This window comes from Cibotium barometz, chromosome 40 (assembly GCF_041138505.1).
Source record: "Cibotium barometz isolate CiBa-2024 chromosome 40, ASM4113850v1, whole genome shotgun sequence".
Taxonomy (NCBI): Eukaryota; Viridiplantae; Streptophyta; class Polypodiopsida; order Cyatheales; family Cibotiaceae; genus Cibotium; species Cibotium barometz.
The window spans coordinates 21,994,031-22,138,209 of NC_141085.1; the positions used below are offsets into that span (position 1 = coordinate 21,994,031).

At 42.7% G+C, this 144,179-nt stretch overlaps 1 protein-coding gene and 1 long non-coding RNA gene across 5 annotated transcripts; one reads left to right on the forward strand and one right to left on the reverse strand.

The window, feature by feature from the left end:
• Positions 1 to 52,774: 52,774 nt before the first annotated feature.
• LOC147615317 (putative serine/threonine-protein kinase At1g54610) lies at positions 52,775 to 116,772 on the reverse strand. Its single transcript, XM_086779396.1, has 7 exons — positions 115,881 to 116,772; positions 101,820 to 102,104; positions 101,377 to 101,694; positions 54,272 to 54,499; positions 53,973 to 54,073; positions 53,765 to 53,891; positions 52,775 to 53,584 (listed from the first exon to the last, which is right to left on the reverse strand). Exons 1-7 carry the CDS (start codon positions 116,334 to 116,336, stop codon positions 53,033 to 53,035), a joined length of 2,067 nt encoding a protein of 688 aa, XP_086635522.1. The 5' UTR covers positions 116,337 to 116,772; the 3' UTR covers positions 52,775 to 53,032.
• Positions 116,773 to 140,770: 23,998 nt separating this feature from the next.
• Positions 140,771 to 142,360, forward strand: LOC147615318 (uncharacterized). 4 transcript variants are annotated; one of them, XR_015262714.1, is made up of 5 exons: positions 140,771 to 140,977; positions 141,171 to 141,507; positions 141,592 to 141,685; positions 141,785 to 141,886; positions 142,012 to 142,360. It is a non-coding gene; the product is annotated as an uncharacterized LOC147615318 (long non-coding RNA). The 4 variants fall into 4 exon arrangements; XR_015262713.1 differs by having other exon boundaries at positions 141,171 to 141,281; positions 141,370 to 141,507; positions 141,785 to 142,360; XR_015262712.1 differs by having other exon boundaries at positions 141,785 to 142,360.
• Positions 142,361 to 144,179: the final 1,819 nt, after the last annotated feature.

Below are 144,179 nucleotides of genomic sequence, written 5' to 3' on the forward strand. Positions count from 1 at the left end.
CTCCATCTAGGATGCCTCTGGGCAGGGCTACGTTTGTGTCATCACCTTCAAAGTAGTGGCCCAACGCATTTACTTAAATTGTTGGTGCACCTTTGGGTTGTGGGTTGTAGTGATGGAGTATTTCAGGAGGATGGGGCTTAGATTCATTCAATGAATCAGAGTTAGCTCTCTCCTCCACGGAAGCCTATAGTTTTCATTCCATCCAATCCTAAAGGTCATTCCATAAATGTGGATTTCCTTTTAAGAAGGTTCCAATGGCATTTGGATTTGGGAAGAAAGGAAGGCTAAGAGGCCAGCAAGGTCGCATTGATGTGAGCAGCTCCCTCAACTGTAGGGCCTTGATCATAAGGTGGACTAGATATGGTATATGGAAGTTCAATGTGGTCCTTTTTTTTACGGGGGTGGAGGTCGAGATTTGGGTGCCGTAGGAGGGTAAAATACCTTAGCAAATTTTGTGTGGGTACCTCGTGAGTCTTTGTCGGACTCTGTGTCACTATTTGCATCTAGTTGTTCGTCGATGTGAACGTGGAATTTAGGCTTGGCCACCTATGGAATAGGTAATGGAGGATTAGGAGACACAGGCTAGGCAAGATCTTTGTTTGTCAATGTCATGTTGGCAAACGAATCTTCCTCGACCTCGAACACAGAAGCTGGTCACTCCTGCCATACCTGGTGCGGAAGTTCAGGTTCTTATCCCTAGGACATTGAGTAGGTATGGGGGATGGTGCGCACTCAAGTACTGGGTCAAAGGTCACAAAAATGGGCGGTGGTTCAAGTTGAGCTTAATAGTGCTCTGCTGGTGCTTGGGCCTCCTAAAGATGTTGCTTCTCAAGGATGGCATTGGGATATGCGGTCATTTGGTGTGTTTTTGGAGGGCTACATGGGGGAGTGGCATTTCAGAATGATCATATCTCCCAGAGCAGGATGACATGGTTATTTTTGAGCCAGTGCGGATGCTGACCCGATTGTCACCTTGGCCAATGTGCTTCGAGCATTGTTTCTTTTTGGATGAGGCACATTCAATACCTAAGGTGTTGGACTGCTTGGATTTATTGGCCTTCTTGAGTTTGGCATGTAACCGTGTGACGACATTCAACGAGACAGTGGATATCTTCCCATGTTGTGAACGCTCAACACATTCAAGGATGGCATGCCTTTGACTATGGAGTGAGAAACTGATTGCAAAGGGCAATCCTTGAAGTAATGGTCGATTCCACAGTAGTGACATTGTGGCGGTGACATTGTGGTGTCATGGTGGGCAGGCTTTTCTTTTAAGGGCATTTAACCACTCTATGGGGTCCGTGGTGGTGGGCAAAGGAAACACTAAAGAGGTGGTTTCCCTATGGGTGCACCGATGGTGTGCACAATTGGTTTAGGGTCCATGTGAGGCATTGGCAAAGGAATGTGACGTGTTATGGGTGCCTCAAGGGTGGCAGAATGCATGGGCTCCAAGGGTTTAACAATGGACCTAGTTTGAATCTTTCGATGATCAATGGGGTTTGCCTAGACACGCAATAATTTGGAACGGAAATATGGGCATTGGGTAATGTCGTGGTGGCACTACCGGTGAGTGGCTAGTTGGGGGTGGTACCACAAGTAAGGCTTGGTTTCTTGGGAGGAGGAGAGGAAGGTAATGTTACAAATGAGCTTTAGGTTGGCATTGGTGTGGTGGCTAATTGTGTGGAATAGCTTTCTTGCATGTTGTCATCGAGAAAGATCACCCATTTTCAGGCTTGATCAAAGGTGGAGTCGTCCTCGACCAACATGTGGTAATGAAGTCTTGGATTGTGCAAGTCCAATAGGAAACGGTCCATTAAGTGCTTATCACTCAATTTTTTCCTTTCTTTGCGTGAATCAAGGTAGTTGATGTGTGAGATGTAATCGCGTAAGGTTTCCTCTAGTTTTTGTTCCAATTGGAACACTTGGATTACGGGGCTCCATTTGGGCCCATAGGGTGTACAGCCAAGAATGAAGGCCTCTCTTACTATTTTGAAAGTGCCTTTGTGCCACGAGGATCCAAGGATTAGAACCATTGCACTGCCTTGCCTTTAAGGCTGAGTCCAAGCAGATGGACTTTTGTTGCATCGTCGAAAATTTCAAATGTAAGACCTCTAGGTGCAATACGGGGTCTCCAACTCTGTGGAATTTTGGCATAAGTTTGAAAATTTTCACCCACATGGGTTGTGTAAGTGATGTCTCTGGGTGCAAGTGTTGTGCCACTCCCCTTACTTGTGCTAAGCTTAAAATGTCAAGTTGTGGCTCAAGGGGAGGTGGTGCAAGAGTGGAGGGTGGGAATATATCTATTGTTAGAGGGGGAGATACGTGGGTGTGCTTGGGGCGTCCATTCACATCGGGGTGCGGGTATGGAGGTGCACCACTAGATGAGGGCTCTTCATAAATCGTTTTGCCCTCACGGCCAAACGTGTTTGGTGTAGCAATCACATGTGAATGTGCAATGGTGGGGGCATGCAGCCATGACCGAAAGGTGTCCATGGTGTGCAGGGAAGCTTAGAAAAGCTTCAATGGTGCGCGCGTAGACCCAAAATATGAGTTTTGGCTCTCTTTTGCTTCATGCATGAACGCACCGCACCCTTAAGGTGAAAATTGGTCTTTTAAGGTGTTTCGTGCATGTAAAATTACTCCCTAAATGGTGAGGAGTTTAGGGATGGGAATTTGATAGGTGGATTAGCAATGTTTAGGCTAATCCATGATGTGAATACCCCTCGTTAATCTCTCTAATTAGTTCTCTAATTAATCCACTCAAAAAAGGGAAAAAAAGGCAAATGAGACCTAATTAGTGCTAATTCTCACTAATTGTGAGCTAATAGGAGTGGACTAGGCATGGAATTATGTTAATGCAAGTGTTTAGAACACTAATGCCACTCCAATTGCAAGCAATTAGGCTCAATTTTTTCTATTTTTAGCTCTCTTTAAGTTCACTAATCACACTAACCCCAATAGATTAGTGAAAATTAAGAGATTGTTTATCATTTTTTTAGCTTTTCTCATGGATTAGGGTTTTATCTAACATTCCTAAGCTACCTATGTACACTAATCTAACACAAAACATGTTAGGAAGCAAAAAATTAACAAAAAATACTCTATGTTTAAGCAATAACCCTCTTCTTTGAGCTCTCTAATAACCCTCTTCTTTGAGCTCTCTAATAACCCAAATCTCTAGTTTTTTTTTGCTCAAACACTTGCTAATCCTATTCCCAACCACAAGCCATGCACAAAATCAAAACAAAAGTAACAAATCCAATAACAAAAAATCGAATGCCATAGCTACTTACTTGGCACTGGGCTATGGAGGCTTCATCATATTTAAATCAAAGAAGGCTTTGACAAGTACTCGATTGGCACTCCCTAGCAGTGGTGTGCCAAAGATGTTAATCTCACCCTAACGTGTTGTGGGAAGTTGCCAATCCACCGAGCTCGAGCAATGCTCAAGAACTCCACCATATCCGCTCGTCACACTGCCCTCCTCCCGCACTTGTTGTCACACCGAGGTGGTTTTGCCAATCCAACGGGTGGTGCACCCTCTCTCACGGAGATTGTGTGGGATCTCCGTGAAAGACAATCACGATGGTAGCCTAATCACTCAAGCAAGAGGGAGACAAGAAGCAAGAGGGAAGCAAGCGAGAACAAGTGATTAGCACTAATTACTCCCAAACCTTAACCTTAAGCACACCACACATGCTAGATTAGAGTTGCAAGAGACTGGGAGAGAGAACACTCCACTTCTATTGCTCAAATGGGAGAATAAGTTACAAACAAAAGAAATTGTCTTTTATAGTTCCAAGCCTTTTTCCACTAGGTTGCCCGAGAGTAAGTGACCCAAGGCGCGCAAAACATAGTTACAAGGCTTTTCTCTATGGTTTGGCCAATTGACCAAAATTCTCTTGTCTGTCCGAAGCTCAATACTTGGGAGCATCTTTAGGGCGTGTCCCTCATCAAATGACGCAATTTACAATATAATGACGACACCCATTACATAAGTGTGTGGTCATAGTTGTTGTAGGTATGTGTGAACCAATATGTGGTTAACATACTTTAATGTGTGAGACCATCCATGCTTCATTTTTTGCTCCCTCCACCCAACCGTAGGTCATACACAATCTCTTGCAGCATTTGCAAGTCGACAGGTTCCAGGTTTGGTTCTCTCTCTCTCTCTCTCTCTCTATATATATATATATATATATATATAGGTCTCTCTCTCTCTCAGCTGACGACACCCATTACATAAGTGTGTGGTCATAGTTGTCATAGGTATGTGTGAACCAATATGTGGTTAACATACTTTAATGTGTGAGACCATCCATGCTTCATTTTTTGCTCCCTCCACCCAACCGTAGGTCATACACAATCTCTTGCAGCATTTACAAGTCGACAGGTTTCAGGTTTGGTTCTCTCTCTCTCTCTCTCTCTCTCTCTCTCTCTCTCTATATATATATATATATATATATATATATAGGTCTCTCTCTCTCTAAGCATATATATATATATATATATATATAGGTCTCTCTCTCTCTAAGCTCTCTTTCTCACCCTCTCATATGCATACTAGTTCATGAAGTAGCAGAAACTAGTATATATGATTCATTTAGAGGTTTCTCTATGTGTGTGTGTGTGTGTGTATTTTTCTTAGAGAATTGTTTCTCTCTCTCCCATCCTCTCACACACATGCAAATTTTTAAATTTTTCAGTGATGTAATCTCTCTCTCTCTCTCTCTCTCTCTCTCTCTCTCTCTCTCTCTCTCTCTCTCCTGATCTCTCTCTCTCACCTCTTTTTCTCACCTTCTCAAATGCACATACTTACCAAGGACATGCAGTAGCAACAGAAACTAGTATGCATGATTCATTTCAGAGGGTTTGAATTTGATTTTCTTAAAATAATTTCATGCATGCAAGTGTGAATTATGGATAGTCCCAACAAATTAAAGGGTAAGGGGAAGGCTGCACCTTATATACCCTCATAATCCCCAAAGACAAGAAGCTGAGTTGGAACTTCTTCCTTTGTGTGAGACCAAAATTGTACCCCCAGATGAAGCAATGGATGGCTGCAACATGGGCTAGCATCAATAAGGCCAGCCTTCGTGGTGGATACCGTTTCAATGGCTTGAAGCCATGTTGGAAAGAGGAATTTATGCATCTATATACTAGCATCTACCGTTCACCATCAATCATGAACAATGAAGTTGGCACAGTGCTTGCTCATGTCTTTGCCTCTACCATGAAGCATGGAATCAATGTTGACTGGAATGATTTTTCCCATCATGAAGATACCAATGTCAAAGTTGCTAGTCAAGATAGAAAACATACAAAAGAAGAGCATGAATTTTGGGCATAATAAAGGGGAATGATAGTTCAACATGTACATTTACATACGAGGAACTCAACATGGTAATATCTAGTTGGAAGCAAGCACTTACAACTAGAAATGAGTCATTAACAGCACAAACTCAAGAGATAGATGTAAGGAAGAACGTGGCAACAATAGAATTCACATTATCGTGGGTTAAAATAAAACTCCACAATGCTCAATAGAATCAAAGCTCAACTAGTGTAGCACTGCTAGAGGAATTAACAAAAGACATATCTAGTTTTGAAGCTAAACTATCAACTTGCAAATGATGTGCTACAAGAGTGGATCCACATTGAAGAGGAGCTGGCTAAGATAACCAACCAAGTTCATGTTCAATTTGAGACAAGTTAACCAAAACATGTGCCACCCATTTCATTTATACATGTCTTTACCCTTAATATACTTGCATCTTTACAACCGGCATATGCATCACTTGAGACATTGCATAAGATAGCTATATTATCCTTATCATGATAAAACACATAGGCAACTTCACTCTTCGTTGATCCACTTGGATCAAAAGAAAATTCACTTCCATTCTTTACATCTTCCACTTCACTCCTCTTTGATCCACCCAGGTCAAAAGGAAATTCATTAATCCCATGTGCAAATGCATAAACATACATATATCCACCATCATGTGCATAGCATCCACCCGGATCATATGGAAATGAGTCCAAAACACCCATGCTCATAAGAAGGATGTAGTTATTAGTCCAAGTCTCCACACCTACCATATGCTGTGTGCAACAGTTCATTTCTCCACAAGTCTTCAATGTCATGCACCATTATGTGAAGAAGAAAATTTACCTCAAGAATGGGTGGCTACGATGGGATTCAGTCAAGTGGAAGGTGAGCACTTATTTGATAGCACTTAGAAGTAGTACTATTTATTATATATAGTAATACTATGCAGCAACTAATTGAGAGAAGTACCAAGGTACTACTTGGCGGCTAAACCAGCCCGTCTGGTCGCCGCCCAGATTGTCCCATTTTGTTATATATAGTAATACTATGCAGCAACTAATTGAGAGAAGTACCAAGGTACTACTTGGCGGCTAAACCAGCCCGTCTGATCGCCGCCCAGATTGTCCCATTTTGTAACAAACTATTATGGGTTAAGATTTCTTGTTATAATAACTTTTGTAACGACTTTCTGCCAACGGGTAGAGCCAAATTAATGTAAGCACTGAAGGGGATTATTCCCAAAAAGAGTTATAGAGAGACAAAGGAAGGAATAGTGGAGCTCATGAGTTCATGAGCTAAGTGGATGCTATTGTGTTGTACGCTTTTGTGAGATTAAGCTAATGTTCAAGATTGGCTTGTGTGTTATTCATTGTCTTGTCTCTATTTTGCACTCTGCATAGCTCTGTCCATTTCATATCAATTTCATGACTATCTGGATGTAACCCCTATCTAGAATCAAGAAGGATCTATGCCTACCTAAATGTTAACTCCTATCAAGAATCAGGAAGGATCTAGGTACTAACCTATACGCAGTCACAACTAACTCCCCAAGCTTAGGCAGACTGGCAGCTCAATGCACTAGCATTGGTTTGTCACATTGGGCACAATTGTATTAGTCGCTGCTCTTCAAGAGCCAACTAGGTGATCTAGAACCACACATTGGGCACAATTGTATTAGTCGCTGCTCTTCAAGAGCCAACTAGCTGATCTAGAACCACGCATGTATCGAGTCTTGACCGAGTACCGACACTTTTGGCAATCCTACTGGGGAATAGTATGCCAGGAAGGGGAATAGAAAGGTAGAGATCACGAGAGGTAGTGAGGCATCATGGTGTTGGGCTCATAGGAGCACAATGGATAGTGCATGGAGAATGAAGAAACTTCAAGTAGAGCAATGTGGTACCACCGCAGAAGCAGGCAGTTAAAGGCCTCAAGAAGTGAAGGGTGATCACATCATCCAAGAAGATTTTTGGAAGGAATTCCACACTGCGAATGACAAGAAATTCTGAGAAATCAAGAGGGAGAGGAAGAACACCAGGAGAGCAGCATGAAAAAGGAGGCATGAAAATCAAGAAGAAGAAGAACCAGTGGCCTTTGGAAGGATGTCTCTGAAATACCCAAATTTCAAGGGCAAGGGTGAGGAGGATCCAGATGCTCACATCTTCATCTTCAAGACCACCTTCTTGGCCACCCAAACCCCACTACCACAAAAGACAGAACACTTTGCAACAACTCTAGGTGGCAAGGCCACCAGCTCTGGTATGCTCATCAATATGGTATGGAGCACTTCCAGATGTTTGAGGAATTGAAGAAGGCTTTCTTAAAAAGATTCCAGAGAGATAAGACCATCATGAAGATATTGGAAAAGTTGCAAAGGCTGACTCAGAAGAAGAGGCAATAGAGGATTATGCGATAGAATTCAGAGCATTGCTAATGCATCTGGACCAACCCAACAAACATGCCCTAGCATTGCTAATGCATCTAGACCAGCCTAATGAGCATTCCCTAGCCACGTTGAGTCAGTGGTTTATAAGAGGATTAAGGGAGAAACCCTAGATGGTGGTTGCCTCTTATGATTTGGAGAAACTCGCCTTTGAGCAGGTGGTAGTAGCAAGAGCAACTAGAGCCAAAGGGATCTTGAAGCAAACAAGCAAAGACTCCAAGAAGAAAAATAAAGGGGATGACAAAAGTAAAAAGAAAGAAGAAGGGACTTCTGAGTCAGATTCCGATGAAGACACCTCAGAATCAGACTCTAGTCAAGATTCAGATGCCAAAGAGCAAAACCCCGAAAGAAGAGAGACAGGAAGCAGGAGTGGACATTTAGGAAGAACTGAAGGCCACCCTAGCCAAGCTTGTTGGAGGAAACTTAAGATCTGGATTGAGATCGAACGTCCGGTGGTGCACAAAGTGTAATAACTAGGGTCACATGAAAGAGGAGTGTTAGATGAAACCCACATAGCAGCCATGTGCTATCTGCAACAATAAGATCAACCACACCACCACTGACACATGTTTTACAACACTTGGAACAGGAATTTGAGAGCAGTGGGGAAAGGCAACAATAGTGCCACAACAGGTTCCAACCATCAATCAAGTTGCCACACTGGACCTCAAAATAACAAAACTTATGGAAGAGAAGGAGGTGGAAGATTTGAACAAAGAGGAGCTAGATTGATATATGCTACTACTATAACAATCCTGGGCGTACGCAACTAAAATGTCCCATACTACAACATCATCAGCAAACAGGAATTGCAAGAAGCACGGTTGCAAAGGGAGGCAAACACGACAGGAACCAATGCAGCAGTAAATATGGTGATAGTGGATGTATAGGCAGTGGAGCATCAAGAAGAGTGACTAGTAGTAATGGCAATGACAAGGCTACAGAAATCTATCAAGACTATGATACGCAAGGATGTTGATTTAAAAGAAAAGAAGAAGCCAGAATAGTGAGAAGGGCAGTAAGGGGTTTGAAAACTAATCACTAAACTTGTGCAGAGTACACAAGAAACGGTGTAGATGATGTAGGAAAGCCCACTCTAGAATGAGCATGCTGGCACTAATCCAGAAGGGACAAGATTGGTCAAGAAAAAGGAAGACATTATAGTAGGCAAGAAGCCACTAGGCGATGACAAGATGACTGAAGAAGGGATGAAAAAGTGCCAGCTAGAGCCTACAACAGTTGAGAGTAGTAAAAGCATCTAGGAAAAGGAAGTGGGAAAGGATCTGGAGTGAGTCTACATAAAAGAACTGTAGGGGAAGGTCAGGAGAAGGAAAAAGGAAACAATAAGGAAGAAGGAAGGATGAGTGGAAGCCAAATTATGCCAAGTTAGGAAAGGGAGAAGCTGACTATAGCATGTAGAAATGTGGAAATAGCTCAAGACCACGACAGTTTTTCCGAAAGCGATTATAAAAAATAAGAGGGCAGACGATGTCATGAGTCATCTTGGTGGATGGAGAATCTAGAGTCAAAATAATATCAGATAACCTGGCTAGGAAGCTAGGAATCATAGAAATGTAGCCTGCTCTATTCCAAATCAAGATGGTAGATCAACAGAGGGTTCGACCAGTTAAAACCATTAGAGGAGAACAAATTGAAATAGGAGGATGTATGTTCACCATTGCATTCATAGTCCTAAAGATGACTAAGATCACATGAGCATATCCCATGTTGTTGGGAAGACTGTGGCTCAAGAGCGGAAAAAGAAAAAAGAATTGGGAAACTAACAAGATTGCAATCCGGGATGAAAAGAAGAAAGTATGCATCTCGATCGTAGGAAAGGACAAGATTAGCCTAGCTAGCTGACCATTGCATGTAGAGGAACTAAACTACCTAAAAGGAGTGGAAGATGATGAAGAAGAGCAGGCCTTGAGAGAGAATCCTGACTTGCTATCACTCTTCAAAGTAGACATAAGAGTGGTTTGGCCAAAGATACGACCCAGAAGTCCTACTCACTCAACCCGAGGTGACAGGAATCCGGATAGAGGGTCAAGATGTCTGGATCCGGCTCCATCATCAGGATGACATAATGAATTTAGAATGGTGAGTAATTTGCCAATTGCAAATACATCAATTGTTGTGTGTTGCCTTGAAATATTGCATTAATAAAAACATTAAAAAGAATGTGGCATGAGGGCCGAAGGAGAGGCCCAGAGAGGTCCCTACCATGTTATCTATAAGTCCAGGAATAAGGTATGAGGGCCGTAGGAGAGGCCGAGAGAGGTCCCTACCGTGTCATCTATAAGTCCAGGAATAAGGTATGAAGGCCGTAGGAGAGGCCGAGAGAGGTCCCTACCGTGTCATCTATAAGTCCAGGAATAAGGCATGAGGGCCGAAGGAAAGGCCCAATGAGGTCCCTACTATGTTGCATGTAAGTCCAAGAATAAAGGCATGAGGGCTGGAGGAGAGGCCCAACGAGGTTCCTACTGAGTCACCTATAAATCCAAGAATAAGGCATGAGGGAGGACGGAGGAGAGGCCCAACAAGGTCCCTACCGAGTTGCATGTAAATCCAAGAATGAGGTATAAGGGCTAGAGGAGAGGCCCATGAGGTCCCTACCGAGTCGCCTATAAGTCTAAGAAAAACAGAAAGTAAACCAAAATGAAAATGTTAAAAGCACAAGGAAATTATAAAAAGATGATGATTTCTAGAAGAGTTACTTTTTGGGTGTTGTAATTTCGAGACCATGTGAGAGAACTTGCTATGTGAAATTCTAGATCGGAACAAACTTCCTGGACTCTCCGAGATAGACTTCTCTAGCCAAGATCAGGAATGGGAGTCGAAAAAGATTTTGGAAAAAGAGAAAAGAGAAAAGAAGAAAATCTAAAAATAGAAACTGTCAGTGTAAATATGATTGCAGTATGTACAGAAAGCGAGGCGATAAGCTGGCAACTCGATGTTGCTGCCTCATAAAAGGATGCATGGATGGAAAGGGAAAGGTGTCACATCGACTTCACCCCACCACAACCAGATATAAATGACATCGTAGTTCATGCAATAAGCACTCATAAATAAAATTTGAAAAGGATTGGGAAAAATCATAGAAATATTAGGCAATTATGGCCGTAGCACCAAGGGGAGGCATACGCCATGACAACAGTTGGAAGGCACTGCACTTTCTCAATCGAACACCTAATTTGCATGTTTCTATTGTGCAATAATCTACTTCATTACACTTCCTAATCTTTCTTTGCTAAGATCTGTTGTGATCCTTGCCTTCTTTCACTCAACCCTAGCAATCTCTTGCCTGAAAGGATTGTGGAATTCAAATACCTGTCATCCACTCTGTGCAAGGAAGCAGATAAACATACAAAATGGCTAGAGAAAATGGGCCTGAAGCAATTCGCAGTGCTGCCCTGGGAGGAGCTCTAGTACAACTTTAGAGTAGGTGAACAGTTGGAACAGCTCCAACATCTCAACATCATTACTCTGCCCTCAGGAGAGAACATGGAATTCAACCCCTTATATGTGGCAAAGGTGTTTCGCCTGCCTTCTGCCACCAGTAGAAGGCAAAGCGGAGATCAAGCCAGCAAAAGATGATGACCTCAAAGCAGAATTTAGCCAGTTGGAGGGGAAATCCAAGGAATACAAGATAACCGAAACTGTTGTTGAGGATAGGCAGAAGCAAATGAGGTTTGTGGTGGAGATGATAAACCTCACCCATACGCCTTACTACATGTGCAAAAAGATATTTGGAATGATGAAGGTTGTGAAAGCTAGCACAAGAGTGGCATGGGTAGAGGTTCTCTAACACAACCTCAAGGAATAGATCAAAAATCTCACCAGGCCTAACACAAAGACAAAAAGCAGGCAGATGTGGACATGCTATTCAAAGAAATGGCTCAACTAAGAGCAGAGAAGGAAAAGGAGGAGGGCCCAAAGGAAGTTTGAAAGTGCAAAGCCCCTCAGGAACATGCCACCTCGGGATAGGGAAAGAAGAGGGTGTTTGAGTTTGGGAGAAAAAGGTCAGCACACCCAAAAAGGGAAAAACCTCCAAAGAGGCGGGTGGAGGAGAGGTGCCAAGTGGGTAGAAAATGAAGGAGGATCTGGCTATGCAAGGCAGATTCGTGCTGTCCCAGAAGATGGAGCAGCAGTAGGAGGGAACTGCAATAATACACTTAAAAGTGCAGCCTCTGGCACATCTAGAATTCTCGGTGCCTATATTATCGGCCTAGATGATGCTGAGTCAGTCCAGATTTCCGAAAATAATTGAGCTGGATTGGTTGTAGGGATCATTAAACTACCTATAAAGGTGCATGAATGATGGGCTCAGGGAAATGACAAAGCTACAATCCATCATAAAGGAGAAGGATGTTGCATGCACTGAGAGCACACAAAAGCTCTGTAGAACCTGATGACAAAGCTACAATCCATCATAAAGGAGAAGGATGCTACATGCATTGAGAGCACAAAAGCTCTACAGAAGCTGATGAATTAACACGAACCCTTGTAGGAGGAACCCTTGCAAGAGGAGCTATGTAGAAGGAGGGCAGAAGTTGGCTAGCTGGATGACATGTGAAGGTAGCTTAAAGAGCCAGTCGAGGTTTTCGAAAATAATTGAGCTGGATTGGTTGTAGGGATCATTAAACTACCTGTAAAGGTGCATGAATGATGGGCTCACCGAAATGACAAAGCTACAATCCATCATCAAGGAGAAGGATGCTGCATTGACTGAGAGCACAAAAGCTCTGCAGAATGTGATGAATTAACACAAACCCTTGTAGGAGGAACCCTTGTTGCAAGAGGAGCTATGTAGAAGGAGGGCAGAAGTTGGCTAGCTGGATGACATGTGAAGGCAGCTTAAAGAGCTCCAACATGCCAACAAAGAAATGAAAAAGAGGTGGACAAGATGAAGAAAAACATGGTCAGAAAAGCACTACAGATGCAGGATGAACTGAATCATGCCATAGAAAAGTAGGAAAGAATGGAAGCACAAGTCGACCTAATCCATGAAAGGAGTACCTCAAGATCATAAGGGATGTCCAGAACAGGGCAGAGAATGACAAAATAGAATTGGTGAAGGCAGATGCAAGACTAGTAGTGCTGGATGTGGAGGAGTATGCGGAAGTATATAAACTGGAGGATGTAGAAAAGATGGAGCAGTGAGAGTCATGTAGTAGAAGACCTTAAGGAGGTGTGGGGAGCTTATTTAGAAAAGCGGACAGCAGTAATGGAAGCACCCACACCTTCCTGCAAATAGATAACTCCCCAACTGATTAGGAGACAAAAATCTGGATGGATGATCTAGACATCCAGATCAGGCTCCAACCTCAAGCACGGAACTAGCAAAGGCGCTCGAGGCACCAGCCTCAAGTGGAATTGAAAAAGAAGCGAGCAACAGAGGTGGCACCAGCAGGAATGAAGAGCTGCACAAGAAGAATGAACAAATGTATCAAGAAGTGGAGACATGGAAAAGGAGATTCGCCATCCTGAAGGGAGAGGGAAAGAAGCCTATAGCTAAAACATACGAAAAAGGAAGGGAGATTGTACTATGGACCGGCTCCACACTAGACCTTATCCTGACAAATGAACTAAATGAGAATATGACTACTAAATAGTTCTATTTAGTATTATGTACTACCTTATAGTCATATACTCACAGTATTAAATAGGACTCTATGAGTACTATTACATAATATATGACTACAAGGTACTATATGTATTAATTAGTACTGTATGGGTACTATTCAGTACAACATGACTATAGGGTACTACTATGTAATACCTTGAGTATTGAATATGTCTACTAAATAGTACTATGTAATAGTATGTACTACCTTGTAGTCATATAGTCATAGTATTAAATAGGACTCTATGAGTACTATTACATAGTATATAACTACAGGGTACTATATATACTAGTTAATACTGTATGAGTACTATTCAACACAACATGATGACATGGTACTATTATGTAATACCTTATAGTCATATAATAGTATTAAATATGTCTACTAACCCCTATCCCCTACTAAAAAAGAAACCATAGTGGAAGAGTAAACTAAGGATAGAACGAACTCACTCAGGGCCTTCATACATCAATATCAAATCGCTTGGCAATCTAATAGCTTTCTCAACATATTTCAGCTCGAATAGACCTTACGGTAAGAATTGAGTATGCTTTTTTCAAGTAAAAATGTCTACTTTAATTCTAACAAATAAGAGGCATTGGCAGCTCCCCTAGTCTTAACACAATGTCATTAAAATTTGTAAACAAAAAAAGAAAATTAGCTTACATGGAGCTTGTAAGCTCTCCTTTGGCTTGAGGGATTGAGGGTTCTACTACTGTTTGAAGCAATAGTGGCCACCAATTCACTTTGGAGAGGATTAGGCCAAAAATAATTGAATTATTAAAAAATTCAATGTAGATGGCTCAGGACAGGAGTAGGTAGAATAACAGTGCATAAACACCATTAAGCTTTTACAAAGGGGGAGGCTCCCATTTATAGGAAAAAGTGAGCCTCTAACCAAGCAAACTGATTCTAGAATTTTCCAGATCAGTTTGGTCAATTTTTGACCATTTTTGGGTCAGTTCAGCTTACTTTTTGGATCTAGTTTTGAAATAGGAGAGAGGAGAGATGAAAATATCTCCTTTTATTGATTAAAAATTGGGGGTAATGATGAGAAAAAGGTGCCTACTTCATGAGGGGAGATCCCCACACTAAGGTGTCAAAATTCAGTTTTTTAATTCTTTTCTTTGGTCCTTAGTCCACTCTTCATCTTATGTGAGCATTTACTCATTTTTGGGGGGTTTTTCTTTTATTTTTCAATTTATCTCCTCCTCCCTACACTTTGATTGATCCTATTGGCCCATAGGAACCATAATTAGACCATAATCCAAAAATTTCTGAAAATCTAGACCCTTAGGCTAAGGTCCTTTATACCTATTTTTAATTAATTCCAATTGTACATTGGAAAGTTCTTTTTGAATTTTTGTTTCAGGGGAAACCATTTTAGATACTAGGAGGATTTTTATATCCAAAAATATCTCAATTTTGAATTACCTCCCTCTAGATATTTTCTCTCTCCAGGCCAAAACAGGGTAAAACAGGATCTTTCTTTTATTTCAGAGAGGGGAATAATTACAAGATCAGAAGGGGAGGTTCTTACACCTGCACACCTCAAAAGCTAGAGGGAGGAATCTTACATCCTACCCCACTTAAAAAAACACGAGATGTCCTCATCTCGCAAACTAGAGGACAACTCTTTTCCTTAAGATCCAACGAATTCTAGGGTTCCTTATAGTCTGGTCAACCCAACAGAATCCTGGGATAAAGATCCCTTATATAGAACTCATCATTAGACAACAATTCATTCAAATCATATCATTCATATCTTTAACACAATAATGGTCCATTAGACCGAAATTTCCATCTGTTGAAACAGTCCTCCATGGGAATTTCAATTATACAGATTTTTAATTTGTCATACCTTAACTTGATCCATTGGGTTAAGTGTTAATGGTAGCAATCTGTCAGCACAATCCACTAATTTCATAGTGATTTGCTGAAGTCATTATCGTCATTCCAGTTAACGAACGTCACAGGGACTCGTCCCATTCATCCTCATTGTGGTTTTGCTCAGCTTATCGCTTTTCAACCAAAATTCAGGAATCATTATTTTTCAATCAGAATCCAAATCAACTTATCAGTCCTCAACCACAGTTTTAAAATCATATCAACCACATTCGAATTCATCATCTGGATAGCATTTTTGCTTATAATTTCAAGGTCTTAGATTTACTTGTATATACTGCCAATAAAGAGCTGCAGTTATACCCTCGGTATATACGGGTAGTCACAGTCCTTGGAATTATAAGGTAAATATCATCATATCTAGGCCTCAAGCAAGTCAGGGATTGCGGTACTTTCGTCTGAAGACCCAATTACTAATTTATGAATATCAATTTGTATGAATTTCATCACACATTTCCAATTTTTTACTTCTGTTACTTCATAAATTTTTGACATTTTTGGCTTCTTGGTTGATCCACTTTAGACAATTCGCTCTGATACCAGCTGAAAGATCCCTCTCCCCACCGCGCAATGAATTCTGGGGTGTTAGCAGTGGAAGTAGCACTTCTTGTGCGGGGTAGGGCCCCTCACTCGGGGCCTCACCCACGTATATCTGGACAAGAGACTAATCCCTCGGTTCTTCCAAAATGAACCCGAAAAAACTTCCCTCACCCGGAAAGCACGGGTGATTCCTCTAGGATATTTTTGCTCTAACGTAGTCATGAGCCTTAACTAACTAAACTGATCTGACCAAACGCGTAAGTCCCATAGTCAGAAAAGTCTTGCACTTGGATCATAGAGACTAACGCTTTTTTCCTCATTGAGAGGCACAACCGTTGATTCTTTTCCATAGAACAATTTTTATCCGGGATTTACTTAATCTATCGTACCATAACAGAATTGAGTCTCATTTTAGGGATCCATCAGTCCAGTCCTATGGGTTACAACCACTGTAGTGATGGGATCCATTTAAGAATTTGGTTAGGTTTTGTCCCGAGTACCAGGGAAAAGAGTTCCCAGGCCCCCTAGCCGGATATTCATGCAAACTTACAACTAGTCACACCACTTACACACCCAATATGAAATTGCCTTTCTCACAGATTTAGCTGTGAGAAATTGCCTTTCTCACTTTAAAACAATCTTTTAATGAAACTATAGTATCACTAATCATAATCCTCCAAAATATTCGGTTGAATCCTAATTTCCAATTTTTCCTTCATCGATGTACCTATGGCATCATTGGCAAGCAGAACGCTCACCACCTGTAGGGGCCTTTTCGATAGTTCCTACCTCATAGTGGCCGGCAATATATTCACTTATAAAAATCAAAATGGAATCTCCGTTGAAGATCAGCAAGATCAACCAACAGATCCATATAAAAGAGCCATGGACTCATCCGCCGTTGAGGACCAGCAAGGTCAATCAACCAGATCCATGCCCGAATTCAGAAAACAACTCTTACTCCTTGATCCAAATATCTACCCCGACGCACGTGTGGGTATCTTCGGCGACCTAGAGCCCGAGCACCATATGGCCAGCACCCTCTAGGATCCTCCTGGTGCTTCACTCATAGGCTGCTTCCTTGGTCCCTCATCCACCGTACCACTGGAAGCTTACCATTTAAATCAAACTGGGGCTGGTCAAGACCTGGGCCGATGACCTTGCTATGCGAGACGTCCTCCATTGACTCTCCGTCAGCTGTTGCAACTTTATCAGTTAGGTCTCCACAACCTCATTCACAAGACGGTCAAAATGCTTCCCCAAAAAAAGTCATAAATATAGTTTCTATAATGAACTCTCATCTTTCCACATCAATCCACATCCATTTCATATGTATTCCCATTCTCGTCCAATCACATCATTTTTATCTCATCACATCTTTCCTCATTTATCCTCATCAGATCTCATCCACTCACATCTACCCATATCCACATCTCATCGCATCACATTCATTTCACCTCACATCTCATTCATTCACATCGATCCCAATTCACATCCCATCACATCTCATCCATTCACATCACATCTCATTCATTCACATCCCGGTTCACATCACATCTCATTCACTCACATCTATCCATTTCACATCACATCACCTCCATCCATTCACATCCATCACATCACATTCATTCATAGCCATCACATTCATTCTCATCACCATCCCATCACATACATTCTATCCACATAACATCACATCACATCTATCCACATCATATCTCATTCATACACATCTCATCTCATTCATACACATCTCATATCTCATTCATACACATCTCATCTCATTCATCCACATCCATCCAATCGTTCACATGTATGACTACCCACATCTATCCATATATTCATATCTATCATATTGTTCACATGTACGACTACCCACATCTATCATATCGTTCACATGTACGACTACCCACATCTATCCATAGATTTTTCATTAAAATTTATAAACAAAGTAAGAAAATTAGCTTACATGGAGCTTGTAAGCTCTCCTTTGGCTTGAGGAATTGAGGGTTCTACTAAGTTAACTGTATGAAGATAAAAATGAGAAATGGTCAACCAACAAAGGAGGTTATGGCAAAATTTTCCAGAATTTTGTGAAAAAGAAAGTTTATTTTTATATTATTCCAAAAGAGAAATTTCCTCCATTTTTGCATCTAAAAAAAATATTCTAATTACTCCATGTACATATTCACCTATGAATATGCATGGATATCACTGATATTAATTATTAAATTTGATTTCTATGCATAGAAAGATGCATAAAGGAATTTTTTATTATAAAAGTGTTATTCTTATTAAATTTGATTTCTATGCATAGAAAGATGCATAATGGAATTTTTTATTACAAAAATGTTATTCTTATTAAATTTAATTTTTATGCATAGAAAGATGCATAAACGAATTTTTTTAATTATAAAAGTGTTATTCTTATTAAATTTGATTTCTATGCATAGAAAGATGCATAATGGAATTTTTTGATTATAAAAGTGTTATTCTTATTAAATTTGATTTCTATACATAGAAAGAGGCATAATGGAATTTTTTAATTATAAAAGTGCTATTCTTATTAAATTTGATTTCTATGCATAGAAAGATGCATAATGGAATTTTTTTATTACAAAAGTGTTATTCTTATTAAATTTGATTTTTATGCATAAAAAGATGCATAAAGGAATTTTTTTAATTATAAAAGTGTTATTCTAATTAAATTTGATTTCTATGCATAGAAAGATGCATAATGGATTTTTTTTTATTACAAAAATGTTATTCTTATTAAATTTGATTTTTATGCATAGAAAGATGCATAAAGGATTTTTTTTATTATAAAAGTGTTATTCTTATTAAATTTGATTTTTATGCATAGAAAGATGCATAAAGGATTTTTTTATTATAAAAGCGTTATTCTTATAAAAATTGATTTTTATGCATAAAGAAATTTTTTTAATTTTAAAAGTGTTATTCTTATTAAATTTGATTTTATGCATAAATAGATGCATAAAGAATTTTTATATCAAAATTAGAATTCTCTTACATTCTATGAGTATTTGATAAATGAATAATTAAATACTCTAAGAGAGAAATTTTTATCGTTTTATATGCACACGGATTGTAAAAAGAAAATTCAAGAAATCTATCGAGATCAAAATATTCAGATAAATGATTAATCTATTCCTCATTGGAATTCGTAACTAATTTAGAAATCAGTTAAGTGAATATTCAAAGAAAGAAATTCAGTAAAATAGTAACTGAATTATCAAACCTTTTCGAGAAAGATAGTTCAGGAAAAATCTTATCCGACTCGAACCTTGAATCAGACTATGACGAAGACCAAACTCTTTCGTCAATTTCGAGGAAAGAAGGTGTGACCAGTTTAGAAAAATACACTCAAAACTCTTGCTAAATCTGAAACTAAGTTTGAGACCCTTCGAATTGATCTGTGGATCAAGGTTATAGAATTCGAGGAATTCTAGTATTAAATTCAGAATTCCGATCAAGAAGTTTTGGGGGTACTTATTCAAGAGATACTCCTTGTATTCAAAAGAAAATCAAACTGAAAAACTTGCATAGAACTGTTTTCTTAAAGGACTGTCTTACGCCAGAATGCTGGAGGGGACAGAGGGGTCTCACAGCTCATCTCCGAGCCACTAGACTCTCCATCAACAAGAGAATGCCCTGAAGAAATATCAGGCTTACCAAGGGGCTCAACCACTTTCTCTTTACCTTTATGTGATGACATGTGAATCAGATGGATGGATGGGATGTGATGTGAATAGATGTGATAAGATGTGATGTCATGTGAATCGAGATATAAATGAATGATATGTGAACTCAGATGTAAATGAATGATATGGGATGTGAATGGATGATATATGATGAAAATGGATGTGAATGTGTATGTGAAGAATGGATGTGGATGTGTATGTGAAAGAATGGATGTGAATGTGTATGTGAAGAATGGATGTGGATATGTATGTGAAAGAATGGATGTGGATGTATGTGAAAGAATGGATGTGGATGTGTATGAGAAAGAATGGATGTGGATGTATGTGAAAGAATGGATGTGGATGTGTATGTGAAAGAATGTGATGTGATGTAAAGAGATGTGATGTGACATGAATATATATGGATGTGAAGTGATAGATATGAATGTATGGATAGATGTGGGTAGTCGTACATGTGAACGATTGGATGGATGTGGATGAATGAGATGAGATGTGTATGAATGAGATATGATGTGGATAGATATGATGTGATGTTATGTGGATAGAACATATGTGATGGGATGGTGATGAGAATGAATGTGATGGATATGAATGAATGTGATGTGATGGATGTGAATGGATGGAGGTGATGTGATGTGAAATGGATAGATGTGAGTGAATGAGATGTGATGTGAATGAATGAGATGTGATGTGAATGGATGAGATGTGATGGGATGTGAATCGGGATAGATGTGAATGAATGAGATGTGAGGTGAAATGAATGTGATGTGATGAGATGTGGATATGGGTAGATGCAAGTGGATGAGATCTGATGAGGATAAATGAGGACAGATGTGATGAGATATAAATGATGTGATTGGATGAGAATGGGAATACATATAATATGGATGTGGATTGATGTGGAACAATGTGGAAAGACGAGAGTTCGTTATAGAAACTATATTTATGACATATTTTGGGGAAGCATTTTGACCGTCTTGTGAATGAGGTCGTGGACCTAATTGATAAAGTTGCAACAGCTGATGGAGAGTCAATGGAGGACGTCTTGCGTAGCAAGGTCGTCGGCCGAGGTCTTGACCAGCCCTGGTTCGATTTAAATGGTAAGCTTTCGGTACGGTGGATGAGGGACCAAGGAAGCGGCCTATGAGTGAAGCACTAGGTGACCTACGAAGGATCCTAGACGGTGCTTACCATACGATGCTCGGGCTCTAGGTCGCCGAAGATATCCACACGTGCATCGGGAAAGATATTTGGATCAAGGAGTAAGAGTTGTTTTTTGAATTCGGGCATGGATCTGGTTGATTGACCTTGCTGGTCCTCAACGGATGAGTCCATGGCTCTTTTATATGGATCTGTTGGTTGATCTTGCTGATCTTCAACGGAGATTCCATTTTGATTTTTATAAGTGAATATATTACCGGCTACTATGATCTAGGAACTATCAAAAAGGCCCCTGAGTGGACAGGTGGTGAGCGTTTTGCTTGCCAATGATGCCATAGGTACACCGATGAAGGAAAAATTAAAAATTAGGATTCAACCGGATATTTTGGAGGATTATGATCAGTGATACTATAGTTTCATTAAAAGATTGTTTTAAAGACAGCTGAATCAGTGAGAAAGGAAATTTCATATCGGGTGTGTAAGTGGTGTGACTAGTTTTAAGTTTGCATGAATATCTGGCTAGGGGGCCTTAGAACTCTTTTCTCTCATATCTGAGACAAAACCTAACCAAATTCTTAAATGGATCCCATCACTACAGTGGTTGTAACCCACGAGACTGGATGGGGTTAGGCTGGACTATGGATCCCTAAAAAGACTCAATTCTGTTATGGTACGATAGATGAAGTAAATCCCCGGATAAAAATTATTCTATGGAAAAGAATCAACGGCTGTGCCTCTCAATGAGGAAAAAAGCGTTGGTCTCTATGATCCAAGTGAAAGTCTTTTCCTTGATCTGACTATGGGACTTACAGGTTTGGTCAGATCAATTCAGTTAGTTAAGGCTCATGACTACGTTAGAGTAAAAATATCCTAGAGGAATCACCCGTGCTATCCGTGCGAGGGAAGCTTTTTCGGGTTCGGAAGAACCGAGGGATTAGTCTCTTGTCTAGATATACGTGGGCAAGGCCCCAAGTGAGGCACCCTGCCCCGCACAAGAAGTGCTACTTTCGCTGTGCTAGCACCCCTGAATTCGTTGTGCGGTGGGGACATGGATCTTTCAGCTGGTATCAGAGCGAATTGGCTAAAGTGGATCAACCAAGAAGCCAAAAATGTCAAAAATTTATGAAGTAACAGAAGTAAAAAGTTGGAAATGTGTGATGAGATTCATACAAATTGATGAGAAGTAAAAATTTATGAAGTAACAGAAGTAAAAAGTTGGAAATGTGTGATGAGATTCGTACAAATTGATAATTTAGTAATTGGGTCTTCAGATGGAAGTACCACAATTGCATGGAATCCCTGACTTGCTTGAGGCCTAGACATGATGGTATTTACCTTATAATTCCAAGGACATGATGGTATTTACCTTATAATTCCAAGGACCGTGACTACCCGTATATACCGAGGGTATATACGCAACTCTTTAGTGACAGTATATACGAGTAAATCTAAGACCTTGAAATTATAAGCAAAAATGCTATCCAGATGATGAATTCCAATGTGGTTGATATAATTTTAAAACTCTGGTTGAGGACTGATGCGTTGATTTGGATTCTGATTGAAAAATGATGATTCCTGAATTTTGGTTGAAAAGCGATAAGCTGAGCAAAACCACAATGAGGATGAATGGGACAAGTCCCTGTGATGATGTTCGTAACTGGAATGACGATAATGACTTCAGCAAATCACTATGAAATTAGTGGATTGTGCTGATAGATTGCTACTATTAACACTTGACCCAGTGGATCAAGTTAAGGGATGACAAATTAAAAATCTGTATAATTGAAATTCCCATGGAGGACTGTTCAGATGAAAATTTCGGTCTAATGGACCATTATTGTGTTAAAGATATGAATGATATGATTTGAATGAACTGTTGTCTAATGATGAGTTCTATATAAGGGATCTTTATCCCAGGATTCTGTTGGGTTGACCAGACTATAAGGAACCCCAGAATCAGTTGGATCTTAAGGGAAAGAGTTGTCCTCTAGTCTGCAAGATGACATCTCGCATTTTTTTAAGTGGGGTAGGATGTAAGATTCCTCCCTCCAGCTTTTGAGGTGTGCAGGTGTAAGAACCTCCCCTTCTGATCTTATAATTATTCCCCCCTCTGAAATAAAAGAAAGATCCTGTTTTACCCTGTTTTGGCTTGGAGAGAGAAAATGTCTAGAGGGAGGTAATTCAAAATTGAGATATTTTTGGATATAAAAATCCTCCTAGTATCTAAAATGGTTTCCCCTGAAACAAAAATTCAAAAAGAACTTTCCAATGTGCAATTGGAATTAATTAAAAATAGGTATAAAGGACCTTAGCTTAGGGTCCAGATTTTTAAAAAAATTTGAATTATGGTCCAATTAAGGTTCCTATGGGCCAATAGGATCAATCCAAGTGTAGGGAGGAGGAGATAAATTGAAGAATAAAAGAAAAACCCCTCAAAAATAAGTAAATGCTCACATAAGATGAAGAGTGGACTAAGGACCAAAGAAAAGAATTAAAAACTGAATTTTGACACCTTAGTGTGGGGATCTCCCCTCATGAAGCAGGCACCTTTTTCTCATCATTACTCCCAATTTTTAATCAATAAAATGAGATATTTTCATCTCTCCTATTTCAAAACTAGATCCAAAAAGTAAGCTGAACTGACCCAAAAATGGTCAAAAATTGACCAAATTGATCTGAAAAATTCTAGAATCAGTTTGCTTGGTTAGAGGCTCACTTTTTCCTATAAATGGAAGCCTCCCCCTTTGTAAAAGCTTAATGGTGTTTATGCACTGTTACTCTACTCCTGTCCTGAGCCATCTACATTGAATTTGTTAATAATTCAATTATTTTTGGCCTAATCCTCTCCAAAGTGAATTAGTGACCACTATTGCTTCAAACAATAGTAGAACCCTCAATCCCTCAAGCCAAAGGAGAGCTTACAAGCTCCATGTAAGCTAATTTTCTTACTTTGTTTATAAATTTTAATGAAAAATCTATGGTTTTCTTGATTTTTATGAATTGGAGATCATTGAATTAAATTCAAATGCTATGCCTTTGATGAAAAGGCCACCCCCTTCTCTTCTTTACATTCCAACCCTTCTTAATCCTAGAAAGATTAACTAAATGATTAATTAAACTCTTCTTATTTTTTACTCTCTTGAATTTAGAAAATGGTATAGATTAGAGTTCTATAATTCTAAATTGGATTAATAAAGTTAACTGTATGAAGATAAAAATGAGAAATGGTCAGCCAACAAAGGAGGTTATGGCAAAATTTTCCAGAATTTTGTGAAAAAGAAAGTTTGTTTTTATGTTATTCCAAAAGAGAAATTCCCACCATTTTTGCATCTAACAGAAACATTCTAATTACTCCATGTACATATTCACTTATGAATATGCATGGATATCATTGATATTAATTATTAAATTTGATTTCTATGCATAGAAAGATGCATAATGGAATTTTTTTATTATAAAAGTGTTATTCTTATTAAATTTGATTTCTATGCATAGAAAGATACATAATGGGATTTTTTTAATTACAAAAGTGTTATTCTCATTAAATTTGATTTTTATGCATTGAAAGATACATAAAGGTATTTTTTTATTATAAAAGTGTTATTCTTATTAAATTTGATTTCTATGCATAGAAAGATGCATAATGGAATTTTTTTATTATAAGAGTGTTATTCTTATTAAATTTGATTTCTATACATAGAAAGAGGCATAATGGAATTTTTTATTATAAAAGTGTTATTCTTATTAAATTTGATTTCTATGCATAGAAAGATGCATAATGGAATTTTTTTATTACAAAAGTGTTATTCTTATTAAATTTGATTTTTATTGATAGAAAGATGCATAAAGGAAATTTTTTTATTATAAAAGTGTTATTCTTATTAAATTTGATTTCTATGCATAGAAAGATGCATAATGGAATTTTTTAATTACAAAAGTGTTATTCTTATTAAATTTGATTTTTATGCATAGAAAGATGAATAAAGGAATTTTTTTTATTATAAAAGTGTTATTCTTATTAAATTTGATTTTTATGCATAGAAAGATAAATAAATGAATTTTTTTATTATAAAAGCGTTATTCTTATAAAAATTGATTTTTACGCATAAATAGATGCATAAAGAAATTCTTTTTATTTTAAAAATGTTATTCCTATTAAATTTGATTTTATGCATAAATAGATACATAAAAGGTTTTTTTTTAAGTGTTATTCCCATTGAAGTTGATTTTTATGCATAAATAGATGCATAAAGAATTTTTATATCAAAATTAGAGTTCTCTTAAATTAGAGTTCTCTTAATTTTTATATCAAAATTAGAGTTCTCTTAAATTCTATGTTTAAATTCTATGAGTATTTGATAAATAAATAATTAAATACTCTAGAGAGAAATTTCTATCGTTTTATATTCACACGGATTGTAAAAAGAAAATTCAAGAAATCTATCGAGATCGAAATATTCAGATAAATGATTAATCTATTCCTCATTGGAATTCGTAACTAATTTAGAAATCAGTTAAGTGAATATTCAAAGAAAGAAATTTAGTAAAATAGTAACTGAATTATCAAACCTTTTTGAGAAAGATAGTTCAGGAAAAATCTTATCCGACTCGAACCTTGAATCAGACTATGATGAAGACCAAACTCTTTCGTCAGTTTCGAGAAAAGAAGGTGTGACCAGTTTAGAAAAAATACACTCAAAACTCTTGCTAAATCTGAAACTAAGTTTGAGACCCTTCGAATTGATCTGTGGATCAAGGTTATAGAATTCGAGGAATTCTGGTATGAAATTCAGAATTCCAATCAAGAAGTTTTGGGGGTACTTATTCAAGAGATACTCCTTGTATTCAAAAGAAAATCAAACTGAAAAACTTACATAGAAACCCTATATTTTTAAAGGACTGTCTTACACCAGAATGCTGGAGGGGGCAGAGGGGTCTCACAGCTCATCTCCGAGCCACTAGACTTTTCATCAACAAGAGAATGCCCTATAGAAATATCAGGCATACCAAGGGGCTCAACCACTTTCTCTTTACCTTTATGTGATGACATGTGAATCAGATGGATGGATGGGATGTGATGTGAATAGATGTGATGAGATGTGATGTCATGTGAATCGAGATGTAAATGAATGATATGGGATGTGAATGGATGATATGTGATGAAAATGGATGATATGTGATGAAAATGGATGTGAATGTGTATGTGAAGAATGGATGTGGATGTGGATGTGTATGTGAAAGAATGGATGTGGATGTTTATGTGAAAGAATGGATGTGGATGTGTATGTGAAAGAATGTATGTGAAAGAATGGATGTGGATGTGTATGTGAAAGAATGGATGTGAATGTGTATGTGAAGAATTGATGATGTGTATGTGAAAGAATGGATGTGAAAGAATGGATGTGGATGTGTATGTGAAAGAATGTATGTGAAAGAATGGATGTGGATGTGTATGTGAAAGAATGGATGTGAATGTGTATGTGAAGAATGGATGTGGATATGTATGTGAAAGAATGGATGTGGATGTATGTGAAAGAATGGATGTGGATGTGTATGAGAAAGAATGGATGTGGATGTATGTGAAAGAATGGGTGTGGATATGTATGTGAAAGAATGTGATGTGATGTAAAGAGATGTGATGTGCATGAATATATATGGATGTGAAGTGATAGATATGAATGTATGGATAGATGTGGGTAGTCGTACACATGTGAACGATTGGATGGATGTGGATGAATGAGATGATGAGATGAGATGTGTATGAATGAGATATGATGTGGATAGATGAAATGGATAGATGTGAGTGAATGAGATGTGATGTGAATCGGGATGTGAATGAATGAGATGTGATGTGAATGGATGAGATGTGATGGAATGTGAATCGGGATAGATGTGAAAATGAATGAGATGTGAGGTGAAATGAATGTGATGTGATGAGATGTGGATATGGGTAGATGCAAGTGGATGAGATCTGATGAGGATAAATGAGGAAAGATGTGATGAGATAAAAATGATGTGATTGGATGAGAATGGGAATACATATGAAATGGATGTGGATTGATGTGGAACAATGTGGAAAGACCAGAGTTCGTTATAGAAACTCTATTTATGACCTGTTTTGGGGACGCATTTTGACCGTCTTGTGAATGAGGTCGTGGAGACCTAGCTGATAAAGTTGCAATAGCTGACGGAGAGTCAATGGAGGACGTCTTGCGTAGCAAGGTCATCGGTCGAGGTCTTGACCAGCCCCGGTTCAATTTAAATGGTGAGCTTTTGGTACGGTGGATGAGGGACCAAGGAAGCGGCCTATGAGTGAAGCGCTAGGTGACCTACGAAGGATCCTAGAGGGTGCTGACCATACGGTGCTCGGGCTCTGGGTCGCCGAAGATACCCACACGTGCGTCGGGGAAGATATTTGGATCAAGGAGTAAGAGTTGTTTTCTGAATTCGGGCATGGATCTAGTTGATTGACCTTGCTGGTCCTCAACGGATGAGTCCATGGCGCTTTTATATGGATCTGTTGGTTGATCTTGCTGATCTTCAATGGAGATTCCATTTTGATTTTTATAAGTGAATATATTGCCGGCTACTATGAGCTAGGAACTATCGAAAAGGCCCCTGAGTGGACAGGTGGTGAGTGTTCTCCTTGCCAATGATGCCATAGGTACACCGATGAAGGAAAAATTAAAAATTAGGATTCAACTGGATATTTTGGTGATCAGTGATACTATAGTTTCATTAAAAGATTGTTTTGAATCTGTGAGAAAGGCAATTTCATATTGGTGTGTAAGTGGTGTGACTAGTTTTAAGTTTGCATGAATATCTGGCTAGGGGGACCTGGGAACTCTTTTCCCTGGTACCCGAGACAAAACCTAACCAAATTCTTAAATGGATCCCATCAGTACAGTGGTTGTAACCCACGGGACTGGACTAATGGATCCCTAAAATGAGACTCAATTTTGTTATGGTACGATAGATGAAGTAAATCCCGAATAAAAATTGTTCTATGGAAAAGAATCAATGGCTGTGCCTCTCAATGAGGAAAAAAGCGTTGGTCTCTATGATCCAAGTGCAAGTCTTTTCCTTGATATGACTATGGGACTTACGCGTTCGGTCAGATCAGTTCAGTTAGTTAAGGCTCATGACTAGTTAGAGTAAAAATATCCTAGAGGAATCACCCTTGCTTTCTGGGGAGGGAACTTTTTTCGGGTTTGGTTTTGGAAGAATTGAGGGATTAGTCTCTTGTCCGGATATACGTGGGCGAGGCCCCAAGAGTGAGGGACCCTGCCCCGCGCAAGAAGTGCTACTTCCGCCGCTGCTAGCACCCCAAAATTTGTTGCGTGGTGAGGACAGGGATCTTTCACTAGTGGTGGTCAAAAAGGCATTGTAAGATTCCTCCCCAGCCTCTCAAGAAGTCTAGTATCTTCCCCTGTAATCAAATCCCTCTTCTTCAGAAATATAAAAGATCTTGTTTCTACCTGTTTTGGCCTAGAGAGGGAAAATCTTCTAGAGAGAGGTGATTCAGTTTATAAATTTTTTTGGATGGAAAATTATCTCATCTTATTGTAATAAATTCCCCCGAAACAGAAGTTCAAAAAGAATTTCAGAAGGTGCATTAGAAACAAATTATAATCTGTTCAAAAGGCCTTATCCTAAGGGTCTAGATTTTCTGAAAATTTTAGATTAAGGTTCAGAGGGGCCAATAAGATTAATCCAAATGTAGGGAGGAGGTAAATTGAAGAAATAAAGAAAATCCCCCCAAAAATGAGTAAATACTCACATAAGATGAAGAGTGGACTAAGGACCAAAGGAAATACTAAAAAAATAAATTTTTGATACCTCAAAGTGGGGATTCCCCCTCATGAAGTAGGCGTCTCTTTCCCATCATTGCTTTGGAATTTTAAATCAATAAAATTATATATTTCATCTCTCCTCTCTCCTAATTCAAAACTGGATCCAAAAAGTGAACTAAACTGACCCAAAAATGGTCAAAAATTGACCAAACTGATCTGAAAAATTCTAGAATCAGTTTGCTTGGTTAGAAGCTCACTTTTTCCTATAAATAGAAGCCTCCCCCTTTTTAGAAGCTTAATAGTGTTTTATGCATTGTTGCTCTACTCCTCCCCAGAGCCAAAAACAGTGAATTTATTGATAATTCATTAGTTTTTGACCATTTCCTCTTCAAAAGAATTGGTGGCCACTCTTGTTGCAAACAAGAGTAGATCCCTCAAACCATCAAGCCAAAGGAAAGCTCACAAAAATCCATGTAAGCTAGAAATCTTACCTTTTTCTTTATTCCATTTAATGGTTTTCTAATTTTTGTTTTCTTTAAAATAAAAAATGATGTTATGCCTTGTTGGAAAGGCTTTCCCCCTCTCTTCATTCTTGAATTCAGCCTTTCTTTATCCTAGATATGTAATCAAATTCTTAGAATTAAACTTTTCATATTATTTCTCTTTAAAAAGTGAAATTTGATTAGTTTAGAATGCTTACCATTTGGGATAATTTCTAAGTAGCTTGAGAATGAAAAAAATTGAAAAATGGTCAGCCATACAAAGGAGGTTATGGCAAAATTTTCTTAAATTTTGTGAAATAAGTTTTATCTTTTATTATTTAAAAAGAGTAATTCCCACCGTTTGTGTATTCTAAAAGTGTTATTTTCATTCTAGGCATAGAAAAATGCATATTAGAAATATTTTTATTATAAAATGTTATTTCCATTAGAATTAATTTTTATGCATAGAAAGATGCATATTGGAGAATTTTTTTTTAATCAGACTATGACCAAGACATAACTCCTTTGTCAGTTTCAATAAAAGACAATGTGACCAGTTAAGAAAAATTCACTCAAATCACCCACCGAAACTGAAACTAAGTTGAGACCCTTTGATTTTGATCTAAGGATCAAGGTTATAGAATTCGAGGAATTCTGTTTGGAATTCAGACCTATGATCAGAAAGTCTTGGGATATGGATTTAAGATATACTCATTGTATTCAAAAGAAACTCAAAACTGAAAACTTGCATAGAAACCCCGTTTTTCTTAAAGGATTGTCTTACGCCAGAATGCTGGAGGGAGCATTTGGTATATGTGTTTTTCTAAGGGAAGTTTGGTTGCAACAGCTGGTGGGGAGTGTTCAAAGGATGGCTCATGCGGCAAAAGCCTTGGTATGGTGAAAAATGGTGTGCTTCTGGTATGATGGGCGAGGGCCGACAAAGCGGTCCCTAAGTGAAGTGCCAGGACACCTAAGGAGGATCCTGGAGGGTTCTAACCAGGTGATGCATGGGCTCGCGGTGCTTTAAGACACCCATGCGTATGTCGTGGAAGATATATATGTATGATGACAAAAAATTATTGTAATCTGTCATCACTGGATCTCATTGGTTGCTGACCAGCTAGTCTCAAGCGACAAAGAGTCCCGACATGGAGCAGGAGATGCAGTCAATTCGCAAAGATATAAAAACTGCCCAAGATAGACAGAAACAATATGCACATAAGAAGAGGACAGACAAAAAATTCGAAGAAGTAGATATGGTTTTCATTTGAGTAAGCCCCAAAAGAAGTTCTCTATCTCTTGGAAAGTACAAGAAGTTATCCCCCAGATATTGTGGGCCATATCTGATTACAAAGAAAGTAGGTGACTTAGCCTACGAGCTTCTTTTTCCTCCTCAACTCAAAGTACATAATGTATTTCATGTCAGCCTTCTTAAAAAGTATGTACCAAGCCCGAATCATGTGCTTGATGATGAAATCTTAACTTCTTCAACCCAAGGGCAGATGGAACTCCAGCCTGAAGAAATCCTTGATGTTCGAGAAAAGGTTCTCCGGAACAGAATTCTGAGAGAATTATTAGTCAAATGAAAGTTATATCCTTTTGAAGATGCCACCTGGGAGAAAGAAGCCGAACTGTTGCGAGGTTACTCCCAGTTTGCGAGATGAGGACATCTCACATTTTTCAAGTGGGAGAGAATGTAAGATTCCTCCCCAACCTCTCAAGAAGTCCAGTATCTTCCCATGTAATCAAATCCCTCTTCAGAAATATAAAAGATCTTGTTTCTACCTGTTTTGGCCTAGAGAGGGAAAATCTTCTAGAGAGAGGTGATTCAGTTTATAAATTTTTTTGGATGGAAAATTATCTCATCTGATTGTAATAAATTTTCCTGAAACAGAAGCTCAAAAAGAATTTCAGAAGGTGCATTAGAAACAAATTATAATCTGTTCAAAAGGCCTTATCCTAAGGATCTAGATTTTTTGAAAATTTTAGATTAAGGTTCAGAGGGGCCAATAAGATTAATCCAAATGTAGGGAGAAGGTAAATTGAAGAAATAAAGAAAATCCCCCCAAAAATGAGTAAATACTCACATAAGATGAAGAGTGGAGTAAGGACCAAAGGAAAAACTAAAAAAATGATTTTTTGACACCTCAGAGTGGGGATTCTCCCTCATGAAGTAGGTGTCTTTTTCCCATCATTGCTTTTGAATTTTAAATCAATAAAATTATATATTTCATCTCTCCTCTCTCCTAATTCAAAACTGGATCCAAAAAGTGAACTAAACTGACCCAAAAATGGTCAAAAATTGACCAAACTGATCTGGAAAATTCTAGAATCAGTTTGCTTGGTTAGAAGCTCACTTTTTCCTATAAATAGAAGCCTCCCTCTTTGTAGAAGCTTAATAGTGTTTTATGCACTGTTGCTCTACTCCTCCCCAGAGCCAAAAACAGTGAATTTATTGATAATTCATTAGTTTTTGACCATTTTCTCTTCAAAAGAATTGGTGGCCACTCTTGTTGCAAACAAGAGTAGATCCCTCAAACCATCAAGCCAAAGGAAAGCTCACAAAAATTCATGTAAGCTAGAAATCCTACTTTTTCTTTATTCTATTTAATGACTTTCTAATTTTTGTTTTCTTTTAAATAAAAAATGATGTTATGCCTTGTTGGAAAGGCTTTCCCCCTCTCTTCATTCTTGAATTCAGCCTTTCTTTATCCTAGATATGTAATCAAATTCTTAGAATTAAACTTTTCATATTGTTTCTCTTTAAAAAGTGGAATTTGATTAGTTTAGAATGCTTTAAACCATTTGGGATAATTTCTAAGTAACTTGAGAATGAAAAAAATTGAAAAATGGTCAGCCATACAAAGGAGGTTATGGCAAAATTTTTTTAAATTTTGTGAAATAAGTTTTATCTTTTATTATTCAAAAAGAGTACTTCCCACCGTTTGTGTATTCTAAAAGTGTTATTTTCATTCTAGGCATAGAAAAATGCATATTAAAAATATTTTTATTATAAAAGTGTTATTTCCATTAGAATTAATTTCTATGCATAGAAAGATGCATATTGGAGAATTTTTTTTTAATTCTAAAAGTGTTACTTTCATCAAAATTGATTTTTAAGCATAAATAGATGCATAAAAGAATTTTTTTATTATAAAAGTGTTACTTTCATCAAAATTGATTTTTAAGCATAAATAGATGCATAAAAGAATTTTTTTAATTATAAAAGTGTTACTTTCATCAAAATTGATTTTTATGCATAAATAGATGCATAAAAGAATTTTTTTAATTATAAAGGTGTTACTTTCATCAAAATTGATTTTTATACATAAATAGATGCATAAAAGAATTTTTTTATTATAAAAGTGTTACTTTCATCAAAATTGATTTTTATGCATAAATAGATGCATAAAAGGATTTTCTTTTATATAAAAGTGTTATTTCCATAGAGGTTGGATTTTATGCATAAATAGATGCATACATAATTTTTATATCAAAATAAGAGTTCTCCTTAATCCTATGTTTAAATCCCATGAATATTGGTAAATGAATAAGTAAATACTCTGTGAGAGAAAATTCTACTGTTTCATATTCTCTAGGATGGTAATGAGAACTCAGAAAAACTATCGAAGTCGAAATTTTAGATAAATGATTAATTTATTCCTCATAGGAATTCGTGATTAGTTTTGAATTTAGTTAAGCAAATACTCAATGAATGAAATCCAGTAAAGTAGTAATTGAAATATTACCCTTCGAGAAAGATAGTTCAAGAGAACCTTTCCAGACTCAAACCCTGAATGAGACTATGACCAAGACATAACTCCGTCAGTTTCAAGAAAAGACGATGTAACCAATTCAGAAAAATTCACTCAAATCACCCACCGAATCTGAAACTAAGTTGAGACCCTTTGATTTTGATTTGAGGATCAAGGTTACAGAATTCGAGGAATTCTATTTTTTGGAATTCAGACCTACGATCGGAAAGTCTTGGGATATGGATTTAAGATAGTGAAGAGGTATAGAAAAATCCGGCTACTTTTTGCTAAAGAATTGCCAATTCTCTATCAAGAGTAACAACTAGTTTACCCCAGCCGACCTGCCAATCTCTTGAGGAGAGAAGAAGGATCGCAATGACAAGGAATAGGGTGTCGTTCGCAATGACAAGGAACGTTAGCTGGAAACTCAAAACTGAAAAACTTGCATAGAAACCTTGTTTTTCTTAAAGGACTGTCTTACGCCAGATTGTTGGAGGGAGCATTTGGTATATGTGTTTTTCTAAGGGAAGTTCGGTTGCAACAATAGCTAGCGGGGAGTGTTCGAAGGACGGCTCACGCGGTAAAAACCTACCCAGGTCTTGACCAACCTTGGTATGGTGAAAAATGGTGTGCTTCCAGTACGATGGGCGAGGGCCGACGAGGTGGTCCCTGAGTGAAGTGCCAGGACACCTAAGGAAGATCCTGGAGGGTTTTGACCAGGCGATGCACGGGCTCGCGGTTCTTAGGACACCCATGCGTATGTCGGTTCTACCAATTCCAGTGGTTGGGCGGTGGCTAACCCATAGGGCAGATGGGGTTAGTAGACTGGAATCAGTAGAGTTTTAATAATAAAATTGATTAATAAGAATATGCTTAGAACTCGAATAGTTAAATAATAACCTGAAGACTTCTCAAATGAATAGATCAATGGCTGTGCTTGATTGAATTAGGAAAAAAGCGTTGATTCCTTCAAGATAAGTTTGTAATAGTTTTCCTTCTATCTGGTTTAATCAGATGAAGGTTAGTTCAGTATCTTGACCTCGTTAGAAAAATTCGTTAAGAAATTCAAAATGGTGGAATCGTTCCCGTTTTTCGGGCATGGGAAATTTTCCTGGTTTCGGTTTTCGAAATGACCACTAGCTTAGTCTCGTGCCCAGACATTCGAGGGCGAGGCCTCGAGTGGGAAACCCTACCCCACGCATGAGGGAGCTGCTTTCGCTTGCCAGCTACCAGGAATGCGGAGGGGGCAGTGGGATCTCACATACATAGATCACATTTAATCAACCAATTCCTCTTCTCTAGTTATTTACAGAGAGTTAAATAATAAAGAAGAATTCAATTCCCTCTCTAATTAATGAATTTTTAAATTTAAGCTTGACAGGATATAGTTTGTACTTCAAAATTTCAACTTTAGATCAAGCTATGTCAACTTACTTATATAAAGGCTTGAAATTGATATATAGAAGTGATGTAGAGTAGATGAAGGGCTCCCACTTGCTCAAGAAACGAATTCTTTTGCCTTGATTTCAGTGCCCAAATGTGACCAATTATGATGCCTACAAGCTAAAATAACTAGACTCTGCAGGGTCTATGACACTGTAAGGGGGGCAATAAAGATGATAAACTAGCATCTAGGTCCTCATCAAAGAGGCATGAGAAAAATAAAGGGGCATGGCCCCATTTTATAGCCCCAGTGAGCCCTGCATGCATGCATAACCACTCTAGATAAGTGGTTACTTTAGCCCATGATGCAACTATAGCTGATTAAGTGCACGTGAGTGAATTATGGGCTCATTCTTGGTTGATTTTAACTCAAAATCTTGTGGGCTAGGCTTGAGTTAATTATGGGCTAGACTAAGGTTTGAGATATACATGAGCCCTCTTTTTCTAAAGTAAACTAATAGAGGTATGTACGATGACCAAATTTGGTTAAAACTACTTACCTCTTACTAATCCCATTTACTACCCATGGTTTTTCACTTTCCATCTAGAAAATCCACCCTTGGTTTCCACCATACCATGGTTTCTTAAACTTAGTCCATTTAACCTATGTAGATGTAATTTATTAATGTGCACACACCTTGCCTAAGGTGAGTTTTTATTTATTTTCCCAAGGAGAGGGAATGTCTCTTGGGTTGTACATAAAGCAACACCATGTCCCCTTCTTGAAACTGTCTGGGATATTATATTTCTTTGGATTAGCATACTGCTTCTACCTGTCTTGAGCAGCCTTGATATCTTTCTTTATGGGCTACATCTGATGATCCATCTCATCACCATCTATCTTGAGTCTTCCATTCTAATCAATGGTCCACAAAAATTAAGGGTGTAAGAAATTCTTGTACACACAGTGCCTTAAAATGGGCTCATACCAATACTTTGATGGTAAGAAACATTTGAAGGAGTAAGGCATTCTTGTCCATAAAGCCTTAAACAGGCTCATACCAATAATTCGATGGTAAGAAGCATTATAGGAAAACCCACTAGAAGAAGATAGTTCAACCATCTCTTTGGCTCAAAAAAGGCTCTAAGAGTGTCTTCAATGACTTAATTAACCCTCTATGTCTATCTCTGGGTGATAAGCTATGTTTAGATCAAGTGAAGTTCCAGTTAAGAAAGATATCCAAAATCTAGAGGTGAACTTGGCATCTCTGTCACACTAATAATCATACTAAGCAATCCATGAAGTAAAAATATTTCACACATGAATACTTTATGATGTAAAGGTCTTCTTTATTGGAATCAAAAGTGCAACTTTGTTATGGGCTACCTCACCTCCAAGAGGGAGCTCTACACATTCACCTAATGAATGAGCAATAGAACACAACTGTCATGGGGTACTTACCAATGCTTCGATCTTGAGTCCCTTGAGGGCTCAAAGCTCGCTTGTAAAGCTCCAAACTCCAAGTTCCACCTCCACACTATCACCGTGGAGTCGTTCACACCATCACATAGACCAATCACACTCTCTCTCACTCTCTCATACAAGCATAAACACACAAGCATGAAAGAGGCACAATGCTAGAATTCTCTCACTCCTCACTCTCTCACAAAGCACAAGGGGAGAACTCTCAATAGCACAAAGGGGATTGTATCCTTTTCATTTTATAAGAAAATGCCTTATATACAATTGGCCCTTATTCACACTTGGGCACCCAAAGCTTACTAACTAGGCCTTGGGTGGCCAATATCTCATAATGTACAACCTTTATAGTGCCTTTGCATGACACTTATCAATGTCCTCAATTGAGGATCATGTTGTTAATCCAAATGGGATTAACATTCCCCCCTTCCTGATGTAGGTTCTGTCCTGAGAACCTGTTAACCGAGGTCGGAAGACCTGGTCACCGAATTCATGTCAACAGAAGTTGCGTCATCTCGACTAGAGTTTCCGGAGTGTTCGACAGAATGCTGAGAGTGGGACTTCTAGAATCCAATGTCGATCATGTCTTCAAATGTAAGATGCATATAGTCTGGAAGACATCGTAATTGGTGGTAATACATCATCATTCCTCTATCTGAAGGGGCTTGGTTCATTTTGAACTATAGATGTTGTGCTTCAAAGCCATCATAAGTTTCCTTAGGTTGATCTATGAGTACCACCAATAATTTCAGGAACCTAACACTGGCCAAAATGGCAGGATGAGGTATTCTGCGCGCCAAGCTCTGATCCAGGTCAGCAGTTTGCTGTCTTTGTTCTTGAATATGGCCAAATGTTAATGGTGTGAAGAAAGGGAAGTTATAGCAAACATGAGAGTCCCTATTTTTTGGCCTCTTTGGAACTCCAGTGGCGTTCATCGTCTCTTGATAGGCATGTATAATGGATCCACTTCGCAGTGTTGGTGGTGCGCGCATGTAAACTCTACTGTATTCTGGAACAGTTAGAAACTCTTGTCTCCATGTAGGTTGGACTCCAAAATCTTGTAGTTGTGGCACTTCCTCATTTGTGTGGATGGTGTGTATCCACCTCTTGTGTGCACATGATGTTGCATAAGATAGCTTCAGATATAGCAGATCAAGTTTGGAAGTTCCTTCTTTGATTTCCCCGATTCTGGGGTGAGGGTCCTTGATTACGTTATACCAAAGTAGTAGGTCTCTTGAACCATGGTCCTATGGTATTTTGAGTAAGATCAAGTGACACTGGTGCATTGGGACATTCACTCATTATATGCCGGGCTGCTAGCACCAAAAACATCTTCTCTCCCTCCATAATTGTTTTAGTGACCCATCCGTTGCTTCGTCACTCATCCGTTCGTGTGGGCCTATACCCTGAGAACCCTGGTTGGATCCTCTACTTCTCTTCAACTTGGATCCTTTGCATCTCTTTGACTTGGGTGAACCTAGATTGGATCCTCTCCTTCTCTTTGACTTGGGTATCTCTTGATTGCCATATGGAGCAGAAGCTCTCCTTGGGGCAAGAGGAGGGAAATTCTTTGACTAAGGGGCATCCTTTAGGAAAGGCTTTAGCAAAGTCCTTTGCTATTCTTGCTCCTCCTTCTACAATGGAATCTGGCTTGGCATTGTTTACAAGTGTATCCATATAAGGGTCAAGCTTTTTAATAAATCTTCTCAAAAGAGAAGCTTCGTCCATAGGTAGGGTGAAATGAACAAGGCCCATGTACGTATGGTGGTATGCTTCTTTCAAATTTCCTTCTTGGCCAAGCTCTAGAAACTCATTCATCTTATTCCCTTCATATCTTGGGGGACATAATCCTTGGTAAAAGAAGGTATTTATATCATCCCATCTAAGTTGATCATGATTGAGATGTGCTTCTACATGATTCTTCCAACTGGATCGAGTTGTTCAGGTAATCTTCAAACATGCTAAGGCCATCTTACTATGCTCATTATAGCTTACTATATAAAAACACTCATCCATAGCATCTATTCAATTCCATATAGCTTTAGCAAGATTATTCTCTTCAATAACATGTATCACATCATGGGTAGATCTCCCTGATCGGCTCATGGTTTCTCTAAAGGAAAAATATTTTTTCTTATAATTTATACAACCATTTAAAGCTTTGAAAATATAATAACTTAATAAAGATATAAAAATAACATCTTTATTCCATCAAAAGCTTTACTACATCACTAGGGAACTTCTTAGCCCCTTGAACTAAACAAATTAAACTATCTATTTGGTCTCACTTATTACAAACTTCTAATAAGGAAGGTACATACTCATATGATTCAACCACCATGAATCTTATATTCTTTTACTAGAATTATTCTTTCCATGATCATGGCTAAGCATAGGTTTGAAGCATAATGCAAAGGAATTATAAAGGTTGTAACATCATGAGAGATTGGCCACCCAAGGCCTATAGTAAGTTTTGGGCGCCCAAGTGTGAATAAGGGCCAATTGTATATAAGGTATTTTCTCATAATGAAGAGACACAATCCCCCTTTGTGTTATGAGAGTTATTGCTTTTTCTTGAGATAAAGTGTGTGAGAGAGTACTCTAGCACATGTGCCTTCTCTATGCTTGTATGCTGGTGTGGTGAAGTGAGAGAGAGATTGCCTTGTATGCTGGTGTGGTGAAGTGAGAGAGAGATTGCCTTGTATGGTGGTGTGAGAGACTCTACGGTGACAACATGGAGGTGAAGCTTGGAGGATTGGAGCTTCTCAAGTGAGCTTGGAGACCTCAAGGGACATGAGCTTGAAGCATTGGTAAGTTTCCTACGACAGAATTGTGTTTTATTGCTTCTTCCAAAGGTGAATGCATAGAGTTCCTTCTTGGAGGTGGCAATCATTGTGACAAAACTCACCACTCGGGTGACATCTGTAGCATGACAAACCACGCACATGTGTGGTACCTTCACATGCGTCCATATCAAACAATTCATATTACAAAGGTAAATAAGTAAAACATGATAAAACAGTCATGCATCCACAATCTTGGTAATACATTGCAAGTTCAATGAGACTTCCATAGTCCGAGTCACAAACTGTGATCCTCGCACAGATTCTCCAACTACATAGTCTAGATGAGATCTCCAAGTCCATTCCATGAATAATTTTGAGTCTCTTTCAGATTACTTTAATCTATTGAGAAATCTCATAGCCTTTTTGAAATCACTAAAGGTTGAAACTAAGATCAAGACTAGGGGAAAGACCTTTTAATAGCTTTATGTCCCTGATTTCTAAGGTCATATCTTTTGTTAAATCTCCATGGTGGGGGATTCTAGCCTTCCTTCATTTTCAATGTCTTAGGACTTTAGTTATTTAAAGCCTTCCTTCATTTTCAATGTCTTAGTCCATTCGATCCCATTGCATTATCCACCATAAAATTCAAAGTGCACGAGTCCATACTGAAGCATTTGAGTAGGAAACACTCAAATCTGTACCCCCAAAACATTAGATAAAAATCAAAGCCTACATAGTCATGACTGTGATTTGTTTGCCTACAAAATCGCACTTGTGATCATTTATCATTCATAACCATGATTCTCCACAAGTCACGGGTTAGAGTTAACCAAGTATTACTCCTAGATTTTTAGACAAAATGTCATGTTATCATTATCTTATCTTATCTAAAGCATGTCATGATCGGAATGCGTGATCACATTCTATGTGATCATGGCCATGTGACTAATAATCATGCCAAAATTGCCATGATCAAGTAACCATGATTTCATTTTGTGATCATAGCCATGATTGCAAATCATGCCTGTTAAAATTCAATGGAAAGTGTGAAAACATGAATCAATAGTAGCTAGGATCATCACCCTTGAGCACTCAACCACATCCATCATCAAATCAAAAATACCAGCCACCGTGTGATAGTTGCAAGGTGATCCTTGAGAGGAATCCCTCATAATTAATTTCACAATTAATATCAAATCTAGGTTTTGATCCTACTGGGACCTAGGAGTTATGGCCACAAGTATTTCTTTGCATAATCATGGTGGTTTTAGAGATCTAAAAAGGGTAATTTTGGGTTAACACTTGTGGTAGTAGCTGCTTCAGATTCCTTGGTGATAACATCTCCCCAGAAAATAGTGCATCCAATTATCAAGGATCCTCTCATCAATTCAGTTTCAAGTTTATCTAATCATTCATTAAGCACTCATTTAAGTGTGTGTGATTTGAGGAGACAAGACTTCATCAAGACATCAAGTAGCAAGGATTCCATGGAGCCCCCCCTCCAACAAGTAGGCATTTGGAGGAAGAGGTACCTCATTTCCAACTAGATCTAGTAGCCTCTTTGAAGTGACAAGAGGAATTTTCGGATTTCCAAAACAAGTGAATCACACACAGATGCCAATGCAATTAATATGGGTCAAGCAATAGACAACAAGAGGGAAACACAGGCAGTAAGGGCTAGTACCTCCTTCCACTGTAACATTCCAAGAGGCTAGAGGATTGAAATCCACCTCCCAACCCACACCTAGGATCAAGAGAGACATTGCACAAGTGCTCAAAGGGTAGGGATCAATATTGACATCCACCTCCCACCAAACCACACCTAGGATCAGGAGAGATACTGCCACAAGTGCTCAAATTTTGGGGATGATGTTCTTCCCCACCATTGAAGAAATGGACCTAAAGAATACTATGAGATGCCCAATTAAAAATAGGGGTCTTAGAGCAAGACCAATTACAATTGGAACTCAAGAGAGAATTGGTCGAGAGATGAGCTAGATTGATTCAACAAGATAACATAGAAAGAGTGCAACCCAACTTGGATAGGATCAAATAGCTCAACTCAACATGCAAACATTGGCTCAAGCCATAAAGAAATGAATGTTTCCCTTGGAACCCATTCTCAAGATGGTATATAGCTACAATAAACCTAGGTTGGTGCTCGATTTGTAGGTAGATTCATACAAGTATAGAATGCCCACATCTAGGGCCTCAACCTTTGATGTATTATGCACATTGTATGCAATGAGAGAGCTAGTTTGGTGTTTGATTTATAGGCAAAATCATACAAGTATAGAATGACCACATCTAAGGCCTCAACCTTTGATGTATTGTGCACATTGTATGTGGTTAGGAAATCATGATACCGGTATGTGTCAATACCCCATGGCCACAACAATCATCACAATTTCCACAACTAGCAAGACCTCCCTTGGCATTGTCAACACCCCACGTCTATTTTCTACGTGTTGCGTACATGTTCTTCATGTACACATTACACATGTTCTTCATGTACACATTATATGTGCTTCCCTCCGCCAACCAGGGTAGGACTTTCACTCAACTTGAGATTTTGTCTTCGTTGTGCAATCTACTAGGTGCATTTTCAACAGCATAGCATTCCTTACAATTTGCACTCAAAGGATGTTGTTTGTATTATATAAATGGGCTACACTATTGTGATAGACACAATCTACATTCTTTTCCAATCAAGAAGTGGGGGATCATAGCCTGAAATTAACTATAACTACATAAAACATACAAGTTGATTGGGCATGATCATGCAGTCATGCCTACCCCGTGCCTACAAAATCACGCCTCCTCAAGGTTACTAAAAATGTGTGTGCCCCATTTTAACTATCAATTTTATCTTGTCAATTAACCAATTAAGTTGTCAATGCTTTAAAATCACCTTGGTTGATTGGCAGTCATGCCATGATTGGCAATCATGCCCCAACACAAAACCTACATAATCATGGCACCCAAAATTAGGGCTTGGTATAACCAATAGGTTCAAACAAACTAAATCAAGTGTGCGCCCTAGGGAAAGCATAGCAAATTCCACCCATAATTGAGCACCCTGTAAAAATGATTGAGATTCCTTTTGGTAGAAACCAAAGACTAAAGAAATTGAGTATACTGGCTTAAAAAACCACTCTAACTTGATTGATTTGGGTCTTTGTATTTCAAGGTTTGTGATCCACCATGATGATCAAGAGAAAACCCTCCTCTTGCACATGTCCTAGGGCATGTGCATGTAGGGAATGTGTATCCCAATGCTGAACACCTAAACACAAGAAAGTAGGAGGCTCCTACCCGCTTTTAACTCAAGAGGTTGAACTTTTGCACAATGTTTGCAACAAGATGGCATCCAACTCTGAATATGCATCCATCAAGGATAGGACCCCAACAAAACATAAGGCCAAACAAAAGTTCATCAAGTAAAACAAAAAGGCATACACTTCTAATACCACTCGCTTGCAATGCATATAGATGCTTAAGGACAAGGATGTCCAAGAAAAACTACAGCAAGTATGGCTGAAGGGTTATGCCCAAGAGATTGACTGCGATTGACTGCCATGTTAATACAAAACTCTATGTAGACTATTTGGCAACATATGATTAGGGTACCAAAAGGGTTACAATATCCCACCCTGATGGTCAAAAAGTGCATGTCCTAGTCTCAAAACAACTCATATCAGATGCTTTGCAATTACCAAAGGGGGGAAAGACCCACCTATTTTAGCAAAAAGAACATGGATTGCAGAGACATATGCCAGTCGGATAAGGTTAATAACAGCATGTGGAGTTTGCTTACATTAAAGAACAACATTTGGAAAGCTCTTCGATTGGATCTAATTCCTCTTAGGAATCTTTTCTTGGGTGGTCTACAAGGAATGAACATCCCAAATCTTGAAGCAAAACGATCATTGCTTTGTCAAAATCAAATGTTTTCTTAGTTTTCATCATTATGTCATTAACAATTAATTAGTGCTAATCAAGTGATTTAATTCTCAACATTGAGGGTTTATTTCTAACATTAGGGAGTTGCTATTATATGCCATTGCATTATTTCTCAAAATCCCCTTGATTTAGTTCTTCAATTACATCCTCTAAAACTCATGAGTTTTCTATCTATCTTTCATGGGGAGGTTTTGTATTAATCATGTTTAAATCGATGGTATTAATCACTTAATCACTATTGTCAAATGATTAGACACTGCCCTACTAATCATAACCAAAGAGTAAGACCTTCCTACATATCAAGAATATCATCCAACGGTAAATCCAAAGCCAAAAAAGGGCCACATTACTACCACTATGCATGTGCTATGGAAGCAGTGAAGAGGAGAACAATTCAACAAAAGAAGAGTTGGAAACTATGAGCATTCAAGAAAATATATCATGACCTTGGTCCACTGAGTCCAAGGACAAGTCCAAGACAAAGGACACCGAGACAAAATCTACTTCTATAGATGAAGATAAGAAGAACAACATAGTCTACTTCCATCACTCTCAAATAATATCCATTAACAATGGAGTGAGCCAGTGTTCATTGCTAGAATAATCCTCATGTAGAAAAGGTCAATGATTCCTCCATGTGTATGCCCTTCATAAATCTCGTAAGCAGGTCACATCGAGCGACTCCTCTGGGCTTAACAAGATGTCTTCATTCCTCAATTATAAAGGCAATGCATCTATCCTTATTCATGACTTGCCAACTAAACTACTCATCCCAAGTCTTTCCTAAAAGATGTAGATTTGTTTCATATAAACTTAGCCTAGCCACGTCCAATCCCCTGGGTCTAGCCTTTCCCCCACCACTGGACCTATGGAGCCAGTGTGAACTTACACACCCATAATTGAAATTTCTACCACTTACAAAAAACAAGAGTTCACACACACACTCTTTTATAAAAACAATCCTTTCAAAAGAAAAACATACATCAAATTATTCTTTTCAAACCATGCATATATCATATCTTCACATCACATAATAGATATCCAAGTAACACATAATATATCATATCTTCACATCACATAATAGATATCCAAGTAACACACAGTGTCATCTCAATCAACATTAATCTCCACATCACATAATAGATACCAAGTAACATATCAGTGTCACCTCAATCAACATTAATCTCATCGTAGCAGCACGATCATGATCCTTAGACTAGGATGGTATGCACCAATGAGCCTGAACACTCCTAGACCACAGTGATATGATCAAAGGATCCCTATAATGTCTCCCATCAACCTCAACACAAATGTCAAAAAATCATAGGAGTCGCATCTATTGGTCGTCACCTATCCCAAAAGCATGAACACTCTAGGTACTAGCGTCATCTCAGAAGCCCTACAATGTTAGGTACTGGCATGCATACTCAATCATCAGGCACTACCCGACCCATATCACTCCAGATTTGCTTCAAGTCTTCACACCAATTGTGCTAGTAGCACAGCCACGTTCGACTGAGAGGAGTCAATGTCTCAAACAACCGCCTTGGTGTGATGCACCTCTTTAAAAAATAAAAATGTAATATGTCCTAAAACTTGTCCTCTTCCCTAGAAGGACAAGTAATCCGAGTTGCTTTTGAGCATCTATCAATGGCATAATGATGGTTGTGAATTTTTGTCTTGACTGTTGAGAATTTTATTTCAGATAGCCTTATCATCCTTTATTTATGTAACGTCATCAGTGGGATGAAAATGAAGAAAAGTTTAATGTAGTAGTAATAGACATAGATTATTGTGTTCTATGCCTCAAATCTAATCTTAGCCATGATTATGAAATTCTAGATTTTGTAAAGGAATATAAAATTTATGGCTGAAATCTTTTTACCCTACATGAGTATTTAGCCACACTAAATCATCTAAGTTTATATCTTCCCCATATAAAGTTTATTAGGAAACTATCAAGAGTATCATCTTTCTAGATCCTAGGATTGAGATTTTTCCTTGGCCATGTAATAATCTTTTTGAAGAAATATAAAACATATTTTCTTATTATGTGACTTGATAAAGTATTAAATTAAGAAACGTCTTTTATTTCAGAAGAATCATGAGGCGCAGGCATCAAGCTCATAATATTGTACCCAAAATAGAGACCTTGGATAATGATGTTAAAGAAGTGCTCCATGGATCTCACTTAGGACTCTTTCAAGGTGTAGACAACAACCTTGGAGAACCCTCTTCTATAGCTAAGTAAGTAGGATGACAAAGGATTTTGCCTAAGATTTTCCCAAAGAGACGACCCAACAAAAGCCTTTTTTTCCCTCCCTCAAAGAGAGCTCCTTTGAATTCCAGTATGCTCAAGTCTAAGAGTAATAAAGGTCAAGATCAAATCCAAGTGTCTAAAGCTAGTGGATCTAGAGGTCGTGACTCTTCTCCCCAAATACAGTTCCTGCTTACAAAAAAAGTATACATGCTTTATATGCTAGCAAACAAGACATTTCTCACCAATTTTGTTGTTATCACCTATCCAGCTCCCTCTGCTCCATGATCTCATTTCAAAGTCCTACAGTCTTAACCTAGAGTAATCAAGGACCTCCCCCTCAAAATTGGAAAAATCAAAGGAGGCCAGTTCTAGCCAAGTCAAGTGCTTCTAATGTCGGGAAGGAGAAGAGAGAGTCGAAATCCAAGTCAAGTTCTTCTAATGTTGTGACAGTTTGTTGATGACCAAGAAGGAGAAGAGAGAGGCAGAATCCATCTCGTGGTTGAGCATCATGGTCAAAACCAATAATTTTCCATAATCCAAGCCCCCACCAATTTCCAAGATAAGATTCTAAGCTTTCTTGTTGATTTGGGTAGCAGTCAAGCTTTCATTTTGCTAGGATGCATACATAAAGCCAATGCAAGTGGAATTTACAAGTGAAAAAAATATTTTCATGTTCCATGAGACAAATGTAAGTTAATAAAATTGACCAGAAGCAGTGTAAACCAATGCAAGTGGAATCGGCAAGTGGAAAGTTCTTTTCATGGATAGATGTAATTCAATTTTCCTTGGATGGGAACCCGACTAAATGTACGTTAAGAGTTTTGCCCTTAGGTGTGTATGAGAAAATCCTTAGAATGGATTGTGTCATGCAAAACCAAGACAATATTCATTTTCACAATGGGACCATCTCCTTTTGAGATCTCCACGGAAACAAGGTGCAAGGGATTGGAGTAACTAGAACTCCCACCCTATAGCTTGTTAAAGCATCAAAGTTATTGAAGGGACTCAGCAAGAAGCAAGCAATTTATATTATGAAACTCAATATAGCAAAAAAAGGATCAAATATACAAATGAACCTGAATGGTTAAGTGAGTATGCTGACATATTTCTTAAAGATTTAAGTGAAATGCACTCGGCTCGTGAGGTTGATCATGAGATAGAATTGATTCCTAGAGCCCAGCCAACCACAACAAAGAGAGCTTATAAGATGGCCATTTCATAAGTAATCGAGCTTAAGAGGCATACCCACATTCCATCAAGAGTGGTCAAAGTCTCGAACAACCACCTTCATGTGATGCACACCCACATGGCAATCCATAAACCTATGTGATACCTTCATAAGATACAACAAATAACATTTGAATATAATGTTTCAAACAAACAAGTAGTATTTCAATTAAGCATACCATAATCTTATTATGAAGCAATGCAACCCATCACAAGCTCGATGAGGCATCACAGTTCTCTAGTCGAAACTCCAAACCACTGAGTTCTACATCCTATCCTAACAAAGTCTTTTCAAGATTCTCCTCTTCTTGGGTTTATTTCCAAATCCAATCCAAACAATCTTGCTTAAGGTCTTTTTATGTACAAGGATGGTCATTTTAACTCTTGGATTAAGGCTTCTAAATTCAATGGCATAACTCTTGGATTTTTACGTACAAGGATGGTCATTTTAACTCTCGAGTTAAGGCTTCTAAAATCAATGACATAACTCTTGGATTTTGGCTTTATCACGTATTGAGAATCTCTCTAAAGATCTTTGGTCAATCCTTGAGAGTTTTAAGGTAACCTCTCCTTGAGGGTCCCTTAATTTTTAATTCAATCTTGGCTTCTATAATGCTCCTTGCATTATAAGCTTGAGGACTTGTAAGACTAGAACTTTGATTCTCCACCCAACCATATCCTAAATGGACCCTAAACATATAACTATATAGGCATAAGTGATGCATGACCTTCCAACTTCAACCCCTCGACCTTCAATTGGGCATGGCCTTTTCACTCATGCCTCCTCAACTCCCCCTAGAAGGGGGTGCCTATCTCTGTGGCATTTGGGCTTACCTTGTGCACCATCTACATCCCTTTTACTTTAACCTTAATGCCTATTAACCATTTCTTTAGGTATTTCCAATTTGAAATCCCCTGAACCTTATTTATATGCAAACCTTCTACATATAAATAATCTTTTCTAGTCTTACCTTATAGTGTTTCCTGTTAGTCTTATAACATTTCCTCCCCCTTGAAAGAAAAGTTTTCCTCCTCGAAAACAAACTCAAGAAACCTTGTCTTTAGTGTAGCCACTCTTTCCCAAGTTGATCCTTCTTTTGGTCTATCTTTCCACTTTACTAAATGTTCTTAAAACACAGAGTGCCTAGTTTTCTTTTCTCGATATTCAAGAACCTTTTCAAGATCATGTGGAAGAATAGGTGGTTCTATGAAATCAACTATTGCTTCTTTTCCAATGATGTTGTCATTGTTTCCCATCATGTGTTTCAGTCTACTAACGTGAAACACAAGATGCCTCTGGATCCTTCAGGTAAAGCTACCTTGTTAGCTACACTTCCAATTTTTTTAAGGATTGTATAAGGACCACAATACCTTGGACTTAACTTTGGAACTTTTCCACTTTTTAAAGTTTCTGACTTTTCAGAAACCTTTACATAAACTAAATCACCTTTCTCAAAATTAATTATCTTCTTTTACCTTTCTCATAACTAATAAAATAATCCTATGCTTTTTAACGTTGTAATGTTTTATATGTCTTGCATATCTTTATTTTTCTTTTTGTAACCTGCTATGGGTGCTCTAGGTTGAAATCCATACATTAGCATGAATGGACTAAAACCGGTAGCAGAATGTTTAGTACTATTATAAGCAAATTCTAACAATGGAAGTTACTCGTCCCAATTGTTTTGCTTATGATAAACATATGCTCAAAGCATATCTTCTAGAAATTGATTAACCCTTTCTATCTGTCCATCACTTTGTGGATGTTCAAACATACTCATACTAAGTTTGGTGTCCAACTTTTTGAACACTTCTTTCCAAAAATGGCTTGTAAACTTTGTATCTTGATCGCTTACTATATCTGCTGGCAATCCATGCAATCTATATAGATGATGGATAAACATTCTAGCCAATTCGGGTGTTTTTACTTCTTTTTTAGTTGGTAAAAATTATACCAACTTGGTTAACCTATCCGCTACTACCCACACTGAATCATGCCCTCTACTTGTTCGGGACAATCCTATTATGAAATCCATAGAAATACTTTCCCACTTACCCTCAGGTATTTGTAGTGGCTATAATATTCCACCTACTTTTAGGTGCTCAGGTTTATTGACTTGGGGCATTTAGGGCATTTTATAACATAAGCAGTAAAATATTCTGAAGAATATTTTCTGCTTTGGGTACACAAACGCGACCTTTATATAATAAGTACCCATTATCGATGGGAAATTTTTTCTAACGATCTTTTCCACTTATTGACCCTTCTTTAAGTGATTCCTTTGAACTAATATCTTTTTTAAGTGACATCCTTTTATCACTAGCGGAGATGCATTTTCTTTACTCTCTATTTGAGACAACTTATGAGGCTAATGCAAAACTTCTTCATTATGGAGAGTGGAATGCGAGGTTCTATGGTGGAGAGATTGTTGTTAGGGTGTTTTGTTGTTGGCGAGGTTTGGTTTGTCAAATAGAGTAGGAAGTAGTAGTAACAATAAAGACAACTTGTTGTACATGCATCTTTTGAGGGAATTATAGGGTAATGGGTTGTACCATCAACTAAGCTTTCACCCAACATGGTCCCCCTATCTAGAGATATACTTGGAAGGATGTCGATGGTTAGGCTATGGTGCTTATGAACTTTATAGTTCTTCTAGTGGTGGGTGAGTAAATACTTATGTTTACTCATGGAGCAACTGTTACAATGGTTAGCCAGTTAAAATGAAGTATGGCAAAGCAACTCTCCTCGAACAACATGTGAGACTCCTACCCCTCTATCTACACAATAATTTGGCATGTTGTGAGACTCTTACAATAATCTAACAACATGTTGTAAGACTCCTACCCCCCTCTATCTACACAATAATGTGGCATTGGAAACTACACTAAGGGTAGAGTGACTCACTCATCGGGGCCTCATATCACAATTTCCCAATGCTATTCGTGTAGCTCTCCAAGGTCTGACTAGAACAATCTTTATATGAGGAAATGTGTATGATTCCACCAGGTGTTTTCCTTCATAATTCTCACAAGTAGGTCACATCCTCGATAGGTCACACATAACATCATCATAATATATCTCCTTGCACCATGATTGTGATCCTTAGAGATAATGACACAAAGAGCTCTTGGATCTCTGTGTGGATTAGCACATGACGAGCCCAAATGTCTCACATCCAACACAATTTGAAATCCTACCTTCGTAGGAGCCAATTCTACCAATCGTCACTTGTCCCAAAAGCTAGAATACTCTAGAGCCGGCATCAGGGGGCTACCACATATGTCTAGTCAAATTCCTAGTCATCAGGTAACACCCTACCCGAATCACCCGAAGTCGCTTCCTTGTCCATCACATCAATCGTGCCAGGACCATACCCAAGTTCATAAGAGAGGGGTCAATTGTGCTAGTAGTACACACACGTCAGTGGAGAGGGGTCAAGGTCTTGGATGACCACCTTTGTGTGACATACCCAACGGATACATCCACAGAACAATCCATAACCCTCTATGGTGCCTTCACAGGCTTCCATAGACAAATAGCACATATATATCACATGAATACAATACAATTATTTCAAGACTGATTTCAAAGGACATGCATCATACACATAATCAAAGCAGTGTAAACCATCCCAAGTTCGACAAGACATCACAACTCTCCAGTCGAAACTCTGTGAATAAATCAAATTCCTCCATCCAGATGTATCATCTTGGCAAGGTCTTTCCAAGACACTTTCTTTTCAACATTCTTGGGATCACATCCAATTTTCTCAAGAGATCACAACTCTTTTTTCCCCTACGGTCTTTTAGGATCATAATTTCTATCTAGAGTCAATTTAAGATTCTTTCTTACAGTCTTTTAGGATCACAACTCTTTTTTCCCCTACGCCTACGATCTTTTAGGATCATCATAATTTTTGTCTAGAGTCAATATAAGATTATTTCTTAGCCATTTTTAATCTAAGTTTGTAACCTTTAAAATCTACGTAAGTTGGTAAAACTCTACGTTGGATTTAACCAACTCTAATTATCTGTTCTCATTTTCTTCTGAGGGTTTGACTTTTTTCCTTCACTAATATCCAGAGAGATAAAATGTAAAATTAAATAAGGTTTACTAATAATAAATTGGTTTCACATGGGATGTGTGTGCATGTGCATTAGGATTTTCTCTCTCTACAATTTAAATGCAAATCCAATCCTTGGATCAATTCATCTTAGCCTAACCCTTAGGTTGGATTAAACTAGGTGCAAAATAAAACACATAATTTTATATGGTATAATAATTCTTCAATATATCTAAGGCTAATGTGTTAGATACAAGTCAATTAATTCTTTGTTTTGAGATTTGTGCATAGGCCTTATTCCTTCTAAGAATTTAACAAAATACTCAATCCTTAATCTAATCCATATCCCCTTGAGAAAAAGGGTCAATTTGGACTATTAGTGCTTTTCTGGTCACACATCCTTAATAAATTCCTATCCTATAGTGTTAATAGTTCTGCCTAGGGTGATATATATTAATCAGATTAAAATTTATTCATCTATTTATTGAAATTGAATTTAAATGATCAAACACATTCATGTGCAATAGTAGGAAAATAATAAATTTTAAATATAGTGAGGTTCTTCATATTATAAGCTTGATGTACAGCATCCCAAAACACTTATTATACATTCATATGCAATAAATAGTAGGAAAATAGTAAATTTTAAATATAGGCAGGCTCTTCATATCATAACCGTGATGTACATGACTCCAGAGCATCTCAAAAACACTTATTACATAGATATTATAGGATTACAATATAATGAACTCTCTCATGCATACATGGTGTTAATGAAGTACCCATGTTAACTGGAGTAGTTAACAAGCTCAAGGTAAGGGTTCTTGTTCTTCAGCAAATGGCAAGGTCTCTTTGATCTTTTACAGGTTTCGAAGATTCATACATTAAGCATGATGTAGTAAGGAGCTTGATTTTTTCTTGGGAACGATTAAATGGTTTGATGAAGATAAAAAGCTTATGAAGAGTCAAACTTAGTCTTAAAGGAAAGAAAGATGCTTATGTAGATGATAGCATATCATAAAAAAGGGTTTAAAAATGATGCTTCTTTATTGGCTATGGTGTATGTTGATGATTCTTACATTGTCAATGATGTGGCCATAGACTAAATATTGTAATTACTAACATAGAAGAGTCCTTTAATTGATTGATCATGCCCACCTTTGGATTGTAAAAGTATCAAGGCATTAAGCAAGACATGGTTGTAGGTGAGTGAGAGTTCAAGGGTTGATTAAGATATGGATCAAGGAAACCATGTCTTTCATCTCCACCTTAGAGCTTGGCAATGACGGATCCACTCTTCTTGAGGGATAGCTTTGTATCATGTTTGTCAACCTCAAGTTTTCAATGGTTAAAGATGTTGAAAAAACTCTATCAAAAAATTAAACATTGGAGGGGAGAGTTTTTGTGTGGCAATTATCATCATTGTTTGCAAGATCATAACATTAAGTGCAATGGTTAGAGTGTTATGAGACCATACATGAGTCCTCGGTTTGCATCCAAACTTGTCCACTCCTAGATCTTACTATTAGTCATAGTAATACCATTGCCATATGAAGTCTTAGTGTCTTTGAAGTAATGCTACATGATTGAGGTCATATTGGACCTTAGTAAAAGATAAGTAGTTTGAAAAGTTTTTTTTATTAAGGTCCTATAGATAATAGGACCTTGCTAAAAGGTAAGTAGTTTGAAGAGTTTTCTTTAATGGAAAGTGCCATTGCTTAAGCTATAGCCATAAAAAGCAAGCCATCATGTCTTATAAAAGGAGCTCTAAGCTATTTAGCAAGCATATGTGTGCAATGAAGCCTTGGAGAGAAGCTCCTGAGACAAGGCAAATGTGGTGCTGGCAAAAGTGGCAATGATTAAGGAAGCAATTTCTAGAGCTTTTGGGCAATGCACATACAACCTATCATACTAGGCTTGTGTTAATGTTCGTCACTCAAATAAGAGCCACAAGTTCAATTCACTTTTGCAATATCTTTTGTAGTTTGGATTTTATATAATGGTTGTAATCTTTGAAGCCTTTGTGAGGCCATAACAACCAATACACTTGGCATAGACCTTGTGGGTCTTAACAACATTTTGTGAGGGCATAACAAGCAATACACTTCTCATAGACATTGTGGGCCTTACCAATATTTTGAAATGCTTGACAATGATCCAAGGAGGACAAACAATTGAGGACAACGGTGGAGTTTGTAGATCATCAAAAGACCAAAAGCACGTTGACTCCAATGTTTTTTTGACACTTTCCTTGTGAGTGAGTTATTGTCAAGATCATCAAAGGCCTATCTTTCTATTACCAAACCTTATATTTAGGGTAACTTTGTCTATATTAGTAGGAAAATATAACTAAAACGGCCATTAAGTTTTATTCGACACTTTCCTTGAGAGCGAGCCATTGTCAATTGAGATCATCAAAGGTCCTATCTTTCTATTACCAAACCTTACTACTCTCATTAGTGCTATATTAGTAGGAAAATATGACTAAAATGGCCATTAAGTTTTATTATGACTTAGAATCAATGATGTGAGCCACCATTGGCAAAAGTGGGCATAATCCATTGCATGGCCTTGCAACTCGTGAAACACAGGGAACAATATTAACTAAATTTATAATTTTCCTAAAATTCATTAGCCTGCTCAAAGGTTTTTGTATAAATAATCGAGCACACACCAAGGAAAAGAACTTTTGATTTGACAATGAAGCCATAAAGAATATATAGCTAATATACCAAATCTGATAAAACCCAATTAAACCACAAATGGAATTCAAAACACAGTGCGTTTTAAATGCACCTGAAGCACCGTTATCATACAAACCCCAAAATCAACTATTTACTTAGGACTCTAAATATTTGTCAAGGGTATGTTACCATCAAGGAATTTATTTCTTGATCTATTGTATAGTTTTGACTGAATAGACCAGTCAAGAGATCCAAAGACAAACACTTTATGTCGTACAATCGACAACAGTGCATTGATATGCTCTTAAAAGCTTAACAAATTTTGATCTAAAAAGGGATTCCCCTTTCACAGGGCTAGCAAGGATTTGCCCATAAACACTTCATCATTCAGAGCAAACCACTTCTATATACACAACACAACACATCAGTCAGTTGGCCAAAGATGATGGTCGAAGGGATGGACGCACATCCTTTTTAGATGATGATAGAGGCGCCCTGAAAGATTCTGAAAATTGAGCTGCTTCTACTTGTTCCAGTCTCCTACTGTGTATACCACCATGTCTACCAGTCTCCATGATACCATCCCTCTGGCGATGCTGCCATTGACCAACCGTTTCCTTTCGCAAATCCTTGATAACCACACCCTTGTTAGCAGCAATCATGCTAGTTAAGTGGGATAAGTCTCCGCTTTGAGAGGTGAAAGAAGAGGCTGACGCGTTGGCACGGGATATGGGTCGAGGTGGGGCCATCCGAACATTGTCACCAACTGTCTTTTTCTTCCGAGGTCCAGCTGTTGGGGGTCCTAAGGGACCGGATCGTGAAGATAAAGCTGGTGGCACAACATGACGTGAGGCCACAGATGGCTGACCTTGCCGAGGCGGCTCCATTAGAAACCCCCGTGAAACACCATCTTCATGAGGCGGCAGAAACTTTTCACTCTTGCTTTGAACGCTGGAGGACTCAGCTGCAATGCGCCTCTTCTGTGAAAACAATAACCACCAATCAGCCCTCATCTCCCACCCACCCTTCCTGGCTACCTTTGATGATAAATTAATTATGGAGGTTTGACGAGCATTTTACAGCCATCATGAGCTCATGCCACTCCATTCCATATAGCAAATCTAGCCAAAATGGTGCATGTGATCGTATTATTAAAATACCTGAAGATTGACTTGCAGCTCTGCATTAGCCTCGGGAGCAGGAATAGCTTTGCTTGGACGATCTCTGCCACCACTTGCACGCTTGGAAGGAGCATCACCTTCTGTTTTATCAGCTAAGTTCCTTTGTCTGTCCAAAAACAGAGTGTGGCCACCTCAGCATGAGAAGCAATTGCATTCATACATAGCACAGGCAACAATGCTCACATACCTCCGGTTCTCCTCATCACGTATCTTTGCATCCAACTCTTTACTAGGCGGGTATTGGGGTAGACTTGAAGGATCGCACGCGTATGGCACTGTTGTAAAGAACTGAACGTACAGCAACAAAAGCTCATGAACAACGTTTTCAATTATGTTGGCTTGAGAGCTAACTTTAAATTATCCACCAGTTAACCCCTAGAACCTAGACCCTAAACCCTATACCCTAGAAATTACAATCAAAATGCTTCAAATTTGAGCTCACTGATCTTATCTATTTCAAGAAAAAGTCATCAAAACAAGAATTACCTCACTTTTCAAAGCTTCTGATGCAGTTCCACGATCTGCTGGCTCAATGGCAAGAAGCTTGTCAAGGAGAATTAAAGAAGAAGCTGGAAATTCCTTGAATGTCTCCGCAATGCAACGTTTGTAAGGCTGTTGAGGCCTGAAAATAGTTGCATGTGGCAGCCTGGATTTCTTCCAATACTCTTCCAATGGCGAGCCACACAGTTTGAAGATCTTATGCAGCTGTTCCACCTGAGATAAAACCCCACTTCAAATGATCTGCCACAGCGATTCACCACTAAACATATCTTTGAAGAAGAAAAAAAGGAACAAACAGCATTAAAAAGGAGAATGAAAACAAGAAAATTTCAATCCAGCCACAAACCCACATCATCTCCATTTTCAAGAGCAGACAGGACGGCAAGAAGCTGGAAAATAATAATTACACTCTGAACTGTCGAATTCTACCCCCCTTTTGGAGGCTTTGTTCACTTGGTTCTGGCTTCTTGGGTTAAAGCATGATTAGGTAATTGAGATAAGCCATCCCACCCCAAGATGTGACACCAGCTATTGACTAGACAAAGACACGTTGCCAAGATCACAAAACACGTATAACTAACAGCACCTACACCTCAGTGGGACAGCTAATTGTCAAGGCACACGAATGAAAGCTTTATGAAACGCACCTAGGATCAGAAAAAGCATGCTAACTACTCAACTTCTGGGAACTCACAACATAGGTGTGCATGAACAGTCAACATAGGTGTGCATGAACAGTGGATCCATGGTAATGGTATACATATACCTTTGGCAGGCAGATGTTATAGTGCGTTTCAGATTCAGCCGAGGGGCTACAGAGACATCTGGATGCATTACATAGGTTTTGTAAGCAGCGGGACCCCCCAGTGAACCTTGGTGATATTTTTAATACCTCACACTCGGTGACATCCAGGCATCATTTCACCTACATAGGAGATCCAGTGGACATGGTCACATCTTATGTATACCTAGAAGTTACCCTTTTAGGCCCGATTTTTTCAATGCGTCCAGGAGCCCCACTCAGGTTGACCAAGGGCTATGCAGCTCTAGCCCTCCTCGTGAGACAATGCTTCTAGACACACTTCCAAGACCCAGTACCAAAGGATGGCTTGTTGACACCCTAGTCAACCCCAGCAGTGATGTATGGGGTCCCTTTGTGGGGGGACAGCCCACACCCCATCATTTTTGCAGAGTTCAGAGAAGCACCACTGATGCTAGATGCATTTTTCCATATGGTGACATGGAGAGTTCTTTGTGTTGTCTTACTCACCAAGAAAAACCTGCATTCCTCGCAAAGTGCAAATCTGAATTATACCATTTGTTCTTGAGTGCAGATAGCTCAGTGACTTTACAAATCTTTGAAGAGAAAAAGGCACCCATATCCAATGGTCTTCAACTCTGTCTCCAGATCACGGCTCTTGAGTCGACTAAAGGAGTTTCAGTTCAATCTGATATGATTTGGGGGTGGTGGTGTTGTATCTCTCTGTAGATGGTAGAGTACAGACACCAGGAGGTCTTTCTAAAGACATTTGTAGCACCATTTGATGGCTGAGCCTGAATGCTCTGATACCAATGATGCATGCGCAGAAGCCTAACTGTACGTAATCCAGCCCTAAGCCTACTGATTAGAAACATTAATGCAAACACATGAATAGACAGCAGAGAGGAGAGAGAGAGAGAGGGAGGGAGAGAGAGAGAGAGAGAGATGAACTGCACATGTTATCACTAGGGCGCAAGCTGACCCCTGGTTACATGCTCTTCGTACGGTGGGCATGCCTCATGTGGCCTTTTAGTGTGTGCGGTCTAATGGCCTCTATGTACATGTCTGAGTTGTCATGCAACCTTTTCTTTGTATTACATTTTTGTAATCTAATCAACCAACCATTACGGAAAAAAAAAAAAAGAGAGATGAATTGCATTTTCAGTATATTGATATGGTACAAAAAGACATATATGTCTATGGCCGTCTGGCCTTCCAAAGTGGACTAAAATCTGACTTAATGGACTGCCTAATGACCTGCCCCATAAAGGGGATCAGATGAATATGACTAACTATGGGCCTAGCCTTATATAGGCTCCTTATGCACAAATCAGCCAGATTTCTACCTGTTGGCTAATTATATATTGTCCACGACTGGTACTAAAATGCTAATAAATCTGAATATGCTGGTCGCCCAGCCCTGATGATTCCCATATCTCAGCACCAGCCATCAGCCAGCTTCATGATGCCCGATACTTGTGGACTTCGTGCTTTTTCCCTGCCTAAGCCTGCTAATCCCCTAACCCTACCCTAAAACTGTTGCCTAAATCATGGATTAGATCTAAGGTTAGCCATGTCCACGGCTATGCACGTAACATTCCCTCCTGCTAAACTTGATGATGCGTTGGAAACCTGTCATCCTTCCACCCTGGACTACTGACTCTGCACTTTGACCGCTTGACTTCTGACACTTTGACTGAAAACTGTGTCACTCCTTTGATTGCACTCCAAGGTCTGGTTTGAGAACTATGCATCTGTTCCAATTTGTCCCCATGCCTGCAATCCCTTTCCCTTAACACATCTATGGTCACCTACTACTGAGAATGATCATGCCTGATGCTCCACCTTCGGAACTAATTTGAGAGCCAATGATATACTCCTTTGAGCACAAAACTCCCATGGAATGCTTTCCTCTGGCTTTGCCTTCTCCCGACCACCTAAAAACATGCTACCTTGGTTGCATTCTTCTATGAATCTCGGCATCTTCCTTGAAACAACTTAGTGCTTATGAATGCTCTAATACCAATGTTGCATGAACGGAAGCCTTGTAGTACTTAATCTAGACCTAAGCCTACTAATTAGAAACATTAATGCAAAGTTCAAACACAATGAATAGACAGCAGAGAGAGAGAGAGAGAGATGAACTGTATTTTCTGTTGGATCAGAGGACTCCTATGTCACGTGCATCCCGCACTTGGATGCCACATCAACATTTCTATACAGAAGGTGGCAGGACCTGGGCTGGTAAATTGGTCCCATGTGAACCCAGTCCGGGATGAGTCAGCTAGGGATCCATCTCACTCGTCCGAGGTCAGGTGTGCATTGTCTTGCATAGGAGTCCAAGGTCAGGTGTGCACTGTTCTGCACATGAAACAGTGCCAGTCCGCTCTGTGAGTCTCCCTCTGGAATGATGTCAGTGATTCTGTGTATCTAGTATGGTACCGGATGCCACATCATTGTGTAGATAGTTAGGGTTTGCTTTTAGGAATAGGGGCCAGCCCATAGGGCTACCCCAAGTCTTAGTGTGGGCATGGGGATGGTGTGAAACCACCCCCATGAGGGCTAGGAAGGCCCTGGCTGAACCCACCAGCCATGGAGGGGCTGTAGGACTGTAGGGCAAGTATGGGGCAGCCCATACAGGCTGCCCAGCCCCAGGGTACTTGCAAAATCAGTGCCCAGCCTCTTGGAATTCAAGCGCATGATGCCCAGCCATCTAGGGAAAGAAGCGCAGAATTTTATGTGAATTATCAGTCATGGGACTTTTACTGCTGGCCGCCTGGTTATAGACTGGCCGACTGCTATTGGGGAGGAGTATATATAGGTGAGCCATAATTCAGTTGTGTTATCTTATATTTCACCAAGTGCTCAAGAAAACCAGGGCTAGGACAGCCAAGAAGTTGCTAAAGCAAAGGGGTGGAGGACTGCAGGTCAAGGGCAAAGATTTCTCAGCCAAGAAAGGTCAAGATTTTTGTATTTTCTTTTCAGATTTACATCATTCTAATAAAGCAAATACACCATTCGTAGTGGGGGCCCTACAGAGGGTATTTGGGACCCAATACTGTGTCCTCTCCTCTCTCCCTCTCTCTCTCTATTTTCTGCACCTCTTCATTCAGTTTGTGCGTTAATTCCATCGCGAAAAGAGTGCTGATTTCTTAGCATTGAAGTTACCGATCTTCTCCGAAGCTTCCACATGTTATAGTGGTATCAAAGCCTACTTCAAGTGCAAAGATTCAGCAAAGAAACCAAATTTTTTTCTCGCTTGTGTGGTTGGTTTTCAGACGCCGGTGGACTACCCCTTTCGGAGTGACTCCTGTCCCTCGAAGGACGGTTGGTTTTCAGCCTCTGGAAGCCTCCAGACGTCTCCCACACACATAGTGGATGGTCAGATTGCGCTCCGGAAAGGAAGTGTGTTTTCCTACTATGGCGAGCTTCGCCAATGAGAGACCAAGAACCATGGGACCAGAGTGCACCAGGCAGCCCAGCTAGGGCAGTAGGCTTGAGTGTTGCAGAGATGTTCCAGCAGATGATGCGAGCAATCGCAGACCAAACGACCAAGTTGGAAGAGCAGAAGGCGCAGATTGAGGCTCTGGAAGAATGTACCCGTTCCCCAGCGTCGCGTTTTCCATCTCCTCCTCCCTCTCCTTCCGTATCACAAATTCCAGATCCTCGACATAGGGACCCTCTTGCAGGGTCACAGCCGCAGCCGAGCTCTTTGCTTGAGTTGCAGATGCGTGCATTGGAGATCCGACAACGAGAAGACGAAGCCATGCGACGCGTGGAACACAAGCTTTACCTCAAGGCTTTGGATGCCAGATTGACACCGGCGGCACCCTCGAATCATTTTCTCGAGAAAATGAACTTCAGTAAGTATAATGGTAAACTCGATCCCACAACTCTTTATTCATGGTTACATCAGTTTGAAGCTTACTTTGCCGCAGTTAGAAAAACAGATACTGACAGAGTGATCTTAGCCAGTTGGTACTTGGAAGGTGAGGCTATTCCTTGGTGGTGGACTCAGTGGGCTCATGCCCACACCAGATTAGGTATGGCAGCTTATGTGTGGGACGAGTTTGTACGCGACCTTAAGAGCGGTTTCTACGGCCCCACTACCTTGAGTGACTCGAAGACGAGTTCAAGGGAGCGCGTCAGAACGCGCAACCAGTCCTTCAGTTTGCCAATAGAATTTCGACTTTATGTCTGCAATTAGGCTTATCTGATGCGGACAAGAAAGGACAGTTTTTGTATGGCCTTGACATGCAAATCTAGTGGAAGGTGCGTATGTTTAGGCCAGCCACCTTCGAAGACGCACTCTCGCTTGCGCAGAGTGCAGAAATGAAGCATAATGGTGGCAAGCCCAAGACTTCCCAGCCGGCTTCTCCCAAGGCTACCGCCTCGGGGAGCAAAGGCCAGAACCAGACGGGGTCTTCCCAAGGACAGAGTCCGGGAGCCTCTGGCTCCAAGAACTCGAACAATGCGTCTAAGCTTACTCCAGCCCAGAAAGCGGAGGCAGGCAAGACAGGTGGCAAGTTGAGTGCTAAGGAGCTTTCTCAGTACAAGGAGGAGGGTAGAGGTTTCTTTTGTCATACAAAAGGACATACTTCTCGGGAGTGTCCTAAGAAGCCTCCAAAGCCTGCCGCCGCTGCCTCCACAGCTTCTGTGGTGAGCTCAGGTGGCCAGAGAGTCATTGTCTTGTTTGATAGCGGCAGCACGGAGGATGTGGTCACGGAACAAGCCGCTAGGCGTGCCCGTTTCGACCTGACTTCGGTGGACAAACAGGCTGAGAGTTTTAGCACAAGCATGACAACGCGCATCAAGTATGAAGCTCTAGGTGCTAAGTTAGTTATTCAGGGCATAGAATTTGTGCATGATTTTATGGTTGCCTCTCTTATAGGAGTAGACATAATTTTGGGTGTTCAGTGGTTTCACAAGTTTCTTCCAGATGTCAAGTGGGACAAGCACACATTCCAGATCAATCGGAATGTGTCAAACGCCCCAGTGACCATTAAGTGTGAGCTAGGAATTCCAAACTTCCGCTCATAAGCCACTTGCAAGCTAAGCGAGCAGTCAGGAAAGGCGCACAGCGTGCGATGATATACATCCAAACAGCCCAGACCGTGGCGATTGCTTCCAAGAAGTACTCGGCTCTCCATGAAAAGTTCCAGAAGATTTTTCTTCGGGACAGTCTCCCTCCCTAGCTCCCCCCATCCAGACCAGAGGACCACAAGATTGACCTCCTCCCAGGCTCGGAACCCCCAAGCAAGTTTTCATATCGCCTGTCCAAGGCAATGGAATCGGAGTTGGACCGCTAACTCCAAGAATTGTTGCAATCTGGCTTCATCCGCCCCAGCATGTCGCCATTTGCAGCACCGATCTTATTTGTCAAGAAGAAAGATGGGTCTTCCCGTTTGTGTGTCGATTATCGCGCCCTCAACAAGCTGACTATCAGAGTAGATTCTCGATGCCTCGAATTGATTATATTCTCGAGAGGCTAAATGAAGCAAAGGTGTTCTCGAAACTTGATTTAAAGAGTGGGTACCACCAGGTGCGGATTGTGGAGGGGGACATCCCCAAGACAGCCTTCCGTACGGAACGGGCCCACTATGAATTTGTGGTCATGCCATTTGGCTTGACGAACGCCCCACTACATTTAAGCGCATGATGATGCGTGTTTTTCGAGATTTTATTGGAAAGTGTGTGTTCATATTTCTGGACAACATACTGGTATTTTCAGCTACGGTTGAGCAGCATGACATTGATGTGGAGAAAGTCCTTAAGTTGCTGGAAAGCAACGAGCCCTACGTCAATGAAAAGAAGTCGGAATTTTATCTGTTCCACGTGCATTACTTGGGATACATAATTAGTGCCGAAGGCATTCGACTTGATCCGGCTAAAGTGGCCGAGATTGTCAATTGGAAAATACCTCAGACGGCCTGTGACATCAGATCCTTTGTGGGTATATGCCAAGCATACTCCACCCACATAGACAAGTTTTCTGATCTCTCGGCGGATCTCACCGATCTGCTAAAGGGTGTGAAGACAAAAAGGCAAAAGATTCGAATGACTCCACGAGCGTTGGAAACATTCAAGAACCTCAAGGTGGCTTTATCAGAAGCGCCTTGTTTAGCACTTGCCTCGTGGGACGAACCATTTCAGGTGATCACCGATGCAAGTAATATTGCAATTGGCGGTGTGTTACAACAGAATGGTCATCCAGTAGCTTCATGTCTCGTAAGTTACTGCCCACAGAGAAAAACTACTCAATCTACGATCATGAACTCCTAGCAGTTATACAGGCCTTGAAACATTGGAAACATTTTCTTTATGGCCGTGACTTTGAGGTTCGCACTGACCATCAGGCATTACACTGGATTCAGACAATGCCAAGTGCACAGTGGAGTGATCGACAACACCACTGGAGTCACATATTCCAGCAATTCGGTGTAATGATTGAGTACTTTCTAGGAAAGGCCAATCCAGTGACCGATGCTTTGAGCAGGAAGGGACAAGTGACTTCGATTCAGACCACTAGACTCGATCTTGTTGGTACAGGAGACTAGATGACATGAAGCACACGTACACGGATTCCGAGAAATTCGGTACACAGTGGGAACAGGCATTGGATGCCACAAGACCATGCCACTTTTTGATACGCGATGGTTGGCTTTTTTACAAAGGCCGACTGTGTGTCATGAAGTCCTTCAGGGCAGCTCTTCTCCATGATGCCCATGATGCCATTACTGGTGGTCATAGGGGCATGAATTCGACTCTGGAGAAATTGGAACAGCAATATTATTGGCCAAAGATGAGGCGAGATGTGTTTACATATGTACAACGCTGTGATATTTGTCAAAAGGTGAAAGCTCCTCGTGGAAAGAAGATAGGGTTGTTACAGTCTTTGCCAATTCCTGAGGGTCCTTTCCAAGATATTTCAATAGACTTTGTCACGAATCTGCCTCCCAGTCCGAGTAAGCATAATACGCAGTGCTTAACTATTGTTGATAGATTTAGCAAATTTGTTATGCTTATTCCTTGCAGGGCCAATGTGACCGCCGAGGATGTTGCCCAGTTGTTCATTCGGCATTGGTACCCGATTGGCGGGATTGACCGAGATGCCAAGTTTACCAGTCATTTTTGGAGGGCATTGTTTGATAACTTTGGTACTAAATTGAATTTTTCCAATGCATTCCACCCACAGACGGACGGCCAGACAGAGATATACAACCAGTTGGCCTTTGATGTGCTGAAGTATTATGTCCACGATCAGCAAGGTAAGTGGGAATCTTATTTGCCTTTAGTTCAAGCTGTTTTGAATGATTCTTTTTCTTCAGCATTGGCAAGACTCCATATGAGGCAGCATTTGGAAGACCTTTCCAGTCATTGTTGACCAGGACCTCGTCTTCAGTACCTGAAGCGAACAGAGTGACAGAGTCTTACCATGAGATTTTAGAGTCAGTTAAAGACAAGTTGGCTAAAGTGCAAGAGGCCTACACTCGACAGGCCAATGAAGACCGAAGGGATATGAAGTTTTTGGAAGGGGATTGGATTTATCTTCGGATTATGAAGCAAAGGTTGAAATATGTGGGCAAGCGATGCCCAAAGTTGTCTTTCACGAGCTTCGGACCTTTTCCCATCAGGAAGAAGATTAATGAGGTATCTATGCAGTTAAAGTTACCTCCGAGTTGGACTATGCACAATGTATTTCACATCAGTTGGTTAAAGTCATATGCAGGTCCAATCCCTTCAAAAGTCAAAGACGAAACGGAACCAGATATTGTTGATGAAGCAGAAGTTATGGTTCCAGATCAGATTCTTCTGCACCGTTTCAAGCATGGCTCAGGCCAAAGACAAAGACGGTTCCTCACAAAGTTTTAGGACCGAGGGAGTTTTTCGAAGACTATCCGGCATTATTGAAGGATTATTTGGAGGCTATGCAGCTTCCGTCAAGTTAAGCAGAAGGGGATGTCACGTGCATCCCGCACCTCGATGCCACATCGACATTTATGCACAGAAGGTGCAGGAACTAGGATGGTAAACTGGTCCCATGTGAACCCAGTCCGGGACGAGTCAGCCAGGGATCCATCTCAGTCGTCCGAGGTCAGGTGTGCATTGTCCTGCACATGAGTCCAAGGTCAGGTGTGCACTGTCCTGCACATGAAACAATGCCAGTCCGCGCTGTGAGTCTCCCTCTGGAATGATGTCAGTGATTCTGTGTAACTGGTATGGTACCGGATGCCAGATCATTGTATAGATAGTTAGGGTTTGCTTTTAGGAATAGGGGCCAGCCCATAGGGCTACCCCAAGTCTTAGTGTGGGCATGGGGATGGTGTGAAACCACCCCAGGAGGGCCAGGAAGGCCTTGGCTAAACCCACCAGCCATGGAGGGGCTGTAGGACAGCCCCAGGGGCAGCCGACAGTACATGAAGCAATTATATGGCTGTAGGGAAGGTATGGGGCAGCCCATACAGGCTGCCCAGCCCCAGGGTACTTGAAAAATTAGTGCCCAGCCTCTTGGAATTCAGGCGCATGATGCCCAGCCATCTAGGGAAAGAAGCGCAGATTTTTATGTGAATTATCAGTCATGGGACTTTTATTGCTGGCCGCCTGGTTATAGACTGGCCGCCTGCTGTTGGGGAGGAGTATAAATAGGTGAGCCATAAATAGGTGAGCCATAATTCAGTTGCGTTATCTCATCATTCACCAAGTGCTCAAGCAAACCAGGGCTAGGACAGCCAAGAAGTTGCTAAAGCAAAGGGGTGGAGGACTGCAGGTCAAGGGCAGAGATTTCTCAGCCAAGAAAGGTCAAGATTTCTATATTTTCTTTTCAGATTTACATCATTCTAATAAAGCAAATACACCATTCGTGGTGGGGAGGGTATTTGGGACCCAATATTGTGTCCTCTCCTCTCTCCCTCTCTCTCTCTCTATTTTCTGCACCTCTTCATTCAGTTTGTGCGTTAATTCCATCGCTCGCGAAAAATGCTGATTTCTGAGCATTGAAGTTATCGATCTTCTCTGAAGCTTCCACATGATACATCCTAGTTGTGGAGGCTATGGAGGCTGTGGCAAGAAGAACGCCATGGCAAGATGAAGCTGTACACAAGAGGGACAGAGAGAGAGAGAGAGAGAGAGAGAGAGAGAGAGAGAGAGAGAGAGATGATGATGATGAGAGAGTGAAGTACAATGATTGGACACAAAGTACAAGTTTGTTTAATGATAAAATGAGTACAATGAAGCCCATTTTATGGGCTGAAAGTACAACCTCTTCTTTGACCTTATTAAATGAGGTGTGACATCACTACTTACCTCAAGGGAAGATTCCTAGGCTAAGAGACTGTTCCCACTCTTAACTCCAATTTCCCGACAAACCCCCCTTCAGAGTGAAGGAGTGGTGAGACCCTTACGCAACCTTCATGGATGGTGCTTCTGCTGGAAGTTGCCTCTTTGTTGCAACGATCTTTTCCGATGAGCAAAGCAACCATGTCATGGAAGGTAGTATAAGGAACTTGAAGGATCTCCAAGGATGGCTCAAAGTGGTTGATGCCCTGCATTCTCTTTGTTAACACTGTCATCTTGTCTTCATCACTAGGTGCACACTTGAGATTGCCAAGTTGTTGCACTAGTGAATAAAAACTAGCAAGATGCTCACTAAGCTCCTTGTCTTCACGCATCTTTAAATCATAAAACTTTAATTTGAGAAAGACCTTAGAGTTTGTTATTTTGTTACCTTCTAAAGACTTAAACCAATGATGTCAATAGCTTTTTGGTTTCTCTGCTTCCAGAATCTGTATTCAATAGCCATTGCCGCAAGTTTCTCTTCATCACCGGAGACTACCACCCATAAATCATCCTTCATGAGAAGGAGCTGCACTTTTGTTTGCCAAGTCGGAAAGCCGTTGGTGCCGTCGAAGCATTCCGTGAGTGGGAGGAGACCTGATGTAGGAGATGATGTCACATGGAGGGGACACCCGGAACCATATAATAGATAGACCAACACTTCAAATACTAGACACAGAGCATGATAACACAGCGGAAGAACAATAAATAGTACAATAACACTGCACTAAGCCGGAACGGCCGGCCCCCGTAGGAACTTCTTTATTCACATAGAAGCTTTTACAAGATACCAAGGTGCGGGTGAAAAACACCAGATCTTTCCCACAGTACTTCGGCAAGATAACTCAAGTCCATGACCGGCAAAGAGCTCCCAAGAACTGCCCAAAGACAGTCCAAAAACAGACCTCAAAACTGCCCCCAATCCGACATGGATGGGCTTCACACATGCAGGCTGGTACCGTCCCGGAACGGCTGTACGGACATGCCCTGTCGTCCGCAGCTGTACCCTTGCCCTTTCAGTGTAGAGAGAAGAAAGAGGGTATGCTGTCCCGCCTGCAGCTTCTTTGTACAGCCTGTGCAAAGAGGGAATTCGTGGTATGGCTGCTGTACGGCCAGAGAGAGAGAAAAAACAGTAGAATTCAGTCTGCTGCCCAGACTGTACAGCCAGCGAAAATGAATCCCAACAGCCCCTGCCTGCAGCGTATGGCCAGAGAAAAGAAGAGGGAGAAAGCTGACGATTGTACGGTAGTTTTCCTTCTGGTGTTGGCAGCTGTACAGCGGCTGTTGTACGGATGGTTCAGCGCAGGAGAGAGAGGGAAAGAAAAAAAAAAAGAGGGAAAGAAGGCTGCCTGACCTGCTCCTATAATATGTGCATCCTCAAGAGAGAAAACCAGCTCCCCTTTTCATGAACTCGACTATCTGAATTTGCAGTGCTTTTCCCCTTTTTACCAAAATAGCTGGACTTTGCCCAAAATTTTATGCTTTTCTGCCAAACTTGCTCCCCAAGCTGGAGCTACGCGCCCTGTTTGTTAGCAATCATCTCCTGTCTGTACATTACACCAGGGCCTTTGTTGTGGGCGTGCCCGCCCATTTTAGGTGTTCCCCCATTTTTCCTCATTCTCCATAGTGTTTTCCCATTTTTGTTGGGTGTGGGAGGACTGTTTTTGGCTGTCGGCTGTATCAGATGCTGGCCAACTGATTCTATGCTACCTGACCTGACCCTCTGTGCTGGCCGACTGGTCTTCTGCTGGTCGTGTGCATTTATTGTTGGTCGTGAGCATGTCTGGTTGCTGTCGGCCTGTTTTGGGCTGGCCGACCAGCAGCCTGGGGCCATATAAAATGGCCCTGGCCCCCCACACTTGTTTTGTATCATATTTGGGATTTACTTGTGTATATTGAGCAGAGTTACACAGCTTCTCTCTCCCTCTCTCATCTGCGTTTTGCTCTCTACAGCAGTCAGCCAGTACCTGGTCTTTTCCCCCAGGAGGACTCCATGGCAGCCTCTCCGTCAGCCCCGACCGATACAGGTCTTCGACTAAACTTCTCAGATGCAGAGCAGCAGCTTCTCGCGTCCTCCGTTTCTTCTTTGGAGGCCTCTTCCTTGGTTTGCAAGGTGGTGGGTAGCCGCCCAATGCGGAGAGAGCTACGCGACCTACTGCAGGGCAGCCTCATCGGCGAGACTGCAAGAATCGTCAGCGTGGATTTTTTAGGCCGCGGCTACTACCAGGTGGAGTTCGAGTCCCCATCAGCAGCTCAGAGGGTGCTGGCTCGGAGCCCCATTGCCCTACGCTCCTCTCGGGCGTTCTTGGCACGATGGACCCACGGTTTCGACCCATCGTCTGACCCACAGGCAGGCGCGACTGGATTCCCCATCACCGTCTGCTTTCCAGGTCTCCGAAGGGAGTACTTGCCCCTCTTGCCGTCCATAGGCAGGGCTTTCGGGCAAGTGGTGGAGGTGCCACAGACCGCGGCCTCAGTGGTTGCTCGGGCAGCAGGACTCCCGGCCATTCGTGTTGTGGTTCCGTCACCGGAGTCCCTCCCGAAGACGATCCTCCTCCCTTGTCTTTCTGGAGGACATCTGATACAGCGCGTGGAGTACTCGGGCCTCCCCGGCCAGTGTTTCGCATGTCGGGAGATGGGCCATCTCGCACGCGCATGTCCCCGCAAGGGGGTTCATCCTTCACGCTATGCTGCCTCTGGACCCCCTGCAGGAGACCCGAGAGGTGGCCATCCACCTCCGAGATCGGACATCCCTGGCTCGCCACAGCAGGCGCCACCATCGGACGAGCAGGCTCCGGCGGAGAACGCCGCGCAGACCCAGGAGGCTGGCGGCTGGCAGGAGGTTCGCCGGCGGAAACGCCCGGCCTGCAGGGACCGTCGCAGACGCCAGCAGGCAGCACAAGCTGGCGGACAGGCGACTCCGGCTGGCGTACAGGCACCTACCCGCATTTATGCTCCAGTCAGGGATAGGCGGCCTGCAGGTCCCACCCCGATGGATGAGGATTCAGACTCAGTGCCCGTTGTTGAGGCCGTTGGTGGAGCCACCCACGTGGAGACCCCACTCCCGCCTCCCCCCGCGGGGGACCCCGCCCCCTCCTTGGAACAGGTTCCTGAGGATCCCCGGCCGCACTCTGCGACCCCAGGCTCCCCTCCCCCCCACCCGGAGAGCACTCTCTCCTCCCCCCCTTCTCCCCCCCCGCCCCCCCCCTCCCTCCTCCTCCGGCGGCCCCCCCTGACACCTATCCTCTGGCAGATGCCTTTCCATCCTCCCCTCGCTCTCCCCCCTCCTCGCCGCGAGCCCCCATCCCTCCTTCGGCCTCTCCAGGATACTTCGCCAGACCACCCACTGCCCCGGGGCAACGCAGCTGGGTAGGCCAGAGTTCAGTCCAGCGGCTGTTTCACCGACACTCCGGGCCGGTGGAGATGGCGATCCTAGCTTCGCCCGCCACAGAGTTCTCTCCAGCCTCCCCTGGGGGGCCCCCGCGAGTGATGGGGCTACCAGTGGATTACAGTTTTTTCAGGTGCCTCCAGCTGGATGCTGGCCCATTCGAGACACTGGTCGCGCCCTTGCGAGTGTGCGTGGTGTGCCATCCCTCTCGTTCTCCTTCAGTGGTGAGCAGCATGGTGGCCTTCTCCTTTCCTCTCAGCGTTGCCCCAGACACAGCATGGGATTGCAACTCTGTAGAGGAAGTTCTGCGTGACCAGATACTGGAGTTTTCTCACCACTTCAGTGACTTGGGGCTCACGGACTTATTGCAGACCCGACTACACTCAGCCCGCATGAGCCTGTTTGGTATAGGAGATTGGCGGGTGGATCCGGTCCACACATCAGTTGAGGCGGTGCTACTGATTCTCCTCCATGCCGCCCCGAGGGTGCAGCCTACCTTTCGATATCTATATGCTGAGGATTGGTCTCACGCCTATGCTCTGGACAGGGCGAAGGCGGAGTGGGGTTGGACACAGACACAGGTCACCCTCTTTCTGGAGAGACTCCGCACCCGGACAGACAGTGACTATTCTCCCTCCAAGCCGGCGCCCAAGACTCACAGAGTGGAGGGCAGATCATCTGGGCCGGCTGAGAGGGGTGAGCCAGTGGCGGCTGCTTCACTTGCCACTGCTCATCCATGAGGATCCTCTCATGGAACATCCAGGGTCTCGGTGGACATCGCTGCTACATTGGTCGGGGCAGACTTCGCCAGGAGATCCAGAGGGCTCTCGTTGGAGGACCCATAGATATCCTCTTCATCCAGGAGCACCACCTTTCTGCCGGGCGTACCCGCACCTGCGGGAAGATCTTGCCAGGCAGGAGTCACACCTTTTGGTCCCCGGCATATGGCCCCCAGGGGAACCAGGGCGGAGTATGCATCTCAGTCAGCGAGCAGCTTCTATCCGAGGTTGTGGACTCTGGCACCCTGGTTCAGGGTCGAGCGCAGTGGATCATCCTTCGGGTTGGGGAAGATCGCATTGGCTTCCTCAACTTCTACGCCCCTAACGGGGCGCTCGGGCGAGCCGAGTTCTGGAGCACCATTAGGCAGTCCCTCCCCTTGGCAGACCACTGGTGCCTAGGAGGGGATTGCAACATGCTGGAGGATGCAGAGGACAGGATGGGGGGCAGCCAGGAGACCATTCATGGGCCAGAGCTCGCTGCCTGGGAGGAGCTTGTGCTACAGGTGAGAGGCCAGGATCCGTGGACTCTCCCGGAGTTTGGCCGGTTGCAGGGGAGTCTATCTTTCTCGCGCTCGGATAGACGGGCCACAGGAGTTAACCTCTCCCGCATCGATAGGTTCTACATTGATGAGTGGGCTTGTGATAGAGGTGGCACTGTGGGCATACTTGCAGGCTCCTCGTTTTCAGACCACTTTCCAGTGCTTCTCCAGATTGAGGACCCTACGAGAGGAGAGCGGGGCCAGAGCGTCCGGATTCCAGATTGTCTCATAGAGGAGCCTGAGATCGCGATCAGAGTTGAGCAGGTCTGGCAGGAGCTGCAGTTCAGGAGAGGATCGGCAGCCAGTGATCTTGCCAGTGGCTTGCAGGAGATCAGTCGGATGCTCAGACTGGCTGCCTTGGACCGTCTGGAGGCCTTCAGAGAGCAGGAGAGGAGCCTTCGGAGGAGTCTAGCGTCCCTCCAGAGACTCCAGGAGAGAGATCCCCTGAGCCCTTGGATCTCAGAGCAGATGGAGACAGCTCGCACTGAGATCAGATCCATCGAGGAGAGGCGGGTGGAGTTCCGATTCCATGCTCGGGCTTCTTTTTGGACTCAGGCTGGAGACAGAGTGACTTGGGATTTCTTTGAGGCGACTGGGCCTCGCTTCAGACGAGAGGGTCTCAGGCGGCTTCGCCAGGCTGATGGCCAGGTTGTGGTGGATCCACCCAGGGTTCGGGCGATAGCCACAGATTTTTACAGGGATCTTCTCTCTGCTGAGCCAGCAGACGACAGGGTGAGAGAGGCTAGGGAGGCAGTCTGGAGCTTCACGAGACCGGTTGTGCCGGCCCATTTGCAGCACTCCCTTCTCTCCCCCTTCTCGGATATGGAACTGGAGGAGGCTCTTCAGGCATTACCTCGGGGCAAATGCCCAGGAGAGGACGGTCTCTCAGTGGCTTTCTTCCAGAGGTACTGGGGCCTCCTTCATAGGGGCTTCAGATTGGCACTCCAGGAGATTATGGAGACGGGAGTCATGCCGGATAGCATGACAGAGGGGTTGATTCACTTGATCCCCAAAGAGGGAGGAGATAGACTGGAGATTAGACAGTGGAGACCGATCACCTTGCTAGGCACGGCCTACAAGGTCCTAGCTAAGGCGATCAGCAGGCGGCTTCAGCCTCACCTTCCGGACATCATCCACTCCACGCAGACAGGCTTCATCCAGGATAGGAGCATTCTGGATAACATTTTCTCTTTCTGGGAGGCTACGGCTTTGGCTAGATTTCGGCAGGAGGATCTGGCGGTGCTCCTTCTCGACTTCGAGAAGGCATATGATCGGGTGGACTGGGCCTTCCTGGAAGGCACTATGGAGAGGATGGGCTTCCCCCCTCAGTGGATCCGTGGGGTCTCTGCACTCTACACTTCGGCTCATAGCCAGGTGCTGATACAGGGCGTGTGCGGAGAGAGATTCCAGCTCTCGCGCTCCGTGCGGCAGGGGTGCCCCTTGGCGCCCTTTCTTTTTCTTTTTGTGGCGGAGGCCATGAGCACCTTCTTGACGGCACAGGATACAGGTTTGAGGGGCCTCCAGCTTCCCATCCGCACCTCGGAGTAGCTCCTAGACTCGGAGTTTGCGGATGACACTGCTGTCTATCTTCAGGGAGGTGAGGAGAACCTCCGCCGCTTCGCCTCAGCCATGGATAGGTTTTGCATAGCTTCGGGCGCTTTGATCAACTGGCACAAGTCGTGTGGGCTGTGGGTCAGTTCTATGCCCCCCCCGACTTGGAGGCCAGTTGATGGTTTTCAGTGGCTGCCCCCCGGCACTACAGTGCGTTATTTGGGATGCTATGTGGGCATTGATATATCTCCGGAGCAGCAGATAGCCCCCCTTCTTCTGAGCATTCGGAAGAAGCTTCTGTATTGGAGTACCGCTCGTTTATCTCTGGCTGGCCGAGTAGTTGTGGCCAACCAGGTTCTGCTCGCTACCATGTGGTACATCACTTCTTGCTGGGCCTTCTCTCGGGTGTGCATTGGCCAGGTGCAGAGGCTCATCAGGAACTTTCTTTGGTCCGGAGGCGACGGGCGACCCGCCAGGGCCAAGGTGGCATGGGCTGTGATCACTCAGCCGAGGGAGAGAGGCGGCCTGGGCATTGTAGATCCTATTTGCCAAAGCCGAGCTTTGCTTGGCAAGTTGGTAGTTCGTGGTCTCCTGCCAGGCGATGAGCCGTGGAAGGAGTTTCTTGTTTCCAGGATGCTCAGCCGCACTCCTTCTCTTAGCGGCCCCTGGACCCCCAGCATCAGGTGGATCTTTACGGAGCAGCGATCCAGAGGAGTGGGCCTCGGCTTCGAGGAGCGTTTTGCAGCCAGCCTTCTGAGGGCCTGGGCGCATCTGAGGCCGTCCCTCTTCCAGACTCCCCCGGGCACCGATGAGGAGCGCCTGAGGCAGCCATTGATCTGGAACCCCTTGATTCGACTTCCCAGTGGCCATATGGTTGGCTCGCGGTCTCACGTGTCGTGGGGCCCGTTGAGCTCCGGCCCGGCCCAGTCCCTAGATGACTGGATATGCTTTCAGGAGCTGCCTCCAGAGGCTCAGGAGAGGAGGCTCAGTGGGATGAGGGGCAGAGAGTTGATGAGACAGGACATTGAGGCGGCCATCCCCCCGGGAGTGGCGGACCCCAGTACAGGACCCTCCACCTCCACAGTGGATGGGTGTCTTTACTCGGCATGAGATCCTTCTAGCGGTCTGCGGCACAGCGGAGAGAGTCACCCCACTCACTTTCGAGGTGGGAGAGGGTGGCCAGCTTCAGAGGACACGACTAGATTTGGATGGGCTCCAGGGTTGCATTCTTCAGAGGGTACGGGTGGTCGGCTTCCATCAGAGGCAGTGGCATGTAGACCCCTCACCGGCCTCGATAGGGGAGGACTGTTCTTGGAGATTATGGGCTTGGGACAGCAGGCCTTTATTCGCCTTCAGTGGGACCCAGGTGAGTGGTTTTGGCGAGATCCCTACTCGGCCCCTACCAGCCCTGCCATCCCCTTTTTCCAGTACACAGCGAGGCTGGGGCGGCGGATTCAGAGACACAGGATAGCGAGCACCCCGGCAGCGGCCGAGCATTGGCGGCGACAGGGGCTCTCCCCCGCCTTTCTTAGGGACTTCTGGCAGCGCCTTTGGGCCAGTTTCCGGCCCCGGAAGGTGACGCTTTTTCTCTGGCTCACAGCGCATAGAGGATTGGCTGTGGGGGCTTGGCTGGCTTTTGGCAGACACCCAGCGTCCTGCCCTCGGTGCGGCCATGCACAGGAGACACAGCGGCACTGCTTATGGGATTGCCCACAGGCACAGCAGGTCTGGCAGCGCGCTCTCAGGATGGTTTTTGCAGGCTCACCAGGTGAGATGTTGGTGACGTGGGGTGCGGTGGCTTGGGCCACGGACAGCGGCCCTGCACTTGGATATGAGGACGTCCCTGGCAGTGTGACCATCCAGGTCTCTGACAGGGCGATGGCGGTGGTTCCGACGCCAGACTTCTCTTCGGCAGCCTCTCAGGAGGGGGTCGGACAGAGATGGGAGATGATCAGCAGCATGACGGCTTGGCACATATGGAGAGCCCGATGCAGGGAGGCCATTGACCACCAGGCGACTCCACCGGCGGAGGTCATACAGGCCCTCTGGGTGGACATCATTCACACCTTGAGAGGACACTGGGGGAAACTCCAGGGCGACTCGGATCGCATGAGAGGGCGCCGCAAGGCTTTCCTCCGCACTTGGCAGCCTGGCCCTTTCCTCACCGCGAGGGACGAGGATGTCACTTGGCACTATAGGCCGCCAGTTTGGCTTTTCTCACCTCCCTCATGTACTACTAGGTAGCCCCCCCCCAGAGAGCGGCCAGCCACGGGGGGGAGCTCAGGTGTTCATTGTGTTTTTTATCCCTCCTTGCGAGGTGAGCTTTGTAGCCATATGGCGTTTTCTCATTAACTAATAGAAGGATCGTTTTTCCAAAAAAAAAAAAAAATACATATATTTCCTTTTTCTTTTTGTTCTTTAGTTGCTGTTGATTTCTACCCTCAGATATCTCTTGGATCAAGCTTCGACATTGCATGACCAGTGAAGGTGGACCATTGGGACTTCGTGAGACTGATGGTTTACTTGAGCCTTGGGACCCTGAAATCCCAGAAGATTGGGCACTGAAGACTTGACGAACAGTGAACCAAGACAATGTACTTGGCCACTGAGAATGGTGCAGGACAGTGTGCCTGGCCATAAATGTAGATACACATTTGTGAATGTCCATGAAATGAAAAGTCATTGTATCATGACCACATTACGTTTTCTGATGTGGTCACGAAAGAGAATGTTGGTCAGATGACCTGAAGGAATGCTTTGGGCATATCTCCTAAAATTTAGGGAAACTGCTATTTTCGGACAGTCATCAGATTTGAAATCTCTTCGCGTCAATCTCTCCGAAATTTTGCAAGGATCAATAATCACCAAAGGACTGATGTCAAAATGTTAGCAGATTCGGAGATTTTTAGACCGGAAGGCTGGAACGGGAAATGAGTTGCATGACTGCCATGTGGCAGCTTTTAGGCCAGTTTCTAAGTACAGGAAACTGGGCGCTTGCTTATCTTCCCCCTGGGCTCATTTTTGAGGTAAGCAGCTGGATTATTGCAGGTTAAGAGCTATTGGAGCTTCCCCTTCCCTGTTCTCTATGCACTGAGGGTTGAGCTTGCTCCCCACAGCCTCTCTTAACCTATATTCAGCTATGGAAATGCCCCTCTAGTGGGCTACTCTCATGAATTGTGTACAGCTGTGTGGGGAATATGCTTTTTGGCTGAGGCAAGAGCCTCCTTTGATAGGAACAGGAGCACCTAACTGCTGCTCCAAAGTAGGAACCGGTGGGGGTAGTTACCTCACCATGCAGGTGTCCAATTCAGCACTAAATCAGTGCTGTTTTTGGACTGTTCAGGGGCTGTTCCAAGGCCCAGTTGATGCCAGATTGTAGAGGGACCTTGCTAGGGTCTACCAGGACAGTGTGGTGGTTGTACAGAGCTGAAAACAAGTCTATACAGAAAATACAGCAAGCTGAAATTCACTGTTTTGGGCTTATTTGAGTGGTAGAAGGCCAAGGAAGAGGACCAGGGACTTGGGATTTTGTTCAAGGAAGGTTTATGTACCGAAATGTTGCCGAAATTTCCTTAGAACAGGGGTTTCTTGGCTGTGAATTGCTCTTGTAAGTACAGATACCATACCCTTGTAATTTCCCTTGAATTAATTGATAAATAAATACCGAATGGGGCGCCGGACTTCGGGGCCAATCTGGTGTTGAGCGAGGGAGCGAGGATTCTGTTTGTGTGTGTGTCATAAAGTCCAGGTATTTAATTGAAAGAATTACTGCGTTATGTGTCCATAGCCCGGTTTCATGGTTCCATTGCCGGAATAGGGTCCTCTTTTCTGCAAGAGCCCGGACACGGATTGCATTGGGTGAACAAGAGACACACACAGAGAGGTACAGCTGATTACAGGTGAGAAAGATTACGAGATCTTTCTTTGGATACAGGATTCCTTTGAAGGCTCAGTAGACAGCATGGCAGATAAGGGAAAAGGAAAGCTCCCGGCAGAAGAGAGTTCCTCTTCTACCCGCCGACACCGTAGAGAGATGACAGGTGCCAGGGTGTCAGCATCTGAGCAGACACAGCCATTGTCACAGCCAGCCATGTCAGTAGAAGAACAGGAACAAGAGGATTTATTTCATGCGCAGCTCCTGAGCATGGTTGGTACCTTTGAACAGCTAGTGAAGAATCCCAGGATGAAGAGATATTTGCATTCAAGAACAGGGGATTCCTAGGCTGAATCATCTCAGCATGCAGTTGAGAGGGCACAGGAACAAGTGCCAAGGATGCCACAGCATGTTGAGCAGACACCAACAGTGGCAGCTGATCCAGTGCAGCATGTTACACAAGCACAGGATCAGGCAGTTAATGGTCAGGGCAGTAATGCACAAATGGTTCTGCCGACCATTCCTCCTTTGGCTGCTACCCAACCTGGTTATTTTGGTGGTGGCTCTATTTTCCAGGCCATGGCTAGACCGCCCACAACTTTGCCAGGTTTGGCGCCAAGAGGGTCACCAGGACTGATGCCTCCAGAATCTGTGAACCCTCTTTATGCCAACATAGGTGTGCAACCTGGACTTCAGACACATTTCAGTCCAGTTTTGATGCCTGCAGCACCTGTTAATGTGGCTGAATTTTCTCAGCCAAGTGGACAAAGGGCAGCAAGGACTGGTGCAGAGAAAGTGCAGCAAGGATTTACCATTCTTACAGCCGCCAGTCTATGATTACTTGACCCCCAAGAGCAATAAGCAAAAGGATTACAAAGAAGGTGGTCAAGGAGTGAAGTTTGAGACTTTCAGTGGGATGCAGGACAAATTGAAAGCGCTGACTTTCATTCAGCAGTTTGATGCAGCATTCACTGGAGGCAACTTCACAGAGCAAATCTGGAAGAGTACAATAAGAAGTTTTGGGATGCACTCTTGCCAGTAACTTCTTACAGGACAATGCCATTGTCAGAGCAAATAGAGAAGTACTGCTATGGTTTGCCCAAAGAGATCAGGGATTACTGCATTAAGACCAATGTTTCCAACATGACTCAACTAATTGAGAATGCAAACATGGCTAATGGACTGCTTCAGGGAGGTTCAGGTGGTTTCAAGAGCACAGTGAAGAAGGAACCTCAAGGCAAAGGACAGAAGAGGCCACTATATGGCAAGTCATTTGAAGAGAGAAAGGCATTGATGCAAGCTGGGAAATGTTTCATATGTGAACAGAAAGGACATATCGCTGCAAAATGTCCACAACAGCCAGCAAAAGATGCGGAGGATAAACAAGGACCACCCAAGAAGAAGACAATGCCGAGTGCAGGATTGGTGCCTGACATAGTTGGTGACCACCCATGTGATGATGCGACAGAATTGTGCAGAGCATGGAGTAAAATCAGAGATGCTACAGTGCTGATTTTCTTTGACCCTGGTGCTCGAGCCAACTTTATTTCACCGGCATTGGCAGCCAAGTTGGGAATTCGTACTGAAGAGATGGGACCAGTTGGACAGGCTGATTTGGCATGCCCTGGGCATTCAATTCCTGTCACTCCTATACTTGGCAAACTTCGCATGCATATACAGAGTTATGTCGACACAGAGGAGTTTCTTACCATGCCCTTGGAAGGATGTGATGTCCTATTGGGGATTCCATGGTGTCATAGGAAACATGCAGTGTTGGATGCTTTCAACAGGAAAATCACAATTGTACATAGGGACAAGACTCATGTTCTAGATGTGAAGCTGAAAGGAGAGTCTGTCCCAGTTATTTCTACTTTTTGAACCTGAATTTTGAATGACCTGTACAATTGTATCATATGTTTGGCAATGTACAGTTTTGACATTTGTTGTCAATAAATGAATGAATGGACTTTCAGTGCTTTGAAGTTGTATCTGTTACACTTCAATGAATGATTATACGTGTTGTGACACTAATAGTGCGGGGACACGTACTATCGCCCTGTGTTGCATCCGAAAACATGTATATTGAAAGGCTTGACTTGCGATGGCACTAATGGTAGTGGGGAATTCCTATCATCGCCCTGTGTCATCCGTTAGCAAGTGATACATGCGATGGCATTAATAACATGGGGAATCTTGTTATCGTCCTATGTCATCCGTTAGCATGTGTGGTATGCAATCGAGGTCGCTTGCTTCTTTCAAGAGGGGGGTATGTCACCAGGTGGTGAACTTTTGCAGTTGCTTTCCTTGTATTTACCTAAGTAAATACATATATTTCCTTTTTCTTTTTGTTCTCTAGTTGCTGTGGATTTCTACCCTCAGATATCTCTTGGATCAAGCTTCGACATTGCATGACCAGTGAAGGTGGACCATTGGGACTTCGTGCGACTGATGGTTTACTTGAGCCTTGGGACCCTGAAATCCCAGAAGATTGGGCACCGAAGACTTGACGAACAGTGGACCAGGACAGTGTACTTGGCCACAGAGAATGGTGCAGGACAGTGTGCCTGGCCATAAATGTAGATACACATTTGTGAATGTCCATGAAATGAAAAGTCACTGTATCATGACCACATTACGTTTTCTGACGTGGTCACGAAAGAGAATGTTGGTCAGATGACCTGAAGGAATGCTTTGGGCATATCTCCTAAAATTTAGGGAACTGCTATTTTCGGACAGTCATCAGATTTGAAATCTCTTCGCGTCAATCTCTCCGGAATGTTGCAAGGATCAATAATAACCAAAGGACTCATGTCAAAAAGTAAGCAGATTGGGAGATTTTTAGACCGGAAGGCTGGAACGGGAAATGAGTTGCATGACTGCCATGGGCAGCTTTTAGGCCAGTTTCTAAGTACAGGAAACTGGGCGCTTGTTTATCTTCCCCCTGGGCTCATTTTTGAGGTAAGCAGGTGGATTGTTGCAGGTTAAGAGCTATTGGAGCTTCCCCTTCCCTGTTCTCTATGCACTGAGGGTTGAGCTTGCTCCCCAAAGCCTCTCTTAACCTATATTCAGCTATGGAAATGCCCCTCTAGTGGGCTACTCTCATGAATTGTGTACAGCTGTGTGGGGAATATGCTTTTTGGTTGAGGCAAGAGCGTCCTTTGACAGGAACAAGAGCACCTAACTGCTGCTCCAAAGCAGGAACCGGTGAGGGTAGTTACCTCACCACGCAGGTGTCCAATTCAGCACTAAATCAGTGCTGTTTTTGGACTGTTCAGGGGCTGTTCCAAGGCCCAGTTGATGCCAGATTGCAGAGGGACCTTGCTAGGGTCTACCAGGAAAGTGTGGTGGTTGTACAGAGCTAAAAACAGGTCTTTACAGAAAATACAGCAAGCTGAAATTCACTGTTTTGGGCTTATTTGAGCGGTAGAAGGCCAAGGAAGAGGACCAAGGACTTGGGATTTTGTTCAGGGAAGGTTTATGTACCGAAATGTTGCCAAAATTTCCTTAGAAAAGGGGTTTCTTGGCTGTGAATTGCTCTTGTAACTACAGATACCATACCCTTGTAATTTCCCTTGAATTAATTGATAAATAAATACCGAATGGGGCGCCGGACTTCGGGGCCAATCTGGTGTTGAGCGAGGGAGCGAGGATTCTGTTTGTGTGTGTGTCATAAAGTCCAGGTATTTAATTGAAAGAATTACTGAGTTATGTGTCCATAGCCCGGTTTCAGATGCACTGCGGCAGGCTTTTCGGGACCAAATGGTGGATGGCTTGCTAGATGTTGGCAGCAGGCAAGGACGTTGTAGTTCTTGCATTCGTGGTAAGCAGCACAGGGAATCTTTTCCGAAGCAAGCTTCTAGGCGGGCTTCGAAACCTTTGGAGTTGGTACACACTGACTTATGTGGACCTATGCAGACCCCATCCTTGGGAGGTTCTTTGTATTTTATGCTACTGCTTGATGATTGTAGCAGATTCACATGGGTTTATTGCTTTTCCCAGAAGGACCAAGCTTTTGCTCGGTTCAAGGTGTGGCATGTGATGGTGGAGAAAGAGTCTAGATTGCAAATAAAGACTTGTCGGGCTGACAAAGGAGGAGAGTTTTCTTCCAATGCATTTGTGCAGTTTTGTGCGAAAAACGGCATCAAGCGGGAGTTGACCGATACAGGTTCGCCTTTAGATAATGGAGTGGTTGAGCGTAAGAACCGGACAGTGGTGGAGATGGCGAGGACGATGCTGGAGCATCATGACCTTCCTCGTCCACTTTGGGAAGAGGCTATGGCTACGGCTGCCCATATCTTCAACCGATCTGCAACGACTTCAGTACCAAAGATGACTCCATTTGAGTATATTTTGGCACGAAACCAGATGTCTCCCATTTCCGTGTTTGGGAGTGATGCCTATGTTCACATTCCAAAGAAGCAGAGGGGGAAGCTTGACTCGAAGTCCCAGAAGCTTGTATTTGTGGGATATAACTCTCTTTCCAAAGGATACAGGTTGTATGACCCGGAGCAATAACCAGAGCTGCATTGCTATTGCTCGGAACCCGGTCTTCCATGCCCGGACCAAGCACATAGAGATATAATATCACTTTGTTCGTGAGAAGATTTTGGCTAGTGACATCTTGCTTGTTTATTGTTCGATGGAGGACAATGCGGCGGACCTCTTCACGAAGTCTCTACCTTAGGCTATGCTCCGGCAACACTCCAATTCACTGGGGTTGGTTCCACATCCAGGAGCTGAGAAGGGGTGTTATCAATCATCTCCTATTTGTACATTACACCAGGGCCTCTGTTGTGGGTGTGCCTGCCCATTTTAGGTGTTCCCCCATTTTTCCTCATTCTCCATAGTATTTTTCCATTTTTGCTGGGTGTGGGAGCCTGGAGGACTATTTCTAACTGTCAGCTGTATCAGATGCTGGCCGACTGATTCCATGCTACCCGACCTGACCCTCTATGCTGGCCGACTGGTCTTTTGCTGGTCATGAGCATGTCTGGTTGCTGTCGACCTGTTTTGGGCTGGCCGACCAGCGGCCTAGGGCCATATAAAATGGCCCTGGCCCCCCACACTTGTTTTGTATCATATTCAGGATTTTCTTGTGTATATAGAGCAGAGTTACACAGCTTCTCTCTCCCTCTCTCATCTACGTTTTGCTCTCTACAGTAGTTGTCTTCATTTCCGCTGTGCATTCTGACAATTTTGTCCACACAGACCTGTCCAAAAGTAATAATATGTCCACCCCTTTGTTAATAGGGTGTGGCCTCTTTTTAATGATGAAAATCCCATGTTACTTTTGCCTAGATGCCATCTTTCAGGCCAAAATCTTGCCGGTTAATGTTTCCGCTTTCTTCTGTGGAAAGATCCCGCTTCACACCTTGGTTCCACCTAGTGTATAAAACACTGGTTGAGACGGGTGAGGGAACCAAATGGTGACATCCCCTTCGTCTTATAAGATAGTTGTCCACAACTGTATAAACCTGATACCACTAAGATATCCTTCAAGAATAGCAGATGCACTGCCAATCCATAATATTTCATCCATAAATCTAGATCCACGATCTGAAGTGAGATACGAGCACAAGAGCCAACCGTATCAAGAAACCAACTCTATCCATATCGTGAGTCAACAACTCTTGATAATTACCAGACACAGACACAAGAGCCAACTGTGTCCCAAAAATCCATAATCCCATACGCCGGATAATAACTAGACACAGGCACAAGAGCCAACTGTGCCCCAAATATCCATAAATTCATAAGTAGCTTTAAGTACCTGCAAAAATAAAGAAGCAACATACATAGCCACAAAACATCTTGCCATGCCATTGGACTACATAAGGGCACCACCCCTATGATCCATACGCATGCCCAAGCCAAACATGCTTCACATGCCCATATGGTTCACCAGGGCAACAACCCTTCCATGAAACCATACATGCTCCCCAAGGTTTCCCCTTCCACGAGACTTCCCTCAACAGGGTCACCAACCCTTCCATGAGTCCAGATACTAACTCACTAGAGTCACCAACTCTTGCAGGAGTTTACAAGATCACCAACCTCACTAGGGTTGCTAACCCTTCCATGAGTTCACTGGACACAGTCACCAACACTTCCATGATCCCATAAGTTCAGATAGTGAGAAACTAGAGTGTCACTAACTCCTCTCACTAAATGGAGTCACTAACTCCTCTCACTGGACAAAGTCACCAACTTGTCCATGAGTTCAAATACTAACTAGAGTCACCAACTCTTCCATGAGTGCAGTATAACATGAGATAATAATAAATCACAGGCATAGAGATCTTGGTTCTCCATAAACATGTCTGCGATAGATAGTTTTACAGGCATTTCGGCAGATGAAAGAAATCCATAGAAAAATCCTCAATCCATGAGATATCCATTGATTCCATTGCAACCATAGTATACCCATAGTCGAGAATCAACTAGTCCATGTTACGATAGATAATTCATAGCTTTGTAACCGCATATGTGACATATTCTAGCGTCCCATACCACTAGAACACTTCCCATATGAGATCCTTGTGTAGGCGACAATTCTAGCATCCCATACTGCTAGGAGCCACCAGTACACAGGACCAAAACCATAAACTATTCATCAAAACCATAGAGAAGCCTTTTCCAGAATCAAAATGGTTTCCAAGGAAAACGCCTTTCAGAAAAAATAGCTTTCCTAAAACATATCTCAAGGTAGACATGAGAAACATTCTCCACTAGCATCAGCAAGGGAGTTCAACATGTACGGGACTCCATCCAACAATCCCCCTCCTGTGTACAAGAGTCCATGATCCTTCGCATGCCGCAGAAACCACAGGAAACGCAATCCTGCCTCCCAAAGAGACATCTGCAACCATGAGCTCAACCGCCTCATCAGGAAGCTCCCGTCCAATCTGGTGTCAATCAACCAGATCAATGAACCATACAGCTTCTGAGTCACAGAGACATCACGCTGCTCACAAGGATCAACACCTGTTACGGTGCACAAACAAGTCCTGGAAACCTGATGAAACCTGTCAACCACCCCCTCTGAATCCGAAACCACAAAGCCTGGAGAAACCTCCTCCTTCTGCAAGTAAGCACCTACCACCTGCCTGGCTTTCCGAAAGGTCCCCGTGGAGAGAACATCCTCAACTACTGGAAGTTCTATGTCCCGAACACTACGAGACATCAGAGCATAAGTGACCTGTTCAGCTTCCTCTGACTCACGAACACAAGAACTACCAACATCAGTACTGGAAAGTTCCTGCCAACTGCTGCCATCTACTGGCAAGCTATCCACCACCTGGTCTCGGAAAGCTCGCACCTGCAGCGTATCCACACTTAAGTAGCCATTACCAGACTGCCACTCCTCACAATCCTGAGGACCTGGGAGAGAGAGTGTTAAAAGCCTGTAAACTCCATTCTCCACTCCTCCTTCCCAAACCACCTGGCCTGTTGCTTTGTCCCGGAGAGCAACAAAATGCTCATCAAACTCCACCCGTACGCCAGTCTTGCAAACCTGATGCACTGACAACAGATGAAAACCAAGTGCCGGAACATACAACACCTGGGAGGAATGCTTCCCCCCTCTGCCATCGGGAACTATCTCCATCCTGCCCTCACTGTGAACCGGGATAGTGGACGTATCCCCAGTAAGAATATGACCAGAAAGCCTGCAGAGATCCTGTAAACCGGAACGGGAAGGAGTCATGTGCCTGGAAGCACCACTATCAAGAATCCACTCTCGAGTATCCGTTGCGGAGAGTCCTCCAATCTCCTCCCTGCCTGAAGAAAATGAAGCATCGGGGAGGTACTCTGAAAAGGGTGGGTGGGTGGGAACAAAGAAGAACTAAAACCTGCAAGTGGCTGTCCAGCAAATCAGCCCGCCTTCCTCTTGCTTCTCCTCTTACCGATCAGCCCAAAACAGTCCACCAATCAGCCACAAAACAGTCCCCCTCTTGCTCACACAAATCCCAAGACCTATCTAGAGCCTAGGGCTCTGGTACCATGTCAGAATATGCAGCGGAGATGATGACCAAAACTGGGAACACGAGCAAAAACGCAGGCAGAAAAACAGCACAAGAGAGAGACAGATGTAGGCGTGTAACTCTGCTCTATATACACAAGAAGATCCCGAGAAATGATACAAATAAGGTATGGGGGCTGGGGGCCTATATATACCTCCCTGGAAGAGCAGTCGGCCAACAGATAAAGTGCCCACGACTGCTGTATAGGTCCCACGACTGCATAAATGCAGTCGGCCAGCAAACAGGTGCCCACGACTGATGAAATCCAGTCGGCCAGCAGCCCAGTAGCCCACGACTGATGAACATCCAGTCGGCCAGCACTGGAGTGCACCTGGCATCCTCTGGCAGCCATCCCAAACCTCGGAAAAATGGGAAAAAATAGGGGAAAAATACGGAGAGTGGGGAAAAATGATAAAACACCTCATAAGGGCGGGCACACCCACAACAAAGGCCCTGGTGTATAAATCTAGACAGGAGATGACTTCTAACATCATCGGCAGCTGTAACCTTGCCCTTTCAGTATAGAGAGAAGAAAGAGAGTATGCCATCCCGCCTGCAGCTTCATTGTACAGCCTGTGCAAAGAGGGAATTCGTGGTATGGCTGCTTTACGGCCAGAAAGAGAGAGAAAACAGTAGAACTCAGTCGGTTGCCTAGACTGTACAGCCAGCGAAAACGAATCCCCTGCCTACAGCGTATGGCTAGAGAGAAGAAGAGGGAGAAATCTGACGACTGTACGGCAGTTTTCCTTTTGGTGTTGGCAGCTGTACAACGGCTGTTGTACAGATGGTTCAGCACAGGAGAGACACGGAAAGAAGGCTGCCCGACTTGCTCCTATAGTATGCACATCCTCAAGAGAGAAAACCAACTCCCCTTTTAATGAACTCGACTATCCGAATCTGCAATACTTTTCCCCTTTTTACCAAAATAGCTGGACTTTAACCAAAATAGCAACTTTTATGCTTTTCTCCCAAACTTGCTCCCCAAGCTGGAGCTAGGTTAATAGGGTGTGACCCTCTCTTTAATGATGAAAATCCCATGGAACTTTTGCCCAAATGCCATCTTTCAGGTCAAAATCTTGCAGGTTAATGTTCCTGCTTTCTTCTGTGGAAAGATCCCGCTTCACACCTTGGTTCCACCTAGTGTATAAAACACCTGTTGTTACGACCCTGTGTTTTTCTATGGACAATATGCAGGTGTGCACGGGGACATGGTGGACAGTGTGAATGGCATCAGGTTGGAGTCAAAAAGTAAGCCCATGTGTGGACAACCCCAAGTGTGAAGGGGGCCAAGTGATAAAGGTCTTTTCTCATAACCCATGGGGACAAAGGGTTTTGGAGGGGACAAAGGTTTAAAAGCCTTTAAAAATAAAAGAATCCCTTTTTTGGGGATAATCGTGGCCCTTATGCTATTTTGGGGCCACGTGTGTGCTTTTGGAAAAAAGGAAGGCTGGCTAAAGCGTGGAAGGGCAGGCGTGGAGTTTCTAAGAGAGAAAAAGCGCAAACAGGCTGTGCAGGCTGCACCGCTTGGATTCCTACTTTTGGGGGGATAGTGGACAGGCTGCAGGCGTGGAGATCTTGCTGGAAAAAAAGAAGCGCATACAAGGCTGGGCTAATGGCAGGCGTGGAAAGGACTGATGCACAGAACCGGCTGATGGGCTGCGCTGAAATACACACAACCTGAACTCCACAGACAGGCTTGCTTTTTGGGAAAAGTACACGGGCTCGTTGCTATTCAGCAGAGAAGACTGTTGGGGTAAAGGCACTATGCCCACCCTTATAGTGTGTACAAGCCCATAAGTTATAGTACATAGTACACTTAGTACTTTTAATGTACTAAGTGCACTATGTGTACTAGTGCAATATACATGTGTGATAGGGGAGTCACACACTCATGCATCATGAGTTGACTTATCCCCACAACTCTCTCTCTCTCTCTCCCTTGTTTCTCTGTGTATGTCTCCCACATGACCTAACCCTAATTCTCCCATCAACTGGTATCAGAGCATAGGTTGCTGCTTTGATCCTCTTCCTTCTCCCTAGAGCCGTCAATTTTTTGCTGCCCTGCACTGGAGGTGTCTGAAGCGAAGGCTACAAAGGTGAAACCTGCTGTTGGCTAACCTTGGGCGTTGCAGGCAGCAAGTCGACTAGGGGTTGACGGGCAGAGCTAAGCGTAGCAAACCACAAGGCAGCTGGGAGCGTTGGCGTGGAAGGGCACAGCAGGCATTGAGGCGTTTTTTTTTTTTTTTTTTACGTAGCTCTACACGGCGAAGGCAACGCTGGCCCTTCAGCGTGGAGCGAAGTGAGCGTTGTCGAACACGTGAAGTCGTCGGCTGGCCGCTATCGCTTGACGTAGGCAAATGAATTGGGCGAAGGCGTAATTGTGCGCTGGATTGCAGTGACGGGCAGATTCACCCGCGAGCTAGTTCTCGTGTGCTGGGCGAAAGTTGTGCGTCTAGTGGCCATCGCTACAACACACACCATTAGGCGGAGGCTGTGCTGGCGTTTCAGCTTCCTTCCAAAGGACCCACATGCACGTGCTACTGCACGCTTCTGGGCAGACTTCGTAGACCAGAAGGTATACAACGCAGCACAGTAATGCTGAAGATGAGAGCTTCATAGCAGGCAGCCAACCGTACATCAGCTACAGCAGCTTCATCATCCCCCTTCTGCACAGACCCCCCTTTTCTTGCAACAACAAAACCCGCCTGCAAATCAGAGAAAAAATCAGAAAATTACAAGGTATTTTCCTCAATTTTTTTTTGGGAATTTGCAATTGAGCAAGTACAATCAGCAATTGAGCAGATACAGGTGTCGAATTGCTCAATTTTGAGCAAAATTGGCAAAATTGGGTGACATTGGTCACAATCAGGATCAATTTGCAGAAAATTGGATGTCGAAATTTGGGGATTTTGATGTAATTGTGCAATTAAGCACTCATACATGCTGTATGATGTGAAAAATCGCACATTTGGGCAAAATTGCAGCAAATTGCAGTGCAAATCAAGGGGCTTTTGTGCCGATTTGGTTGATTTGCATGCAGGCAATCGCATTTGATGCTGTGGATAATGTGTTGATGCCTTACAAGCACTCAATGTGCCTGTAAATCAAGGGGCTTTCATGTATTGGATGTATATGTGGCCAGGGGGAAGCATCGTGAACACTCTGGATGCCTTCATGTGCGTCAATGTACCATGTATGATCTTAAATCAAGGGGCTTTTCAAGTTCGTATGCTTGTTGAGCTTGGCAAAGCAGCAGGCGAGACTTTTATGCCTTGAATCCTCATAAATCAGCTTGCAGTCAAGGGGCTTTTGCCCAATTTCTGTTCGGGACTGTTGTATGCAGTGTACGGGACTGTAAAAGTCTGATTTTCACTCATTTGGACAGCCAGGAGAGCATTTATTGCTATTGTACCTGCTGGTACAGATTTGGCACAGCTTTGTGCAAGTTTTGGCATGGCTGTACACTGTTTTGAGTGACCAAAAGGTTCAATTTTAGCTGCTGTACTTGCCGGTACAGGTTTGGTACATCATTGGTGAGCACTTGGTACTGCTGTACAGTACTTTGGAAGGGCAAAAGAGCACATTTAAGGTGCTGTCCAAAATCTGCAGCAACCAGATTTTGGTGTTTTCATCACATAAAGTGGGAGAAAAGTTGCATTTGTGCTTCCGCAGTGCGAGATAAAGCTTGGGAGAAAAACTGTGAGCACTTTGTGTGCTTTTGGTGCAGTATTTGCACATTTTGCAGGGAGTCAGGCATTGACAGGTTGCATTTTGCTATGGCAACCACAGGTGAGAGCTCTTCATTGCTTCACATCAAGAAGTTTGAAGGCTCGCATAATTATGATATTTGGCAAACCCAGTGCTACAATGTGTTGCTCCAAAAAAAGCAGCACAAGCCTATCAAAGAAAGGGGTGTGATGCCCGCTTCTCTTACTGCTGAAGAATGGGAAGATATGGATGAGCTGGCAAGATCTACTATCATGTTGTCTGTGTCAGACTCATTACTTTTCAGCATTCGTGAAGAGAAGACAGCTTGGGGAATGTGGCAGAGATTGCAGGACTTGTATGCCCAACAAAGTGCCTCAAGCAAAGTGTATTGGTTGAAGAAACTCATAGGTCTTCAGATGAAGGAAGGGGCGTCTATGACAGCCCATCTAAATGAGTTTAATGGTATTGTCAGCCAGGTTATCAATCAAAAGTTGGCAATGGACGATGAGTTCAAAGCCACTTTTTTGTTATGCACTTTGCCAGAGAGTTGGGACACATTCAGGACAGCCACTAGCAATTCGAATGCTATGCTGTCATATGCAGATGTTGAGGGTGCTCTTCTTCAAGAAGAGATGAATAGGAAAAACAACTCTGTTGGAAAGTCCAATGCAATGAATGCACGTGGGAGATCCCAGCAAAGGGGGAAAAGCCAAGAAAGGGGAAGGAGCAAGTCTCGCTCCAAAAAGGATTTGGAATGCCATTATTGTGGCAAAAAGGGACACATTAAAAAGCAATGCTACAAATGGAAAAATGATCAAAAGGAAAAGGGAAAAGGCAAAGACAAAGACAAGGATGAAGCCAAAGATGTAAAGCCAAAGGGCAAAAGTGGAGTCAAGATTGAAGAAATCAATGTGTCACATGCAGGTGGCAGTGAGGATGAGGTCCTCTTTACGTCTTCACTTGATGCCCATTCACTTCTTACAGGTGGTCATGGTATGCACTCATGGATCATTGATTCAGGTGCCTCCTTTCATGTCACAGGTTGCAGAGACTTGTTTGTCAGGTATACTGCTGGCAATGAAGAAGTGGTTTATTTGGGTGATAACCATGCATGCAAGATTCTTGGCAGAGGTGATGTAAGGCTTGTATTTTCAGATGGCTCACAGCTTATGCTCCATGATGTCAGGCATGTGCCTGAGATCAAGAAGAATCTGCTTTCTACTGGACAGCTTGATGATACTGATTATGTTACCACATTTGGTAGTGGAAAGTGGAAAATTAGTAAGGGCTCACTGGTTGTTGCCAGAGGCTCTAAAGTGGACACTCTTTACTTTATGCATGCAGGTGTTTGTCACCATGCTAATGTAAATGCAACCGAGCTGCCGGAAATCTCTATGTGGCATAGCCGGTTGGGACACATGAGTGTCAAGGGAATGGAGCAATTGTCTCGTTTGGGTTACTTGCCTTCTCTAAAGTTTTCAAGTTTTCAATTTTGTGAGCATTGTATATATGGTAGGCAACTACAGTGTCCCCACAAGAAAGCTCTTGGACAGAAAGATGCTCAGTTAGAGCTTGTGCATACAGATGTATGTGAGATGCCTCAGCTTTCTTTGGGAGGGGCAAAATACTTTGTGTCTTTTATTGATGATGCCACATGCAAGGTGTGGGTCTATCCTCTTCGTTTGAAGAGTGATACATTCTCAGTGTTTCAGAAGTTTGTTGCTCATGTTGAGAATCAAACTGGCAAAACACTGAAGGCCTTGCGTTCCGACAATGGTGGAGAGTATATGTCCAAACAGTTTCAGGACTTTTGTGATGCTAAAGGCATCAAGAGGGAGCTCTCTACTCCTTATGATCCTCCACAAAACGGGACAGCAGAGAGGATGAACAGGACCATTCAGGAGAAGGTCCGTTCTATGTTGTCACATGCTGCATTACCTCATGGTTTTTGGGCTGAAGCTGTTATGACAGCCGTTCACCTTATAAACAGGTCACCTAACACGAGGCTTGGTGGGAAAGTGCCAGAAGAGGTATGGACTGGAAAGCCTCCGTCATACAAGCACTTGAGAGTGTTTGGTTGCGTTGCGTACGTGCACATACGCAAGGAAATGCGCACCAAACTTGATCCTAAGTCTCACAAATGCATATTCCTAGGATATGGTGACAGAGGTGAAATGGGGTATAGACTTTGGGATCCCATGAATAGAAAGATCATACGCAGCAATGATGTCATTTTTGATGAAACATGCGTGTATAAAGAGCCTGCAAGGCAACAGGAGCCTGGCAGAGTCATCTTTGATGATGATGGACATCATGGACAACAACAAAGGGCTGTAAATCAGCCATTACAGCAGGAAAACCAGCCCTTAAATGGTGCTGAAAATGGTCCAAATGGACAGCCAGAGATGGCAGAAGATATCCCTATGGATATACCACAGTTGGAGGAGATACCGGGCATGATATTTCAGCCTTATGGCATGGAACAGGAGCCACCAATGGGTGATATGCAGGCTGGACAGCAACCTGCAAATGATGGTCATTGGGTACGGAGGTCCACTAGACCCTCCAGAGCCCCTGACAGGTTTGTTCCAGGGGTTGACTACTTGATGCTCACTGACTGTGGGGAGCCCTCATGTTATAAGGAGGCTTTACAGAGGGCACACAAGGCTCTTTGGGAGCGTGCCATGAAGTCAGAGATGGATTCTCTGCACAAAAATGGAACATGGAAGTTGGTGCCTTTGCCTGCAGGCAAGAAGGTTTTGCCATGCAAATGGGTATACAGGCTCAAAGTTGCACCAGATGCAAAGCCAAGATACAAAGCCAGGTTAGTGGCTAAGGGCTTCAAGCAGGAATATGGTGTGGAATTTGATGAGATCTTCTCTCCAGTGGTCAAAATGACCACACTTAGAGCTGTGTTGGCTTTGGTTGCGCATGATGATCTGGACTTGATTCAGATGGATGTGAAGACTGCTTTTCTTCACGGTGATCTCCATGAGGAGATATATATGCAGCAGCCAGAGGGTTATGCAGTGAGTGGAAAAGAGAAGCTTGTATGCAAGCTGAAAAAGAGTCTTTATGGACTCAAACATGCACCAAGAGAATGGTATCATAAATTTGATACATTCATGAAATCACAGAAATTCAGGAGAAGTGACATAGATCACTGCTTGTACACCAAGAAAGCTTTGGATGGCAGTCTATTGATTCTCATTTTGTATGTTGATGATATGTTGATTGCCGGGAAATCTCGTAAAGAGATGGATGCCTTGAAGAAGAGGCTGCATGAAACCTTTGATATGAAGGATTTGGGTGATGCAAATCACATCTTGGGTATGCGGATACTTCGGGACAGAAATCAGCATGTGTTGTATTTGTCTCAGAAGGAATACATTGGCAAAGTCTTGCAGAGGTTCAATATGGACGGGGGGAAGAAGACTAGTACTCCTTTGCCTCCATATGTGAAACTCAGTGCTATGGACAGCCCACAGTCAGATAGAGACAGGGCTGATATGGCCAAGATTCCGTATGCTTCAGCTTGTGGCAGTCTCATGTATGCCATGGTTGCTACTAGGCCGGACATTGCATTTGCAGTGGGAGTGGTTTCTAGATACATGGCCAACCCTGGCAAGAAGCATTGGGAAGCAGTGAAAGGTGTCATGAGATACCTGAAGGGCACCCAGGATATGTGCATATGTTTTGGCAAACAGGATGCATTAGTGCATGGTTACACGGATTCGGATTATGCCGGTCATCCAGATAACCGGAAGTCTACTACCGGTTATGTGTTTACATTCACAGGAGGTGCTGTGTCATGGATATCCAGGATGCAGAAGTGCACACCCTTATCTACTACAGAGGCCGAGTATATTGCAGCCACAGAGGCTTGCAAGGAGGCATTATGGCTATCTCGGTTAGTGGTTGATTTGGGTTATACAGGGGATATTCCATTGTTGCATTGTGACAGTCAGAGTGCCATTCAATTGGCAAAGAACCCTGTCTTTCATGCAAAGACGAAGCATGTGGATGTGAAGTATCACTTCATCAGAGAGGTGATAGAGAACAAGCAAATTCAGCTTGTTAAGATTCATACGGATGACAACCCGGCTGATCTGTTGACGAAGAGTTTGCCTCCGGAGCGGTTTGCTCATTGCAGACACTTGATGGGCATTGGATGAGGCCATTTTCAGCCTTGATATGGCCTTGTATATTATCATGTACATGTTGATTTTTTCTTTTCCTTTACTTAAGGGCACTTTGCCTTTAAGTGGGAGGTTGTTGGGGTAAAGGCACTATGCCCACCCTTATAGTGTGTACAAGCCCATAAGTTATAGTACATAGTACACTTAGTACTTTTAATGTACTAAGTGCACTATGTGTACTAGTGCAATATACATGTGTGATAGGGGAGTCACACACTCATGCATCATGAGTTGACTTATCCCCACAACTCTCTCTCTCTCTCTCCCTTGTTTCTCTGTGTATGTCTCAGACATGACCTAACCCTAATTCTCCCATCAAAGACAGGCGCACTGAATCCTTCTTCTTCTTCTTGGCTTTTGGAGGGCTGTCTGGCCTGCTGCGCAACAGTATACACAGGCGCCTTCTAGATCTCTCTCCTTTTCTTGTGTTTTTAGCAAGAGACTGGCTGGCTACACTGCTGTCCATACAAGCAGAGCTGACATCGAAACGTGGACTGTAGGAGGGAGTGCAAGGCTGGACAGCAGGTCCACCTACAAGTGTTCTCTCTCTCTCTCTATTACGTCGAATCAGGTGCTGGACTGCAGGCGCAAAGGGCTGAAACTCATGCTCTTTTGCACAAGAGTCGCTTACCGGTTGGTTTCTCTAGACACACAGGCAGCCCGGTGTGTGCTTTTTGGAGGACGCCGTGTTTTTGCAGAAAGGAGGGGCTGGTTTTTCATAAACATAGACATCATGTTGATGGCGTTCAACTGATGGAACTTTCAGCTTCTCTTTGCTTTGGGTTCGGGACTGTTTTGAGGACAGTTTATGGGCTGTTTTTGTTTGGCCGCAAATTCAGCTTTGTACTTGGGTTTTTGGCTGCAAGTACAGGTCACTTGAATGTGTTTCTTGGCATGGGAGTGAAGCAAGCTCGCACGGCTGCGTGCTCATGGAGCAGATTGTTTTCTTCCTGCTAGAAAGGAACAAAGGGACCTACAGTTATGGGCATCTCTATGTTGCCAGATGTTTCATGAGGGAGCAGGTAACTAGATGTATGGAAACAGGACAGAAGTTTCAAAGGGAAACAGGCCTAAGGGTTTCATGTGGAAACAGGTCGTAGGTTTTCTCGAAGAGAGATGTTTTTGGGTTTCTCCAGGAGATAGGTCACATGCAGGCAGAAGGTACAGGAATGGACACATGTATGGTACAGCCTTGTTACTGATTGGACAGGGGACAGGGAATCCATGACAGAGATGGATAGTACCCTTGGAAGGTAGAGAGGGTTTGTATAGGTGTGTTGACTGTATGGTATGCTGTGCTGTGATACTCTTTTGAGAGACAGTTTGGGAGTCTGTGTTGTGATGCAGAAGCACTGGATGTGTCAGGGTGTGATGCTGTTCATAGTGTGAGAGGCTATGGATGGTTGTGGTGGCAGCCTTGATCATGGGAGAAAGCTTCTGTATGCAGACTCAATGTGAGAGAGTCTTTCGATGTGAACAATGGCTGGAATTGTTTGTGGATGCCGAGTGGACAAGAAGCCATGATGCAGGTTCTTTGCAGGCTTCAGGGGTTCTACTGTGATGGCTGAGTTTCCAGCCTTATTGTAATCAAAGCTCTTATAATCAATTAAAGAAATACCGCAAGGGGCGCCACTGCGTTTTGGGGCCAATCGGTGTCTGTGTACTGTTTTTTGCAGGAGCACTCTAGCTCCCCCTGTTTGTTTTCCTTTTCTAGGTCCTCAATGGCGTTGAAGTGTTTTATGTGCGAGTGTTTGTTTCACCGCCCGTCAGGCCGGTTTCAAGGTTCCGTTTGCCGGGACACATCGTCGACTTTCTCAAGGAGGCGAGTCCGTGGTTGCTTTGGTCGGGACAATCGCCAACTTTCCTAAGGAGGCGAGCCCGTGGTTGTCACATCAAAAGCTTCAACATGAGGAAAGTGAAAAGGAAGTGCAGGACACAGTACAGGATTGTGTGTCTTTGCCTATATGAGGTGAAGAGCAAGAGCTGAAGATGAACCTCAGGAGAAAAGACACCAAGGACAAGAAGTAGTCGGCAAGGAACAAGAAGCAGTTGAAGTGTTATGGTGCAGGAGATGCGTTGAAGGCTATGGCTTTCGACAGTTTGTCACCGGTGGTATCTTCATAGAGGCTTCATGGGTTCGGAAGACAGTTTATTTCTATGTTTAGCAGTGGTGATCTACTATGCTTCATCGAGGACTTGTGCTTATCACTTGGGTGGAGTGCAAGCAGGTTTTGGGTGCCTGAGGATGTATCAGATGAGGCTCAGATGGAAGTGGAGGAACTTGACGAGGTTCTTATTCCTGGCACATAAGGAAAGAAAGGTACAGGGTAAAGTTTCCCGTTGCTATCCTGTGAAGTTCAAGAGCTGTTTACTGATGGATACGAAGTGGATGGAGGAGGTTCACTGATGGATGCGAAGTGGATGGAGGAGGGTGACTTAGCAGATTCACCTCAGGAGTTGCAGCTTTATCTTGATGCCTTTGAGTTGGAGTCGACTCTTGTTACAGCTCATTCAGGTTCAGCAAAGCATAGGTCTGGAGCATTGCCTGATGCTCAAGAGGGGGGTAGCACCTCCGCTCCCTTGTTACAGACAGGCTCATTTGTCATCTAGGAGTCGCTTGGTGACATCTTTGTATTCACCCGAAGGTATTGACGCTGACAGTACATCTGCTTATGGGACTTCTATGATCTTGTGTTCTAGACACATGAGATGGTGGTTGAGTATGGTTCACAGTCGCGCGCACCTTGAACTCTAACTGCAACTATGGATAACTCTATGGAGGGCATAAGTCTTGCGAGCAGTCCTCGAGTTGGTTTGGTTCATGGCTATATGGATCGAACTCTATTTGTGCATGTATGCATACACTTTTTGAGGTAGAGGTATTTTTGTATTCTGGTGCCATTGGATCCTGGTACCATTGAGAATACATTGGGAAATACTCTGCATTGTGTCATGTGCTGCATGTATGTTGGTATGATACATCAAGTGCTTTATTATGTTCATGGATGCACCACTGGGTGTGACTCCTGCGGGATGACCATGAAACATATGTGGGAAAGTACTTACCAGATGTAGTGTTTGGATGCATTGAGTGCTTGCATATGCTCATGTTGTACCATCAATCGTGGGTCCTGCGGGATGCCCATGGGCGTAAGGCTTGCGAGCAGCCCTTAGACTGTTACTTTGGAGTAGGTAGAGCATTTTGAGGAGCATATTGTTTGCGAATGCATATGTGTGTCATATGTAGAATGATGCATGGTTTTGTTTTTGGCTAACACACGTAACGTGTTTCCATTTGGTTTTAGACTTTTGCTGTAGGTTCTGAAGGAACAAGCAAGAGGTGTTTTATCACCCAGATGCATTGGAGGGCCATTGCTTTTGTCATATGGGGAGTCTTTGCTCAAAAGATGCCTTACTGTGCCATTGAGTGCAATCGAGGACGCTTGCCATTTTTCAAGAGGGGGGTATGTTACGACCCTGTGTTTTTCTCTGGACAATATGCAGGTGTGCACGGGGACATGGTGGACAGTGTGAATGGCATCAGGTTGGAGTCAAAAAGTAAGCCCATGTGTGGACAACCCCAAGTGTGAAGGGGGCCAAGTGATAAAGGTCTTTTCTCATAACCCATGGGGACAAAGGGTTTTGGAGGGGACAAAGGTTTAAAAGCCTTTAAAAATAAAAGAATCCCTTTTTGTGGCCCTTATGCTATTTTGGGGCCACGTGTGTGCTTTTGGAAAAAAGGAAGGCTGGCTAAAGCGTGGAAGGGCAGGCGTGGAGTTTCTAAGAGAGAAAAAGCGCAAACAGGCTGTGCAGGCTGCACCGCTTGGATTCCTGCTTTTGGGGGGATAGTGGACAGGCTGCAGGCGTGGAGATCTTGCTGGGAAAAAAGAAGCGCATACAAGGCTGGGCTGATGGCAGGCGTGGAAAGGACTGATGCACAGAACCGGCTGATGGGCTGCGCTGAAATATACACATCATGAACTCCACAGACAGGCTTGCTTTTTGGGAAAAGTACACGGGCTGGTTGCAGCAGAGAAGACAGGCGCACTGAATCCTTCTTCTTCTTCCTGGCTTTTGGAGGGCTGTCTGGCCTGCTGCGCAACAGTATACACAGGCGCCTTCTAGATCTCTCTCCTTTGCTTGTGTTTTTAGCAAGAGACTGGCTGGCTACACTGCTATCCATACAGGCAGAGCTGACATCGAAACGTGGACTGTAGGAGGGAGTGCAAGGCTGGACAGCAGGTCCACCTACAAGTGTTCTCTCTCTCTCTCTCTATCACGTCGAATCAGGTGCTGGACTGCAGGCGCAGAGGGCTGAGACTCATGCTCTTTTGCACAAGAGTCGCTTACCGGTTGGTTTCTCTAGACACACAGGCAGCCCGGTGTGCTTTTTGGAGGACGCCGTGTTTTTGCAGAAAGGAGGGGCTGGTTTTTCATAAACATAGACATCATGTTGATGGCGTTCAACTGATGGAACTTTCAGCTTCTCTTTGCTTTGGGTTCGGGACTGTTTTGAGGATAGTTTATGGGCTGTTTTTGTTTGGCTGCAAATTCAGCTTTGTACTTGGGTTTTTGGCTGCAACAAGTACAGGTCACTTGAATGTGTTTCTTGGCATGGGAGTGAAGCAAGCTCGCACGGCTGCGTGCTCATGGAGCAGATTGTTTTCTTCCTGCTAGAAAGGAACAAAGGGACCTACAGTTATGGGCATCTCTATGTTGCCAGATGTTTCATGAGGGAACAGGTAACTAGATGTATGGAAACAGGACAGAAGTTTCAAAGGGAAAAAGGCCTAAGGGTTTCATGTGGAAACAGGTCGTAGGTTTTCTCGAAGAGAGATGTTTTTGGGTTTCTCCAGGAGATAGGTCACATGCAGGCAGAAGGTACAGGAATGGACACATGTATGGTACAGCCTTGTTCCTGATTGGACAGGGGACAGGGAATCCATGACAGAGATGGATAGTACCCTTGGAAGGTAGAGAGGGTTTGTACAGGTGTGTCGACTGTATGGTATGTTGTGCTGTGATACTCTTTTGAGAGACAGTTTGGGAGTCTGTGTTGTGATGCAGAAGCACTGGATGTGTCAGGGTGTGATGCTGTTCATAGTGTGAGAGGCTATGGATGGTTGTGGTGGCAGCCCTGATCATGGGAGAAAGCTTCTGTATGCAGACTCAATGTGAGAGAGTCTTTCGATGTGAACAATGGCTGGAATTGTTTGTGGATGCCGAGTGGACAAGAAGCAATGATGCAGGTTCTTTGCAGGCTTCAGGGGTTCTACTGTGATGGCTGAGTTTCCAGCCTTATTGTAATCAAAGCTCTTATAATCAATTAAAGAAATACCACAAGGGGCGCCACTGCGTTTTGGGGCCAATCGGTGTCCGTGTACTGTTTGCAGGAGCACTCTAGCTGCCCCTGTTTGTTTTCCTTTTCTAGGTCCTCAATGGCGTTGAAGTGTTTTATGTGCGAGTGTTTGTTTCACCGCCCGTCAGGCCGGTTTCACCTGTCAAGACACGTGAGGGAACCAAATGGTGACAAATGCCATGATGAGCACTTAAGAGAATGTGGCCAATAAACTAGGGATTCAACTGATTTAGGATTTCAGCTCAAAATAGGGTATGCAAGTAAAATCAGGGTTTTAATCATTGCAAAACCACACATGGCATACCTTCTTTGGCTTAAAGAAGTACAGGTGAGCTAAATGGCTGCAACAGCTGGATTGAGTCGACTTGGCAGTCATGGACAGCCAACGCACAGGTGGACAACTTATGATAGAGTAGCACGACCAGCAGTGTGAGATGGAGGCACAAGGCGAAGAATGCAAACGGGAGCTCCCGACGGCTCAGCTAAAGTGAAAAAGGGAACGCACAAGGTGCAGGCACAGAAGCATGCTGGCGACGGTCTCACAAGTGGCAGGCGGCAGAAAGCGGCAGCATGGGCTAATGATGGGCTGAGGACAGGTCAGGTGCGTAGGGCATTATCTCCACCAGGCGTCTTTCTTTGACCAGATCCGACAAGCCCACTCTTCATAGGCAGGTACTCTATTGTGCAGGCTGGGTACGGTGCGCACAGGCAGGCAACACCCCTTCCGTCAATGTTGGCGAGGCCCCTTGCCCTTCAGTGCTTAGTGATAGCTCCCAGTAGACCCTCTGTACCGCGTGTGCATAGCGATAGCTCCCAAAAGGAGCAGGCAAACAAGCAGAGGCACCCCCAGCTCTGATACCAATGTTGGATCAGAGGACTCCTGGCTGTGGAGGCTATGTCAAGAATAACGCCATAAGATGAAGCTGTATGAGAGAGGGAGAGAAAGAGAGAGATGATGATGAGAGAGAGTGAAGTACAATGATTGGACACAAAGTACAAGTTTGCTTAGTGATAAAACAAGTACAATGAAGCCCCTCTTATGGGCTAAAAGTACAACCTTGACTTTGACCTTATTAAATGAGGTGTGACATCACTGCTTACCTCAAGGGAAGATTCCTAGGCTAAGAGACTGTTCCCACACTTAACTCCGATTTCCCAACATTGTCAGTATGTTGATATGGTACAAAAGATGTATATGTCTGTGGCCTTTTGGCCTTCCAAAATGGACTGAAATCTGACTTAATGGATTGCCTAATGGCCTGTGCCCCATAAGGGGGATCAGATGAATATGACTAACTATGGGCCTAGCCTTATATAGGCTCCTTATGCACAGGCCGGCCAAATTCTCCCTGGGTATATATTGTCCACATCTGGTACTAAAATCTGAACGCCAACCCTGATGACGCCCATATCTCAACACCTGCTGTCAGCCGGTTTACATCACAAAAGATAAAATCTAGATAATACTAGGGTGTGTTCACACAAACTTACTCACATGGGTGTGTTCATACACACATATTGCCTAAGGGAAGGTTCATAACATTGCCACTAAACATATTCAACAAATCCCCTTGTAGTGGTAATGTGTCTAGAAGGCCAAAGTATCATCGACCATGTTTGCAATGTCTTGCTTCTCCTCGGAATTTTCCTTTCCTCCTTCGCTCATCACTGGCAATCCACTTCCTGCATTCATTGATGAAATGTCCCTCCTGCGACAATAGTGACACTTCCCTTTCTTCTTTCTGGAAGTATGTGTGTCTTTATCAACTTGAAATGCTTGTTCATGCCATGATTGGGAGTGCTGGAGTTGACCCTGGAGAGATTCAGAGAGGTATGAAAGCTTTGGTAGCATAGTGGAAGTCAACTGAGAGCAATGTTGACCAACTCTCAATCTGAAACCACTTCGTTGATATTGAGGAGCTGTTCCTTGAGGTCTTTGATCTTGGTCAGATAATCGGTGATTGATGTACCTTGAGGGGATCTCTTGAGAGGGAGCTCCCGTTTCAGCTCCCACTACCTCTGCTAATGATCTCTGTAGAGTAGTTGGCTGGTTGGGAATTGGACGGGAAGGTCGAGGCTCACTGCCAAAGACAATCCCCCAAAGACCTGGATGTTGCGGAGCATAAAACTCCACAGGCTAAAGTTGGTGCCATCCGACTGGTCCTCGGCTGTAAGAAAGCCATAATCACCCACACAAAGTATGCAAACTCTCTTGATTGCAAAAGAACCCCCTTGTGCAGGGAACTCCAAGAAGTAAGAGAGTGCTAAGGAAGACTGAGAAAACTGAGGGTACCAAAAGTTACTGAAGAAGGCTGAGAGCATCTAGAAACTGAAGTGCTCGGAGATGGATTGCTAGAATCCCAGAAAGTACCCACACACACACACACACACACATTTTGCCCAAGGGAAGGTTCATACACATTGCCACAACATATTCAACACACCTCCCAGAACTCCATTACAGATTTCTTCAGTCCCCACAACGTGCGGCCCAAAATCCTACCCATCCAAACGCTAGCTGCAGATCCACAATATTCCACAACATCCAGAGGCACATCCACGGATTAAGGGGATCGTCACCTTGTCCTCCATCTAGATGAGGACGCCCTATTGTATTACACTTTCACTATCACATGTTTATATCATAGGTAGCTGTTTCAGTGTATTTCCATGATGCAATATTTTCATGGATCTATTGTGCTATTTTGTGGTCTCCCTTTTGGTCTTTTGAAGACGTTCATATGATGGGCTAGTTGGAGAGCACTTCTCATATGCACGCAATACTTTGGCTCCGCTGATTGTACATGTGTTTAATCGTGCCATTTCTGAGGGTTCCCCGGCAAACTAGACAGAGCATATCATTGTACCACTCTTTAAGAGTGGGGACCCCATGGTACTAGGCAACTACAGGACGATCATGATTGGTCATTACTCGGCCAAACTATATGGCTCTATATTGGAGTCGGAGCTGAGCCGCTGGGCAAAGAGGCATGGTCATCGAGCACAGGGACAAGCCGGCTTCAGGAGAGGATTTACTACCTTGGATCACATACTGACACTTCAGGCACTTATTGAAGAGGGTTGGGCACAGAAGAGAAGGATATATTGCTGCTTTGTGGACTTCCGCAAAGCCTTCGATACCATACCACGTGCCAAGCTTATGCCCAGATCGCATGACATTGAGGTACCTGAGGATATGCAGTGGGGGATATATGCTTTGTATGAGTCTGTGACAAGCAGAGTCCGAGCTCCAGGCAGACTATCCGATATGGTGACTAGCACAATAGGGGTGAATCAGGGATGCCCGCTATCACCCACCCTCTTTGGACTGCACATTGATGTGGTCTCCGATTATGTAGACAGATGGGGAGGCCTAGGGGCATGCCTAGCAAGGGTGTTAATACCCATCTTGTTATATGCTGATGATATTGTTCTAATCTCAAACTCTCCGGAGGGATCACAGAGACATCTGGATGCATTACAGGCGTTCTGTGCGGATAGAGATCTGATAGTGAACCTTGGGAAAACCAAGGTTATGGTGTTTAACACCACACAGGTATGGGTGACGAGATCAGAGCCTTAGTTCACTTTCCAAGGGAAGCTGGTTGAGTACGTCAAGTCATATGTCTATTTGGGAGTTACTTTCACAGGACCGCGTTTTTCCCTGAAGGAGGCAGTAGCAACTAGATTAGCTCGAGGGCATGCAGCCTTGGGGGCACTTGAGAGGCAGTGTGCACACATACAATTTTAAGAGCCGCACACCAAATTGTGGCTATTTGATACACTTGTCACACTGGCCCACCCCTACGGAGCTCCAATTTGGGGGCCCAGTATACATCACAGATCTCAGAGAGGGATGGAGGCATATGGAGAGACCACTGATTATGATGATTGCCCGCATGATTCGGAGAAAATCATCGGTACCACATGAGATTGTTCGGGCTGAGCTGGGTGCCGCACCAGTAGTGACCGAGGCCGTATTACCTTTTTACACTGGCTATGGGAGCTCCCTCCGCAGAGGTACTCCCGATTGGCATTGACCTCATCCATACAGTTGGCAGAGGATGGAGATACTCATTGCTGGTATGCTCAGATGAGATCATGGTTTGACCTACATGGTCTGCGGATAGAGGCACTCCCACCCTTTCAGTATAGCCTGGATTGTCCATTTTTGGATCTCACCCACTCAGAGCAGAACCGCGTGATTAGGATGGATATCGTTAGAGCGGACACAGAGAGGACATGGACTAGTCCCCTTGAGCCCTAAGGCACGAAAATGGCTCATTACAAGAGCCATTTTATGTACCTACTCACCAGATGATTTTATCACCCGCCCAGCATACATGGATCTACACCTATCACATGGATACGTTGTGCCATTGGACAGATCCAGACCTCATCACACCAGCTGTGGATTGAGACAGGGCGATATGTGCATCAGATCTCGGACGACTGCATTTCTCAGCTATGCTACTAGGAGGCAGAGACAGAGGAGCACTACATTTGCCGATGTACAGTCTATTATGAGATCTAAGGGAGATATCACTGCCTCTTCCGAGAGGGTTTTGGGCCGTTATGCAGGGTCATGGAGTTTGTGGATCAGAGATGCATGGGATTGTTCCTACTTGAGCTCAGGAGACACAGAGAGACCCTCTTGGCAGACAGGAGACCGAGCCATGATGTACCTTGACAGAGGATCCTGACAGATTTCTTTAGCACCAGCACCAGCAGCCCAGCCCACACACCTCCTAATACCTCCTCCATCGAGCCATCAGGGCACCAGCCACGCTCCAAGGGAGTCACCACTGATAGAGCAATCGTCTTATGTCATGCTCATCAGCCACGCCCACCAGGATCCCGACCATAGCATCCTCACCATCACTAGATCAGAGCCATTATTGCTCGGTATCGGAGGCGCCTACCTCGCTTCTACGACCTCTCCATTCTAGACAGCCCCATGGCGGAGATCCTTGATCTGAGGAGAGGGCAGCACTTCAACTGATCAGCATACATGGATCTACTTGATATACATTTTCCGGTATTTTCTACTCAGTATCATCTAGGAGTCTTACTTACAGTTCTTATAACTGTAAGATAGTTTATTGTACTTTTCAATTCCATTTGGTTGTTCTCTTTGATGAGACACCAACTTCAGATGTACTCTCAGTTTTGGTCTCATAGGCCATTATGGCCTCTTAGAGACGTTAATATATCATTTCATTTCTCTCTCTCGCTCTCTCATGGATACATTGTACTACCCTTTGGTCTCATAGACCGTCTGGGTCTTTTAAAGATGTTAATCTCCCCTCTCTCTCTCTCTCTCTCTCTCTCTCTCTCTCTCTCTCACACACACACACACACACATTTCTAGAAAAACAAAATGCTATATCAGCTATTCAAGCATCAATTCAATCTTAAAGGCACATTAACATCAAACGATTTGAGTAAAACAATAGTTTTACTCAAATTCAATCTAAAAAGCACATCAACATCAAACAATTTGAGTAAAACAATGGTTTTCTACTTGCATAAATGAGGTTGTTACAAAAGGGATCCTTTTAACAGAAAAGAAAGGGCACCTCCGTTCTAGCAGGCATGATAGGTTTCCCTGCCAGTAACTCCGCTAGGATACAGCCCGTGCTCCAAAGGTCAACACCTACTCCATATTCAGTGGCGCCAAGCAAAAGCTCAGGAGGTCGATACCAAAGTGTCACAACCCGACTTGTCAAAGGCTGATTTTGATCTGGACGAAAAAAAGTTGCAAGACCAAAATCAGCAATCTTTAAGGTGCCCGAATTATCTAGCAAAAGGTTGGAGCCTTTGATATCCCGATGGAGTACACCCTGAGTATGGCAATGCTCTAGTCCAGAAAGCAACTGGTGTAAGTAGCATTTTACCTGCAGAAATTAGCCACAACTCACATGCGTCAGTTGCCCTTCAATTTTTATTGGATTCAAGAACACATAAATGGCACCGAAGAACCACTAATGCTGTACATCAAGGATTTCTATCAGATACAAACCTGTGGTTCAGTGAACAGGATGCCTGGACATGCAGAAAGTCCAGCAAGGTCATGTTCCATATACTCAAAAACAAGGTATAGGCTGCAAGACATCCTCGAGGTGACAAGACCTTCCAGTTTAATTACATTCGGATGATCAAGACGTCTCAAAACAAGAATCTCTCTTGCCATAAACCGCACACTCTCAGGCTCAAGGGTATCAAATCGAACTTTTTTGAGAGCAACGATTTTCCTGGAGTCCAGATCCCGAGCCTTGTACACATTGCTGTATGTGCCTTGTCCAATCTACAACAGCAATAGAAACAAAATTAACACCACCATTGTTACCTAGATTGTATAGTAAAGCATGCAGCTCTAACATGATAAGTGTAAAACCATACTCTATCAAGCAAAGTGATTCAATCAATAACCAGCGAGAACATTTTCCCCTAAAATTCATCAGAAAGACAATCACACAATGGTCCAGCATTGTACCCAATACCCCCCCTCCCCCCTTTTCCCCTGGTGGTAAAAGCAAGGATTATCTCACATGAGCTTTCATATGGACCATCTGTCACCATTCCATTACAATTTGGATGCCACATTACAACTGCCTCTCACCAAATAGGACATTGAAAGGCTCATTCGCTCTGACCTATTCCAATTACAGACTCCTGTCACATGGTCCACCGCACCCTCACCAAAGATGCAATTCTATCACGATCATTTTCAACGGCAGATCACAAATAATGGCTGCATAGAGGTCGAGACGGAGGAGCACTAACTTTTTAGAGGCCCAGTGTTCAAGGCAGCCAAGGGCTGCAAGACTTGTACTTCCTTTTTGGACATTATGAATATACTGAATACTCAGCTATCTCTCTCTCTTCTCTATCTTCTGTATGTGTTTTGCATCAAGCATGTTCCAGGATGGTGTTTAGACTCCCAAAGCTTCCGCGTGTGACATTGGTATCAAAGAATCAGGCTTAGCAAGGCTAAACACTGAATCAGTCATAGATGAAGGTGCACAGTCCAAGGAAAGGAGCACAAGACATGGAAGAAGTTCCCAGGAGGTTGGTTGGTGGTGTTCCACGAGGCCCAAGGGGAATGGTAGTCTTGTGAGTCGGGTGCCACTTGGGGCACACTAGGAAAGGCTTTCAGGCAACGGTTCCAAGGGAGGATGTGAAACGGGAGGCGGATGCGTGTATTGGAATCGTATAAATGTGAACAAGATTCTGAGCACTTAACACTTGAGCATTACAACCACAAAGCTGAAAATGACAATACACCACATAAAGGGGCCGATGATAGGCTGACCCCCCCCCCCCCCCCCTTTAGGTTATATTACCAAAAGAGTCTGCAAAGTACAAGATTACGGGTGCCTGGGGATTCACCACCAGCCTGCACCTGATTCTTCCAAATACATCATGAATAAATACATTTCAAACAAGAGAATCTGTAGGTACATCCGCCCTACACACAGGTACATCCGCCCTGCACAAGAGTTTCACAATCCTCACAGAGGTACTCCGCCCTGCACAAGATGTAAATGGATCTTTAGGCCCTGTTTCCACGTGAGAAACTGATCCAGAAACCTGTGTTCTCCACGAGCAAGTGTCCCCAATGCTTGCCCTAAGCACCTGTTATACCAGGAAACCTTGAGACACATCCATGCTCACATATTCCATTGCTGTCCGGCCTGTTTTGTGCAATAACCAGTCCAAAACAGCAACTTTCTATCGCGAGAATTCCACCTGTAAAGGGTCCTACAGCCCTGTGGAGGTCCCTAGAGCTGTCCTGTAATGTCCAAGTTGACTTTGGACACCTGTAACCAGCCCAAAACTCGCAATAACCAGAAATTGCAGGTCTGAAATTTACCAACCAGCCCTTTAGAAGAGTGTGGGGATCGATATCCAAGCTTGTGTGAGTCCGGGAAGCAAGCAACCAGCCCTGTAGCAACTCCCAAAGCTCCAACCAGCTCTCCAATGTGTTGAATAATGAATAAAACAGCCCAAAAGGCCTCTTGAGGGAGGCGCCTTTTTCCAGTGCCACCTAAGGGGTTTGGTGGGTACACATACAGGCTGACATGTGTCCCCATAAGGTGTCCAGGTAGGTGTCCAGCCCATAGTGCTCCATTTGTCCTGTTTGTATAAGTTTAGGTCCAACCAAATGGGAAATGGCCATAAGCTATCCGGACTTCATTAATTTTGGTCCAACCAAATGCGAACGCATTATAAGTTATCCAGCCACTTATTAATGAGTGTGGACCTGCAAACCAATAAACTTTAGTAGTAAATGAAATAAGCTGTAAATTGAGTGTGGACGCAACCTGCAGCGTATCCACACTTAAGTGGCCATTACCAGACTGCCAATCATCACAAACCTGAGGACCTGGGAGAGAGAGTGCTGAAATCTTGTAAACTCCATTCTCCACTCCGCCTTCCCAAACCACTTGGCCTGTTGCTTTGTCCCGGAGAGCAACAAAATGCTCATCAAACTCCACCCGTACGCCAGTCTTGCAAAACTGATGCACTGACAACAGATGAAAACCAAGTGCCGGAACATACAACACCTTGGAGGAATGCTTCCCCCCTCTGCCATCGGGAACTATCTCCATCCTGCCCTCACTGTGAACTGGGATAGTGGATGTATCACCAGTAAGAATATGACTAGAAAGCCTGCAGAGATCCTGTAAACCGGAACGGGAAGGAGTCATGTGCCTGGAAGCACCACTATCGAGAATCCACTCCCGAGTATCCGTTGCGGAGAGTCCTCCAATCTCCTCCCTGCCTAAAGAAAATGAAACATCGGTGTCCACCACCTCCAGGTGCACAAAAGCCGGAGTCTTCATGATTGCTGCTCAGGAATCTTCACCCTTCTCGGTCTTCCGCTTGGGACACTGCCTCCAATAGTGGCCTTTCTCGCCACAATCATTACAGGTCCTCTCTGCCTTCAGTTTCTCGCGGTCAACGTCAGACTTCTTCTCAGAAGACTTCTCCGATGAAGCCTTCCCTTTGCCCGAGTTATGGCCTTTCGACCGTTGGCCAGTTAAGGCCTCCGAACCTCCACCCTGAGGAGGGTTCGTGAATCGTTCCTCCTGGTCCAGGACCATGGGCACAAGCTCCTCCCACGTGATGGTGCTGAGCCTGCCATTGGTAATCAAAGACCAGTAAAATGCTGAGTACGAAGAGGGCAAGTGTGACAGCAACGTTATGGCCATGTCCTTTGACGATATCTCCTTCCTAGCCTGAAGAACTTCTTGCTGAAGAGCCTGCAGCTTGTTAATATGCTCCCGCATCGTCGATGACTTTGCAGGGTTCATAACCCGCATCTGTACTTCCAAGGAAATCCTCTTCATGGGCGATACCCTGTTGTAAAGTGAGGCCAAATGCTGCCATATACCTCTGGCCAGCGTCATATGCTTTACATGATTGATTACCTGGGGTGTGCAGTTGAGAAAGATAAACGAACGGACCCTGGGGTTGACATGATCCCACATCTGTGTCTGAGCCTCCCGGTCCTTCTGGATTGACGGTAACTCCCCTTCCTCAACTTTCGGCCGTGGAATCCCAACAACGACGAAATCAGCGAGGTCGTAAGACTCCAGAACAGATTCCATCATATCCTTCCATATGCCGTAGTTGCTCCCGTCCAACTGACGGTCCATTGGGAACGTGGGGAGTGTCGGGATCTTCACATGTCTCTCGGCCATCTCAAACAGATCTGCCATTGCGGGGATGTACTCTGAAAAGGGTGGGTTGGTGGGAACAAAGAAGAACTAACACCTGCAAGTGGCTGTCCAGCAAATCAGCCCGCTGTCCTCTTGCTTCTCCTCTTCCCGAATAGTCCAAAACAGTCCACCAATCAGCCACAAAACAGTCCCCCTCTTGCTCACACAAATCCCAAGACCTATCTAGAGCCTAGGGCTGTGATACCATGTCAGAATACGCAACGGAGATGATGACCAGATCTGGGAACACGAGCAAAAAAAAACGCATGCAGAAAAGTAGCACAAGAGAGAGAGAGAAGTAGGCGTGTAACTCTGCTCTAATATACACAAGAAGATCCCGGTATGATACAATGAGTGGTATGGGGGTGGGGGCCTATTTATATGCCCCCACATGTGCAGTCGGCCTACTGTAGGCAGCCGACTGTTGCCGAATCTCCACGACCAGCTAAAAAACAGCCAGTCGGTCAGTGTGTCAGTAGTCGGCCATCTCAGTAAGGGAGTCGTGGACCAATGCCTTCAGTCGGCCAGCTACTGGGCCCTCCTGCCACCTCAGGGCTGCCTCCCAAGCCACAGAAAAAATGGGAAAAATAGGGGAAAAATGCGGAGAGTGGGGAAAAATGATAAAACACCTGATAAGGGCGGGCACACCCACAACAAAGGCCCTGGTGTATAAATCTAGACAGGAGATGACTTCTAACAGTACCTTCCCCTTTGGGAATTGAAACTTTGGAAACTTCGCACCTTTTTGAAGGTTCTGACAACCCTTGCCCACTATGAGGTGTCCCCGATATCGCTCGTAAGAGAAATTAAAAGGAGAAATCAACGATTCTCAAACCCCTCTCCAAAGAGGCAGTGGAATCTCCTTTGGATGTCATAGTATGCTATGCATTTGCAAATGTAGTGCTTCGCGAGAGAGTGTTACATGTGTTGCAGTTGCAGAAGCGTGGTCTTGATTAACGTAAGCAAGAGAGATTAACACGCTAATCCTATTGTTTAGTCCACGCTCACAAACGACAAGAGATGTAACCCTAATCTACTGTATAGTCCAAAACATGAATATGTACAATGGTTCTTGGATCTACACTTAGATCTGGTTCATGCATCTAGCCTAGTGTGCATACAAAAGATCTTGTCTTAGAGACCCCTTCACTTGCAGACTGAGGCGTGTTTTCCTCCTCGTTGCTGGTCACCTTGGTTCGCGACACTTCTTGTGATGCATTTTCTTACTTGTAGACTGCCTCTGGCCACTTTGCCGATCGCGGATGCATATCTGCTTGCTTTTCCGGTAAAACTCTTCCATCAAAGCTGCAATCATCTCCGTTAGAGTGAGGGTCTTTGCTCACCCCTCGATAGGCGGGGCGCTCACAGTGGCTCCAACTGTGTTAAGGTGTGCTGCTTGGTCCATCTGGTGGGATTGTCTGAATCTGAGGGCCCTCGTGATCGTTGTCGGCGCTGGGCGGGTGCCTCCATCTTGGGTCGGGTGAATTTTAAAAGAAGCTTGTGTTGTGTCACACGCGGAAGCTCTGGGAGTCTTCTTTTAGCCCTAAACACCATCTTGGAACATGCTTGATGCAAAACGCATACAGAAGACAGAGAAGAGAGAGAGATATAGCTGAGTATTCAGTATATTCATAATGTCCAAAAAGGAAGTACAAGTCTTGCAGCCCTTGGCTGCCTTGAAAAGGTAGAAAATACCTAATCTAACCCTAAGTCTATGACCCAATCCACTAGGGACTGAATGCCCAACTATGAGCCAAGCGATTGCTGTATATAGCCCTTTGAAGAATTTGTGGACTCTAGCCGCCGATAGGACTGCTGTCGGCCAGGGCCTTGGACACAAAATATTCAAAATGCTGCCAATGCCTTGTGATGTTGTAGCCCAAACTCTTGTCCTAAATCTTGTCTTTATTCTGCTGCCCTTCAAGGATTAGCTTCTGGAATGAGCATGGACATGACATCCCCCTCTGCTAAACTCGATGACAGGATTCCAACTTCTATTCTTGGATGACTGTCATCATCCCATGTCTATTCACGGAGTCCCAAACCTGTTATCCTTCTCTTCCTGGTAGCCTTTTCACTAAAAACCCTACCCGGTCTCCAAATCCACTGTAACTCTGATGATGATCTATGCATCTATTCCATCCTATCCCTTTTCCCTTCATCCTTGAACACTTTCTCTGGTCTTCTTTCCTGAGTATTGAGTTTGGCGCTCTCAATCCACCCCTTGGAGGATCATCCTGTCACAAACCCCTATATTCTAGGGACATGCGGATGCGTGTCAGGCCTAGAAACATGCGGATGCATGTATGTATTATACCTAGGCATGTGTGTGGATCATATGAGTGGATGCATATGAGTCCAAGGACATGGCAGGACATTTGTGGACTTTCGGGCGGTGCCCGTGTGGATTCCGGCCATGCACACATGGTGTGTTATGATGGCAGGCGGAATATTTTCAAGTACAAGAATGATGATAGGTGGTTCTCCAAGTTTACATGAGCATAATGCATAAATGATGCATGCCATAACTTTATTTTACTTTGTGTGACATTGTCTTGCTGCCTGGACAATGCTTGTTATTTTGGCTTGTGAAGTCCGAGGGACCGGGGACGCCCGGGCACCTTGTGGACACGTGTGTGCACTCCTGTTTGGGCCTAAAACTGTGGGCTTATGGGTTTTGCAGGTGGTAAGGCGGGCTTTCCAAGACCAGGTGGTGGATAGCTTGCCAGAAGATGGCAGCAGTTGGCAGGAACTTTCCAGTACTGATGTTGGTAGTTCTTGTGTTCGTCAGTCAGAGGAAGCTGAACAGGTCACTTATGCTCTGATGTCTCGTAGTATTCTGGACAAAGAACCTCCAGTAGATGAGGATGTTCTTTCCACGGGGACCTTTCGGAAAGCCAGGCAGGTGATTACTTGCAGAAGGAGGTGGTTTCTCCAGGCTTTGTGGTTCTGGATTCAGAGGGGGTGGTTGACAGGTTTCATTAGGTTTCCAGGACTTGTGTGTGCACCGTAACAGGTGTTGATCCTTGTGAGTAGTGTACTGCCTCTTTTACTCAGAAGCTGTATGGTTCATTGATCTGGTTGATGGACACCAGATTGGACGAGAGCTTCATGATGAGGCAGTTGAGCTCATGGTTGCAAATGTCTCTTTGGGAGACAGGATTGCGTTTTCTGTGGTTTCTGCGGCATGCGAAGGATCATGGACTCTTGTACACAGGAGGGGGATTGATTGATGGAGTCCGACTCCACGGTTGGAGTGACTCGGTTTGGGGACGAGATCCGGACACGAGGAGATCTGCTTCAGACCCAGGAGCAGTTTTATGGAGCAGTGAGCAGCAGTCATCTTTTGCCTTGTCGAGCACAGAGGCAGAGTACCGGGCTGCTTATGATGCTGCTTGTGAGGTGGTGAGGATGCAGAGATTGCACTGTAGGTTTGGGCTTCCACTGGAGGAACCCATGGTCATCCAGAGGCACTTTGTTCGTGAACAGATCGTTGCTTTGATGACATCTTGCTAGAGTTCTGTTTGACGGAGGACAGTACGGTGGACCTCTTCACGAAGTCGCTCTCTCAGGATTTGCTCAGGCGGCACCACAGCTCCATGTGGTTGGTTTAACAGCCAGGAGCTGAGAGGGGGTGTTAGAAGTCATCTCCTGTCTAGATTTATACACCAGGGCCTTTGTTGTGGGTGTGCCCGCCCTTATCAGGTGTTTTATCATTTTTCCCCACTCTCCGCATTTTTCCCCTATTTTTCCCATTTTTTCTGTGGCTTGGGAGGCAGCCCTGAGGTGGCGGGAGGGCCCAGTAGCTGGCCGACTGAAGGCATTGGTCCACGACTCCCTTACTGAGATGGTCGACTGCTGACACACTGACCGACCGGCTGTTTTTTAGCTGGTCGTGGAGATTCAGTCAACTGCCTACAGCAAGCCGACTGCAAGCCGACTGCACATGTGGGGGCATATAAATAGGCCCCCACCCCCATACCACTCATTGTATCATACCGGGATCTTCTTGTGTATATCAGAGCAGAGTTACACGCCTACTTCTCTCTCTCTCTTGTGCTGTTTTCCTGCATGCGTTTTTTTTTGCTCGTGTTCCCAGATCTGGTCATCATCTCCGCTGCATATTCTGACAGGTACTGTGTGCATGTACAAATGTACAATACATACTGTCACGTGCACACCTTAATCCAGTGCCACGTAGACAAAATTATTACTTGAAGCTACCTAAAGGGCATATATGGGCAGTTTGGAGCAGTTTTATGTCACGTGCACACCTTAATCCTGTGCCACGTAGACATGATTATTCCTTGCAGGCGCCTTAAGGGCAAAGTTAGAGGTGGTATATGGGCAGTTTGGAGCCAATTTGGTGGCCCTATAGATGCCTGGAGGTGACCAAGACATGCAACAATGGTTGGGACATATTATGGGCACAATATGAACACATTTTATGACATTTTTGATGACTTTTTATGGCCTGAAAAGTGAAAACCAACCTGATTATGACTTGCTATCACTTTACTATATAAAGGCAGGTCAAGGGTCATTCATAATCATTCAAAGACAGAGATTGCAGAGCCAAGACCAGCGACATGCAGTCTAACCCGGAGGTGCCCAAGACATGCAACAATGGTTGGGACATATTATGGGCACAATATGAACACATTTTATGACATTTTTGATTACTTTTTATGGCCTGAAAAGTGAAAACCAACCTGATTACGACTTGCTATCGTTTTACTATATAAAGGCAGGTCATGGGTCATTCATAATCATTCAAAGACAGAGATTGCAGAGCCAAGATCAGCGACATGCAGTCTAACAGTTTGGATCAGCCAAGTACATCTCCAAATCAGCATTTTCCACTAACGCAGTGGAGAACAGTAAGCATAAGTTCATTCATAGCATTCATAGTCTAGATCCACATTGGATCTATGACAATCATTGTAATTACTCATTCATTCAATAATATATAGTAAGAGTAGGTTAGGTAAAGAGTCTCTCTCTTCTCCTTCTGTCTGCTTCTCTATGTTATGAGCATGTGATTAGCGTTAGTCTTTATTGCTTTGCGTTAATCATCATTAAGCACACTCCGCATAGTAGCCATGTTACATTTTAACAGCCCTATTAGGTGCCCAAAGGTGCCCAAGACATGCACCAATGGTTGGGACAGACTATGGACACAATATGAATGCATTTTATAATATTTTTGATGACTTTTTGTATACGACTTGCTATTTAAATCCCTATAAAAGGACAAGTCAAGGATCATTCCAAGAATCTAGAGAAAGGGGAAGGACTCCAATAACCCCTGCTCTTTTGGAAAGAAGAAGATGGTGAAATGCTTCACTACGACGGATGGAAAGCCAAGACCAAGGGCATGCAGCCACGTCATCTGTATCAGCCAAGTACGCCTCCAAATCAACATTTCCATTAAACCACAGAGGAGGACACTAAGTCTAAGTTAATGCATAGCAAATAGGGCTTAGATCTCTTTGCAAATCATTATAATTTGCTAATATACAATAGGAGTCGAGTGTCACGTGCATCCCGCACTTGGATGCCACGTCGACATATTTGAACAAGAAGGTGCAGGACTTGGAGTGGAAACTGGTCCCATGTAAGCCCGATCTGGGACGAGTCAGCCAGGGTTCCACTCTACGCATTCGAGATCACGTGTGCATTGTCCTGCACATGAAGCAATGCCAGTCCGTACTGTGAGTCTCCCTCTGGAACGATGTTAGATGACCTGTGTGTTTGGTTTGCAACCAGATGTCGGGCATCTGTAGAAGCATGTAGGATTTGCAGGTAGACAGGGCCAACTCTTAGGATACCCAAGAGGGGCCAGGCAGGCCCCAGGACTTGACCACCAGCCCAAGGATGGGTTGGGCAAGCTATCAGCCAGCCCAAGAGGGCTTGGCAAGGCAGCCGACTGGCCTATGAGCCAACCCAGCCAGGCGGCCAGGCCTGGGTGCTACCCAACACCCAGTTGGCCAGGCCAAAAGGCTACCCAACACCCAGTCGGCCAGGTGTGCAGGGGCTGCCCAACAGCCAGGGAAGTGCCCAATGGCCAGCCTTTTAGTAGTGTGAAACGATTATATTAAAAAGCATTTATTACATAAAGAACCAGGTCGTGGAGGGAAAATAGAACCAGCTGACTTGCTTATGTAGAAGGGTATAAATACCCAAGCTAGAAATCAGTAGTTCCATCTCATTATTCACAAGGGTTGCTACATTCCAAGGGCCAAGACAGCCAAGGGGAAGTGCTCAGCCAAGGTGAAGAAGTGCAAGTCAAGAACCAGTCTTTATTTCAGATTTACATCATTCTAATAAAGCAAATATACTATTCGTGGTGGGGACCCTACAGAGGGTATTTGGGACCCAATACTGTGTCCTCTTCCCCCCCGCGCCCCCCCCTCCCCCTTCTCTCTCTCTCGGACCAAGCCTCCACACTCCAACGTGCCCAACGCCCCCCTGTCGGCCACGATCACCTCATTAGCTCCAGATCCGGGACATGCTCCACTGCCATCGAGCTACCTTTCCACGTGACAGTTGAGGGAGACCTCTCGGCCATACTCATTAGCCCCATGCTTGATATTTTGGAGAGTGGTATACGATCTACTCGGAGCTGATGCTGCTCTCATGTTTCTATGTTCTTAGTATTTCCATGATGAGTTTCCATGGACAGTTTTGTATCACCCAAGTGAGATAGCTATGTTAATGTTTTCTTTTTGTTTTATTTTCCATTCCATGATGAGATATGCCATGGACATTATTGTATCACTTTGGTCTCATAGGCCCAGTGGGTCTTTAGTAGACGCTTAATCTCTCTCTCTCTCTCTCTCTCTCTCTCTCTCTCTCTCTCTACACATCTTCTTCAACCAGGGTTCCACTCTACGCGTCCGAGGTCAGGTGTGCATTGTCGTACACATGAAGTGGTGCCAACCCGTACCGTGAATCTCCCTCTCGAATGATGTCAAATGACCTGTGTGTTTGGTTTGCAACTAGATGCCGGGCCTCTGTAGAAGCATGTAGGATTTGCAGGTAGACGGGGCCAACTCTTAGGGCTATCCCAGGAAAAGAGATGACATATCTCTTGGGTAGGCTTAGGCTACCCAAGAGGGGCCAGGCAGGCCCAAGGACTTGCCCACCAGCCCAAGGAGGGGCTGGGCAGGCTGTCGGCCAGCCCAAGTGGACTTGGCCAGGCAGCCGACTGGCCTATGAGCCAGCCCAGCGAGGCGGCCAAGCCTGGGTGCTACCAAGTGCCCAATCGGCCAGGCCAAAAGGCTGCCCAGCACCCAGTCGGCCAAGGCCAGGGGGCTGCCCAGCAGCCCGCGCAAGTGCTGCCCAGCAGCCAGGGAAGAGCCCAGTGGCCAGCCTTTTAGTAGTGTGAAACAATTATATTAAAAAGCATTTATTACATAAAGAACCAGGTTGTGGAGGGAAAATAGAACCAGCCGACTTGCTCATGAAAAGGGTATAAATAACCCTAATTCTTGGGCATTATTTGTATGGGATTAGACACTGACATTGGATACATTTCTCTGTTAAGATCTTCCCAATTTCATAGCATATAATGACTTCCCACATGTTCATTGAAAAATTCAATGGAGAGAGTTTCCACACCTAGCAGACTAAGCTGAAGTTTTGTCTAATGAGAGGACTTTGTCCTCACCACATTAAAGAACCTACCCAATCTCACCTTGGAAGGGGTCATAGCCCCCTTCAAGAGAGAAGAAAGGAAGCTAAAAAACAAAGAAACAGGGGGGGGGGAGGCGGAAGTTCCTTCACAAAGTGTAGAACTTCAAAGGTATTGAGTGTTTCCTTTGTGGTAGGAACAATCATGCAGAGATGGATTGCTATTCAAAAAAGCCGTGTAAACATTGTGGGAAAAACCACCACAATGTAAAGAATTGCTTTCACAAAAAGGCAGATGCCAATATCATTGAGAAGGCAGAGCTTTCCATAGAGTAAGCAAACTGTTGTTATGATGATTGGACTTTTTAAAGTCTAAGATATGTGTTGTTTTCTGTTGAATTGTGTGTGTATGTGACTTGATCCTTGTTTGTCCTTACCCATGGGATCCCATAACTCGCCTGTGAAACTAGAGCAATGTAATTTATCCTTGACTAGGAAAACTACATTAGAAACCATGAGCATAGATTTATCCTTGACACAATATAAGGTAATCCCTTGAGGGGGGGTTTGTTGGGAGTCAAGGTCTTACTTATGTATGAACCCACAATATGAGTGGTACTGTGTTTTTGTGTGAACCACCTCTTAGGAGTAAGAATAATATCTAGATAATTTGTGTGTGCTATGACATAAACAATGATGTAAGAAGGGAAATCTTTGTAACCTATTAAGGTACTTGTACTTCACTGAATCAATCAAGCAACAGTCACATCATTCAGTCGTGTACTTTACTCTCTCTCTAAGAGCTATGTTCTCTCTCTTCTCTCTCTATCCTTCTCCACACACACACATGACATGAAGATCTTCCAACCACCATAGCTGAGCACTGTACCTACAAACCCTAACCCTAGCTGCTTTCAACAATTAGCATTTATCTCCGTACCTTAGGGTCAGTCATCATTAAGCACGCTCCGCATTGTAGTCATTTTACATTGATATCAGAGCCTAGGGCAATCCTAGGTACGCATGCTGAATTAGGGTTTTTTGAAAATAGGGTTTGCGTTTTAGGGTTTGCATGCCAAAATTAGGGTTTTCCCTTTTTGCATTGGTTCAACCCTTGTATCAATATTCTCAACCCCATTTCAACTTGCATAGAAAATTAGAGTTTACGTTTTTGCATAGGCAACCAAATTAGGTTTTGTGTTTTTGCATATGGAATCAACTTTGAGCATGAGCATTAGGGTTCTATGCATAGGTCTTGCATATAGTTTTGCATGCAGATTGTGTCAAGTTTATGTAACTATTTGGCCCTCCTAGCTCTTTTTCAACTTTGATTAAAGTTGAGTAATGTTTTATTATTAAAAGTCAAAAAAGACAAAAGCAGAGTTAAAAAAGAGAAAAGCAAAGCTTGGCCCACTTTTGGCAAAAAAGCAAGGCCTTCCTCAAGTATAAAGGAGTAAGAGCCTTCCTTGTTGATTATCTTCAAGAGCGTGGAGACTCTCAAGAGAGCAAGGAGTTCCTCATCAACTCCATATTCATCCTCATCTCTCTCTCTACCCGCCTACTGTTTGGTTGCACCGCCCAGAACCTCTTGCGTCGCCCTGTGCCACCTACCGCCATCAGCTGAGCCACCAGCTCCGCCGCCGCCGCCTATGCAAAGCCGTCGGCCGCCCATAGCCACCAGCACTACTACCTTGGTGTTTACTTTTTCGAAAAGCTTCTTGAAGATCTTCCTACAGATTGGGTATTGAGTTTTCTTGGACATCTTTGAGATTTGGATTTGGATTTGGATTTGGATTTGGACTTGGACTTGGGATTGGACTTGGAACTTGGACTTAGATTTGAGATTTGAATTTGGAACTTGGACTTGGATTTGAACTTGGACTTGGGATTGGACTTGGATATTGGATTTGAATTTGGATTCGCTGGACTTGGAATCATTGGATTTGGATCTGGTACTAGCCCGGTGAAAGATACTTGTGGGTCATTCCCGTGGTGTGCTCGGCATCAGAGATCTCGTGCCTCGACATCGACCTCGACTTGGATATCCTACATCGGCATATCTGTTTGTTTTGTATTCATTGATTGTATTGATCCTGGCCAGCATGCCCGTGGATTGTTCCTGAATAAATTCCTGAAAGGGGGCAGGCCCTGTTTCCCATTCAATGTGGTGTACTGTGCAAGATCCCTATTCCCTTCTCTGTCTCCCCTCTCTCTCTCTATATCTTTATCTCTTGGACACATGTGTGAGTCTGTCATGTGGCTTTCCAGAACTTGCTGGGAAGCTGTGGGTGAATAAGTGAGGAAATGGCAGCTGCCACAGCACTATCACTTTGAGATTCTCTCTCATTCCATGCCACCACAACTGCTTGCCCTCCCTGCTCTCACTTTCCAGCCATGAGTCCTGTGTTGTTGCTAAATCTGGCGTTTCTCACCATCTTCTTTTGACACCTATTTCCCAAGCATCCCACTACATCTATGTATTACTAAAGGAACATAAGGTGACAAATCAGAGCAGGTTGATTAAGGTCTCCCCGATGCCTCCCCTCTTCGCATTGGCTAGCTCAGGCACTGGGGAATCCCACAAATACAGGACATGTAATTTCATGAGTCTACACCACTATAATAAATGAGTCAAATGTATACGTATATAAAAATTCATATTAAGACATCATCAGGCCTCCTAAACCTCTACAATCAATGTTTGTTGGGCAGGAACTTACCTTATCTAGCTTTTCGAAAGAGTTGGCACGCCTAGGGATCCAGCCTCTGATGGCCTCTCCTGCGACTGCGGAAAGCCAACCGGGCCAGCCAGCAGCAACTTGCTCTCCTTCGACATGTTTAGGAAGGTTACTTAGCCTGGAAATTTCTTGGACTTGCCTTTCTCTTCTTCTGGAGGAAGCAATAGGTGCAAGGGCTTGGGGGGCTTCATTATTGGGGTTGATGTGCTGCTGCTGCTGCTGCTGCTGCTGCTGAAGTTGGTGTTCTTGTTGATGTTGATGTTGAAGCCTCCTCCTTTCTCTCTCCTGCTGCTCAGCAAGTACCCCACTCAAGGGCTGGGAAACGTTCACTTTGGCCGATGCACTGGAGTATCTTGCTGAAGATTGGCGCGAAGGCTTTGCCTTTGGGCTGGGTGAGGGCTCATCCAGAACCTCTCGCTTACTGCAAGCACAGCCCATTGCTGCTCATGGGCAATCTGTGTGTGTGTGTGTGTGTGTGTGTGTGTGTGTGTGTGCGCGTGTGTGCACACCAATCAGATCAACTACAGAGTCTAATCAGATGACCTAAATCCAGATTCTTCAAAAATCAGATCGCCCACGTAATCTAATCACTCCAGGAAGAAAACCCAAGTCCAGATTCTTGGAACAATTATGCGATCTGCAGGTGTTTGGTGAAGGGGGCGATATTCAGCGAAAGCTTGGAAAGAAACTGCGATCTACCTTAAGAGGCAATTCATTAACCCTGGATAACATGAAGAGACGATCAACAGCGCCCGCGCAATCGATTCCCGACTAACCGTGCGTCGGAAGCGTTCATGGCACTGGAAGGTCGATTTGACCCGGACCACGCCCACGCTGGCCTGTCGCGTGCCATTAGACTGTGCATGCACTTGTCCGGACCCACCAGTAATCGCAATCATACTTTCCGTGCACTTGTGTCCGGACCCACAACTAAGAGCATGTCTTTTTGGTTTTTTTGACCCAGGGTCAACTATGCACAGATGTGCCCCGTTAAACTCGATCTTGTGCGTTGAAGCCCGCTCGGACAATGTGTGTAATCAGCTTGAAGTTGAGGCATACCGGAGGAGATCTTGCTTCACCTTAAGATGGGTTTAGTCCTCATCCAAAAATGCCTCATAGAACAAGGTTTCTTTTTTTATAGATTTCTTATTTGTATAGTCACACATCCAGGCAGTGCAGCAAGCACGAATCGAATCCACAACCTCCCAAGAATGGCCTACAAGGTTTTAAGTCTTCACATGTGGTGGTCCAAGTAATAGGCCCGTCATCTTCCATGTCAAACAACATAGGCCCCTTCATGATGTCCACGAGGAAGAGAGGCCCACCATCATCTTCCACGCCTAACCACTTAGGCCGGTTCTTGAGGTCACAGGAAAAGGTTTAAATCCACTCTTTTTACCATTTTGCATGTAATTTTTGATGTGCTTCCAAGTTTTCTCCAAGTGTTTCATGGCCAAAATGCCCAATAATGGGTATTGATGGTGGTTAAAAATCAAGCATGTCCGAGAACCAACGTGTAAACATTTTCTTCTACAAAACTTGTAGATAATGATGGCACAATAAGTTATTGTATTCTCAAATTATTTGTGGAGTTTTGTAACCTCCATCTAGGCACATCTCCCTATTGGGCCACCATCACTCCACCTCTCTCTCCCCATCTCCCATCCACTCAACCCACCTTCTTTTGTGGGGACACCCTCTTGTTCCCCACCATTACCTCCTTGAAAGATCCACACTCACTCTTCCATCAAAAGTTTAGGCCTAGTGTCGGCTTGCCTACTTCACCCAATATGCTCTAGAGACCCACAACCGTTTTTTGGTTGAATTCCACAAGCAAACAATTTTAAGATTGAACTAAATATGTGTGCCATCTATTGAGTAATATCCCCATGCCTATCAAGGAGCATAAACAGTGCCATAAATAATCATCTCTACGCCATCAAAACCTTTCACTTTTCTTCAATGTGCACTAACTTTTATAATATAATCACAATGTATAAACGTGACTTCACTTGATTAAGCCAAAATAATATGCTTGGTTTCAATATGACTATGGTTGGTGAATCCCAAATTAGGTGCATAGATGTTGATTTATGACATATTTTAATTTGTGACGTGCAATTCAAAAGCTCTCCTATATCAAAATGTCAAAACAAACTTTCAATGCCTTATCCATGCTGGGGTCATATGCCCTACCTTAAAAAGTACACTTGTTTTATAAAGAGTTGTTTTCAAAAGCTATTAATGCACTACAAATCTTTATAAGAAACATTGGATCATCATCAAACTTTGAGTAGTGATATTACTTGCACGTGTTCTTGTCAAATTATGTCTTAGGTTTAAACGTTTTTTTTTTGCCCTAGCTACTATTCAATCGACAATATTGCGCCTCTCTCACTCAACCTACCAAGAGTAGGGGAGAGGCTATTATGCACTAGTGATGGATCGGGTGTCCGTCGGCTTAGGCAAGTGGATTGAACACAAGACCTCTTGATGAAGAGTCCGATTACTACCAACTCACTTACGAAGCCATGAATCGTATGTTGAAACCTTATCAAGATAATAATATATCATTAAGGTTGTGATAATTGGTTTTCAAATAACCTCATGGCCATTTCATTAAGCTTTATACTACATACAATTTTGCTGCATATGGCCCCTTTTAATTGACTCTCTTTTTTGTGAGAATCCTAGTTTAAGGTTTAACAACCGTATGCAACTCTCATTACCCTCAAGTCCTCCACATGGATCTCAAAGAGAGTCTACCTATGTATACCTAAGCTGGGTCTACATTGTCCAAAGCTTTTTCACTTTCACACAATAGTTTATTTTGTGTGTGTGTGTGTGTGTGTGTGTGTGTGTGTGTGTGTGTATTGGCTTGGCCAAAAATTTGAAAGTACACTACTCACACACACTAGATAGTTTTTCCTTTTCACACAATAATTTATTTATTTTACAAATTTAAGTGATTTCATAGCATCTAAAGCTACACAAGGGCTCCAAAAGGGAAACATTATGTTGCATCTTTGGTAAACTAAGGTTTTCATATGAAATTATTGCTTTCCTTGAGGCAATACATAGTGTCTACTTCTGTCACTCTATCATTTTTTTCATTATCCTTGTGCAAGCTAATAATAATGCTTCTTTTGCATGCAATGCCTTCTTCTAAGTGGAATCATTTGTTAATGTTAACCTAGTCTCAACTCTGTGACCTAGTCAATAAGAATCATTTGTTAATGTTAACCTAGTCTCAACTCTGTGACTTAGTCAATAAGAATCAATGGTCAACATGGGGAGCATGCAATGGAAGTGCTAAGGATGCAAGGATTGACTACTAGGTCATTAGGTGTAGAAGTCGAATCTTTAACAACAAAGAGATTAAGCTCATAAGGAGCCTCTAACTTATGGACAAGCACCCAAGATGATTTCTAATGGAAAAAAGTGCCATTATTAAGGGTAAATATACAAATTAAAGATGGACAAATGGTCTATATCAACTAAAGATGAGTTTCTAGTGCTCAAAGCTCAAAACCCAATAGCATGTGACAAGTTTTGGTTTAAGATTTATTTTAAGGAATTCGTAACATTAAGCACCCATGATGGCACTAAACGGTGTGCCCAAGGCTGTGCCTAGGCCTTATTTGTTGAATTAGAAGCTAAAACAACAAAGAGCTAGAGACTACACTAGGAAAAAAGTAAACGGTGTGCCCAAGGATGTGCTTAGGCCTTATTTGTTGAATCAAAAGCTAGGACAACAAGGAGCTAGAGACTACACTAGGAAAAAAAGTAAGGTTATAGATGGTAGACAAGTGTGAACATCCATAAAAACTTGTATATAAGTCAAAATCTCTACACACATACACTTCTTGCATCATTTTAAACTTTTAAGCCATGCTTACCATCTTGCCCTTTTGGAGATTCTTTATGTTCTTCTTCTTGTGTATTGTGCTTATTTGCTACATGGTATTTGTGAGTATATGGGTTGGCATTGGTAATTATGTGTGTTAGTTTTGGCAAAGAGAAAATGGTAGTGATTGAAGTTTGAGGCTTATGTGAGTGTGGGAAGCTTACACAAGCTCTACTTGGGTAACTGAGCACATTAAAGTGAAGTGTTACCTAAGTATGGGAAATAAATGGAGCTAGGGAGAAGAAGGGAAGGAATGCAAAAGAGGAAGTGAGAAGATAGGAAAGGAAGTGTGGGATAGGATAGGGGAAAGGTTGAAATGCCTTTAAAGGTATCATGGTAGATTAATAGTTCATGGTGTTTCCTTTGTTTAGCTTAGAGTAGAGAATGCACTAAAAGGCATAATCTTGAGGGTAAAGGAGAGAGGTGAGCAGGACTGATTTGCTATCTACACAAATTCTACAAACGGGTGTGCCACAACATCATGTGCACACGCTTATGTGTGTGTGCTGAGAGAGATTTGAAGATTGTAACCAATCTACTTGGAATCACTTTAAACTTGTTAGGTACAATAATTATAACCTTAATTTGATTAGCTCAATTACAAGAAATTTGTGTAAAGTTTGCTCAAATTTCTTTCTGCTACAAAAATCGTCACTGCGCAAACTAAGAAGCCCCATTCTTCAAATTTGAGCTGATTAGTAGAAGGGGTAGAAAGAGGGAAAACCAACTTACTAATGCCAATAATTTTTGCTAATTTTTATTAATCTTGATGCTTAGAATGCTAATGAAGGTGGGGTTGGTTCTTATACCAACTTGAGAATGCAAGTTGGGAGATCATGGTGGATCGAAATTAACTAAGAGCATGGTTTCCTTCTACTGCAAAAATCGTCATTGCGCCGCGCAGACCTTCATACATGAACTTATAAGCATGATCCTAGAGATATGAGTCTAGCCAAAAGAAAACATTCAAAAAACCAAAAAGTCAAACTAAAAGAAAACATTTATTTTTGTAGCTTGAGTACGACACAAGTGTTTGATTCCATTTAGACTTGCTTTCAGGAAGCACTAGAGATTGTTTCACTAAGGTGAAACTCTTTGATTGAACTCGATTAGAACTAATGATAGAGTCAATTATAGTGCATCAAACCACACCTCCTCAAACCCACCAAGCCTTTGGTCCTAACACTCAATACAATGGTGCTTCTATATTAAGAAGGTAAGACTCCTTAAGGAGAAGTTTTTAGAAGAAATAAGCCAACTAAACACAAAGGTGAGAGAAGGAACAATATAACTCTTGGAAACGGGATCCCCATGACCCTTCAAGCCCCAAATTCACCAATTGGCTTTGTAACATTTCCAATCAACTTTGTGAAAAGGGCATTCAACTGTCCTATCTTGGGCGAATCTCCACTCAAAAGAGTAGGAGTAGCACTAGGAACTTCAAGGTTTTCTCCTTCAAGTAGTATTTAAACCAGCACCAGGACATGAGCATGGACAAGTTGGCAAATAATCTACTCAATCAAATAGACTAATAGTGGTAGGGCCAACCCCAAGGAAAACCTCAAGACCAGCCCCCCCAAGGCCCCTAGTGAGTTCCTCAAGCTAGACACCCACACTTATTAGCATAGAAAGATATGGTTTGGTGTGTAATTTTCCACCAAAACTATACAAGCATGGAGTGTGCATTGCTAAGGCCAAGACAACAATAGTTTTGTTCATCACAAGGCTCTAAGCTGCTCTGATGAGGGAAGCAACTAAGCTGCCAATAAGCAGAAAAAACTACACAAGCATGGATTGTGCATTCCTAAGGCCAATACAATAATAGTTTTATTCATCACAAGGCTCTAAAATAAGACGAGGGAAGCAAGCTAGCTACCAACTAATAGAAAAAACTTCAAATGAAGTAGCTAAGAGCCCGAGGTGCAAGCCCCAAAGGTTGTAGTAGCCCCTAAAAGAATGAACCAGAACCATAGGTCCAAAAGAAGAAGACCTTAAAGAGCACATGAAAATGCAATGTATGATCAATTGTCAAGGACAATGATGTCATGACTATCAAAAGTGGTTTGAATGAGAGCTCCAAAGATGCCTCCCTTATAGAGATAGCAAGCAATCTTTTGCTCAAACCAACTCGTTCAAAGACAAGAAGCTCATCGACTATGTAAACCTCCAAAGAAACTCAAGGAATGGCCCAACATCATGTTGCAAAAAGAGAGAATGAAACAAGACCAAGAGCTTTGTGAGGAAATTGCAAGTTTAATAGACTCCATCCTTGAGAAAGTGGTCAAGTACGAAACTTTCAGACCCCAATAAGCCAAAAAAGCTGAATAGAGTCTACCCTTGAGAAAGTGGTAAAGTAAGTAACTTTCATCCTGCTTGAGTGTATCTCAGACCCTAATAAGAAAAAAAAGCTTAAGCTTCCACTTCAAATCAAGTAGCTAAGACCTGATGCATAAGCCCTTAAGGCTACAGCAGCCCCTAAAGGCTAATGAACCAAAACTAGAGGTCCAAAAAGAAGAAACTTTATCCCCCACCATAGAATAATGCGTGCTAGATGTGCTTCTAAGCGTGTTTATCATAGCATGTCTCCTTATATGTATTACCATTCCATGAGAGCGAGACTTGATGACATGATGGCAAAGCTCATTGTACATAAATAAATCCCTAAGATAAACAGATGCTTTTTTGTTTTTCATGTTTGTAAATTTATCTTTTATTGTAAGTAATAATGTATAAACAAAAATATAGAATGGCTCGGAACTTGGCTTCCACTCAAGAACAACAAGCCATTGAGGTTGCATTCCATGCCAATGATAGATTAATGCCTATAACCTATTACCTCAAATATAAGGACTATTATTTTGGTCAACCTTACTAGCCCCTATACATGTGGCGACACCAGTGGGATGAAGATGAACAAAAGTTTATTCAGGAAATAGGTATAGACTATCTTCCATATTATGCTTCAAATTTGAGTGTAGCCATGATTATGTTTCAAACTTAACCATCTTAGTCCATATCTTCTACATAGAAAGTTTATGGCAGTAGGCTAATGTTAGACATTTTCAACTTTTTGGATTTTCCCCAATTAATGTAATAAGCTTTAAAGAAATAGAAGTAGTGTTTCCTTGCCTTCAAAGAAATTTTTCACTTGTTCATAATTAGAATTTCTTAGGCTTAATCATCAAAGCTATAAGCTTGTTTCATTTGTTGGGGTTACCACTATGTATATTTTTTTAAGTGAGAGAAGGGATAAATTGTACCAACTTAATGAGAGAGTGTGGGAAGAGATCCTAAACATATGTAGAAATAACTAAATAGAGATATCAAGGCTAAAAATAAAGGAGGTAGGATTATACATACGTAAGAAATCAGTTTGGGAAGTAATTCCTAGAGAAAGAAAGAGAAAACAAGGAGATTTTAGGAGAGAGAAGAAGAGAATTTAGAGAGAGAGAGAGAGAGAGAGAGAGAGAGAGAGAGAGAGAGAGAGAGAGAGAGAGAGAGAGAGAAATTACCACTTAAGCAAGTAGGATTAAGATTGAGATTAAGTAAAATCCTAGGATTAAGATTGAGATTAAGTAAAATCCTAGGATTAGCTCAAGAGAATCTAGTCAATCCTGACTATAATTAGATTAAATTCATATCTCTCAAGAAAAGAAGACTTTTAGAGAGATAAAGTCCCAGATAACCCTTCAATTTAAAAGATTGAGAGCACTCCAATAAAGAAAAAGATTGTATTTCAAAATTAAAGTCAGATGTCTTGAAAAGGCAAGGATAAGGGACTTTTGATTTAAAAAAATAAGGATCTATACAAAAATTTAGTTCAGAGAAGTAGGGATTGATGTGCTTGATTCAAGAAGGCCTAATCCTTAAAAAGGATAGTGATAGTAGGATTAAGTAGCCCTAGTAGGACTAAGTAGCCTAAGTTGAATTAAAATTAAGGGACCCTCAAGGAGGGGTAACCTTACAACCCTCAAGGATTGTTTGGATTGGAATTGGAAACCCTAAAATGCATCTAGAATTGATTTTTGACAAGAGGGATAGTGTTGTCTATTGAATTAAGGAAAACTTAATGTTTTGGGGAAATAAATTAGTCAATAAAATTCTAGGGAGAGAAAAATACACATGCATAAATTAGGGCAGATAAGGTATTAATTTAACCTTTGAAAATATAGGTTCCATGAGTCAAGATGTATTTAGAGAATTTAACCTATATATTAAGTGAAACTATAATTCAAATTTCTTAAGCTTAATCATCAAAGCTATAAGCTTGTTTGAATTTTTTGGTGGTGTGTATATATTTTTTTAGTGAGAGAAGGGATAAATTATACCAAATTAGAGAGAGAAGGTGTGGGAAGAGATTCTAAACACATGTAGAAATAACTAAATAGCGATATCAAATCAAGGAGATAGGATTATACATCTATAAGAAATCAGTTTGGGAAGCAATTCTTAAAGAGACAAAGAGAAAACAAGGAGATTTTAAGAGGGAGAAGAAGAAATTTAGAGAGAGAAAGCAAAACAATCCCTTAAGCAAGTAAGATTAAGGTTAAGATTAAGTTAAAATCCTAGGATTAGCTCAAGAGGATTTAGTTAATCCTAAATATAATATCTCTCTTACGAAAAGAACACTTTTAGATAAAGTCCAAGATAACCCTTAAATTTAAAATATTGAGAGCACTCCAATCAAGAAAAAGGGTATATTTCAAAAGTAAAGTCTAAGATAGTCCTCTCACAAGGCAAGGATAAGTGACTTTTGATTAAAAAATAATAAGGATTTGTATAAAAATCTAATTCAACAAAGTAGGGATTGATGTGCTTGATTCAAGAAGGCGCAATCCTTAAAAAGTATGGTGATAGAAGTAGGACCGAGAAGCTGTTATGAGACTAAGAGGAAACACTATAAGGTAAGACTGGAAAAGATTATTCATATGTAAAATGTTTTCATATAAATAAGGTTCTGGGGATTTCAAATTGGAAATACCTAAAGTAATGGTTAATAGGCATAATGGAATTGTTCTTCAAAACATTAGAGATAATTTGTATTTACCCAACCAAGTAAGGTCATTGTGTTGCATCTTTTTTGCTTTGTAAGAAACTTTCCATTTTGCTTATTGTTAGAGTAAATGACTTTTTAAGGTGGGAAAAATGAAAATGGGGAGAAGGGGGAAAACCCAATGTCCTTTTTCCACATATGGAAGAGGATATTACAAAACAAATGAATAGATATGCAAGATTTAGATATTAATGAGTATGAGGATATAGAAATGAAGGAAATGAAAGAAAAAATCTCTAATATAGAGAATAAACTTGAGAAAATGATGGTTCATCTTAGCTCCTTGATGGGAGAGAAAGGATTAGGAGTAAAAGAAATATCTAAAAATAACATTGATGAGGGGAGGGAAAAAACTCTAGAAAAATGATTGAATGAAACCATAGTTGAAGAGGGTCCCAAAACTAGAGACCAGGGTATGGTATTCAAAGATTTAAAGGTGCCCACTTTTAGTGGAGAAGAGGAGGAGAGATTTAAAGATTTAAAGGTGCCCACTTTTAGTGGAGAAGAGGAGGAGAGATTTAAAGATTTAAAGGTGCCCACTTTTAGTGGAGAAGAGGAGGAGAGAAATAAAGATGTGGTCCATATTTTTCTACAAAAATGGTAAGATTTGCATATTTTAAGAAATGTGCCTTATCATAACCGCCCCATTGAAGCTAGCCTATCCTTACAAGGCAAATCTTATAAGTGGTGGATGAGTTTAGCGGAAGCTAGCAAGTACCCGATTCTTGGGATTCATTCAAGGAATTGTTCTTAAAGGAATATCTTCCTGAAAATGAAGAAGATCGGAATTGGGAGGAGTGGGATAATTGTTCTATGGAACAAAATAATTTAAATCTCACTCAATATATAGCTTGCTATAGAGAATTTGTCTTAAAACTTAAGGGAATAGACAATTTTCAAAAAGTAAGAGGCTTTAGTTGAGGCCTAAAAAGAGCCAAAAAGGCTTTATTTGAGGCCTAAAAAGTAAGAGGCTTTATTTGAGGCCTAAAAAGAGCCAAAAAGGAAGTTCGCTCCAAAAAGCCAAAAACTTAGATGAGGCTATAAAATTTATTTAAAAAATTGACAATACCATGGATAATGGTAATCATAAAGAAAATGATAAATTTTTTTAATATAAACCTCATGAAGAAAATTTTGGCTCTCAAAAAAGAAAGGGTTTTTTCTTTAAGAAGGAAGAACCTCCAAAAAAGCAAAAATCCAATCCTAGTAAGTTTCTAAAAAAGCAAGAAAAACTTTGTTTCTCTTGTCTTGAGCCGAGACATGATAAAAGGAATTGTCCTAAGTCCCAAGGATAAGAACTTAATGGGAATGGTAATGATAAGCCTAAAGGAAAAACAATGTACACTTAAATTATTTTCATTGGAGAAAACACTTTTGAGAAGCTATTTGCATAATACACTAACATTTAAGTAGCATAAAGGAAAGTTTATTACATTGCAAGGAGAGCAATGTAATATTGAGCTCCAAAAGCTTTATGAAGATAATGGAATAGAACGATTTGAAGTATTGTCTGACCATGAAAGTCTTAAATGGTTAAGTATTCGAAAGGACTTCAAAGGTAAGAAGGCTAGATGGACTGACAATTTTGAAGTATTGTCTGATCATGAAAGTCTTAAATGGTTAAGTACTCAAAAGGTAGGAAGGCTAGATGGGCTAAAATCCTACAAGAGTTTGATTTTCAAATCAGATATAGAAAAGGAAAATTTAATGTTGTGGCAGATTCTCTAAGTCGAGCACCCATGATAAATGAGTTGAGTTTTCCTAAACTAGAAAAAAGGACTTAAAAGGTAGGAAGGCTAGATGGGCTAAAATCCTACAAGAGTTTGATTTTCAAATCAGATATAGAAAAGGAAAATTTAATGTTGTGGCAGATTCTCTAAGTCGAGCACCCATGATAAATGAGTTGAGTTTTCCTAAACTAGAAAAAAGGACTTAAAAGGTAGGAAGGCTAGATGGGCTAAAATCCTACAAGAGTTTGATTTTCAAATCAGATATAGAAAAGGAAAATTTAATGTTGTGGCAGATTCTCTAAGTCGAGCACCCATGATAAATGAGTTGAGTTTTCCTAAACTAGAAAGTGAGTTGTTAGCTCACTCAAAAGAAAAATGTGTTAATGACCCTAGCCAGTAGTTTGGAATTACTTGTCCACCAAGGAGGAGCTTTTAAAAAAACATCAAGTGATGAAGTAGTTAGTGGGGAAGCTCCTCTGCTAAGGATGGAAGCATCGACATTAGCAAGCTTCAAGTCATTGTTAAGAAAGATAAACACTTGATGATAAGTAAATATTCTCCTCCTACGTTTTTCTTCTATACATTGTGCCATGAAAAATAAAATCTTTGATAACACTAGGATTCTTACATTAGCAAGAAAGGGAGGGGAAAGAGATACATTTGGAAGGGATGTTGCGCTAAAGAAAAAAAATATTGCCTTCAATGTTACTAGTTTTCCACTTCAGTGCTACCAGTTTTCCACTACGAATACACTACTATAGCCATGGCAACTAAAGAATTGTTGAAGTGCAAATCTTTGAATAAATCTCATGTGATGGAGGGGTCATAATAAATGCAAGCAAGGCATTACTTGTACTTAGGAGCTTAGCTATAGCTTTCTTTTGTGGTAACTACCTAGGTAAAGTCCTATTCAGATGTGCTTTGGCTATGGCTTTAGTGCCTCAAAGGCTCTAGCACACACTCTACCTTCTTGTGGAGTAGTGCACTACAAGGACCAAGCCACCACAAGGGCAAGATTAGAGCTTTATTAGGAGGATCCAAGAACTAAAACTGTATGTTTTGGCCTAAAGGCCTTATAATTAATTTTTTGATGAAATAAAATCTATATTTTACTTGTTCTCCTAGCAATTATGTGTGATAATTTAGACTTTAAGGATTTGTACATGTTCTTGAATTTTTATTTGATGGATTTATATGAGTTTGTATGAGCTAGATAAATGTTAAAATGTGTCCATATCTCTAAAAGATACATAATAATCTTAATAACACATTTCACTATGTAAATCTCATGAAAGGTTCTCCACATATAATGTATATGATGTTAACACAAGGATCATGTAATGAAGTAGATTTTAACAACCAATATTGAGAGATTTTCTTGCTTAGAGAGCCTACAGTTTCAAATACCAATCTTTTAAGCTCTTATTTCTTCAAGATCAAACCCTAGATTGCTAAATCTTTAAAATCTTGGAGAAAGATTACAAGAAGAAGATTGATGTGCAGAGAATCAAGGTTACAGTGCAGAGTTGTGCAAAACTACTGCAGATTTCAAGATTTTATGTGCAGTTTTAAGAAAGTGTGCAGAAATTTGATGCAGTTTCAAGAAAGTGTGCAAAAGCTTGGTGCACTTTCAAGAAGTGTACAGAATACAATTTACTGTATAGATTCAAGAATAGTGTTGAAGATTATAGTGCATAGGACAATTCCGTTGCAGATATATAGTGCAAAACAGAGCAGTTTACAGATTATACAAAGTTTATTGTGCTGAAATCAAATCTTGATGCAAAAACAGAATAGTAAGTGATTCTTGATCAAATCTTTCTAATCTTGTCACTTTCTTGCAAAGATGTTGGACAAAGATTACAAATCTGTTGGAGTAGTACTTATAAATCTACTCAGATTGGTATAATCTTGATATATTACAAGTAAAAGAAGCAAGAAAAGTGTTGACAAAACACTGTTTACAAGCACATATCTTGGATTACAACAATTTAGTACATTTCCATCAAGAAGATATATAGCATGCTGTTCTATTACAGATATAAGCATCAATATTATGCAGAGAGCATGTTGATAACTAGTTGATACAAAAGTGTACAAGCTTTACAATTTCGATTGCAAAAATTCAAAAAGTTTATTGATTAACATTGTGTTTGCAAGTATGGCCCTACTGGGAATTGAACCTAGTCCATTGGTGTGAGCTAGTATGCCCCATACGCCACAAGGTTCTCCTAACTTGCATACAAGGTTCCTTGAGTGTGAAGATCTCTTGCAGATTCTGTAAAGAACCAGTTCTATGAAAAGAAAGGCTCTCAAGAAACAGAGCACAGTGAAGAATTCCTATGCAGCTTGGTAAAGAAGTGTGTAAAGTTTAAATCTTTGTAGAAGTTTAAACTCATGCAACTCTTAGTGCAATTTTAGAACAGCTTCATTGCCTTAGTGTTGGTTCAAAGCTTAGCATTGTAGTACTTCTTTCAAATTCCTTTCCAGAGTGGAGTGACCCTCCTAGCATGAGAATTGCATTCAAGTGTGCCTAAGAGAGACTCTGGTATGAGCATTCTGCCACAGCAACACAAGAGACCCTAGTTTCCCCGAACCTCTCTCATAGGTGCATTAGCCAACACAAGATGACTTGAACCAGCCAAAGACCTTGAAGATATCAACCAGCAATTTGAGAAGGTAAATTACACATCCACAGAAGGCCAGCAAATAGAGTGCAAGTTCAAGCAGTAAGTAACAAGAAGCAAAACAGAAAAAATATTGTCTATTGGCTGGCAATAGCTTGCAAGAGAAGCATTGCTTTGGTTGCAATGTTCAGTAGCTTATGTGCTCGTTTTGCTTAGCCTAGACTTACTCGTTTTTGCCTCAATAGCACATCAATGATAGAAACGTATGCTTTACATACAAATTACACACTTGCTCGGCAACTAGAAAAAGAGGTCCCACTGGTCCCCCTTTGGGGACCTAGGAAGCTACTCAATGCTCTCAAAATGAGCCATTTTTGCCCATGCCACAATAAAGTGGTCCAGTGCGGCTTGAAACCCGAGCTTTGCTACGTTCAAACCCCCGCCCCCCCCCCCCCCCCCCCCCCCCCCAAAAAAAAAAAAAAGTGAAGCTCTATAGCTTTCAGGAGGAGCATTAGCAGCGACGTGGGTCAGCAGCAAGGACAGCACACAAATCATCCCTACCAACCGAGGGCATATCATCTCTACCACCAAGCAACCGCAGTTTTGTATTTCACAGGCAGAACCTCATCGCTACGAATCGCAGTTTTGCAGTTTTTTTTGCTTGTTTCAAGGCTTAGTGCAGGCTGTAGCGTTTTGTCGCTAACGTAAAGCAGTAGCGCAGGCAAGCATTTGAAGCTTCAAGCTCATCGCAAGCTCAGCTGGTGTGCAGGAAGGAGAACCAGAGGTTTTTAAAAAAATGAGGATTTGGAACCCTTTTCACATTGTGGCCTCCTCCACACTGTCCAATTAATATTAAGTGGTCATTCCCATTCTCTCCATTGCCCACAGCCCATACATATTATCCTTTGTAATCTTCCACATTTTGGGCCACATTTCCTCTCCTTGGCTACCCTTTATTTTTTCTTTATGCCTTACTCACAATTTTGATTTTATTTTTTACACCTTAGTGACGTGGGGTGTATACACGCATACACGTAGCAGGTGGCTTGGGTGTATAGTATATTTGTGGTTTTAGATCTTGTTCACACGTTTTTGGGTTTGTTGGGCATTGTTCACATGCTTTTACGCATTGTGAGTATGGTTCACATGCTTTTATGCATTGTGAGTATGGTTCACACGTCAGTACATTTTTGTGAGGTGTTTGCATGCTTTGAGCTTACATTGGGGATCATTCATGTGCATTATTGTGTGAGATCTTGGCGCATTGTTCACACGTTTGGGGACTTGGTGAGTTTATTCACACACGCCTCATATTTTGGGTATCTCTGGTTCGATGATAGATCGCTTTGGTCTCTTCACGACTCACGAGTCATGAGTGTTCCTAGAAAGCTTCAAAGTTATATTCTTCTTCTCTTCTTATTCTTCTCTCTTCTCTACTCTCTATCTTCTTTCTCCTTCTCTCTCTCTCACACTCTCTCTCTTCAATGTAGTCGATAAAATTTATTCTTCAAGATGTCTTTTACCAACCTGGAACATGAAAAAGAGAGACTTAAGCGATCTTCTTTAACATATCAAACACATTACTACACAATTTCAATATTATGTAACCTCCTAACCTTGCATACACTAAACACTCAAAGCACTTTTATCCTCGATTCGTAGAACTCTATAGAAAAACTTTGTCTATCTCTTCTAGCCTTGGTAGGAATCAGTTGCGGCCTCAGTTTGTAACATTCTATGGTTAATTCAAATCAAGCTCGACAAAGAACTTCTAAAAAAATAAACACTCAGAGTACAAACAAGACACCTCTTTGCTTAACCTTGCAAGCATACCAATTCATAATAAAAAGGCACTTGTATTGGGTACACACTAACAATCAAAAAGACATAAAACAAATGACAAATTCACACAGTATCAAAGATAAATATGAGAGCTCTTTTCTTAACATAACATAGCACTTAATTGAACGGATTCAAAGATAAATATGAGAGCTCTTTTCTTAACATAACATAGCACTTAATTGAACGGATTCTTTGAATGCACCTACCATTAAAAACAGAAGCATGGAGCATAATTGATAGATATCACGGATGATGTACACTCTTTCATAATTGATAGATATCATAGTTTATGAGTGATCCTGGAGTGTTTCGAGGATTAATCGTGAGCATGATGAAGCTGATGGATGCTAATGAGGTGAAGGCCATGAATGTGCAGCCCAAACAGGGGAAGAATCAAAGAAGAATTGTTTTGGTGCGTGTTTACGGCAAGGACGTCGATAACTTCTTCAATCGTGAGAGGATGAGATCTGCACCTTTTAAGGTATGTCTAAAGCTCGTCGGCAAGGGCCTCGTCTTCTTGGCCGCTTTGCCACGGGACGTATTGAGGAATTTCTGCATGCCAGGGTGAGTTAGCTCTTCTTATCCTTTTCTGTGTCGTGATCAAGCATGTTGAGGTGCATGTTCGTGCTTCTAATCCCCGACTAGGCTAGTGGTTCTACTATGTGCATGTCTGGGTGTTTGTGCTTCTGTACAAGTGCAATTACCACATGTGTAAATGTGTTCCTTGTTAGGCTTATAAGCCATCGTTTACTGATCCTTGATAGTTCAACAAGCCTGCTGAGCTAGACATCAACCATGGCAAAGAAACAAGCCATATGTTTTGTTAGCCCACCCCTCAGCTTTATGATCCTGCTACTACAAGCTGTTTTCTAATTTATTCTATGTGACTATCTACCCCACATACCTTAACTGCACAAGACTTACGAGATTCTGATGTATCAACTAAGATTGCTATGAAGCTGAGGGAATTTCATCAACTTTCCATGCCGGTGTCAAACGAGCCTAGAATTTGGAAGCGCCTCAAGTAAGCCTCTGCACAAATATTTTTTGCTCAACTGTCTACATCATCTAATAGGCATTCTCTGGTGCATGCAGTATGCTTCAATCCATCAAGAAAGCTAAAGTTCTCTGTGTCATGCAGGGATTGGGTCTGAAGGAGGCTCTCAGCATTAGGACATCAGTGCATGTAGCAGAGTTTCACCTCTCCATACAAAGATAGAGTGGGCAAGAATCTGGGCATGGCAATAGCGACAAGAGGGGTTGCCAGCATGACGTTGAGCCCATAGCTCAAACATGTCCATCTACTGAGCTGGGCTCCACTCGAAGGCTTCAAGAGGCATGGCCAGAAAGAGACGCAAGTTGAGCAACACCTCTTGCCACCACTGCCAAAGTGCACGAGCTGGAAATGGTGGCCCGTCTCCTCCACTTTGCTACCTAGAAATTACCTCTCAGGTTAGAAGGAGAGGGGCTCCTCCCACGTGTTGGGGTCCCTGCCAATGGCATACTTGTTTACATAGGCGCATATACCGGCCTGATCATAGCCAACCATGTGCAAGCCTACGAGGCTCCCACGACACTAGCAAAGGTGCCATTGGGTGCATTCGGAACCTACCTGCAGGTATGGTAGCTTGTCCACTAGCCGCTCTCTTCCTACCAGGAACCACCCTGTCTAGCTCCTCCTACACTCCCTTCAGAACCACTGCCCGCAGGTATGGCAGCTCGCTGCTCTCTTCCTACCACCCTATCTAGCTCCTCCTGCACTCCCTTTAGAACCTCGGGGTGTCGCAGCAGCTCAACAAGAGCCCACTCCACTGCAATGGCAATTGTACCAGCTCTTCCTAAGTACATATCCTGTAAAAGACACAAGCCGCGATTGCATCAGGTGTAAGTGATAGAAATTCACTAATCTACAGTCATATACAACTCTAGCTTCTAGTAATCTTACCATTATGATTGCTGTTGTCGGTTATTTGCACTTTAGAATTGGCCTTCTACGCCTCAGTCGACACCACCTCCAGCAACACGTCCAACAGATCCTCAAGGCGATCTGGCCCACTCCTCACGTAGTTCTCAGCCCTCCTCCTCTGTTGGATAATCTCCCCCATTGCTTGCTGCATCTTCTTCCCCACGGCTTTCATCCTCCTTTCCCAGCCCTGCAGATCCATCCACGCCAAGGTGGGGATGAAGTCTCCCACGTTGGGCACCCCGAGCAGCATCATAGGGTATAGCCATTGTCTCCCTCTTATCTCCCTATTTCAACATAGAGGTAGAAATAGGGAGATAAGAGGCAGACAATGGCTATACCCTACAATGCAACGCTCATGGATTGCTCGGGTCATATATAGATGTGAATCACATCAAATTATCTTGAGACAACAAAAAGAAGCTCAAAAGAGATACAAGTTCTGTGGAATGGTAAGCACATAATACATTGGGTGAGACATAATACATTGGGTAAGGAGCTGACTCATTACATACAAAAAATAATAATCAGATAAATGCACAAAAATTATTATGTTCGTGAGTGAAGACTTGATGTTTGTTCCCTCTAAGCTCCTCGTATGTAGTTCAATGTAGAACTTGCTGGACAAAAAATGATGCTGGAGTTATTTTGCTTCAAACTTGCTGGAAAAAAAATGATGCTAGAGTTACATTGAAGCAAAATAACTCAAGCAAAGATACAAAAATTTGGATTGTTTTATGTCTTGAACTGATTCTTTCAACATTTTCTCCCGTTACCTGATCATGTATTGATCTCCAGGTGATGGGAAAACTTTTAATGCCACCACCTGATGTTTCAAACCCCATGAATCCAATGGAGCTTGTGCCCTTCATGAATTTATTAAGCCTCGTTGAGTCTTTGGCAAACTCACTTTGCGGGTCCAAGTACCTGGTTTGTAATATGTTTTTGGTTTTTTGAAACTTTGCTCCAAGCGTTGAAACATCAACGATGTTTTCCTGAAAAACTTTGCTCAGTATGTTCAATTGCTCCAAAACATCAGCAAGGTAGTGAAATAAAAACTGAACTTGATAAAGCAGCATATTTCCATAATCTGGATGATTATTTGCTTTCCAAAGTTCCAATATAGCTGGCATTACCTCTACAATTCTGGCCATAACCAAACCTCTTGAAAGCCATCGAACACTGTGAAGTTGTAGAATTTTCAAGTCATGGACTTGAAACTCTTTCAAAAGCTTTGAAAATTCAGCATGTCGATTACTAGATTTTCCCAGCCAAGTGTATACTTTTCCTGCTAATTTGTCCATATACTCCAATTCTAGAAATTGATCAAGAGCATCTTTGGCAGCTAATGCCTCTCTATGTGCAATGCAATGAACAGCAATTAGAGAGGGAAACAGCCTTTTCAATCTAGCCACTACACCTGTTTTCTTCCCTGTCATGGTGCTACAACCATCAGTGGCAATGGCGACAAATCTTCTTGTGTCGAGCTTCAAATCCTTGAAGAGCTTAACGATGCTATTGTAAATTGTTTTAGCATCAGCCTTTTCTATTTCCAATAGCTGCAAAAAATTCACCTCAACCTCAAGTTGTGATGTTAAATAAGTCACATAAACAATCAAGTGCTTCTCCAGGCGTCGATCTGTGCTTTCATCGATGGACAAAGAGAAAAACTGACTTCTTCTCAGCTTTGTTAGTAATTCACCTCTTACATAATCACAGATAGCCTGTAGCATCTCCCTTGCAGCCATAGCATTTCCATAAGTCCCATAACTATCACTAATAGGGATAAAAGGTGTCTGCATGAATCTTAAGAATTCTATAAGCCTTGGGATACCATGCAAGCTCTTTCCTTCTAAAGCTTTATAGTAAACTGCCTGCATAACACTTATGACTTGAGACCTGTAAACTTCCCCACTTCTTTGCAAGCATGTATCCATTGCTCCAACTATTTGTCCTCCACTTTTTAGAAGCTTCTCTTTTATCCTCTCGGCACTTTGGTGCTGATTCGTACTTTCATGTTTTCTGAATGCTGCAAGGTGCATAACATCTGATCCTGTGATTGCAAATTTGTTTCTTTTCTTTGCTGCTATACAGACCTGGCATTTCACAACTAATTCACCATTTTTGGAATCTGGCAGCACCCAACCGTGAAAAAACCTCCAGGAGTCTCTGAACTTTCTTTTTGATCCAACCTTTGGCTTTGAGGTACTAGCTTCTGTGGCTTCATTACTTTCTTCTATCTCAGCCAAAAGCTCATCGTTTCCTTCGGAAGTAGATGACATTTCTCCAAATAACTCTGTAAACATTTGATTGCGTGCATCTTGCTCAGATTTTTGCACCTCAGAAGGGACTAGAGGTGAGCGTGCTAAAATCCAGCTCTTCAAATTCAATTGTTTAAAAGTTCCCGTTGACAAGATTCTACATAAATATGCAAACACAAAAAAAAAACGGTAGACAAGTCACAAGAGGTAGCATGCTGGTCAAAGTTAAAGCATGATTACCTTTGCTTCCAGCCATATCTTCTTATGCAGATATCTTCTCACGCGAAACATGAATCTTTCAAAGAACCATAAGAGGGTCAGCTGCACATTTTGTGATAAAAAACTTAGTTTTTTGATCTTATCAATATTTCATGCAAGCATTTAATTATGCTTCTTTAGGATTTATACCCATATATTACTCAGCCAAGAAATACATCATCTATTCATGATAGAAATTAACTCGACATATTAATTAGTAGGATTTCTTCTTTTGATCAGCATTATATTCAAGAAGTTTATGGTTAGTATCTGATTGACTTGGCTCATGACACCATCTCGTTATTTATAACGGGATGGCATAAGTGGCCTGGGTATGAAGCACACACGTGTTTTAGTGGGGGAGGGCATAGCACTCTGGACTATGTACTTGGATCTAAGGAGACCACACATCTTCCAGAATCTAACCATAGTAGTAACCACAGCACTCGATAGGACTAGACCATACATACCTATCACTATCATAAGCTTCTTCAGCTCACATGGTATCCTTTGAGCCTACCCCCACCATCCACTTCACCATAGACCTGGCAGACATATATGAGCACCATGTAAGACAGTATGTCAAATCAGTGTGAGCCGTGTTGATGCCAGATCACCAGAAGTATCTATATATGTTCAGTAGGGAAGATAGTATATCTTGCAGGAGGTTATGAATGTATGCACACATGTTCTAGTACCTCCCAGGATGTGCAGTAGCTCTCTCTCTCTCTCTCTCTCTCTCTCTCTCTCTCTCTCTCTCTCTCTCTCTCTCTCTCTCTCTCTCTCTCTCTCTCTCTCTCTCTCTCTCTCTCTCTCTCTCTCGCGGAAAAGATCATATCTTATATATACCCTAAGTATAGAGATCTCCATGAGTGCTGGATCCGGCCTGCTCATGCAGTATACAAACTGTCAGACATGAATGTGGACTCTAGGTCTCTGATTGTGTGTCGATCATGGTGCAAAATGTGATGAGTGGAGGATGAACCATCTCGACGAAGAGTACTCCCATCTGATATGCCCACCTAAGGGATCCTCTCTCTCTCTCTCTCTCTCTCTCTCTCTCTCTCTCTCTCTCACACACACACACACACACAAGGCATACAACTAGAATCTCCCTTGCTTCAGCACACTTCATAAGCTGGGAACCACTCCATAACACAAAGTTTGATTAAGAAGTCCCATCGCTTTATTGCTCAGCAATGGAAGGGAACACTTATTTAGTTACCTCCTTCCGAAGACAAAACCCGAAGAGAGATTCTGAGGCAAAGACAAAAGGGCATTCATCAAATGTAGACTTTCAGTGATGGAACCTTTCTAGCAATGGTATTGTAAAGGTGCACCTCGTGTAAGAAAAATCACAGTCAAATTGCCCCTCCTTTCATTCTCTTACATCTTGGTGCCAATTCTTGGGAGCAATCTCTGCAAATATAGAGTAAGGAGGAGATATGGATTCTGATCTCCACATCTGCAACACGTTTCCTTCTATTCTCTTTTGTTTATTTGCAGGGCCCTGAAATTCAATTGAGAGAGAGAGAGAGAGAGAGAGAGAGAGAGAGAGAGAGAGAGAGAGAGAGAGAGAGAGAGAGAGAGAGAGAGCTCTCTACTTTTTATAGCTTCTCTTCAATTCTTTCTTTAAGCCACATACACAAGAATACCCATCTTCTCAGAGCTCATGCAATCGTCCTCTAGGATGCTCGACCTCCCTCTGCTCCCATGGAAGCTTAAAGCTTGCTTGCAAGCAAGTTAAATGAATTTCCTCAGTAGCACAAACCTGAAGAGAATTTTGAAGCACAAGTATAGATTTTGAAAATTCTCCTATGGGTCCAAACTACGGAAAGAGCGGTCCGATAGTAGACCTGCACATATCCAACACACACGCACACCGACGACATGAGAGAGAGAGAGAGAGAGAGAGAGAGAGAGAGAGAGAGAGAGAGAGAGAGAGAGAGAGAGAGAGAGAGAGAGAGAGAGAGAGACTTCCTGATGTGCTGGTTGATCTCTATGGCATGGATATAATGATGGGTAAGGATTGGTACACTTTGCAAGAGCTCAAATAGCAATGCATCCTCCATGTGGCCCTGTGAGTGGAGACTTCTCACTAAGGTCTGCCCAGAGAGAGAGAGAGAGAGAGAGAGAGAGAGAGAGAGAGAGAGAGAGAGAGAGAGAGAATGCATAGCTGATCTGATGTGAGTGTGGAATCTGGGAATCGAATGTAGATAGGATATATTATAATGATGGCGATGTACTCATGATCCGCCTTTGTGAGCTTCCCTAGCCTCCTCTTAACTGCTCAAACTTCCATATCATTCACCACACTGTTGTTGAATGCCCAAAATGGTGCCCCGAAAGGAATGATTGTGTGGAGAAAAATTTGAAACAGGGTGCCTTGAAGTCTAAAGTGAAAAAAATGTTTACAGGTTTGAAGTCACCCCAAGAAAAAGCCATGCCCCAGTTAGCATTCACAAAGAGAGCGACGATGGACGCTATAGCGACTAATGTTTGTTGGCAGAGACCTCAAACATGGCATCTGTGACATGATGAGATGATTAATTGGGGAACTCTTCCATTGCTTGTGCTTCTGCCACATGGCAATGGAGGGATGTGTCCTACAGATAGAGAAGAGAAGAGATGTATATAGAGAAAGAGTTATAGAGAAGAGATGTAAAAACCCCAAAAACGTTCAAAATGCCTTGCAAGAATCAACCGAGCTGGTCAATAAGACCAAGACCAAGGACACTCCAGAGAGTTCTTGTGAATTAAATCAATTGGGGTAAAAGAGGGGCAGCAAAGAGGGAGAAAATTTAATAAATTTGCAGCCTTTACATGTGTGAACAGTGAAAGAACACATTGCACTTTACTCTCTGAACTCTCTTGTGAATGATGTTCACTCTAGAGTGAATGATGTTCACTCTAGTAATTACACAGGTAGAAGAGAGGCCAGTAGCGCCGCCCAAGTTGCCTCGCTGCCTCGACACACCTACTGCAGCAGCGCCCTTTGCGGTGGTGGTCGTCAGGTTGGGCTTGGTGTACTCTGTCGTGGCTTGCCACCTCTCTCTTGTGCTCAACTCTTCCATGTTAGCAATCGGGCCAGCCGCCGTCGAGCCAGAGTCTACGGCAGCTTACATCGGGCCCTTTGCATCACACTACGTCCCTATTTTGATGTTGCGGATGGCAAACGACCTCCCATGGCAGCTAGTGTGTTTGTGGCAATAGGGGGATGTAGTGCTGCTGCCAAATCATCATATGAGACCCGTCGAATGGCAGCAATGCTGGTGCTTTGTAGCAAGTGCTGCTCTAAAACCCCTCGCTCTTTCGAGCCATCTTCAAGGCCAAGGCCAAGGCCTCAAAGTAATATTCACATATGGGTCCTGCTACATCCTTTCAACCCTTGACAGCGCTATTACTTGAAAGCTACAATCCCTCCTTTCAACCCTTGACAGCGCTATTAATTGAAAACTACAATCCCTCCTTTCAACCCTTGGCAGAGCTATTAATTAAAAGCTGGCAGAGGCAGCCTTTTTAAAAATTAAAATTTTGAAACTATTTGTTTTTATGAAATATAAAAGTCAATGTTAAAAGTTAAAAGGGGCTAAAAGTTAATGTTAAAAGTTAAAAGGGGCTAAAAGTTAATGTTAAAAGGGGCTAAAAGAACACACGTTTCATTTTAACATCGCTTGTGCTTCTGCTACATGGCTGTCTCCTTAATGTATAGCTTCATCAAGAGCATACTTTAGGTTCTTATCTATTTAAGCTCAAATGATTGTAGAGTTGAAATCATACTTAGATCCTCAAATCTCCTCAAGCATATACTCTATTTTTTCTAGAACACCACACTTGTCATGCATGTCATGCTAGCACACTTACCATATAGTACCATAAGCTTGTAGGGCCTCATGTCATATGACCCCTACTACACAAATGGTGCACGACCACTAATAATTCACTACTATGGCCAACAATCAACTGTATGTAATGTCCTCATTGGTTAAAGCCTAGTAAAGCTTAGTTGGGTTCCCTCTTGTACTACTTATGTCATGCTACTTTGATGGTGTTTATAGATAAAATCAAAGGTAATATGTAGAGTGCTCCAACAAGAAATAATAACCAATACCTCCCTATTTATTTTCTTTTTGTTTTATATGATGCTTACCTGATTGATATGCAATGTGCATACCAATGTTAAAAAAGAAAGCAAAACATAAGGTTGATAGGAACTTACCATTACTATGTTTCAGAAATTAAAAAAGCAAACACACTGTAATGTTAATGGTATGTTTCAAAAATAAAGAAAGCAAAATATTGACAAGGATGGACATAGCTATGTTTCAAAAAGAAAAAAGCAAACACGTTACACATTGTTGTTGACAGGCAAACATCACATAAGCTTTTGAATAAGAATTAGAATTTAGGAGAAATAAGAGCAATGTACCTAGCAAGGTCGAGACTCGAGGGTGCCTGGCAAAGGTGCACATGTTGAGAGTCGAGACGGAGGTGGACTGTGGGTAGATCGTAGAATACAGGAGGGTGAGGGCTGAGGTCATGCGCAGCTTGCAGAGAAATAGAGGGAAAGAGATCGCAAGCTTGATGGCGCTCTTTTACGAAAGTGAGGGTTTTCAAATTGCATAATGCATTCGTTTCACAAAGATGAAGTTAAATTAGTGAATTCAAACTTCAAAGCCAAAGTATATTGGCCTGCCCGGCTAGAAGTTCCATATATATATATATATATATATATATATATATATATATATATATATATATATATTATAAACCCTAATGGTAATTATTCCAAAAAAATAAGTTACCAAATGGTAACCCCAATTGGAGCTCGGGTTACAATTGGTAACTTTTTTGGCCTTTGGTTACAAGGTGGTTACCAGATTTATGCAGTGCATGCGAGCCAATGTGCAATTATCAGCCCATGGAATTATTTTTGTTTAAGGTTTTTGTATTCCAACCTAGGTTGGATATGCGTGATTATGTGAAAAAAAATACCACGGTACAAGGCCCCCACGGGATGTTTAAGAGGGTGGAGGCGGGAGATTGATGGCCGTCGATCTTGAAACTCGGCCCAGTTAGCCTAGAATGGTGGCGCCACCTGGCAAGCATGTACGCCCCGCGCCACACGTGTCACCCATGGCAGGGATGCGCACAAAAATAGGCTATCGATCTTCAAAAATTGTGGGAAAATAGACCGTCGATCTTCTCGCCAGCCAGAATCGCAAGATTGACCCAGTTTTGCTGCGCATTGTTGAGGGTTCAAGAATCACGAAGCAGGGGGTGCTTCCTAGTTGTGGCTTGAAAGAGAAAATCGGGTTTTGTCTGAGAATCTAGAGCTTCCCAAAGTCAAGATCGCGAGCTCTGAGTTTCTGTTGTTTGGGCATCTTCTGCGCTTTGGGGCAACGTATCCAGAGCGCTAACTAGAATTGGCTTGATTGGTAAGCAATGCAATTTCCGCCAATTTTTTTCAAACGTGTCCTAGTTTCCTGTTTAGCAAGCAATGTGCAAGGGATTTATTATGTTAACTGTACCTAAATGCTGTTAAATGTTACTTAGTGTTGTTAAATGTTCCGGTTAAATCTTGTAACATACTCTCTTGTAACACTGTTAAATGTTGCGCCTGGGGGGTAGGCTTGATCCAATGTTAGACTGAAGAGTGGCAAAACCTAAATCATTAACAAATTTCTTTGCTGGAGTTGATGTTGGCGAGCTTGTGTTCAGCTTCTTACCAGTTCTTTACAGGTGCAAAAGTAGGCTAAGTACAATGCTTATTTCTAGTTCAGTTCTTTTGCTGGTTTACTTCCCTGAATCTGAAATCGAAATGCTGTAGGAGCCATTGGAGCATGTTTGTGCTCTATGTGAATAAGCACAAAAAAATTTATGGTTTCCCTAGAAAGAAGAATTACCTACTTTACTGCAACTCCGTGGGCATGACTGACCCGCGCGATTGTATGCCGACAGTTCAAAGGTGCGTCATGTGTGGCTAGCTTCTTCTTTTTAATACATTCTTGCATGTAAGGCAGGTTATGAGCTCACTCTCCTATTCAATCAGAGCTCTTGGGACATTATCAAAGTTTTCAAGTGATCTGTCTACTATTCATACATTGGCAGCTTTGTCTACAGAGTTGGAATTCAAGCATCTTCAGGTCAAGAACATATTCACTGACATTAAAGCAAGCAAAGGTTAGTTTGGAGCTGAAATTTTGGTGTTTGCAGTAGCTGAAATTTTTTCGCTGATTGTGCAGGTTCCTGAACAGCACAATGGCATGGATTGTGGCTACTAAGTCATGGCCTGCATGAGATATCTCATTGCTGGTGGACTACAAGACAAGATGACAAAGACTCAGGTAAGGTTGTTGGTGCATGTCCTCCTTTACTTACCCTGGAGGTGGCTTGGGCAAGGCTATGTTTGCTTTGCCTTTTGTCATTTGTAGCTCACGAAGGCTTGGTTTAATCATGGGGATGTGGAAAGACTAAAAGGAGAGTTACACGCATGGTGCATGGAGACACTATTGCAGCAATGAAGAGTGAGAGCCAAGTGCACGGCTAGCATGGTGTGTCAATGAGCCTAATCTATGTAGGGTGTTGCCGAAATGCGGTGGCTGCATTTTTTGATGCCCAAATCCCCTTTTGCCTAATTCAAGAAGCCCTTAATTTATGTATGTTGCAGCCAAACATTTTATGGCTGCATTTTTTGATGTGACAAGATACCTTTTTGAACTCAAAAGTCACTTGCCCAAAAGTCTTGTATATTCTAGTCATGGGATGCTAGGTGTGTTTTTGTTGGACTTACAAAGGAATACCAAACAAACATTAATTCATCCCAATGATCCAACTGTGGACTTTGCCAAAGTTTTAACCTTGTAGTAATATAAAGTTTAAGCTTTGTAGTGATATAGCAAGTTGTGTTTTGTTGTGGAGGCTGGAGCTGTTTATTCTCGCCAATTTCAGCATGTATATTGAGTAAGTTGTCTATTTGATGTGTTTTGAGTGAGTTTGTGCAAGTCTTCTAAAGTGCATGTATATTCACTAATTTGTTCCTTTTTTCATATTCAGTAATTTGTTCCCTCTCTTTAAACTAAAGTGCCTAAGAGTGGAAATTAATATCAATGTTTAGGTGACCTTGAGATCATGCATTTTGTGTAACCAAGAAAATTATCATACAATGCTCGATATAGTTTAATTACAAGTTTTCATGATTTAGACATGCAACTTGTCTCTATATTATCTTAAGGAAGAGTTTGACAAAGCTACCAAGTGGCAAGAATTTGGAGGTTCAGGAAGAAGAGGAGGAGGTTTGGATAGAATTTGGTTTTGGAAGCCTCAAGAGATGTGTGAAGCATAGGTTCCCAACTAGTTGTAAGAAAAGACACCCTTTATTTTCTCGATTTCCTACAGAGGTCCACATCCCTATCCTAGATCATCTTGTACAATAAATCTATGAACCTGGGGGAGCATTGGGTGATCCTGGGGGATCTGATAGGCTATGGAGCAATGCATGGGTAGTAGAGAAGCCATTGGCAAGCTTATGGGCAGTTTTGAAGCCCCTGGGCATCCCAAAATCAGCCCTAGTTAGGGGCTGGACTTGTGAAAATGCCCAGCAGTGCCAAAAGGAGGTAGCGTCCCCCGTTACACGTCCATCGCTTTTCTTGCTAATGTGTCCGCAGCAGCAAACAGTTAGTAGGTGCCAACAGACAGCATACTCATCAGACAGTCAGCAGGTATCCGAAGACGGACAGACAGCATGTATCAAAAAACAGTCAGCAGGTATCAAAAGATAGTCAGCTGAGATCTGCTGACTAGTTTAGCTGAAATTCTGACAATGTCAGATGATAGATTAGGCATTGCATATGGTCTAGAAATCATAAGGATCAAGCTACTGACGTCTGGATTCATCAGGCTGACATCTGGAGTCAGTTGAGTTAGAGTGGGATAAGCTGAATGAGGGAGGAGTCAGCTGAATGTTCAGCAGGTTTGAAGAGGTTAGGAGTGTGAGCAAAAGACAGGAACCGGGAGATCTGAGGGTCTAGGCTGCAGATCTAACCCTGGCGAGCTGAAACTGACTATCAGCTGAATCAGGCGGACAAAGAACTGATTTCAGATTGAGGGTTTTCAAGATCAGTTGGGATCAGATTGGAGTGTGTGCTTGGGGTTTTCTAGGATTATAGTGCTATAGCTTGCTCTTACCAACTCCCTCTAGGTTGTCATGTATGCATTGATTAAGCGATTAATGCATGTATGCATCGATTCTCCCTCACCTTGCTGAAAATCATTCAACAAATTGATGAATATTGTGCTTCATGCCGGTTTTGGTAAATAGTAGTGCCACAGGTGTAACAACTGGAGACATTGGATCAGAAAGGCTTGTATTATCAACATCACAAAACAGCATACATATCATGATTGGCAAAGTACAGATATCATGGACAATGCAAAAGCATAATCCGGACTTGAGTTACAAAAACCTTTTCTAGTCTAGTTCCACATGGAAGAGTTAGGGTGAAGTGCCTCTCATCATTTTGGCCTTCTCCATAGTTGCAAGCACTAAGAATTGTTCCAAACATATGCATGCCATTGCATACTTGTACAACACGATTCAAGAGGTGATTTTACAAGCCAACATGCACATGTCTTGGGGAT

What these genes read in the sequence shown, in the direction of transcription:
- LOC147615317 (XM_086779396.1), bottom strand. Translation starts at nt 116,336, where the DNA reads ATGGGCTGTGCTTGCAGTAAGCGAGAGGTTCTGGATGAGCCCTCACCC. An exon ending in CTTTCGAAAAGCTAGATAAG is followed by an intron (nt 102,105 to 115,880) that starts GTAAGTTCCTGC and finishes TTGCTGTTGTAG; the next exon opens with ATTGGACAAGGCACATACAG. An exon ending in TCATGCCTGCTAGAACGGAG is followed by an intron (nt 54,500 to 101,376) that starts GTGCCCTTTCTT and finishes GTTTTATCTCAG; the next exon opens with GTGGAACAGCTGCATAAGAT.